Consider the following 142,883-nt stretch of genomic DNA (forward strand, 5'->3'; position numbering starts at 1 on the left):
TTATAAATGGTAGAATATGTGCGATTTCCAAATATTATGAATTTTGTTTTACTCAGGTTCAATGTTAATTTATTATAGTCAAACCGGGTCTTCACATTATTTAATTCATTTCCTAGTTCATTCATTCATCATCTGCAAATAATATTATTTTCAAAGACTTTGAAATTTCACATATCTCATTAATGTACAATATTCAATTCAATTCAATTTTATTTACAGTCGCCTCAAGGCGCTTTCTATTGTAAGGTAGGCCCTACAATAATACATTCAGAGAAAAAAAAACAACAATCATATGACCCCCTATGAGCAAGCACTTTGGCAACAGTGGGAAGGAAAAACTCCCTTTTAACAAGAAGAAACATCCAGCAGAACCAGTATGGGCAGAACTTTGTGCCATCATTGAATAAGTTAAATTCAAATTTGAATTGCTCGGATTGAATCTGAATTATAACTTGAATAAATGCTTTTTTAAAACTGAATTTGAATTAGCCTAATTTAAAATTCAATTTATTGGTTTGAAAATGATCGTCACTAAATTGTAATTGAATTTTATATATTCGAAAATGAATTCATTTGCTTTGAAACTGTATTTTATCCTTTAAAAATGTAGCTCTCGAATAATTTCAGTTTCACTTGTCACCATTCAGTTTTAGTTCTACAATTCAATTTCAGTTCCAAAATCCAGTTTGTTGGGACTTACATCCAGTTCCGGTTCCAGAGTAATCAAGCACAGATTAATAGAACTGCGTTTTACAAGCGGACCGAAAGTGTTTCTGACAGGAATCTACAGCATCTTGAGCTGGATTAAGACTTCAGAATTCATTCGTCATGGTGAATGACCAGCGGATAAATGCTCAGGTTGATAATAAATACATGTATAAGAACAAGCGTCATGTTACCAATTGATAGCCGTACAGTAACTTTTATGCTTATTGCAGCTGTTAGCTAAAAACGCTAATTTAGCATAGTTTGCACTGGGTTCAGCTTTGACAAACAGATATGATCGACTGTTTCTAGTAGAATTCCAAAGTTGTAATCTTGTACGCTCTCAGAGCCCTGTATGCTTGCAGAGACCCCTACAGTAGGGAAACATGCAAAACAGTGTCCAAACCTTTGTATTTTAGCTTTATTTATGTCTTACACAGCATCCCAACTCTTTAGCTAACTTAATGACTTTAGCTAAAGTGAATGGTTAGTCTAATTCATTAGTGCAGCATTACTGGATCACCTCTGTTTGAAGTGATATGATATGTGACTATCACTGAAACAGCAAACTTTTTATGGCACAAAGTTCTGCCCATAAACCAGGCTCAGGGAGGGGCGGCTATCTGCTGCGACCGATTGGGGTGAGAGAAGGAAGACAGGATAAAGACATGCTGTGGAAGAGAGACAGAGATTAATAACAAGTACAATTCAATGCAGAGAGGTCTATTAACACATAGTGAGTGAGAAAGGTGACTGAAAAGGAAATACTCAGTGCATCATGGGAGTCACCCAGCAGTCTACACCTACTGCAGCATAACTAAGGGAGGATTCAGGGTCACCTGGTCCAGCCCTAACTATATGCTTTAACAAAAAGGAAAGTTTGAAGCCTAATCTTAAAAGTAGAGATAGTGTCTGTCTCCCGAATCCAAACTGGAAGCTGGTTCCATAGAAGAGGGGCCTGAAAACTGAAGGCTCTGCCTCCCATTCTACTTTTAAAGACTCTAGGAACAACAAGTAAGTCTGAAGTGGCCCCAAAACTAATCCTTGGGAACACCACACATAACAGGTTTTAATTTTGATTTTATGACATTTATTTGAATAAATTGTTTACGGATTTAAGGTAACTGTTAACCCATGACCCCATATGTACATAGTTTGTTAAGTAAAAGGTTGTGATCGACTGATCAAATGCTTTTTTTAACTCTAAAAAAACCTCCAACACCATATTCTTTGTTTTTAATCGCAGTTGTTACTGTATCAATAAACTCCAAAAAAATAGAGTTGCCTTACTCGAAGTGAGAATCTCCAGTATTTGAGTTTGTGCAGAATCAAAATGTCTCTCAAATGACATTATGTAAACACAGCAGTAACATTTTGTTTGTATCACGTGACCAACATTTGTTTACTTGTCTGTTATTATCATTTTTTTTCTGTATGCATCAATTTCATGGAGGGTTGATGAGTCCTGAATTTAAATGGGAGATAAAGAAAGTTCACAGTTTTTGGAAATTAGAGTAAATAATTAACCGAATTCTCGAGGAGTAGGTCTTCTACTTGGTCTTCTATTACATAAAGTGTGAGGATGAGCTACCACTGTGGTTTAGACCACTGAAACAACAATGTGTGAAGCTTTATCAGGAATATATGGATTAAATTGTAAAGAAGCATAAATATGTAAAGATTAGACTTTATTTTTATATAATTTTTAGATTTATTAAAATTATTATTATTTGAATTCACTGTCTGATCATGTTGCTGTAAATTATCAATACTAATTTTTAGATAATTTTTTTAGATAATTTTTTTTCTTAAACATAAAACCATATTGTATTAGATGTACATACTTGTACAGATTTTCAAGAACAAGGGTGATACAGTAACTACAGAGGGATAAAGGTGATGAAAATGTGGCAAAGAGTTGTTAAAGCTAGATTAAGTATAGTGCTGATGATTAGTGAAGAAGGGAAGTGTGGCTTCATGCTGAGAGAACACTCCACATGTAATCGAAGTATCGAGAAAATCAAAAGCTGTTTCAGACACTGGTTCGCTATCTATCGCACAAAATCATCAAAACACAGCACAAATCCTGACAATGATTCAATTACTTATAAACCATTGAATATGGTACTGAAGCAGTGACATGCCGAATGAGGCTTCGGGTGTCATGGATCACGTGACTCTGTTCAGAAGAACCAAGCCTCTGCACAGTGTTTCTGAAGCAGTGTGTTGATTTTTTTGACACATGCGCCGCAGCTTCATCTTCAAACGGGCCATCACTAGTAGATGGTGAGTTTCTTAAGATGTTTATGTATTCACTGATGAGAGGGTGAGGAGTTTGTGTTGATGTTTTATTTGGAAATATCTGCTGCAATTTTCAGATAAGTTCCCGCATGTTAACAGAGTAAAGAGACGAAGCATTAGCTCTTCAGCTACGGTTTGCTAGTAGTCTTTTCATATTAATTTTGTTCCATACGTACCTTGACCCAGGGATTGTGTAAAAGTGCCTTAATTACATGATTGCTTTTTAAACAATTTGTTTTCTTTGCTGCACTTCAGTATATTTCAATGTTTCAGCAACATGTTTATTGTAATTGCTTTCCACGGGCTTCCGGTTTCCTTGATCATATCCTCACTTTCCAGGTCCTCCAGAATACTCCAACAATGGTGTCGGAAGCTGTGTATTTAAGAATGAAATAGCAGAACACAATACCAAACACTGTACACTCACATCCCCTCTCCACCCGGAGCATGTAGCTCCCTGCTCCATACCACTCTCAGTGACGTGAAAACAAATTGTTCAAACAAACCTGCAATGGTATTTTCAGATCAAAATTATCAAATTTGACAGTAGATTTAATTGATGCTGTCCACCTTTTATTAAAAGTTACCCAACAGTATGAATTTAAACACATTTTAAATTTCATTAGGTAACACATGTTCATTAGACACACCTCTTAGGTTCAAGGTTCAAGGTTCAAGGTTCTTTATTTGTCACATGCATAGTTATACAAGTATAACACACAGTGAAATGTATCCTGACACGATCCTCGACATGTGCAAAAACATGGGGGGTAGAGGATAACATTATAAATATATATATGTAGTATATACATTGGGTGAATGTGCAGTAGAAGCAGCAGCAGGTGAATTCTGTACATTAATATGAATAGACATCTGACTATTTTACAGAATGGACAATATAAACATATTTAAAGTTAAAGGAAGTTAAAGGAATTGAGTGTCTGGAGGAGAGTCTCAGTCAATTATAGATGATGTGAGATGGCGTGTGTGTGTGTGTGTGTGTGTGTTGGGGGGGGGGGTGTTGGTTTAGGGCCCGGATGGCCTGAGGATAAAAGCTCTTCTTGAGTCTCTCTGTCCTTGCCCAGATGATGCGGAACCTTCTACCAGATTATAGAAGTTGGAACAGTTTGTTGCCAGGATGGGACGGGTCCTTCAGTATCTGCGTTGCTCTAGTACTTCAATAACACCAATTTATACCAAAATCTTTATTGAATCAAGATCATAAATGAAAAAATAATCTTAACCACACATGTAACTGAGTTAGGCTTGACCAGTGTCCTATTAAATTCACTGGTAAAATTAATATTACCGGTTAATCATACAGGTTTCTGACCACGTCTGAGGCATGAAATCCAAGAGTCTTTTCCTTCAGAGAACCAAAATCGGTCAGCCCTGAAAATGCAGGATGCACATCACCTACCTCTGTGGAATTATATGAATTAGACATTAGCCTCCTTTGGCGTATAGACAGGTGGTGTGGTCATGCTGGATGCCACTGAGAACGAAGAACATAACAGTTAATACAGGTAAGGTTTATATGCAAAGTAATCATAGAGTTTAGAGTTTTGATTCTTTAGACATTGGAGTAGTGTTCAGTTACAAATGCAAAGAAACAGCAAAAAACAGCAAAAAAAACAAAAAACAAATACCAACCTTGAACTGCAATTATTCCAAATGAAAAACTGAAAAAGAAAATCTGAAACTGCTTTTCCATTGAGTCTTATTTTGTATATTAACTCTTCTTAGAATAATGAAAGACCATGTATTGTTGTGGGTTTTTTGTTTTAAGTTGACTATCATTAAAGTCCATCATTTTAATTCACTTGTGTTTTTCACAGTTTCTGTTACTAATGATCAAGGCTTTAAAATAAGGTATTAAATATTTAAATATGCGATCAAAATTAGGCTACAATTTTTATTCATTTATTTTTATAATTTCTTTCTATATCTCGATACTCTTGGACGTATTTCTTTTTAACCTTTACTTCTTGGTATAATTCAGATGAAGATCTGGCAAGTTTCTTCTCTTTGGCCTGAAAGGTTACATTTGCTCTCCTGCCAGAGTCTCTGTCCCAGTCAGGTTTCCTTTACGGCCACGTCAGCACAGTCATGCAGCTCATGTTTTTTGAAGGTTGTTCCAGCTGCCAAGTTGATCCTTTCTGTCCCATTGATGATGTATGGCTGCATCAAAATGCTGTTTTTTTCTTGAACATCGCAGTTTTTTCCATGTTGTCCCGTCTGTAAGTGTAGTTCATCGGTACATGTTGTCCTCCCTCCTTTTTGTGAAAAAGGACAGCAATTACAACACCTTTGTCAGAAACATCCAACCAAGATAATTCAGCATTACCAGGAGGAGCAAGAGCTGCAACTTGAGTTGGGGCTTGCTTTGTGGTTGTGAAGCGATCTTCTTCCTTTCAGGGAATTGTTTCCTCCCGTTGTGCTCCCACTCTAGGTTGTCCCATCCAGCGCTGGGTGCCTCTTTGTCCTCTTGGACACTCTCCACCAGTGTCCTCTTTCTTGGCATGCATTACAATTAGTATACATCTTCTTTAAGGCTGAAGAGCTCCTTGATTTCTTTTTGGTCCGTATTCCTCGCCCTGATATTTGCTGTTGAGGCATGATGCGGTTGTTTAGAGGCTTTCCCCACATTGCTGGAGCTGCTGGGTTTGGCTGCTGTTGTGCTGCTAATGCTTCTGCTACTGCTTGTTGTATCTCTCTCTTCAAATCCATAGGTGTTGCCACCATTTGTCTGGCCTTCACCTGTGTTTTGTTGGCTTCCCTATCCTTTTCTGCCACCTGATGTTTCAGCATTTTCTCTGTCAATTTTTCCATATTTTGACAATGTTGATCCTGTCTATGACACATCTGCAGTCTTTGGGTTGCTTCTTCTTCCAACTGTTCTTTCAATTGGTCAGTTTCCCTCTGTTTCACTACTAAAAACTCCTGGAATTGCTTCAATGTAGTTTCTTCATCTTTTCTCCTTGACTGGGGTGAGTTCATTAATACGAAGGAACCATAGGTGTGGCCTCTACAGCTGCTGGTCCAGTCTCAGTTGCCTTAACACTCATAATTCTGTCTCTTCCCTTTATCCATTGTCTCACACATCGTTGTTATTGTCACCAGGAGCTCTCTCCTTTTATCTGTGTCAGCTTTTTTCAGACTCCAAGCTTTTCTTCCTCTTTCTTCCCATGCTGCACGTGTCTTGTCATGTTCCTCTTTTGCTTTTTGATGAAGGACTTTTATTGTGTCATTGTTTGGGAGTTGTGCTCCTGGATATGTGGAGGCACATCTTTCTTTTCCCCACATCTTCCAGACGTAATCCAAATGTTTTTCCAATTTTGCCCTTTTCTTCTTCTCTGTTTCTCCTTCCAACATCTGGTTCTTTACAAAGTCCTTGAGCTGTCTCATATTACTGGGAGGCGCTGGTTATTCTTCTTTGAGTGTTAGACGGATATAGTTGCCATTGTAATTTCTTACTTATGTTTCACTCTTGTAGTTCAAATTTTCAACTTTTACGCTTATTTTCTTTTGTCTTGATGTTAAATCTAATTGCACATTGTTTGTTTTGTGACCTATTCATTTATTTCCTTCTTTTAATTGGTTGTTACTTATTTCAACTTCATCTGTTATTTTGTTATTATCATAATTTTCAGAAAGAGAAACTCAAATGAGAAGTACTTGACTCCCTGGTATAATTCTCAAACATGCACCTTAAAATAGATAACTCGTAAGCTGGAGAGGAAATGGCGTGTCGCAAATTTAGAAGATCGTCATTTAGCCTGGAGAAATAGTTTTCTGCTTTATAAGAAGGCGCCCCGTAAAGCTAGAACATCTTACTATTCATCATTGAATGAAGAAAATAAAAACAACCCTTTAGCACTGTAGCCAGGTTGGCAAACAGTCAGAGTACTGCTGAGCCAACCATTCCTTTAATGTTAACTAGTAATGACTTCATAACTTCTTCAGTCACTTTTCTCACTCACTATGTGTTAATAGACCTCTCTGTATTGAATCGTACTTGTTATTAATCTCTGTCTCTCTTCCACAGCATGTCTTTATCCTGTCTTCCTTCTCTCACCCCAATCGCAGCAGATGGCCCCGCCCCTCCCTGAGCCTGGTTCTGCTGGAGTTTTCTTCCCGTTAAACGGGAGTTTTTCCTTCCCACTGTCGCCAAAGTGATTGCTCATGGGGGTCATATGATTGTTGGTTATGGTTTTCTGTTTTCTTTGTATTATAGTACGGTCTTTAACTTACAATATAAAGTGCCTTGAGGAAACTGTTGTGATTTGGTGTTATATAAATAAAATTTAATTCAGTGATAATAAAGGCTTTCTATTCTATTCTGTTTTATTGTATTCTATTGCTACAGGGCTGAATAGATGTACACAGGAAATTGACCAGTTGTGTGCATGTGACACCACACAGTGTTCAGTCACAGTTCTGGTTAAGCTACAATGCTTTTGGCACCTTGCACTTTCTCTTTAGAAAGTTTTCCAGATGTCTCCACACTCCACTGTCACTGAAAAGAAAAAAGAGTTCATCAGGCTGACTGCCTTCACCTGGACCTGAGCCTCCCTGGCACTGCCCGCTGCACCACCCCTCCTCTGCAGCGGAGCCAAAGACCATGCCTTCCACCACAGTGCATTGTAACTCATCCCATGATGCTACTCAGCCAATCAAATTGTTTATTCAGGGCATGTGTGAAAACAGGAAACTGCAAGGACATGAGATGCAAGAAGAAAAGAAGGATAGAATCTGTGATGGTTTATGTGTGAAATGTAGTTAAGGAAAAAAGAAATGCTTAATCTCACACTATGCTTTTTTCACCTCATTTTATTTGAAACAATAAAAAACATTTTTATAATTATTATAAGAGAATCCTAGCCTCCAGTTCAGTTTGAAAATTAACAATAAACGTGAAAATATTGTTAAATTGTACTTTCTTTTTTTTTTTATTTGAAAGCCAGTTATTGACTACACACAGCTATTACCACTTCAGAATACACTGCATTGAATTATAATGAATGTGGAAGTTTACGATATTCCTAAACTTTGGTTGAGAAAATGTTCTGACTGGACCGCCATTGTTTTTAATTGAATACCCCTGCACTATATAGTTCAGTTCAGTTCAGTTCAGTTCATTTTTATTTCAAACATTTCAAACATGTGTCTTCGCAATCATTATAAAATATCATTTCATTATTTGTTTGAAAAGGAGTAGGCAGAAGTATTTACTTATTTGTCCCTACCCCCTCAAGTTTTACCTCTCATTCATTTAATTTTCTTTTAGTCTTAAATTAAACAATCAACATATGAAACAAAAGTAAAAAAAAAAAAAAAAGCAAAACAAAATAAAACGTAAATAAATCAAAAACAAGAAATAAGCAAGCCCCACCACAGTATAGTTTCTTTCATATGAAAAATACAGAATGAGTATATTTGCAGATACACAAGTTATGGAAAAACAAACAAACCAAAAAAAACAAACAAAAAACCCAAAAAGAACCACAACACCATTTCCAGCGACATTACCGTCCTGGGTTAACCCCGTTTTCTTCATTCTTATAGTTATTTAAAATTAGGTTTTATATTTTATTTTAAACTGATTTATGTTTTTACTTTCCTTTATTTCTTCTGTTAGACTGTTCCATAATTTAACTCCTGCAATTGAGATAGACATAGTTCTTAAAGTTGTTCTAGCACTTTGTATTTTTAAATTCCATTTCCCTCTTAAGTTATACCCACCTTCTCTTTCTATGAACAATTTACAGATTTCTTTTGGAAGCAATTTATTTCTTACTTTATACATTATTTGCGCTGTTTTAAACTCCACCAAGTCTTGGAATTTAATAGCTTTCATTTTGACAAAGAGTGCATTTGTATGGTCCCTGTACCCCACATTATTTATTAATCTAATGGCCCTTTTCTGTATTATAGTTATTGTTTGTGTGTTACTTTTGTATGTGTTTCCCCAGACCTCTACACAGTAGCTCATATACGGCAGTAGTAAAGCACAGTATAAAATGTGCAGTGCTTTCTGATCCAACATATGCTTTGCTTTCCCCAGGACGGCAATGCCCGTGCCAATTTCCCCGAACATAAGTAATGTGTGGCTTCCAACAGAGCTTGTGGTCAATGATCACACCAAGAAATTTTATTTCATTTACTCTTTCTAAATATACATTGTCAACACATATTTCTATTTTGATGTTTTTCTTTTGGTTTCCAAAAACATAAATTTGGTTTTATCTAGATTCAATGATAATTTATTTATATCAAACCACTTCTTTAATATTGTTAATTCCTGTGTGATCATCTCCAAAACCTGTGGCAATTCCACACCTGAACACATTATATTTGTGTCATCCGCAAATATTACAAACTTTAAAATCTGCGATACTCTGCAGATATCATTTAAGTACATAATAAACATTTTTGGACCCAGTACTGAACCTTGGGGTACTCCACAAGCTATATCCATCAAATTAGATTTATATTCATTTATTTGTACATATTGTTGCCTATTCCTACATAGCTTTTTAACCATTCCAAAACCACTCCCCTAAACCCGTACCTTTCCAGTTTTTTAATAGAATTTCATGATTAACAGTATCAAACGCCTTCTTTAGATCTAAGAAAACGCTAAGCGCAAACCTCTTATTATCCATACATTCCGTTATCTTTTCCATTAAATCTATCAATGCCAAAGCTGTTGATCTGTTGCTTCTGAACCCATACTGACTATCTGTCAGTAATTCATATTTTTCCACAAAACTGTCAAATCTTTTATGAAAAGTTTTCCAGTATCTTAGAGAACTGGGAGAGTATTGACACTGGTCTATAGTTTGTAAATGATGCCTTTCACCGGTTTTGTAAATGGGAATAACTTTAGCAACTTTCATTTTTGTGGAAAACCCCTTTTGAAATGACAAGTTGAATATATATTTTAATGGTTTTACAATCCCATCAATAACTGTCTTTACTGTTACCATATCAATATCATTCCAGTCTGTACTGGTTTTGTTCCTAAGTCCTCTAACTATGTCATAAATTTCTTTCTCTTCCACTGCTCTTAAAAACATTGAGCTTCTGTTCCTTTCAATATTTTCCCCAGTGTCCCTTTCTATTCCATCAACCTTTATTTCTTCTGCCAGTTTTGGCCCTATGTTTACTGAAGAATTTATTAAAGCCATTTACTATCTCTTCCATGTTATTAATACTTCTTGTCCCTTCTATAAAGTACCCAGGGTAATCATTATTCCTTGATTCATTCTTGATTATACTGTTTAATACATTCCATATATCTCTTGTGTTATCTTTATTGTGTTCTAACCTTTTAATGTAATACTCTCTTTTACAGGATCTCATTATATTAGTTAATTTATTTTTGTAAGTTTTATACTTCCTTTCAGTTTCTATTGTTCTCTTTTTATGAATTCTCGATATAGGGTATTCTTTTTTTTTTGCTGGCATTTTGTAGTCCTTTAGTCATCCATGGTCTTCCTGCATAGTTGTGTTTCCTGTTGATTTCAATTACTGGGCAGTTTTATCAAGTAATGTGTTAAATGTTCTTAAAAATCCTTCATAAGCTTTATTAACTTCTGTTTGTTCATATACAATATTCCAATCTTGCTTTAAAAGTTCATTTCTAAGACAGTTTAATGTCTTCTCTGTTCTTATTCTTTTGTAAATAATTTTATGTCCATCGTTGTTCACTTTATATTGGCAATTATAAGATGCAAAGACTGGTAAATGGTCACTTATATCATTGATTAACAGCCCACTTTTTATATTTCCTTCTATTATATTTGTATATTTTGTCTTTTTGTCAAATGAAATAGAGTGTATCCACAGATCTCTTAAAGAATATTGCAGTTTTGTTTAAGATATTAAACGAGTTATTTAAAATATCCAAATTAGAAATGCTGAAATTTAAAACTAACTCAGTTAAAGTCTGCAAAGGTTAAATGTAGACCCTCAAAAACTCTACACCAGTCACACATGGACATACAAAACCAGAGTGACAGCGTGAGCTCGGACGTTCAAATGTCTCTTTTGATTCATCAAATCAAATATTTCATGATTTAACCTCGGCCAAGGTGTGTATTGTATACTAAATTTGGAATAATAAATAAAACTGAAAGAAAAATGAATCAAATTTTGCCCAGCAACATGACAAACTATACTAGTGGCGGGAAGGCTGCATGGCGTGGAATGCTGTCAGACCCTACAGTAAGTATTCTGTCGCTTGGTTTATTTCTGCAGTATGCTATAAGTTTGTTATAGGACGGGTCATAGTCATTCGTGCTGTAAGTAATTGAAGTGATATGTCAACAAACATGCTTACTCCTGGCCTGTTCATGGCAAAAGCCTGCCATCTAGTGGGTCAACAGCAGAAGCTCCTAGTAAGGGGAGAGGAGGAGTTTTTGCTCCTAGCACTCAGCAGGGAAGGGCCTGTGTTTCATGTCTCTGAAGATTCCTGCTTCTGTTACCCGTGAGACGGCATAATTTGTAAGTTTTGCAGTTTGTCTTTATTGTGCTTGCTTGTTAGTACCTTGTCCAGTGAATTGATGACCTTTTTGTCATGTTTATGGAGTTTGCTATATTACTAGTGTAAGCTAGCTGTTCATTCTTTGTTTTGCCTGCATTGAAAAAACACACCAGTGTAAGGCATTCGCTGCACTACTTTACATTCTATGTCCGTTTATTGTTAATGTTGTGATCTTGTATTGGTTGTTTACGTATGGTAACAATATTGAATGTACCATTTATGTATCTACATGGAGACCAGATGCACCTTACTCTGGCTACCATGACCTGGATGACTGAGAATCTTCACAGACTTACTCTGTTTCTATTATTACAGTTTTACAAGAATGAAAGTATTATAAATGGCAGAATCAGTAAAAGCTCTAAGGAATGCGACACGATCTCCTGAGTGGTCACTGAAGCCATTTATGTTTAGCTCGCTGCATAAGCTGAATAGAAGCATTCATCTGAGGGAAGAAGAGTAAGTATCCCCTACTAGTTTAGTTTAATGTAATAACAATATGTCAGCTTTCTGGGGGCATGTGAAGCTCGTTATATAAAGGGTTTTGAGTTAGAGCACACTTAAGTATTGCTAACTAGAAACCATTTGGCATCTTTGTGAAATACACTGCTTATCAAATGGAGAAAAAAATGAAAATTATATGCAGTCAATATGGCTGCCCAAGGACTTATCATAATTTTCATTAATTAATTTAAAAGCACCTATAGATATAGATACACCATTATCAACAGGCACTGTCTCAGTTCAGCCTGTTTACCAGAGAGACTAAACATCCCATTTCTGCTGTTTTGGAGATGCCCACTGATGCTGCACACTAGTAAAATTTTTCTTTCCCTCACTGTATGTCCAGAACTATAGAACTGGTAAGAGACCTTAGAAAGAGCCTTTTATATCCTGCTAGAGTCAATTAATGAGTTTATCTTCATGTTTGTAAGGATTCTGAAAGTCAAGTATTTTGAGGACCATTTTTATGCCTTTGCAGGACAAAGAACAAAAGAATGTGAACTAATTTCAATGGCTCAATCTTTTGACTTTCAGCATTTGGATATTATTACAAACTTTGAAACTAGTGAACTATATTTAAACCAAAGATACAAAGTTAGATAATATCAACAGTCAGAAAGTTAACCAGATATGAATTTTTGTGATTTGATGAGTCCCTCAAACAAATTGTTTTGACATATGACCTGGTTAAAATTGAATTGAATACATTTTAATTTAGAAGATCTTGAAAAATGTTGTGTATTCAGGTGATACTAGTTGATGATATGCCGAGTCTAAATGTAATTTAATAAACTTACATTGACAAATTACATGTTTTTCTATTTTTTTTTCCTCAAAGATTTAAATTTACTTGTTTGCTCCGCTAGCTGTCCCCCGGCAGACTGTCCCAAGCAGCTGGGGAAACGGGATGGCTGGGTGACGGTGAGGAGGAAGCATAGTCTTAAACAGAAGCCCCAGGTACACCACCAACCTGTTCATGTGTCTAATCGTTTTTCCCCACTCGGCGACACAACCGCCGGTGGTCAAACTCTGGTAATTGGTGATTCTGTTCTCAGACATGTGAAGCTAGAGACACCAGGGACCATAGTCAATTGTCTTCCAGGGGCCAGAGCAGGCGGCGTTGAGGGAAATTTAAAACTGCTGGCTAAGGGTAAACGTAAATACAGTAAGACTTTTAATCTGTTATTAGTCTCAATTGGCTTCTCTCAAAATGTAAAAGAACCCACCCACCACTTTAATCACACTCTAGATCTTGTTTTAACATATGGCATAGAAACTGAACATTTAACAGTGTTTCCTGAAAACCCTCTGCTGTCTGATCATTTCCTGATAACATTTACATTTACAATAATTGATTACACAGCAGTGGAGAGTAGACTTTATCACAGTAGATGTCTTTCTGAAAGTGCTGTAACTAAGTTTAAGAATATAATCCACCCACTGTTATCATCTTCAATGCCCTGTACCAACATAGAGCAGAGCAGCTATCTGAACGCTACTCCAACAGAGGTCGATTATCTTGTTAATAATTTTACCTCCTCACTACGTACGACTCTGGATACTGTAGCTCCTGTGAAAACTAAGGTCTCAAATCAGAAGTACCTGACTCCGTGGTATAATTCTCAAACACGTAGCCTAAAGCAGATAACTCGTAAGCTGGAGAGGAAATGGCGTGTCACAAATCTAGAAGATGATGATTTCGCCTGGAGAAATAGTTTGCTGCTTTATAAGAAAGCCCTCCGCAAAGCCAGAACATCTTACTATTCGTCAGATGTTGGAGAAAATAAGAACAACCCCAGGTTTCTCTTCAGCACTGTAGCCAGGGTGACAAAAAGTCAGAGCTCTACTGAGCCAACAATCCCTTTAACGTTAACTAGTAATGACTTCATGAACTTCTTCACAAATAAAATTTTAATTTTTAGAGAAAAAATTACCAATAATCATCCCACAGATGTAATATTATCTACAGCTACTTTTAGTACCATCGATGTTAAGTTAGGCTCTTTTTCTCCAATTGATCTTTCTGAGTTAACTTCAATAATTACTTCCTCCAAACCATCAACGTGTCTTTTAGACCCCATTCCTACAAAACTACTCAAAGAAGTCCTGCCATTAATTAATTCTTCAATCTTAAAAATGATCAACCTATCTCTAATAATTGGCTATGTACCACAGGCCTTCAAGCTGGCTGTAGTTAAACCTTTACTTAAAAAGCCATCTCTGGACCCAGCTGTCTTAGCTAATTATAGGCCAATCTCCAACCTTCCTTTCATATCAAACATCCTTGAAAGAGTAGTTGTCAAACAGCTAACTGATCATCTGCAGAGGAATGGCTTATTTGAAGAGTTTCAGTCAGGTTTCAGAGCTCATCACAGCACAGAAACAGCTTTAGTGAAGGTTACAAATGATCTTCTTATGGCCTCTGACAGTGGACTCATCTCTGTGCTTGTCCTGCTAGACCTCAGTGCAGCGTTCGATACTGTCGACCATAATATCCTATTAGAGCGATTAGAACATGCTGTAGGTATTACAGGTACTGCACTGCAGTGGTTTGTATCATATCTATCTAATAGACTCCAATTTGTTCATGTAAATGGAGAGTCCTCTTCACACACTAAGGTCAATTATGGTGTTCCACAGGGTTCAGTGCTAGGACCAATTCTGTTTACATTATACATGCTTCCCTTAGGCCAAGGGTGTCAAACCTAATTGCACAGGGGGCCAAAACTTAAGGGACACTTTAGGTCGCGGGCCAAACAAGATAAACATTTATTGAACACACTAAAACAATGTTTTTTAAATATGAAAAAAAAAACAGATGGGAATATTATTTCAGAATAAATAAACTTAGAAAAAATAAACTTTAACTTCAACTTTAAATATTTTGCTCTCCATAAAAATATATCCTGTCAAAATTATACTAGTTAGAAATATGAACATGCTGCCAAAAACCCCAGTAAAAATAAATGAAAATTATGCTTTTTTTCTTTTTTTTAGCAACAAGTTCATTTAAGTTTGGTGTGAGGTCTTGTGTTGTAGAGATTCTCAGGATGGACTGCAGGTGTTCATCAGTGAGACGACTCCTGTGTGCTGTTTTGTTAATTGTTCTACCTTATTATTCTAGTTGCTCAGACCTTTGCTGGTTAACTACTCCCTCAGTTTTCAGCCGATTTTCACCAAACTTTAAACTGTTCTGCTGCTGATGCATGCTATATCTTTTGGTGCTCATAACTTTTATACTTTTTCAGATATTAAGCTTTTTATGCCATTTTTTGGCCCATTTTGCTGAATGGGACCACATTATCAGTGTGATCACCATTTTAGCTTTCCTGGCTGGGCCATGTTTTAGTTCAGTAAGATGAGCAGCCGTTCTCAGAGCGGGAGGCCGGGGTTCGAATCCCGCTTATAGCAATGTTTTTTTCAGTAAACAGTTCAACTTTTTTAACTCTTTTCAATCCAAATTTCAGCTTCTTCACCCCTTTTCGGCACATAGTTCAATTTTTTTACCTCTTTTTAGCACAAATTCCAGATTCTTCAGCTCTTTTCAGCAGAAAGTTTAGATTTTCACCTCTTTTCAGCACAATTTTCAGTTTCTTCATCTCTTTTTTGCTGAACATTCAGCTTTTTCACCTCTTTTCAGCAAATTTCAGCTTCTTCTCCACAGTGCACATTTTTTTTCTCATCATATCTCATCATGTCTTTGTTTGCTTCAGGAATGGAACAAAATACACATTCTCAAACACATTTCATACAGATTTTCAAAATACACAAAATACTTTTAAATTCAGAAAAAAAAACCTGAAAATCTTTAAAAAAATATGGTATCTAAGCAGATTCTTACTCTGGATGGCTTTACCATGGCCTCCAGTAACACTGTGAGCCTTGGAGTCATTTCTAACCAGGATATGTCCTTCAGTGCACATATTAAACAAATATGTAGGACTGCTTTTTCTATTCTCTAAAATTAGAAATAGAAACTAGTTCATTTATAACTTCTAGGCTGAACTACTGTAATTTACTACTGTTCTGTGGTTTATCGTCCGTTAGGCCTAAATGGCTTATTTTTAAAGAAATTCAATGACTTATTATCTCTCTGCCAATTACCTGTTCAGACCAGAGGTGACAAGTAATGAAGTATAAATACTGTAACTCTATTATAAATATAAATATTGTGTCTCAGGGTTATGCTGAAAAACTAGTTCATGCATTTATTACTTCCAGGCTGGACGACTGTAATTCATTATTATCAGGATGTCCTAAAAACTCCCTGAAAAGCCTTCAGTTAATCCAAAATGCTGCAGCAAGAGTCCTGACAGGGACTAGAAAGAGAGAGCAGATTTCTCCTGTATTGGCTTCCCTTCATTGGCTTCCTGTTAAATCCAGAATTCAAAATCCTGCTCCTCACATACAAGGTCTTAAATAATCAGGCCCCATCTTATCTTAATGACCTTGTAGTACCATATCACCCTATTAGAGCACTTCGCTCTCACACTGCAGGCTTACTTGTTGTTCCTAGAGTATTTAAAAGTAGAATTGGAGATAACATCCAAAACTGGTGTTTTACAACACTGGCCAACTCTTCCACATTTGTGTGGGGATATTTTTTTTCCTTCTGACCAAATAGCATCTTTTCAGTGTCCTTATAATTATCACTGCACTGTTTTTGTGCTGAAACAGAAATAATGTCCTTGTCACTAAAACCGACTCTGGAGTACAATTTCTCTAACTCAGATACACCAGGCGTTTTACAGACAGTATTGTAGCTGTGGCAGTTTGTCATGAAACAACAGCTGTAATCTCCACATTTCAACTTCTCAAACTGATCAATACTATGTTTTTCTTAATGTGACCCTAATACTCCGTGTAATGGAAAATTTCTGTTTGTCACAGTCCTGGTTCGGTGACCCAGTGTTTTGTGTTATTTATTATTAATAGTTTTTGCTTGTGTCTTATTTAGGCTACGTCTACACTAATCGCGATAAATTTGAAAATGGCATTTTCGTCTAAAAACGCTCCGTGTCCACACTATCATTTTCAATTGTTTCTGAAGAATTGTTCATCCACACTGAAAATGCTTACGTTCCTGTACTGCGCATGCGTGAAACGTAAGACGATTCGACATTTCCATCCGCCGTTTATTTACTTTCCGGCTCTTTGAAACGTTGCCGCAAAATGTCGAGGAAAAGTTTTTTAAATGGACTGACAGTGAGGTGGAGTTGTTGCTGCGAGTAACACAAGAGTACAAAGTTGCGAACGCAAGCGAGAATATGGACTGGGAGACGTGGCAAAATAAATATGCCGAAATATTGGACTCATAATTACAGCAAAATTAAAGGCTATAAGGTTTAAGTACAGACACGCGATAGACTCCGGAAAGAGAAGCGAGCATGGAAGAGTAGTACTCTGTACTTTGAACTCTGCGAAGAGATCTTGGGTGGTTGTTCAGCCGTCACCACCATTAACTGTGGCATCGAAACAAGCAACATAAACAACCACAGCAGCACCACCGATGACAGTTATCCACCGTCAGTCTGTCACGATAGCACTTCTCCTTCGCCCTTTAGTTCTGCTCCATCTCCTGCTACAGCCAGTCAGGACTCTGACACAGATGGTATGTCTACAGAGACTCAACAGAGACATGACAGGCTGAATGCAACACTATCATCATTAAAAAGAACCTTTTTTTGTTATTGTCGGTTTAATTCTAATGGTTTCATTCTTTCCTGTAGCCATGGCTACAACATTAGCCCTGTATTAAAGTTGTTTTATGGACTTTCATGGTAATGCTCTTTTTTTTATGTTGTTTTCTGACAGACATTTTAAGTTCACATAAAAGTGAAAAGCTACTTTTTGGACATTTTTAGTTTCAGCCGGTTCTGTTAAATTCATGCTGACAATGCCTAAAAGGGCGTGATTTCATTTTCACTCTTCTGTTTGACAGAGTGGATTTTTCAGCAGTAACACGTCAACAATTAGCATTTTTTTTCCTCTGCTGCATATGTTGATGTTCACAAAAACTTAATTACACAATAAATGATGAATGTTTATGAACAAAATACAGTTGATTTATTTATTCAGTGTATTGCTTTATACAGTCCTGATATGTTTGTTTAAATGCTGAATTAACACTTTCCAGTAGCATAACACTTTAGATATTGTTTCATGTTCACAGAAAAGTGTACATAAAACAATCTGAAAGTAAAGTTCATTCACACAAGCTCAATGTCATCCAAACTGGATTTTGCTAATTATTTGTTGACTTGACTATAGTGACTGTCACAATGTTTTTGCGTTAACACTTTACAGCCTGAGCACTTCAGACAATACATAACATTCACAATCTGAGACAAGCTTAGTCAAACAAGATTATTGTTAACTAAATTGAATTTTATCTCATTCATTAAGTCAAATCACATGACAATGGCAAACAACAGTAGGTGGCAAAATCTTCCAAAGTCTTCAAACAACGTAAGAGCATCAGTCAGGGGTCAAGAAAGTTGGTAAGCACATTTCTTACTCGTCTTCCCTCAGTTTCATTGCATTCTGTTCAGAAATGATGGTGCTGTGTTGATGCCTGGAAGTCTCTGTCATACTGGACAGCTGCAGCAACAGTTCGGTCTGGAATGAATTCTCTGCTAGCTTCACAAAAGTTATGCAAAACAAAACAGGCACTGATGGCGATCATCTGATCACTGATGGAAGATCATCCAGATTTATGTCCATTGCCCTCCAAATCGCGCTTTTAAATGTCCAAAGGAGCACTCGATCACCATTCTGCATTTTCACAATGACAACCCAAAGTACTGTCCCTGAGGAGTAGTACCTCCACTACCATACTCTTTCATAAAATAGGGCAGCAGGGGGTATGCCAGGTCCCTGAGGAGAAATACAGGAACAGGATCTTAACCCTCCATGATTACTTTTGGACAAGAAGAAATCTTTCCATCTCTCAAGTAGGCACTGTTGTTTGAATTAGCAAATATGCGGGCATCGTGAACACTACCAGGCCACTCAATAACAACATCCATGATTGTGTATGTGTAATCACAGGTAGCCTGCACATTTAGCAAGAATTAGCTTTTCCTGTTAATGTAGTCAGTGGAGTTTGCTGAAACCTGTTTTATTTCGATATGTGTGCAGTCATTAGCTCCTAGACACTGCAGGATGCCGTGTTGCATAGAAGTTTGTGACAAGCGTCTGTACCTCTTGTTCTGTAAATGGAAGTGAAACATACTTGGGTCCCATGTGAATTGTGATAGCCCTGCACACTTCTCTGATTATTTTAGACACAGTTTGTCGGGCTAATCCAAACACGTTCGCCATTTTCCGCAGTCTGCCTTTGTTACTTAAATAGTACAGCGTGCAAGTAACCTTTGTAACAGCATCCACCGGTGATCTTAATCGTGTTGTCTGGCCTTGAATATAAGGTTGTAACAGTTCACTCAGATGATACAGAGAGTCTCTAAACATTCTAACGTTCTCGCGCCACTCCTCGGGCGCAACAGTTCCACACACAAAGTTATCCCACTACGCACAGCAGCTTCCAGATCTCACCCTAAAATCGCCGCTCCATATACGGTCTGAAACACAACTGTCGTCTAGTTCATCCGCTGAACAACAGCTCTGAGTAAACATTTCGTCTTCTTTGAAGAAAAGCTATCTGGAGCATGTACAAACTGATATTAATGTTTAACAGGGCTGTCAAAATTGAGAGCAAACAAAACAACTGCTGTATAATGCCGTCCGCCATCTTAGTTGAACTGGTCACATGACTGCATCATATGACTAACATGCATCATCGTTTTAGAAAGACTCCATTTTCGCAGTCCACACTGCGATGCAAAAACAGCATTTTCAAATGTATCCACTTTGGAGAGTGTTTTCAAAAATCTCAGTTTTCCTTGACCAAAAACGCCGTCTCAGTGTGGACGGAAGTCGAGAAGGAGAGAAAAAGATGCATTTTCAAAAGAAAACGTATTAGTGTTGACATGGCCTTAGAATCTCTAGTCTTTGGTTCCAGTGTTACTTAGAGTGCTTAGTCTTTTGGTTTCTGTCTCTGTGTTCCATGTTTGCTCTGTCTCCCCTGTCACCTGTATCCCCTTGTCAAGTCCATGTCTCTGTGTTAGTCTCCCATTTTCCATTGACAGTGTGTGTACTGTGTCAATGCTTCCTCCCTGTCTAATTATTCAGAGCTGTGTATCCCTCCTGTTTGCCATTTCCTCATTACCCTCTGTGTGTATGTAAATATATATATATATATCACTCCTGGTTTTCTACGTTCCTCATGTTCCTCAGGTTAGCTTCTCCCAGTTTAGGTTTTGTTAGTGTTTCCAGTTCATCCCTTCGTTCCTGTACACGTAGTGTTTTGTACAGCCACCTGTCATGGTCCCTGTGCCTCTTCGGCTGGCTTACTCCAGGCCACATGTTGTTTTTGTTTATGTTCCCTCGCTCTCTCCTTATTCTCCTCTCTGCCTGGGCAGAGCTCATTTTGGGCTCCCGCCTTTGTCCCACGCACCTGGCCTGATTACCAGCAGCTGCTGCTCATTGACCTGGTTTCCTGCCACTACTTGAGGTGATGGCTGTGAGCTTCTCGTCGCTGAATCATTGAACTGAGTTCGTGTTCCCGGCAAAATCCTACAGTTTGTTCTCAAGTCTCCGTTCGCTAGTGTTCCTGACCTGTTTTCTCTTTGTACATAGATATCCTGGACCTGTCCCTGAACCCGTTTGGAGTGTCTGGATGATGGAGTAGCATGGAGTGTGGAGAAGTGTAAGCATGAGTGGCAGATGAGGAGTGAGTGTGCGAGCAAGAAGAAGAGAAAGGAGAGCATGTGGATTTCCTACCTTCCCCCCTGGAGCCCAGGGATCCCCCTTTCCCTGCACCTGCACATATATTGCACCATGGAGTTTATTCCCTTCCCCACCTACCCATCCTTGGAGCCTTTGCCCCTTTACCTTGTCTATATTCTGAAAATTGCTTATTTTAGATAAACTTTTGAACTCTCTTTCCGTGAAGCTTGGGTCTGCACCTGACTCCGTTCCATACGTCTTGACACCACCCAAAATAAAGACTCGCTTTCAGTTTAAACCTCCATTTTGTCTGCGCTTGGGTCTGCTCTCTCTCATCTCCACATCATGACACCGTTATTCTCATTTTAGAATAGAATAGAATAGAATTCAACTTTATTGTTATTCCACATGCCACAAGTACAAGGCAACAAAATGCAGTTTGCATCCATCCAGAAAGTGCTTTAGCAATAATATAGATATATTACAGAATATGGAGCTATTATAGGTATGTTACAATGTACACGGTATGAAGGTATGTTATGAATATACTATAACTATAAGCATTTACAGGCTATAGCTGTTGTGAGTCTAAAAGCTATGTACAGGGTATGAACAGGTTATGCATATGGTTAAAAATATGAAAAGTCTACAGAAATATGAAATATGAAAAACTATAAAGATTGTAGATATACAGTTGTGAGTAATAATAAACAGTTGTAAAACTATAATTATTTAAGTGCTTATGCACATGCTCAGTTGTGGCACCATAATGGAAAATTCCACTGAACAATATAGAACTAGCTAAACTTCTTTTGACCTTGACAGTTGAAGAAAACTTTGTGTATGTTATGATATGCTTTGCTATAAAAAGTTTCAGACTCAGCTTAAATCAGGAACTGTGCTCTGCATGTGGGAGTGCAAGACAGTGTACAAGCTAAAATAGTTGATGAGGTTGTGCCTTAGATCTGTGTGTCCGAAGGTGAAGGAATTGCACTTGACCTAAAGAATGAGAAACTGCGACATCATGGTAATCCCCCAGTATCATGCTGGGGTGAAGACTGCAGAGCCTGAAAAGAGGAAGTAGCTCTTGTTAAGGGGAGATAAACAGGCGTGTTGACACCTCAAGACCTCAGAGCTCACATGAATGTGTTAACTGTATGTATGTATGTTTGCTCTCCCATGTGCATGGTAATAAGGTGCTGATTACAGCTAACCATGTGTGCAGACTTTGTTGAATCAAAATCCACATTTACATCCATCAAGACTATATCGTCAGGACATGTTCTGTATACAAGAATACATCTTGCTTTACATGCAGACTGTTCATTTTTACAGTGGACAGAGCAGTTTATTTTTAAGTTTTTCATGTCAACACATATCAGTACACAAACCGATCAGATCTCTTTTGCTTGCTTTTTTCAGCAGTCCTCAAAAATCAACCTTTTTGCTTTTACAACCCAATGTAAAGTAGGCTAACAGCAGCAGTAAACTAGACTCAGCTATGTTTATATTTCAAAATATGAAATATTGACTGTACCTACAACCTGCTGAAAAAAAGTTAGTTTTTTTTGCTGGCGACGCACCTCTGCAGCCTGCTCCTGCTGGATAGCCGCCGTGTCAGCCATCTTCTGGGACAGCTCCTCCCTTCGCTGGCTCTGTTGTGGGCCCGTCGTGCCACATTCTGGGTTTCGACACCAGTGTGGTGTGAATAAGGCACGGCGGGACCACAGATCTGTGTTTTGAGCCATCTTTATTCATTCTACATGCATCACACCACAACAACACTCTCAACCCTGCTTCCCTGTGATTTAACACCGCGGGCGTGATCTGCAGATGCCGTGCAGGTGCGTCCACACGGCACCACAGACCACGCCCCACCACAGTGCCATATGTCTTCAGCAGCTCAGTCATGTTGGGGAAAATCAGATGTGCATTGTTTTCTTTGACCACTGAAAGAATGGATGTCACACTGATTGATGAGTATGAAGCATGAAAGACCTTAAGTTCTGTCTGTAATTTGTCTTTCTCCTCAATGTTATAGAACTGGCAGAGTTTCTTCACAGCTTGGTGTGCCTCTGTTGAGATTATTGTTGTTTTCCAGTTCTCTGGGACATCCAGAAAAGATTTCACACTCTTGCATTTCTGTTAGGATGACACGTCTTACTGATGTCGCTAAAGCTTTGATTATGTCTTTCTGACTTCTGTTGTGAGAGGAGTGAGACAAGAGGTCTTTTTCCAGGTCCTTGTCTCTCTTTTATGGCATTAAGTGTAATTTAATTACACTCTCATACTTGGTGAACAACTAACTAAGAAATTTCCTCGATTTTTGGCTTGACAAGGTCTCATAATCTCCCCTTAAATGCATACCATGTCTTGCTTGGTAAAGAGTGATGGCTATCAAGCGAGACAAAATTTCTCTGTTTCTCTCTCTCTCTTTGTGTTTTGCAGCTTGTGACGCTTGGTCAGCTACTTCAGCTGTCTGTAACCCTTCCGTTTTCCAGGTTTTGTGACTTGTGTACTTTTCATCATTTAAAAAAAGACGGCAGCTGAAACAAAACATAGCATCAGCACTTGGAGAATACTCTAGCCATGGATTATTCTCATACCACTTCTTTTGAAATGATCGTCCCTCTTCATTCTTTGGATATAATGGCAGTTCCAATATTATCACACATTTGAATAAATGCTTCATCATACTCCAGCCATCCATCCATCTTCATCTGCTTTATCTGAGGCCGGGTCGCGGGGGCAGCAGCCTAAGCAGAGAAGCCCAGACCTCCCTCTCCCCAGCCACCTCCTCCAGCTTATCCGGGGGAACACCAAGGCGTTCCCAGGCCAGCCGAGAGATATAATCTCTCCAGCGTGTCCTGGGTCTGCCCCAGAGCCTCCTCCCGGTGGGACATGCCCGGAACACCTCACCCAGGACGCGCCCAGGAGGCATCCTTGTCAGATGCCCGAACCACCTCAACTGGCTCCTGAAGCGAGATCGATCAACTGCAGACCAGACAACAAACGACGGAGGCACCAGACAAGTGCAATCAAACGATGAGGTTATTAACACAGGAGAACAACCATCAGCATATGGCCTGTTTTGTTCTGACAAAAATACACTGGGTTCTGGTTTTATAGCATAGAGGATCACGCCCCCACGTACACGTCAAATACAAGTCAAAAATACATTGTGTACAGTCATTGTTTACAGACACAGGTACATCTTGTACATCTCTAATAACTATAAACAGACATGTAACTTCTCTTTTCTATATCACTTGCCTTTTAAGGTAATAAACTTCAAGCTTCAGGGTCTCTGAGAGCTAATAATGGATCCTCGTCATCAATCACTAAGTAGACTAAATTGCAGCAGGTCTCAAAAAGAAGCAGAAGACACTTGGGCCTTCGCTCAGGCCTGCTACTAGATTAATATATGTATTGTAAGCATGCATGCAATTAACCTGCTATGTTCTCATCTTCCCTCAACATGTATCACCTGGACACTCTCACCAGTGAAGCTTAAAACCCTCTTGGATGGAACATCAACTACAAATCAACATAGATATGCAATGTGTATAAAATGAACTAAACCTGTGAATAGAATGAATGTGATGACAAACATATTCAATGCAATATGAACCCTGTAAGAAATATTACTGATAAAGTAATGCTGTAAAACATGTTCTTAATGCATTTATCATAAGGCAGATTATATGGTAGCAATAAAAGAATCTCTAAATCCCAACACTCCTTTCGATGTGGAGGAGCAGCGGCTCTACTCTGAGCCCCTCCCGGATGGCTGAACTTTTCACCCTATCTCTAAGGGAGAGGCCAGCCACCCTTCGGAGGAAGCTCATTTCTGCCGCTTGTATCCGCGATCTTGTTCTTTCGGTCACTACCCACAGCTCGTGGCCATAGGTGAGGGTAGGGACGTAGATCGACCGGTAAATTGAGAGCTTCGCTTTTACACTCAGCTCCCTCTTCACCACGACGGACCTGTCTGTCGATCTCCGGCTCCCTTCTCCCATCACTCGCGAACAAGACCCCGAGATACTTGAACTCCTCCACTTGGGGCAGGAACTCATCCCCGACCCGGAGTGGGCACTCCACCCTTTTCCGGCTGAGAACCATGGCCTCAGATTTGGAGGTGCTGATCCTCATTCCCGCTGCTTCACACTCGGCTGCGAACCGTTCCAGTGCGAGCTAGAGGCCTTCACCTGATGAAGCCAACAGAACCACATCATCCACAAAAAGCAGAGATGAGATTCTGAGGCCACCGAAGTGAAGGCCCTCCGCCACTTGGCTGCACCTAGAAATCCTGTCCATAAAAATTATGAACAGAACCAGTGACAAAGGGCAGCCCTGGCGGAGCCCATCACCCACCGGGAACGAGTCCCACTTATTGCCGGCAATGCGAACCAAACTCTTGCAACGGTTGTATAGGGATCGAATGGCCCGTAGCAGACACCAGACACCCCATACTCCCGCAACACCTCCCACAGGACACCCCGAGGGACACGGTCGAATGCCTTCTCCGCCGGAGTCCCACAGGCTAACCAAGCCCGATAGGACTCCTTCTTCAGCCTGGTGGCTCCCTTCACCTCTGGTGTCCACCATTTGGTTCGGGGATTACCACCACGGCAGGCACCAACCACCTTGCGCGCCGCAGCTCAATGCAGCAGCCCGGCGATGGAGACGCTGAACATGGTCCATTCGGACTCAATGTCCCCAGTCTCCCTCGGAATGCTGTTGAAGCTCTGCCGGAGGTGTGCGTTTAAGATCTCGCGGACTGGGGCCTCTGCTAGACGTTCCCAGCACACCCTCACTACGCGTTTAGGTGCACCGGGTCTGTCCAACGTCCTCCCCCACCACCTGATCTAATTCACCACCAGGTGGTGATCAGTTGACAGCTCAGCCTCTCTCTTTACCCGAGTGTCCAGAACATATGGTTGCAGGTCTGGTGATACGATTACAAAATCGATCATCGACCTGCGGCCTAGAGCGTCCTGGCGCCACATGCACTTATGGACACTCTTATGTTCGAACAAGGTGTTCGTTATGGCCAAACTGTGATTTGCACAGAAGTCCAATAACAAAACACCGCTCGGATTCAGATCAGGGAGGCCGTTCCTCCCAATCACGCCCCTCCAGGTCTCGCTGTTGTTACCCACGTGAGCATTGAAGTCTCCCAGCAGGACAACAGAGTCTCCAGGTGGGGCACCTTCCAGCACCCCACCCAGGGACTCTAAGACGGCTGGGTACTCTGAACTGCCACTCAGCGCATAAGCGCAGATGACAGTCAGGACCCGTTCCCCGACCCCGAGGCGCAGGGAACAAACCCTCTCATCCACCGGGAAAAACCCCAACGTACCGGCAGCAAGCCGAGGGGATATTAGAATACCCACCCCAGCCCGCCGCCTCTCACCAGGGGCAACTCCAGACTGAGGCAGAGTCCAGCCCCTCTCCAGGAGACTGGTTCCAGAGCCCAAGCCATGCGTAGAGGTGAGTCCAACTATATCTAGCCGCTACCTCTCAACCTCACGCACTAACTCAGGCTCCTTCCCCACCAGAGAGGTGACATTCCATGCTTCATCATACTGTATGTGGAATTGCATGAGATGGGCAGGATCAGTTGGGTGTGCAAGCCCAAGTAGGTTTGAGAATGTCCTCTCTATGGCTTCACTGGCTTCACTCTCCTCCTCTCTGGGCTCTGACTCACTCTCTGACTCTCTCACTCCAGTCTCTTTCTCCTGGCTTGGCTTTCCTCTACATTCTCTCTAGACTCTGCCTGTGACTCAGTCTTTGCCTCACTTCCTCCTTCCATTTCCTCATCTGAGCTATCACTCTCCACTTGCTGTTCATCTGAGAACATGGCACAGTTTGCTATTGCATTAATCTATTATTTAATTATCCACACTTAACAACTTTTGCACCTAGTCCATGATAAAGTAATGATAGAAAATGTTATAGAACCCAAACATTGCAATTGTGTTTATTATTATTTTTATCCTTGAATACCTCGGCAATGCAACAACTGGTACATGTGTTATTGTTACCTGTGCTCTTTTTAATCCAGCTGGTGAGGGATCCACTGCCTCACACACCTCCTTTTGTAGCCGTTTCTTCCTCCTCTCCTTATGAGGCATTTCTGCACAATGTTATATCATGAGTAATAATTTTTAAAAATCTATACACATAAAACACACACACACGTAACGTGGTATTTTATACCTTCTCCAGAATACTGTATATACTATGGCCACAAGTGTGCATCATGGTGGTGATCCAGAACCCTTCCCTTATTATTTATTCCTAGTGCTATAAGAATAAAGTAATGAGAATTTTAAAAATGTAATATATGTAAAATAACATATTTATGAGGGTTCAATTTGTTTGACTATCCATTCTGTGCAGGCAAAAAGCTTTTTAAATGTTTAAACTGGACATAGACTAGAGATACAATAACTGTGCTGCTGTAAAATCAGCATTTTATCCATTTGATCGTATTTGAAATATAAATCTAATATAATCTGTTTATTAATATATTTTCTTTGAAATAGGGTGTTTGTTTTTTTTGAATATCATAATTATAATAATCCATAACTATGTGGATATGCATATAAGATCGATTTTAGAGAGAGAAAAGCCCTCCATAAATGCAGAGAAAAGCCCTGTAACTTAGTACTATATATGTTCCCTAAAACGGTGGACAGAGCAACAGACACCCTTGTGACACCCTTACCCAGTCAGCTAGCAGCTAATGACGACCACTACTTGTGCAGTTAATAAAAGGACAGGTAATTGTCATGGTTCTCAAGATCTGGAGAGGTCGTGGTGTGTGTTTTTGTTTTCACCTCTCCCACCAGGGTGGAACTGGACCTTGACTCCTCGCCTCTGAACCGGCCCTGAACACACACCTGTGGCTCATTCACACTGATGCTGGCAGACTACTTAAGATGGCAAGAGAGGCTGCTTCCTCGCTGGATCGTCACACTACCTAGCGTCAGTGTAGCCTAGCCTAGCCTTTTGAAGTATTCCTAGTGATCCCCTAGAGTTTCCTCCTAACATTGTTTTTCTCTGTGTACAGATCTTTTAGATTCCCCGCCCGTCTTCCCTGCCGTCTGGATTTCTGTGGATGTGTGTGAGTGAGCGTGAGCATTTTGGAGTGGACTTTCTGAGTGAGTTGTGGATTAAGTTGAAGATGAGCGTGTGTGTGCCTTGGACCTTCCCTCCCCTTTGGACCCCCCCTTCCACTCCCTGGAGCCCCGTGCTATCTGTCTCACTGTATATATGTATGTATCCTCACTTGGTGCCACATTGTAAATAAACCCTCACCTTCTCTCTAAACTTCAGAGTCCTGCGAGTGAGTCCTCTGCCTAATCATCTGTGACAGTAATGTTTGTCGCGCTGTTGCACACACAGCACCCTCATTTGTTTCAGTTCATCAGTTGTTATAGACTATAGCAGGGGTGGGTAACTCCAGGCCTCGAGTGCCGGTGTCCTGCAGGTTTTAGATCTCACCCTGGGTCAACACACCTGAATCAAATGATTAGTTCATTACCAGGCCTCTGGAGAACTTCAAGGCATGTTGAGGAGGTAATTTAGCCATTTAAATAAGCTGTGATGAATCAAAGACACATCTAAAACCTGCAGGACACTGGTCACTGTAGTGTGCGCTGTACACCCCACTTACTGGTTTTTGTTGCAGTCTGCACCTCCCAGTTAATTTGCCTGCTTCGCGTCAAGCTCAGCACCACCCAGCCTGCAGAAAATGTGCGTGCTCTTTGCACGCTCATTCCCAGCTCGTAACCAGCATTAACCAATGCTCAAAGGCGAGCATTGGTTAATGGTAGCCATGTGACTGATGCAAGCCAGATCCTTTTATTTAGCAAAATTGAGATTAATTGTTGAGGGGCACAGGCAGGACTCCATACGCACACACACATTTAAACATAAAAATAAAAAATTTTAAGCCCCTCAAGAAAAGGGCACTTGGGGCCCCAAGCCCCCTCTACTCCCCCCTTGCACACTCCTCACTACATATGAGACTGGATACTGTAGCTCCTGTGAAAAACAGAGTCTCAAATCAAAAGTACTTGACTCCATGGGCCCCATGGTAAATAAAGGGTTCAGAACAGTCTATTTGCACTGACACATTTTGTGTTTTTTTAACCACTATAAAATAAATGTGTAAAAAAATCTATAAAAATAAGAGCAGAGCAGTTCTGTGTTCTGTGTCACTGGTGGCTTCCGTTACGATAAGTAGCCTGTGTTACTTTTGTAAGGGATTACGTGTAATGGCCCTTTAGTAATCAGCCCTTAGTAAACAGTAAATGACAGACAATAAACCAGGAAACAATACACAACATAAGATGTACTGGCTGGTTTCCCAAAACATTTCTTGTAACTTTAACTGAAACCAGCTAATTGTTTTCTATTATTTTTCTGATGGAACAAAACGGTTACGCAGTCTAATGCAGGAGACTAACATCACAAACCCACAGATAACCTGAATCAACTCTCTTATTTGGTCACATTAAACGCCTTATAAACAAGAATTACACTCTAAACATGTTACTTTAACTAAGTATCAGCTTTACATAAATGTATGTAGTGCTCGTACAGCCTACTGCTCTCACCTGAAACACAGCACAACAGCAGTTCTGTGTCACTGACAGCTTACTAACTGGCCTGCATTACTTTTCACCCGTTTGTCTGAGCCGCCACTGCCACCTACTAACGAAACTAAATATCGCCATAACATCACATCAGGTGGGCGCAGATGAGCTTTTCGCTCTGTGCTATGATGTAAACTATTGTCACTACAAAAGCTAAAAGAAGAAGTCCAACTAGAATTCTGAGATTTCTTTTTACCCTTAAAAGACTCCGTGTGTCACACCCCTCCTCCTTCCTTCCTGTATGCAGACTAAAATAACGAGCTAACGGACACGCACCCAACGGAAAGATAATGAAGCGAATTTTCTTCCATTTAAGAAAAAAAACCTAAAAAACGCATGTGCTGCGGCGGCAGCAGCTCTGTAGCAATCTGAGTGTGATCCGTTTACTTCTGATAAATGTCTCATGCTTAACCTGCTCAACAGGAAGATTTTTTTCATCGGATTTTAAATTATCGCCATTACAAAGGTAAGGTCTTCATTATTTCATTAATGATTAAGGAATATCATTTGTTTATTATGATTGCCCATATTTGCATGTTCAATATACTCTTTTGAATAATTCATGTATTAACCTGATTAATCCGATTAAACGATTGTAATGTAGGATCATTAATTTAAAAACATAATCGAACATATTGAAATAATCAAATAAATAAAATATACATGAAATATAATAAAGAAATGATCGTGAATAATGTTCACAACTGGGCTTGTGAATAATGAAAGTGAATAACTGATGTGGGGTTTTTTAGTAGCTTTTGGTTGGGCGGAAATACGCATTGTATGGTTAGAATGAGGATGTAGTTACGCCGGCACATATTTTGCTATCCATTCTTTTGCTGAATGCTAGACAAGTTCAGTACGACACTTTTTGAGTAACCTCACAAACTAATGAGAACTAAAGAGCACAAAAGACTGCCTTTCCTTCTGTTCTTAGGTCAGTTATCTTTGCCGTTTTCGGTTCCTTTAATTGTCGCTTTATGGTTTTATGGGCTTCTCGTCTTTATCAGAAACTGAGAGATAAAGCCGCTGGTGGCAGTTGTAGCTGCACCTGTACTTATAGAAAGTGCACGGGCATTTGTAGACTTTTTAAAAGTACTTTGTTTTTATACAGCGCTTAAAAAAATGATTAGAGCACCATTCAAAGAAAATCTTTGCCACAGCTACCCTACATTAACACTTATAGTAATTGCCTACCATTACTGTTAACTGTGTTTGTATGCATATAAACCTAGCCTGAGAGTTTGCCCCCTTATTATAGTAGGTTAAAGCATTCTCTGCTCTGTCTTTAAGCTAGAGCTGTGTGATACACCAAAACGAAGTAATAATGTGACATATGCACACATATAGTGACATATATACACAGCACAATGGAAGATATTAGGAGCCTTCGGTCTATGGTTGAAATTACTGTAGCATGACACAGCTGCTTCACTCTCAAAATAAAACTAGTGTTTTATTTATCATAAGTTTCAGTTCTGAAGTTCAGCTAAATGTGGACCAGAACAAGGATTAAAACATGAATTAAACTTTGAGGTGCTGGTATAGCTGACTGAGATGAGCAGGAGACCCACATTCTGAAAGAAGATATTTTTTTTTGTTCCTCTGCTCAGGTCATACAGCAGAAGAGTTAGGCAGACAGTTAGAGCAAAAGTATTAAAGAAGCAGTTGCTCAAGGACAAGGTACAAATTGTTCACTCTCTTTTGCTTGTCCAGATTTCACGACCTGGACCAAAACGAATTTGAGCTAAAATGAAAAATGATGGGCCAAAATCATCAGAGGCCTTGTGTTCTGAAAATTAGACAGTTGATGTACATCACTTGTGTCATCATCATCATCTATCTACTGTTTTGGACCTACAGGTGAGTGAAATTACCTGAAATTACAGGACCCAACAGGAACTATAGCAGTATGCTGTTCTTACTGTATCATTTTTTGTTGTTTTGTAAAAACAGTTAACAGCAGAAATTAAAAAGCAAAGTCACCTAAATGTGTAGCTGCACACAAAACATTAAAACCCTGTGAAGTTTAAAGTACTTACCTGTTTTTGATTTGACTGGTTTCTACTGTCAAGAGCCCGAGATGATGGTGGATACAAAGTTTAGGACTCAAAAACGGACTATGAATCTGGTGCCTAGGGCCCATTCTTGTGCTGCCATTATCAAAACTTCTGCGCTGGGATTTAAGGAAGCTTTTTGTAGCCACTGATGACACTTTCTGATGTCAGCAAACTTTTCTTTCTGTCAGTGGCATGTCTCATGCAAGGGCTTGATAACCCATGATTGTTTCTCTTCCTGTTTCTCAGTGATGTTTATTATTACTGATTCTCACACACACACACACACATATGTATATATGTATATATGTATGTGTATGTGTGTATCTCTGTAGGACTGACAAAACGTTCGCCCACTGGATCCTGTACTACAGAGGAGTCTCAAGTTCACCAATCTTAGATCAACTAAATGTGACTCAGAAGAGTAGTCAAGGACATGTTGGTAAGCTAAATTTTACTGAATACTGCTCAATGTTAAACTTGTTAGTTCATTTTCATTGTTATTTCAAATGGGGTTTACTGTTTCAATTTTGAAATGCCGCCAAGATTTTTTGCAGCCATGGTCAGCTGAGGGGAGGGAAAAAAGACAAAAGATCCAACAGCCAGGGATCAATAATAAATATTGGTGTACTGCAAAATGGTTTATAAACACACAGATCATGAAAACTGGTGAGTGAAGAAGTGCCTAGTGCATCATGGGAAACCCTAACAGCCTAGGCCTACTGTAGCATGATTAAGGGAAGAGGATCTAGCCCTTCTCCTACCTGAAAGAGCAATTAAAGGCAATTCTCTTCTTCCCATTGTGGTTCACCATGTGATGTGGGATGAACCAGGACTCCACAGCTTTGTTCAGTTCTTCTTCAGACACTTTAACTGCATAACTATGCAGCTGCTCTTTGAGGGTCCCGCATCAGAAGGCGCTCTGTGTTGAGAAGATTGGTTAAAAAAGCTTCTTTCGATGCCTGAAGCTCTGGCATGTTCTCCACACTAAGCAGGGGAGTTGCGTAGCGCACCATAGCGGTGTCACCACATGCAGTGTTAGGGGCTTCCATGAGATCCACAATCTTCTGAGAGCTAGCTGGTGAGGTTGCCCATAGTGCTCTGTAACCCTCGCCATTGTATCAGTATAGGGTTGTGGGGAATTAGTGTATGAATCTGCAATAAGAAGCGTTTCCTCATATTGCAGATAATCTACTAAAATCTCGTAGTTGAAGCGCTCTGTAGCATCTTCAGGTAGCAAATTTTCCAGGGGACCTGAAGTCTGGCAAACTCTCTGGGGTCCCCCTTTTACACTTTGCAGTTATAACAGCATCAACACTTCTGGAAAGGTTTTCCACAAAGCTTATGAGTTTATTGGCATTTTTGACCATTCTTCCAGAATCACATTTGTGAGGTCAGGGACTAATGTTGGACGAGAAGGCCTGGCTCGAACTAATCCCAAAGATGTTCTATTGGGTTGAGATCTGACCTGTCAAGTTCTTCCACACCAATCTCAGACCTATCCAGTGGATTGCCAGACTAAGAACTGTGATAATAAAAGCATCAAACATTTTGCATTACACTTGGTGATGTAAGGCTTGGACGCTGTTGCTTGGTTATGGAAACCCATTCCATGAAGATCTCTACGCACTTTCTTTGAGCTAATCTGAAGACCACATGAAGTTTGGAGGTCTGTAGTGACTGACTCTGAAGAAAGTTTGTGACATCTGCATACTATGCACTTCAGCATCCTCTAATCCCACTAGGTGATTTTATATGGCCCACAACGTGACTGTGTTGCTCTTGTTCCCCCGTTGTTTTAAACCACTAACTGACTGTGGAATATTTAGTAGTGAGGAAATTTCATGATTGCACTAGTGGCATTTTATCGCACCACCACACTGGAAGTCACTGAGCTCCTGAGAGCAACCCATTCCTTCACAATTGTTTGCAGAAGCAGTCTGCATGCATAGGTGCTAGATTTTATACACCTGTGGACAACAAAGTGATTGGAATTCAATTATTTGGATGGGTGAATGAATACTTTTGTTAATATAGTGTATTTTGGTAAAATTCTTATGAAAACAACTTTCTCTAATGGTTAAATTCTTTGTGATTAAATTCACAAAGTCATTACAATTTAAAGTTAAAGAAATTATTTCTTCAAAAGAGCTCTGGCTTTTGGTCAGCCTGGTTACAGCACTGAAAAGAAACCTGGGGTTAATCTTGGTTTCCTCAGTCAGTGATAAATAGTAAAAATGTCCCAGCCTTATGGAGGGTTCTTGATGATGTTGCATCTGTGAAGGTTAAAACTATCTCTGGAAAACAAAAAGGATTCTGAAGAAGTGTAACAATAGTTAGAATTTAAAAGAGAACCTGTAGGAATGCTGACAATAAACGGAGAAAAGGAAGCTTCAGAGTAATTAATATTTTCTAAAACAGTAAGAAAAATGTTAAGATGTTTTTTGGAATGGCAAAAATAAATTGGTGAAATTAGGTTTGGTCAGCTACTTCTTCTTTTCTGTTCTTGTAATACAGTATCTGCATTTATTAACTGAAACCACATTGCATCAAACAAATTTTCACTACTGGTCACACTGGGATTATATAAAGAGCCAGATATTTATGATTTATTGAAATATTATCATAAAAGTAATAATAATCATAAAAGTATGGCCAATTCCTTTGTATAAAAACATATAAATGCATTGTCTTTTAAAAAAACTGGTGCACATGAAGGTCTCACATATTTAAGAAAAATGATTTGCCAGCTCTTACACAAGTTTTTTTTTTTTAATACATACATGTATATTAATTTGTTATTTAACTTTTATTTGATAAGGTTGATGTTTTTATACAGTAATTTAAATACAGAGCATGACACTGGTGTGCAGCAGAGCGAGATTATAGCTACTTCAAATTTCCAACAGTCCCTCATTCAGGTTTCAGATCCACAGTACACGAATAAAATAAATATAATAAAGCTATTGTGATAAAGGCTACAGTAAATACAAATTAGCTGGAGTGGAATACAGAACTTAAATGAAATACACATAAGACTACATAAATTATCATAATCATTACCATGATTACCAAAAGTTATAGATTTATAGTGTAATTATAATTAAGTGTCTTTAGCTTTGCTTTGAGCTGGTCTGTGACATTTACTGTGAAATATTTAACATTGTGAAATATTTAACATCTGTAATTTAAGTTGTTAGGGTGATCATTATGGAGAATGCCAAATGTTTGGTTTCACATTCACACTCCCATGATGCATTGCGTGTTTATTCTTCACTCACCTTTTTAGTCACTATGTTTATAAACCACTCTGCATTTATTCATTGCTTATTACTAATCCCTGGCTCTCTTCCTTAGTGTGTCTTTTGTCCTGTCTACCTCCCATCACCCCCAACTGGTCTGTCCTGATGTAGTGATTTAGCACTAGATAAATAAAACTGAATTAAATATCTACAGCTTTGCAACTGCCAAGCAGAATGGAGCATCAGAGACAACAATCCACCCAGAGCATTATGAAGGTTAAAGGCACAAAGACACTGCTGGTATCGGCTTATCTGGAACACCGCACAGACGAAAAACAGGTCAGTAAAGAGATAAAGGTTGTAGTGTTGCATTATTAAAACCTCTATATTGGTCCCAATAATACATGTCTGTTTGGTCACTAAACATTCTGACAATGCCAGACAAGGATTTGACAAGAAATTGAAAATAAAGACAGTGTTATGGTCTAAGTAATATTTTTTAAATAAATTAATTTTGAGTGGCAAATATAAATGGAATTTTCTTGTAGACATTATACAAATACATATTAAGGAGAATTTTATTGTAACTTCTTCTTGAGACACAGACAGAGGGGAGCATAGGAAGCAAAAGAAAGGGGAAAAATATGAAGTTATGCTATAATACAACAGGACATAGGCAATGAAGTGAGCAGCTTTGGAAAGGCAGGATTAATCATAGGTAGGATCACTGTGTTAACTTCAGAGGAGGGTAAGCCACTGATGAAATCTAGTGAAATGAGGGAACAGGGTTTGTTTGAAATGGGTTTTAACTGATGTAAACACTGGATTTCTGTGCAAGTGGTGGGACTGGTACATCATGAACCAACACCTGGAAAACTGCTGGAGCATTAGTCAGAATTTGAAGTCTTATATTTGTGTTTATGACTAAACACTAGATTAATTGCAAACACATCAGCTAAATATCAGTATGTTAATATGACAAATGTTTTGAGCAGTTTTTCCAGCAAGTATTAATCCTGATGAAGTTCCTTTATACATATGCTGAAAGTGTTGCTGGAAGAGGGGAGTTATGTAGAAACCGAAAAGCTGAGGGTGCTGATGTTGAGAATGCACTAGTACGACCTCAGATTTTACTGCAGCAAATCAATAATTACGTAAACATACGATGAGAGAAATTATTATTCTCATCATTATTAATATTTTTATTATTGAATTCGAAAGATTGCCCCTTTACAAAGAAATGAACAGTCTCTATTTTTATGGTACTTTTGTGTTAAGGGGGAGCGACAGAATATCTACCAAAAATTGAGAGAAAACACAATAAATAAAAGTGATAAATTAATTGACATGTCATTGAGCAAAATAAGTATTTGATCCCCAAATAACACATTACTTAGTACTTAGTGGAGAAAACCTTGTTAGTAAGCACAGATATTTCTTGTTTTTGGTCACAAGGTTTGCACAAATCTCAAGAAAGATTTGGCCAGTTTGGCAACTTGAAGCTTCAGCTCCCTCCACAGATTTTCTGTAGGATTGAGATCTGGAGATTAAAGCTCTTTAGCCACTTCTTTGTTGCCTTACCTTCACTGTTCTGGCTGAGGGAAGGAAGTTCCCTTCCAATTGTACGGTACATGGCACTGTCCATTGGCTCATCAATGCGGTGAAGTCATCCCGTACTTAAGAAAAACAGCCCCAGAGCATATTGTTTCTATCTCTCTGCTTGAAAGTGGGGATAATATTATTTGGCTCTAAGGAACTTGAAAAGAAAGCAACTGGACTACTAAGTTTTTTGAAGATTTTTCACCTCTCAGCCGAAAGACTTCTTTTGCTCTAAAACCAAAAGGTGTAGAGGTACAAGTACTTAAACCTTAGTTGTCGCTTAGAAGTGTCATTGACCCACTATTAATCACCTCTGTGAGACCCTGCCTCATCCTATAATGCGAAGTACTGAGGTCACCTGCAAGATGCGAGTGACGGTTGAGTGAATAGAATAGAGAACAGAATAGAACAGAATAGAATAGAATAGAATAGAATAGAACAGAATAATCCTTTAATTGTCCCACAAGGGGAAATTTGGTTGTAACAGCAGCCAGAAAGACACATATACAAACAAACAGTACACAGGACACAGAACAGAAACATACACAATTTTTCTTACATATTTACATGAAGGACAATGGTTACTATATACAGAGTACTGTACAGTTATTAAATTAAATATAAATAACTACAGATAAGAGGCAAACCAGGTTGTAGTGCGAATCGGTTAATTAACTTATTGCAGTTACAGCGCAGAGGTAAACATCTATGATTGTTGGGAGCAGTTCTGATTGTACAGTCTGTGAACACTGTGAACACTGGCATCCTCCAAAGAGACGCCTTTATCGTTTGTTGCAGATGTACAATGTTGTGGAAGTTTTCCACTTAAATAAAGCCTGCAGATGAGTGGTGAGCTGTAGCTAACATTCTTTAATCAAAGCACACAAAGAACAGACAACCAAGCTTGATGGAGAGCCTACATGACCGTGGGGCAGACGGTCAGCAGAGTCTCACTGAGCCTAGCATGGCTCTCAGTTAAATACCTTCTCCAGGAACAAAAGGCAGTACACAGCTGTTTCACACCTTAAGGTTCACACTCACTTGCTACCTCCCAGAGTCCTCGAAGAGACAAAAGACTCTTCCTGTGGAGTGGTCTGCTTCCCCCCAACTTCCTTCTTACAGTATGGGTGTCAGACATGTTAAAATCCAGTGGCACCAAGGCATTATACAATAAAATAATGTGATTAATACATAAGTAAAAGAAATTCCTTTACAACAGTTGAGTCTATGAGAGGTAAAATATCTACAAAACAATTACAGAAGTTCAGACACTTTCCTTCAAAGCTCCTTAGACTACCATGACCTGGATCACTGAGAACCTACACAGATGTTGTCACGGGGTGCCGAGGCAGGCCGTGTGTGGATTAGTAATGGACCCAAGATGCAGACTGCGTAGTAGTGAGCGAGCTTTATTAACAAAAGGGTGAAGTACAACACGAACGAAATGGGGGCCAGGAACAGAACGGAAAATACTCTAAATTGGGAAAACTAAAACTTAAACAACAAAACCAGAACATGAAAGAGGGTACCTTGCAGGGAGAATGACCAGGAAGACAGAGGAAAATAAACAGAGTGACGAAGGGAAATAACACAGCGTGACGAAGGGAAATAACACAGACGAACCAGCAACGAGGACAGGTGAACACACACTATAAATACACACTCCAGTAATCAGGGGATGGGAAACAGGAGGGAAACACACCTGGGAGACATAACAGCTGACGAGGCAGGGGAAACGTAAACAGAACACACTGACATAAGACAGAGACCTTCAATGTAAAACAGGAAACACATACAAGGACACAGAATAAGAAATGCAGACTAGACACAGGAAATACACGGGCAGAAAAGAATAAACACTAAACTGATGAAGAACAGAACCAAAATCACAATAATAGAAAACATAAAACGCTGGGTCAAAAGGACCCAGGATCATGACAGATGTATTATATGGCTCATATTAGGATTTCTCTTCCTGCAAACATGTTAGGTCTATGTCAAATCATCTAAACACAGTACTTTCTCCCACATTTTGGTTGAATCTAAATGTATAGTTTGCCACTGAACATTTCCTTAGGGCAAAATTAAGATGAACCTGCTGGTCATGTCAAATTATTGTACCATAGAGACCCAAGAGCAGTTGAGCTTTTGCCCTTATGGAAAAAAGGAGTTTGGGTTTGAGGAGAAGCTAAATGTTGAAAAATGTAAAGAGTTAGTGGGGAAAATAGAGGATAAAGCAGGCAAAGTAAGCACCAGTTAGAGTAATTTAGACATACACATGCAGTTGCTTGGTTGAAAGAAGCTGCAGCACCCCTGTTAACAACGGAGGAACACACAGCTCCTCCCCCATTGCATTTATTTCTTTCACGACAATCTCTATTGCTAGCAGTAAGCTGCTGCAGATCACGCGAAAACTACCCCTCAGTGTACATTACGTAATAATACAACTCTGGTTGATATTCTGTCTCTCTCCATTAAAATACTACTACCACAAAAATTAGATGCTCCTCATTTTTCTGTAAGTGTTGCAAATATCTTTAGCATTTCAGGATACTCTTGTAGACTTTAACTGCTGATTTTTTGATCATCGTGCTTGTCCTGTAATTTCTTGTATATTAAACCTTCCATTAACATCGTGCTCCTTCTTGCCTCTTTCTTGTGCCAGGTTTGTGTCATTGCAGTGGTGCTGCGGAGTGAGAACGTGGCCTATCGCTGTCTCTTTCGTTGCCAGGACAAGCAACTCCTCTCTAATGGTGTGGCCAACATCCACAGGGATCACTTCGGTTTTGCCTATGGGACAGCAGACATCATGTGCCCCCTCCCCTCAGGCTGTGAGACACCATCTTCTATTGCCGTGACCTCCGCTGATACCAGCTCTACAAGTACAGTAAATGGCAGAATTTTAACCTTGCTATGGGGCATGGTAACAGCAATGCCAGTCTGTGTGTCAATTGGGCATTTGCTTTGAGTTGAAATATCTCAGCAAATAGTCTAAGGAGCTTGGAAAGAAAAGCGTCTGGACTTCTTTGAGTTTCTTGAAGACGTTTCACCTCTCATCCGAGAAGCTTCTTCAGTTCTAAGGGTCAATGGTGGGGAGTCCCAGATTTAAACCCAGTGGGAGTTTCCCCCCAAAGAGGGACAAAAGGACCCCCTGATGATCCTCTACCTAATCACATGAGTCAAGGTGTGAAAGTGGGTGTGGGTCCCAATCAGCCAGGGTTTCGGGTGAGCTCATTGTGAAACCTGGCCCCACCCTATCATGTGATTTCCTGAGGTCAGATGGCCCAGGATGTGAGTGGGCGTTAAACTCTGTTAAAATCTCCCAATTCTTTTAATCTTTGGGCTGAAGGAAGGACAATACTCGGTGTATAAATGCTCAATCAACAATTATTTATTCCATACAATTCAACACTTTATGAGCATAAACCATCATGATGGGGAGACCTGCATGCAGAGGGTCACAGCAAGTCTCAAAATGGTGACGGGTTACTCAGCTTCTTATAGCCTCTAGTGGCCCCCACCTAGTCGTAAAAGCCTAAACATTCACATTCTTTCTCTCTTACGGCGCCTAAGTTATGACCTCGGCTCCTTGTTTTTCTGCTCTCTGTAAAGGTGGGGGTATGGAATGGGGTCGTCTCTTCTATTATCGGCACAAGGCCTTCTGCACCCAACATTCTCTTCATGATTCAGCAGTATGAAATGTCAAGAAACAGTGTAACACATTCAACAGTGTCGAATAATACAGGTCAATCCAATAGATCTAATGATTTTCACACTCTTTTAAATCAGAAGTATAATGGAAACTAAAACTACATACTGATCACACACTCTATATTAAGGGGTATAATATGCTCTACAGCAGTATATTAATTCAACTACTTTGATTACAGATATAAGGTAACATATGATAACCGAATAATCTCACAATTCCCCCTTTTGATCTCTTAAAAAAGAGATCACTTATAACATACACTCCATCATTGCAAGGTCCAGTTCTTCTTGGTCCTGAGGCCCTCTGTCCCCCTTTATGGGTGGACCATGTGTAGAATGACCTCTGTGTTTGCGCAGTTCAAATGCAAGAAAAACTATGACTACAACAACCAAGTACAGACGACACTCCCATCACTCTCCAGTTCTCCCACAGCTTTATTTTGGTGCTACAGTTTCCCACTCCCATTTTGGTGCCACCTTATACCTTTCAAATGTACTCAGACTAGAACCTCTGTCTAAGGAGCTTTTAACCTTTATTTTATTGCTGCAGCTACCAGTATCTTCCAGTTGGGTGATTCTCAGCTTCTTTCTTCGACCTCTGGGGTTAGACCACCCTTTAGTCGTTGCACAGGTCAGGGGATTATTCTGCCCCGATTCCAAACAAAGATCTGTGTATCTGTGAAAACCAAAACACCTCTCTCCCTAGCCTTGATACTCTAATGTTGTTATCCATTGTCCTTCCGGTGATGCAAATTTGGTTTAAAATATCATGTTCAGGACTCTCTGACCAAGGAACTTATTCTAATCATAATCTATGTGTGTGTAAGAGAAATCAAAAATTAATGAACCATTTCTAAGTCTAACATATCATAAGCTTAAGTTTTACCATACCTAAATTATTAAACACACAAATAAGGTCATAAAGTGTTCATAAAACCATTGTTCGCTTTTCAGACTCAACTCCCCCCTTTTTGACACACTCCCATGTGTCAATCCATCGGAGCTAGAAAATTAAAAGAGAAGGTTAGTGACATCATATCTCAGAACTCAAAATTAGCATTAGCAACCAACGGGTTAAATCTGCAGTTCCACACTCTCATGTGAAGCTACCGTCTCCTCCTCCGGTCTCTCTTATACTCCTGCTCCTGCAAAAACAAAACAAAACAAAGCGAAGCATCCACCCTTCTCTTGCCGGCTAGGTGAATTGTTTGTTGGCATTTACTAATCCTAAAGTTGGTGCAGTCATTGTCTCAGTATCAAGTCAGTCAAAACTTTTAGTCCGTCCATCACAGTCCAGTCACATGCATTCATTCACACACATTCATACCGAATATTGCTGATAATAGAGTCTCACGCGCGACCTATTCGAGCATCCATCACCAGCAAGATGACGTCATCATTTTAAAAGGAAAACAATTCCTTGGTTTTTTTTTTTGGAGTGGATTGACTCGCTGCAATCCTGTTAGACTCAGGACTTACCACGCAATCAGTGTCCCATATAAGTGAATTTCTCCCAAGCCAATTACAATCATGGAGAAGCACACTCTGCAACTGTTTACAGTAATAATATTTTATAGCGCTTTAAATTTCAATCTTTCAGGCCTGGTTTAAAGAGCTGATTGTTAAATCGTGAACTCACAAAATATCACCACCGGTGGATCACACCTCTCCGATTTTCTTATCTCAGTGCACTGTAACAAAAACGAAAACAGACGTAACCAACAAAATACTAAAACACAACACAAACTAGGGCCCGTTGCAGACATGTCCAAGCATAAAACCATCCCTCTCTCGCTTAGAGAAAGAACACAAGCCAAAGCTCACTGATAAAAGTAAAGGAAAGTTTTGCTTCCTGCCGGGACAATATTGTGAAGGAATGAGAACCTCAGGTACCGTAGCACCTTTGTTCCTCCTTAAATTAAATGTCAATCACAGAAAATGCGGTACTCCGACCTAAAACTTACACTATTAGTTCATCATTTTCACTCTGTGCCTCTGTTCCTCATCAGGGCTGTGTGAAGCACAGCAAAGGATTCAGTCAAGGCCTTGAGCCATAAACAGACATCACGCACAGACATTGTTTTCATAACCAAAACCGTTTCAGACCTTACCCCTAAAATCTACATAAATATCCTCTGGGTGAAATAAAACACATTTTAAGTAATCAATGGTAATCAATGGCTCCTCATAAAAATTATGTATTGGGATATTTGTGTGCAGCATTTTGCATATCAGCATAAGCATTTGTTAGCAAAGCATTCTTCATTGCATCAGCATGTGTGTGTGCATCACTCTTCATTGCACAAGCGTGTGCATGTGTATGTGTGTGGATCACTTCTCAGCGAATCAGCGTTTCAATGTGTGTGTGTGTGTGTGTGTGTGTGTGTGTGTGTGTGTGTGTGTGTGTGTGTGTGTGTTCATCACCTTCCTGTTCTGGTGTTCTGGGTAAACCACGGCCTGAAGCGTGCCCTGGGGTCCTGCCCTCCTCCTTTTCAGTCTGTTTGCGACCATTGCTGCTGCTGCTGCTCAAAGTTCTGTCCATCCTGGTTCTGACTCCAATTGGGGCAGTCCTTTCTCCAATGTCCATGCTCACCGTAGGTGAAACCTGCATCTTCTTCTGTGTTTTTGTCCATTCTGAGGTGCCTTTTGACCTCAGTTGGTCCTTCGGTCTCGGTCACGCCTTTTCTCTGCTGCCCGATCATGCATGTTGGTCCATCGCTGTCCTGCACAGTGTTAATGCAGAGTTGTTAAGGTCAGCATTCCTTTGCTTGGCCTCACTTTTCATTCGGGCTTGGCGGGCGTCTCGTCACAGCTCTGTCAGCTGACGGAGTCTGGGAATTTTCCCCCGTGTAGTGAAACGAGCCTTAGGTTTAGTGCTCTCCGTCTCTGCTGCATGAGATCGCATTCCTGCAGCACTGTTGACATTTTCAGGTTGTTGTTGTGGGTCCAGCTGTTGCAGCATTTGGTCAGGGTCACGTGAGGGAGAGCAGGAGTCCAGGTCAGCCTCGGCTTTCAGGGCCGGCAAAGCAGCCTGTAATTAAACATAAAGAGAAAAAACAAAAAACAAAACAAACCAAAAACAAACAAAAGTGTACGAACAGGAAAATGATGTTGTTTTGGCTGTGTTACAAAGAGGGGGGAGAAACACCGGGCCAGGCCCTGTGTCAGCCTTCTCTCCCCCTTTTTTTTTTTTTTCACGATATAATCAACTCATAACCCACCAAGTTGACAGGACAACATGCACATGTTCAAATTCTTAAGATCATGTTTAAACTCACAAAAGAGAAATTTTCTTTCCGTCAGTAATCACTTGTGTTGTTCAATCAGCAGAAAACATCTCACAATTTGACTCTTAACCACTAAATTTGTTGTTTCATCACTAGTTGGTCATGTTAGGATCCCTGGGTCATCGACCCAGTGGTTTGTGTTTTGGTTCTTTGAGTTTGTTATTTCATTATATTTTAGTTTTGCTTTTTGGGTTTTTGGATTATTCTTAGTTTAGGTTCTCTGGGTGGGTTCTGTTAGAGTTTAGTGTTCTGGTTTTCTGTCTGTGATTCTGAGTTGCTGTCTCCCCTGTTTGCTGTATCCCCACGTCCAGTCAGTGTCTGTGTCTGCCCTGGTCCCACATCTTTGTTCCCTTTGTTATAATGCCTGCCTGTGAGTCTGTGTTATGTTTCCTGTTTTACTTTGAAAGTCCATGTCTCATGTTAGTGTATCTGGTTTTGCTCTCCTTGTCTCGTTAGTCCTGATTTGCCCCAGCTGTGTTTCCCTCCTGTTGCCCATTCCCTGATTGCTCCCTCTGTGTATTTAAGCCCTGTGTTTTCCTGTGCTCTCTGTCGCGTTCTACCCTTAACTTGCTGTGTGTTTTGTCTACGTAAGTGTATTTTGTAGTGATGGGTAGATGAGGCCTCGTGAAGCGTTTCAGCACATTCCCCAAACTGTATCGATACTGTGTCGACACAGTGTTGCTGTTTTGCTCTGTACTGACACCTGCTGGACCTTGAATATCATTGCAGGCAACTTACTTGAGACTCACAACAGACACTGATTCAATGACCTAGTCATACTTGTATACACTGTAAGGTATTGTACTTTCCATGGAATCATTTTATATCTTTTACATTGAAAATATTGTGGACATCTTTAAAATACATTGTGAATGACATTAAGTGAAAATTAAAATGAAAGTATTGTGAATGTATTATTACCCATTTAAATGTAATTGACTCAGAGTTTATTATAAATTTCTATTCAGAAAAATAAGTTTATCCAATGTTTTTGCATTCAGTCTGTTGCGTTTTTTTGACATCATTTCCCCAGCTTTGGAAAACACGCTCACAGGGCACAGATGAAGCTGGGGTACACAAACTGTAAAGCCAGGTGGAAAAGGTTCCGATAAGATGTCTTCCTTTCCCCCAGTACGTTAAAGGATTCTCTGATCTTGGAATGTTTCTCTCCGACACTCTCCACAATACTAAGGGGTTGGCAGTCCTGTATAATAAAATTCAGGACTGCCTGGTCCCGAACAGTCTTCCTAGATGCTTGATTTCAAAATAATAAAACACAAATTAATAAAAAAAAAAAAAAAAATGATGATAAAGCTGTTCAGTGTCAATATAGGCCTACCTGTGTTCATTCTTGGTGTGTTTGTCTCCTCATTTTCATGTTTGGCTCTGTAATGCCTAAACACTGAGGAGGTGCTTTTGTTTGTGTAAGAAAGCTCTGCAGAACAGATGCGACATTTAACCTGCATTAAATGAAGTAAATAATTTACACTGCAAGTCACATTGCTGTTTTTCCTATTCTGATAGATTACACTGAAACAAAGACAGACAAACAGTGACCTTATTTGCAGTTAAAAGATCAAAATGATCCCACACAGCAGAAACATTTCTTTTTCTTTCGGGCTCCATTTTGTTATAGAGAGATGTGTGTTTTTTTGTTTTTTTTTGTCTTTGCGAGATTAATTTTGTGTTTTTTTTGGTGGCGACTCATTCCGTTGACAGATGCGGACGCGGTACCTTTTAAAGACAGTTTGGTGCGTTGGCAATGAGCGATACAGCAGTTGTATCGATCACGTGACTTTTTCTTAAAGCGACGCACGCACCGATACAGGCTTCACTCTGTGAGCTTGATACATGCGCCGGTGCGTCACTGTTGCTGGACCCATCACTAGTATTTTGTATTCTTAGTTTTGTTACACTTTTGGGTTCAGCATTAAAGCTGTTTTGAGTTACTTTCTGTCTCTGGAGTCTGCACTTTGGGTCCCTCTTCCTGTCTGCACACAGCCGTAACATAACAGAAGAACGCGACCAGAAAATGGACCCCGCAGACTCTTTTTCCTCAGAGGACAACGCTGAGATGGAGCGAATGGTGAGCCTGCTTGACCGCATTGCCCAGTCACAGGATTTACGGACTATGGCAGTCGGGTTAAGTGCAGTGGATGCCATCATTCGGCATAACCCTCAGCTTTGTCAGTTTGCCAAAGACACTAAGTTGGATCGCACCATTACTGCCTGGAGAGAGCAAGTCAAGGCTAGTGAGCTTGCTCTCTCACTCACTAAATCTCCTCCATCGCTGCCTCAGCCAGACACTCACTCCCCACCTGCCTCTACGCTGCCACGGGCTTCCTCTCCTTCCACATGCCAGCTGGGACCTTGTTCGCCTGTCCGTTCACCAGCCTCTTTCCTGACAGCTATGTGGTCAGAGGATGAGGTGGTGGTGTCTGTTTCTCCACCAGTTCCGGTTCCCTCATCCCGAAGGAAACGGCGCCCTCGCCACCGCCACTCCTCTCCTTCGTCACCTGTCCAGCTACCTGTTTCTGATGGAGGGTCCGAGGGGCCCGTCCGGCCTTCATCTGTTGTTCCCGCTGGGGGGTCCGAGGAACCGCTCCAGCCGTCTGTCTCGCCTGGAGGGTCCGAGGGGCCCGTCCAGCCTTCTGTTCCCGCTGGGGGTTCTGGAGAACCGCACCAGCCTTCTGCCTCCGCTGGAGGGTCCGAGGGGCCCGTCCAGCCTTCTGCCTCCGCTGGAGGGTCCGGGGAGCCCGTCCAGCCGTCTGTTCCCGCTGGAGGGCCCGAGGAGCCCGTCCAGCCTCCTGCCTCGTCAGCTGGAGGCCCGAGGCCCGTCCCAGCCTCCTGCCTCGTCAGCTGGGGGCCCGAGGCCCGTCCAGCCTCCTGCCTCGTCGGCTGGGGGGCCCGAGGAGCCCGTCCAGCCTCCTGCCTCGTCGGCTGGGGGGCCCGAGGAGCCCATTCAGCCTCCTGCCTCGTCGGCTGGGGGTCTTGGAGGTCCCAGCCAACACATCCTCATCTCTATTGACGGTTCCAGGGAGACCGTTCAGCCACCACCTACGTTGCCGCCTGCAGCGCCCGCATCGTTGCTTGCAGCATCCCCGCCTGTGGCAGCTTCATCCACGCCGCCAGCAGCAGCAGCTTCAGCTCCGCCGTCGCCGGGTCCAGCTTCAGTGTCGCCTGCAGCGCCACCATCTCCGGCTCCCACACCGTTGCCTGCAGCGCCACCTTCGCCCCGTCCGGCCTCCGAGGCTTCAGCGTCGCCTGGTCCGGCCTCCGAGGCTTCAGCGTCGCCTGGTCCGGCCTCCGAGGCTTCAGCGTCGCCTGGTCCGGCCTCCGAGGCTTCAGCGTCGCCTGGTCCGGCCTCCGAGGCTTCAGCGTCGCCTGCAGCGCCACCATCTCCGGCTCCCGCGCCTGCGCCTCGACAGTGCCGGCCTCCTTCCAGGCCTCTGATTGCACGTCCTCGCCCTGCCCGTCCTGTCCGCCCTGCCCGTCCTGTCCGCCCTGCACGTCCTGTCCGCCCTGCACGTCCTGTCCGCCCTGCACGCCCTGCTCGCCCTGCACGTCCTGTCTGGCCGCTTTCCAGGCCAATGACTAGACGTCCTCGCCGTCGTGGACGGCCTCCTGACCTGCTCCGTCGCCGCCGGTGCCTCCCGCCCGGCCGGCCTCCTGTACTTTTTTCTGGACTCTTGGGCCGTCGCCCTCCGGGCCGGCCCCCTGAACCACCTGGATTTGGACTGTTGTGCTGTCGACCTCCGGGGCAGCCCCCTGAATCTTTTCGAGACTGTTGCCTGGGCCTCCGCGCCTTTTGGTGGGCCCTTTTGTTTTTCTTTTGGACTGTTCCTGGGCCTCAGTGCTGTTGTTTTGTTCTGTTTTGGACTTTGTTCCCTGTGCTTTGGTTTCTGGCTCCTTGTGTTTTTGTTTCGGTCCCTCCATCCTGTTTCCCCCGCCGCCCGCCCTGGTTGGGTTGTTTTTCGTTTTTGGTGTTCTGGTTTGGGCTGTCTGGAAGCCAGCCCTTAAGGGGGGGGTACTGTTAGGATCCCTGGGTCATCGACCCAGTGGTTTGTGTTTTGGTTCTTTGAGTTTGTTATTTCATTATATTTTAGTTTTGCTTTTTGGGTTTTTGGATTATTCTTAGTTTAGGTTCTCTGGGTGGGTTCTGTTAGAGTTTAGTGTTCTGGTTTTCTGTCTGTGATTCTGAGTTGCTGTCTCCCCTGTTTGCTGTATCCCCACGTCCAGTCAGTGTCTGTGTCTGCCCTGGTCCCACATCTTTGTTCCCTTTGTTATAATGCCTGCCTGTGAGTCTGTGTTATGTTTCCTGTTTTACTTTGAAAGTCCATGTCTCATGTTAGTGTATCTGGTTTTGCTCTCCTTGTCTCGTTAGTCCTGATTTGCCCCAGCTGTGTTTCCCTCCTGTTGCCCATTCCCTGATTGCTCCCTCTGTGTATTTAAGCCCTGTGTTTTCCTGTGCTCTCTGTTGCGTTCTACCCTTAACTTGCTGTGTGTTTTGTCTACGTAAGTGTATTTTGTATTCTTAGTTTTGTTACACTTTTGGGTTCAGCATTAAAGCTGTTTTGAGTTACTTTCTGTCTCTGGAGTCTGCACTTTGGGTCCTTCTCCTGCCAACACACAGCCATCACATAACAGGTCATACCAGTCTCTTTATTTTCTTTTTTCTTTGAAGCTAAATTGTTGTCCTGCAACCCAGAGGGTTTATTTGTTAGTAATGGATAAACTTCATCATTAAAAAAAAAAAAAAAAAAAACAGGTGTATGTTAATTTTTGCTGCTTTAACCTTGCTGGAAAATCTTCACATGTTCATGAGTGTAAGCTGTTTTTTCATTGCATGTGTGTGCATTTGTAGGCAGGTTAATTTTAACTTTTTCTCAAACTAGGTGTTACCTTAAAAGGAGCCTTTCTCTCACATTTCTCTGCTTGTGTGTGTTTTTGTTTCACCTTTTGTTGTGATGCTCCGGACGCCTTCCCAACCTCCACAAGTCTGTTGGCCCCAAATTTCAACCCAATTTTGTGTACTCTTACAGATTTAGTTTCTCCTCTAATTCTCTCCTCGCTGCTGTCTTTTCCACAGCTGCTGATTCGTGCTGGGTGTGGTTCCCATTACTATCATTTTGCTTCGGCCGCTGTGCTTGTGGGGGCAGTTGGTCCAGGTCCGTAACTTCCTGTATTAACACACTAAGAGATTTATTTAATATCATTGTCATCATTGTTAAACAGATAAGCAGGCAACACGCCCACCTTGACAGCGCAAACTGCACGCCAGTCTCCCAACACATTCCTCTCTCTGCTTCTCAATAATTCTCCACTACGCACCTCTTACTCTCTCTCTCTCCTTTTTTTATTATTTTTTATTACACCACAGAGTAATACACCCAATTATGCCTGTCTATCTCTATGTGGCTCCAAATTCCCTCTTTATTTAATTTCACACTCGTCAGGGGACAGGCACACAACAATTTCAACCACTGAATCGAGGAATTCAACCTTTTTCTTTTACTAATATAGAACTCAACCTTAGATGTCAAAGCATTTTCTTGTTCTATTCCAGAATAAATGTAAACCCATGATTACACGGCCGTTCCAGTGTTATTCTGTAGCTATGCGGGAGTCCTCAGTTCCCAAGTCGCCACCTCGGCACCCAGACGACGCTGGACCGGCCTGTGCGTCCACAGACAGGGGGGTTGCCACACCTTGAACAAACTTAATTTCCACAGGTCCACTAGGCGTCAACCTTTGATCTTAAAGCATTTTCTTCGCACTAATGTCCTCCTATTCACACATCAACCGTCACTGTCACTGTGTTCATGCTTCACACACAGAAACACATCCAGAGCGCGCCTCACACACAGAAACACACACACCGTGCGTTTCACCAGCAGTAAGACACACAGAAAGCGCCTTTCACCAGCGGAAGCTTGCACAGAAACCTCTGAGCTCAACTGTTAGAACTATTCCGAAGCACAACCGCACCATACACCAGGTACCCCTTTCACTGCGCTTATGGCCGCCACAACGGGGCAAAATCGCATCGTAAAACAGAAGTGATGCACACGTCCCCGAGGCTCAAAACCGCACCATAAACCAGCGTCTGCTTTACATTTATTTCATACCAAGTAAAAATTTTACTTATTAATTTTATGACCGCATCCCTCGAGGCACAACCGCACCATAAACCACCATCAAGCCTCTATTCAATGTGCTCAAACCAGCTACCACTCATGCTGCACTTGTGGCCGCATCACCAGAACACGGCCGCATCATAAACCAAAACCTACGGAACGCGTTACTGGCGCTCAACCGCACCACAAACCAGTATCTGCTTTACCTTAATTCTATACTAATTTTATGGCCGCATCAACGAGGGCTCAACCGACACCATAAACCAACTTCAAAACCTCTATTCAATGTACTGGACTTATGGCCGCATCTCCAAAAGATTCTAATGTATTATTGCTACAGAAGCCAGTCTTAGACAAAGTTAAATGTGGAAGGTAAAGTGGGCTGCAACTAAGCTCAACGTAGTGTATTATTAGTATCTTGGTAGAAGCAGTTTATCTGACACACTGGAATTCAGCCTCAACTTATGTTGTTAGTATCTTGCGCCAAAAACCAGACACCGACAAATTTACTGTGAAAATACGTGTAACTCAGCGAACAGATTAATTTGGAAAGCCCAATATGCACATTTGGTATTTATAATACAACAGGCTGTGCTTACCTTTCTGTTTAGGCCGGCCCTCTGTTCGCCTCGCCCCACGATCTCACCACAGGCCAAATCTGCACCTCCTCAGCACACCAAAGATCCGGGTCACCAGGCACCAAGTTGTTAAAATCTCCCAATTCTTTTAATCTTTGGGCTGAAGGAAGGACAATACTCGGTGTATAAATGCTCAATCAACAATTATTTATTCCATACAATTCAACACTTTATGAGCATAAACCATCATGATGGGGAGACCTGCATGCAGAGGGTCACAGCAAATCTCAAAATGGTGACGGGTTACTCAGCTTCTTATAGCCTCTAGTGGCCCCCACCTAGTCGTAAAAGCCTAAACATTCACATTCTTTCTCTCTTACGGCGCCTAAGTTATGACCTCGGCTCCTTGTTTTTCTGCTCTCTGTAAAGGTGGGGGTATGGAATGTGGTCGTCTCTTCTATTATCGGCACAAGGTCCTCTGCACCCAACATTCTCTTCATGGTTCAGCAGTATGAAATGTCAAGAAACAGTGTAACACATTCAACAGTGTCGAGTAATACAGGTCAATCCAATAGATCTAATGATTTTCACACTCTTTTAAGTCAGAAGTATAATGCAAACTAAAACTACATACTGATCACACACTCTATATTAAGGGGTATAATATGCTCTACAGCAGTATATTAATTCAACTACTTTGATTACAGATATAAGGTAACATATGATAACAGAATAATCTCACAACTCAAAGAAGTCCAGACACTTTTCTTTCCAAGCTCCTTAGACTACAATGACCTGGATGACTGAGACATTACTAATTGAGTTCAGTTACAAAAGTAAGATGGTAAAAGTGTATGTTTGTGTGGTCTCTTAAGATGATCCCAACCAAGAGTTTTTAGAGGTGAAGAACCAGCAGGAGAAGACAGAATCTTTTCCTTACGACTTCACCGTCTGCATCTCCACCATGTTTGATTTTACCAACGTGTTGCAGGTACAGTCACATTTGCTTTCTTGCTTTCAGAAGACAGATATTTGAAACTCGTTCTCTAAAGTATGCAGACTAAGACAGGAAGAAATAAAACCAGAAAATTTATATTTTTCCCAGTATTCCTTACAGAAACAAGACTTTTTTGCCTGCCTTGCATATTAATACTTACAGTTTTCTGAAGCTTGTGGGCCATAAACAACCAGAGGAGTCTGTTCCTTGACTTTCTCCCAAAGTCAAGGACCAACAGACTTAAAAACTCCTTTGTCCCACACGCCAGCAAACTGTTTAACTCCTCGCTGGAGGGGAGATGGAGGGGAAACAGGGGGACAAAGGAGGGCGGGAACAACTAATCTGTAGTGCCTTTTTCACTGTGCAATATTTCTCTATTTTTTCTTTTCTTTTTATTCTTTTTTTAAAAAATGTCCAACGGTGCAATAGACTCGCAATAGTTGAAATGTGCAATTCCCTGGTATTCTTATTCCTATTTATTCTTATTTATCCCTGTTGTATACTCTGTATTTATATGTGTCTCTGTATTTATATATGTGTATATATGGTATATTTCTGCTTACTTTCTGCAACTTCTGTTGGTGCTGTGCTACTGAAAACAGAATTTCCCAGAGGAACCCACCCAAGGGATAAATAAAGTTTCATCTAATCTAATCTAAATTTAATGTAAATATCTGTGTTGGATTGTAGCTGGTACAGAGTTTTGAGATGCTGCAGTTACTGGGAGTGAACAGAGTGGTTGTCTATAAGACCAGCTGCAGTCCTGAAACACAACGAATACTGGACTACTACACACACAAAGGTGAAGTATGGTATCATTTTATGTTTGAGTGTGTCTTTCCTTATGACCTCGTGCAAGTGAGTCTAGACAAGAAAAAGTTATTATCCTGTGTCTTTTGAATTTGCTATGTAGTACAGAGACCAGGTCACACGGAGCTATTTTGTGGCTTCAGTATTAAGACTTCATGAGTTCTCACAGGAAATCTTCAATGGTAAATGCTTATAAACTGAATTTATATTTGTGTGTAATGTGTTTCTCTGAACGTTTTGAAAGAAATCGGCACTTATTAAGACTGAGCAAAACCAAGTACTTAAAAGAACTGATACTTCTCTGTGGATTTATGTACAACAGAGCCTTTCATTTAGGCCTGCAGTTCAGTTCTAATAACGAAAACCTTTATGAAAAATAGCATTCATTCTTCGATTATGTTCCAGTCCATTTTTAAGTGAAGCCAAAAGATCAGAAATTGTTTTAATAAGGATGTTTTTCAGTCATGTCACTGTTGCTGCTTATGTTACTCTCTTCCTCTTAACTGAGACAAAAGAAACCAGGTCATGTTTGGTTTTCATGCGTCTGCTTCACCATAAAGATCCAGAATGTGTTTCATCGGTTCACTGATTTCAGTTTGAGGTCAGAGTTGCAGTAATTGTAATGTGCAGCTTTAATTACTGACATTCAACTGCTTCCAATGTTTTTTCTCAGGTTTAGTGGAGGTGATTCCTTGGTCTCTGTCCAGATATGTGAACGTGTCTCGTAGCTGGCTGCCTGAACATGGTCCCGGTGAACTCCACTACTTTGGTCAGATTCCTGCTCTCAATGACTGCCTTTACAGATACATGTACCAGTCCAGATATGTGGCTCTACATGATATAGATGAGCTCATACTGCCCCAGACTGTCACCAGGTATGTGTGTGTATTTTCATGTTTTATTTTGAAGATGGAAAATATGTGCAGTGACATACTAAAACATATGCTGCAAACATACATGTAAATACAAAATATAAGACATAACTAGAAAAGCTTGTATAATTTTAGTGAGGTTGAAAGTCAATATTTATCTTTTTTTTAAGTAGTCTCAATGAATAATTCTTCAGGCTTCTTGAAAGATATTCCAAAGCTCTAATTTGGATGTTTTCTGCCTTTCATTCTGTTCTCTGTAAAGATGATCCCACAGTGCTTCAATGATCTTGAGGTCCAGGACTCGGGAGTCCAATTAGTGACTGGTAGCATTGTGTTTTTCTAGCTCGGTATGGTTTTACGACATTGGCCTAGTCTAGGACTTCTGGTATGATGGTCCTTGTTTTGGAAACCCCAGCGTTAGTGACTGCAGTTTGTTCTGCAGTGCTGTAGTGCTTTTGTATCTCTGGTCTGCTCTTTTTGCTCGTTATGAGTGATGTCTTAGCTGCATTAGTTTATTGTCAACTGGATACACGCAGACCACAGATGTCATGAAGGAGAAGACAAGGTGTTCAGGTGAAACTTAAGACTGTTTGAACTGGCTGGTAAGCAACATCAAGCGTTTCTGTGGAATTTTTCTTCCACATCTCCACTTGGATATGCAGGCCTTACCTCAGAAGGGTGCATCCAGGCTCTGGTTGTTTGGCCTTGAATACATTAGTGGGATATGTGAGGGTCATGGCTCAAACTTTCAGTTTTTATGTCCTCTAACTTGGCCCATTGCTGCTAATATTTGGACTTGGCAGTGTTTAATGCCTGATCAGTGAGTAATAAAAGATATCTCTTAGTGATTTTATACTCTCCAAAGAGCTGAATTTTTTTAGTTCTCACTGAAACCTGGCAGTGGGACTGACTATTCATCCCTCATTAAGCTTTGCCTCGATGGTGATTCTTTCATCAGTCATCATCGGCTGTCATACGAGAGGGATATCTCCACTGTGTCAGAACTGGTTCTACAAATTCAAATTTTATTTGTCACACACACAATTATACACAGTACGCCATGTACTGAAATGCTTATTGCTGTGCAATGCCCGACCATTAAACTACAGTAAAGAAATTTATAAAATTTACAAAATTTACACATTTTACATTTTAGAAGTTTACAGTAAAAAAAATACAGTTAGAAAAATTTACAAAGAAAAAGGTAATAAGAGTTCCATAATTTTTTTTTTAAAAAAAACCTCTAACAGATGTTAAGAATAAATTAAGAAATTAAGCTAAGAAGTAAAGACTAACTAAGGTAAATTATAAGATTAAAAAAGTAGAATGTGCGAATAAACAATTTAAGAAATAAATTATAAGAAGTGTGCAAATAAACAGAGTGCGTGTGGTGATGTGATATATGAGTGATGTATGAGAGTCCAGACTACCCCTAGTTCAGGGCCTGAATAGCCTGGGGGAAGAAGCTCCTCCTCATTCTCTCTGTTTTGGCCTTAAGGGAGCAGAAGCGCTTCCCAGACCTCAACAGTGAGAAGAGTCCATTGTTGGGATGGGAGAGGTCCATCATAATCTTCCTGGCTTTGGTTTTACACGCTTAGTGTAGATGGACAGCAGGTCCGGAAGCTCAGAGCATATGATGTGTTCGGCTGAGGGCACCACTCTTTGATGATCTCGTCTGTCCTACTTGGTGCTGTTCCCATACCAGGTGCAGATGTTTCCCGTCAGGATGCTCTCAATGGTGCAGGAGTAGAAGTTCTTAAGCACCCTCAGCTGCAGATGGAAGTCTCTGTATCTTCTTTCTTCACCAGGGTGTTGATGTGACATTACCATGACATGTCCTGAGTGATGTGGACACCCAGGTATGGGAAGCTGTCCACTCTCTCCACTGGCGCGCCACTGATGATCGGGGGCTTGTAATTCCTCGCCTGCTTTGTAGTGAAGTCCACAATCAGCTCCTTAGTCTTGCTGGCGTTTAGGAGGTTGTTCTCCTGACACCAGTTCTCCAGGTTCATAATCTCCTCCAGGTAGGGCTTCTCGATGTTGTCAGAGATCAGGCCCAACACAACAGTGTCGTCGGCAAACTTGACAATAGAAGTGTTGTCTGATGTGGCTACACATTCGTAAGTATACTTCTTTTTCTTCCCGGACTGTTAAATAGACACGAGATTAGTTTCGCCCAGCTTGCCCTTCAGTTTGTCAGTTCACTTATTTGCCCCCGGGCTCACCACCTCCTAAACTCAGTTTGACTTGACACCTCCCACTCAATCTTCCCCTGGAAACACTGGGGAGATCGGCAACTTCAAAAGCAAACCGCAGTTTAATTCATCCCATTGAAGCATGACGCTGATGGCTTAGTTCCATTTTGCTCCTCCACAGGTAATAAAACAACTAGACGCCGGACGTCTCTATGAAGGATGGTAGCTCGAGTCACTGGAGTTGCTCCCTTTAAACCAGAGGCCGAATCCTTCGCTCTCAAGGTCTTAACCATAGAACCGTCGTAACTTGGGCATACGCGGATGTTGACGTCATTCACAATTCCTTTTTTGTCTGGATTAGTGCTGACAACTCTGCCCCGCTTGTAGTGTCCTCTTAGTGCATTCTGATCACTTAACCAGATGACACCTCCAACAGCGACATTTCTATGTGCAGTGTGCCACTTGCTCCTTACAAACAAATTAGGGCCAGCAAGTTGGCCCCAGGACCTCCAAAACTGGTTAACTTCTGCCTGAATTGCCTGGAGTCTCTTATAGGGTGTCAGGAATAGAAATATTGTCCTGCTATTAGTTGCTGCTATTTTTATAATCATCATTAACATTTCAGTATTAATAGTGAGGTTGCATTTAGATGCATTCAGATGTTCAAATATATGGTTATAGCCTTTATTACAGGTCCAAAGAAGAACCATTTTAAATGGTTCTGTTGAATCTATAATTTAAATGTTATTAATGCTTTTATGATCTCTGTGTAGAGGGCAGAGACAGGAAAATACTCTCTGTGCTAAAATGAGACAGGAAACGAAACGCGTCTGCAGAGCATGTTTTGCAGAAGCGAAACCGAAAGCAGAAAGAGCCAAAGAGTTAGTATGCATTTATCTTTGATTTAAGCTCTTAGTAGAGGCTTTTGATCAAAACATTAATTCAGTAGAGTACACATATATAGTCTTGGTTCGGACAGACACGTAACCACACGCACACTTAGTTAGAGGAATCACTGATAGGGGAAAGTTCAGTTTAAGGTCAACTAAGGTTCAGAAAAGCAGATGCAAACTCTGCACGCACAGACAGACAAATAGTGAGAGGTCATGACACGTACGCAGTACATAGCATGCACGCGCCCTCGCACGTGGACGCACAGACACACATACACACACACACTGTTAGGGTGTAGGTGAAAGTTGACTGATGAAGCAGTAGATGCACGATGCGAGAGCTGAGCTGGCTTACGGAAACCACCGGGAGAAGATGGAAGCCAGTGTACTTTTTAATTGTGCCTTAAGCTGTCAAATAGAACATTTGTGGTTTTGAAGCTGATGTATGTGATGACGCAATGAGGGGGCGTCACTAAATATACTCTGATGCATATAAAACTGTATTTTGATGTTAGGAGGATGAGATTGTGGGGCTGTCTGCTTACGGAGTCCGCTCATTCTCCCACGCGTGTCATTTCATTAAAATCATCGTCTTTACCCTTTGGACCAGTGTGGTTACTTGCATTCCTCCTGTGTTTCCTTCCCTATATTTTTGAACCTTAACAAGGGGTTACTGAAAAAGTCAAAATTCTTGAAGTCCCCATTTTGAGATGCTCGAGTGTTGGGTATGATGTAATAAATACAGCCTTCCTGACTCTTCACTCTGGCATCAATTCGGCACTCATTTGCAAGGTTGGCTGCCACATGAAGAGCTGTCTGGAACTCACTATAACTAAGCCCAAACTCCCTTCCAAGATTCTGGAGTGCTCTCTTCACAATGCACACAGCAGCCTCAGCAGCCCCATTCCTATGTGGAGAATCAGCTGGATTAACTTTCCACATCCACTCAGTTCGATTCTTCGCTGCAGTCTCCTCCAAGACCAACTTGTTCTGACTTTCCAAGAATCTGTAAAGTTCCTCCAAGACAGACTTTGCTCCTATAAAATTGGGGTCTGACCAGAGCTTTCTTGGATGCCCTCTGATTGCTGTAAATCTCTGGTAAGCCAGAGATTTAGCCTGGCTTACCAGCCTTCAGCTGACAAGGAGTTTACTAATTCTGTGTGAATATCCCTGCTGGCCATACAACAGAACACCACTCCCCAAGCCTTTATCATGACTCTTTTATTAATGTCATCCTTCACTTGGTAGGGTCCAAAGAGATCTACTGTTGTGAATTCAAATGGTGAAGCAGGTTGAGTTCTTTCCGGAGGCAAGTTCCCCATTATTTGCTGGCGTCCCTTTTGCTTTTGCTTTTGCTTTACAGCAAACCACACTACCATCAAAAACCTTTTGGGCAATCCTTCTCACTCTTATGGCTCATGCTTTCCTCCTCATTCTGAGCAGAGTCACAGCAACTCCCTCATGACTCTCCGTGTGGACCTCCCAGGCTAACAGTGTAGACACCTGTTGGGTTTAAGTCAACCCTGCTGGTAAACAGAACCTGTTACTGAAAGCAATCACACAGGCACTAGTGTACATTTTACTTGCAAAATACCAGCTACTGTGTGTGCAAACCTGGTAGCGTTTGACCTCTGTTATTGCCAGGGGAGCGTTGGAGAGCATTGCTGCGACTCGCCTGTCCAAGCAACTCCAACTCCTCTGCGTCCGCCTCACTCTTTTATTGACAACAGAGGTTACACATAATTCAGTTAACCACGTGACAGCTTTAAGGCAAGCATGTGTGTGTGAGCAATGTATACGCCTGTCCCTGTGTGTGTGTGTGTGTGTGTGTGTGTGTGTTTCCAGCTATAACATACAGTACATAGACATACGACCTTTCAATGAACTTAAACTGTGTATATGAGGTATGCAGAAAAGCAGAAGTAAGCGTCTTGCTAAACTATACAAACAGGAACTTGCAATGGTCATATCTCAAATGAACATTTAAAGGTGTAAAGTCTTGCATCTGTAACACCTGCTTAGTATAGTAAGGTTAAGCTTATCGACTAGATTCGAGAGGAGTAAAATAAATTTGAGAGAATTGAGTGTTGAACAGCCGGCAGGTTTATTACAATGTTACAATGGTGCAATAAACCAATGTAAACAACAAGAAAATTATACCGAAGATCGACAGAGAAGAGCGCTCTTTTGAAAATAACAACAAAATAAAATAAAATAAAATAAGTAGTCTCTTTAGACCTGACTCCTGATGAACAGGATATTGTGAGTTCAATAGTTTCCAGAGAAACGATCCGTATGAAGTAAGCAGTTTTTGCTCTTGCTTATCTGAAATCCTGTGATCCGAAGTAAGTCAGGCTGTAGCTCTACTCCTGCATCCAGAACAGCTGGCCACACTGCTTTTGGATTCGCCAAGAGTTTTCACAGGGTCTGGCTCGCCATCCATATCCAGAACCACTTCAGATCCAGGATCACAAAAAACCAGTCTGCACATACAGTACAGAGCAATAAACAAAATAGTTCTTAACAGTTTTTCTAAATAAAATGAGATCTCATAACGTTTTCAAAATCAAGTACACTGTAGTTTTAACATTGTTCTGTCTCTATGAATTCAATCTGTACTGCTTTGCAGCACTACAATCAATTGTATTTATATACCCCTTTTTAAGGCATACGTAATCACATCATGAAATGTTTGCAACGTAACTAGTTTTAAATAACTTATTTACATGAATCAACCCATAACTGAAATGACAAAGTGCAGAAAAAGCACTGAACAACATTCATGGCTAAAAGAAAAGTGCATCCTGCATTAGTTTTGCGCATTTGTGAAGATGCCCAATCAAATAGACAATAAAATAAAATACGACACCCCATTTCACACACAATTCAAGTACTCCGACTGGTTTTAGCTTTCTTAGACAATACAGAATTCACACTGTTGCAGTATTTACCACATGTAAAATTAGCATAGGTTTTCCTGCTAACTTATCACTTTTAGTAACTCACCGGAGTTCCCAAGAAACAAACACACGCTCTGCCTGGTTTTGGTCGAGAGTAAAACACATAAAGGCCTCTGAAAAGTACATAACTTTAAGTTAGAGACTGTTAAAAATACTTTATAACACTTATTTTATATCGAAAGACTCACTGTGTAGCTTCTTAATTGCTCTTGGGTGTCTTGCTCCGTTTTGCCTAATGCAGCAGCGTGCTTTTGTTGCATTCACTGAACTACGGAAAATCAAAGTGTGTTCAAGGGGTGTCGGAAATAATAATACAAGGTAAAAACAAAAAATACTAGTAACTAGAGCTGGGCGATATAAGATTTTTTCATATCACGATACGTTTTTCTCATTTCAGGCGATAACGATATATATCACGATATAAGCCAAATAACTAGATTTGTAAGATTTAAATGTGCCGTTGCTCACAAGTAAAATGTGAAATAATTAGCAGCTTGTTTTAATTAAAATATTTATTTCCCATAATAAGTTCAACAGGGCAGATGTACTTAAGGAACATGAGACTTCAGTTTCAGATAAATAAAGGCAAATATTGCAAACTACACAAAAGGCAGCCGCTAAAGCATTTAAGTTTCAAAATAGAACAAACAAAACAGACAAAACTAAATTGTCAATTCCACTTAGAAAGAAAATATTAATTCTAAAAACAAATCTTAGGTCGTTTTACAGAAGAACAGACAAAATTGACTAACTTTTGTCAATATCAAATAAACTGAGAACTAAAAGGAAATTCTCAATCTCTCCTTGTTGTATAGCTTAGCTTTTCAAACAGTTTTAACAGTTACTTTAGTCTGACAAAAGCTGAATGACAAATTAGCGCTTTCAGTCAGAGATTGAGCATGCACCGCTTTATTGTATTTCCAGACTTGCTTTCGGCACAATTTACAGTGCGCACTACTCTGTTTTTTGTCAGACTTGAAATAGCCGAAATACCTTTACACTACGAACTTCTGTGGCCCTTCTGTTCGACAAGCTCTCCGGCATTGAAATAGAAATAGAATAGAATAGAATAGAAATAGAATTCAACTTTATTGTCATTGCACATGTCACAGGTACAGGGCAACGAAATGCAGTTTGCATCCATCCAGAAAGTGCTTTAGTTGTGATATAGATATATTACAATATAAATTAGCAATAATAGAGATGTGTAAGTATATTACAGAAATGGGTCTATTATGGTATGTTATAATGTACACAGTGTGAAGTATGTTATGAATATTCTATAACTATAAGTATGTACAGGCTGTAGTGAGTACAAGCTATGTACAGGCTATGAACAGGATATAAATATGAAATAAAAACTATACAGAAATCTGAGATATACAGTTATACAGAATGTGAACTATGTAAGTTATAAACAGTTGTGGGATTAAAAATTATCCTATGTACAGAATGATTATTTACACAGAACTATACAGTAGTGGTAAAGTGCTAGTGGTTGTTGGTGTGTGTATGTTCAGTCCATGAGTTTAACGTGGGTCAGATGTCAGGAGGCAGAGTTCAGGAGTCTGACAGCTGTGGGGAAGAAGCTGTTCCGGTACCTGGTGGTCTTAGTCCGGAGGCTCCTGTAGCGCCTCCCAGAGGGCAGGAGGGTGAAGAGTCTATGTGATGGAACCATCATCTGTTTTTTCTTCGGTAACCTTCGCTCACGCTCTCGGTTGATTTTTCTCTAGTCGGCAAACTCCTTTCCTTCATTATCTGGGCTGCATGGCTGCAAAAACAAATACACATGTGCGCCTTGGAACTTGTGCTGTACGTAACAAGTCACGTGACGTGACGCTGCGGCTGTGATTGGTTCGGCTCTGCGCTACTTAATTTGGATTGGCTGTTCTTTTTTTTTAAGAGGACAAGAGAGATGAGGCCTATCGCAATAGTTTAATTTTTCTATCGAGAAAAAGTTATTTCGCAATACATATCGTTATCGTTCTATCGCCCAGCTCTACTAGTAACCATGTCTATAGGGGTTACACACCTGTTACAAGTTCAAAATATTGGGGATGGATACAAGAGGAAAACCAAAATAACAACACTGGTCCAGCCGGGTCAAGTCAAACGATGATTTTAATGAACACACGTGTGGGAGATGAACACTGCACGCAGCATAAGATCTCTCACCGAAAACCACACAACAATAGTTTTTATGAAAATCAGGGTATTGGAACGCCCCCTCATGCGTAAAGTAGGTACAATACAATCAATGTTGACAACTTTTATCACATTAAAAGAACATCTTCTTCTTCCCGAGGCCAGATCCTTCCCAGTAATCTTCTAACTCTGCTTATCCCCTGGAACAAACCGTCTCTCCTGCAAGCATAATCAAACAGCTACAAGGCCTTGCAAACTATTATTTAAATATTTGAACTCTCACCTACACATGAGTTTAACTACTGCTTGTGTGTGTGCGTGTGTGCCTCGACCTCAGCATTCGCTCTGTCTATAAGGACAGAGGCCAACTCTGCATGTGTGCAATAACCTAACTGAAACCATACATGTAAGATGTTGAATAAATGTTCTAATCAAATGCCACTACTCAAAGCTTAATAAAAAGAATATAAATGAATAAAGGATAATGATAACTGACATAGTATGTGTTTTGTAAGCGTGTTCCTTCCATAGCTCAAGATCTTTAACACAATAGATTGTCCGAACTTCGCGCCGGACAAAGCTCCGACCCTCCACTAGTTGACCGAGCCCCCTCATTGGCAAGCACAAAAATACAATGCATGTATATCAAAATGATTATCACTGCACCTGTAATAGAAAATGTTAGTATGGGATCATGACAATACCTGTAATACAAGTTGTAACATAAGGCTGACAGCCTAAAGAAATTCTTCACTGAAACAATGATTAATGATGATATGACTAAATAAAATAATGATTAACTATTGCAAATGCACACTCCTTAAAGTGTAACAAAAGATACAATTGAATAAAAGATCATAAAGAATAACATGCCATAAGTGTTTCGTAAGCGTGTGCAGCCTTTTATGCTCTAAGCCACTTCCCTCAATAGATCAGCCAGACATCCCGCTGACTGTAGCTTTTAACCCTTACTGACTTGAGCACAACTCCATAATAAGCACCAAGCGGCAATATGTATAAAGATGATCATGGTTACACCTACAATGAAAGATTATATGATTATACCAACACCTGTAAATAGAAGATTAACATGAGGTTATAACAATCACTATAATACAAACGTTAATGTAATGTCAATAGCTTCAATAAATGCTTTAATGCAATGCTTATTATATGATTCTGATGCAATGATAAAATAACAGTAAAATATCTCTTCTCACACCTTAAAAGAACATGGTGCTTTCTAAATGTATAACATAGCTCTCTGCACTAAGCTGCATTCTAAATAAAGATAGCACATTTTGTCAGCACAGACGCAGATACTGGAAATGTTAGAAGGTTGAAAATAAATCCTCTGACTGTCTGGCTTTTTCTTCATAATGATAGCCATATTAGGACACATAAAGGCAGTGATTATATATCTATATATTTTAGCACAAATGACAATATAAAAAATATCATTTCCAACAACACCCAGGCATCATAACTCAAGATCGGAACACCAATTTAAAAGCTTGCACTTGGCCACCACAAACAAAGAGCCCAGAGCCTGGGTCTCTGTATACTACCAGTCTATCTGTAGTAGTGCTTGGGGAGACTGTGCCTTCTTGTGCTGCATGGAAAATGTCTCTTAGGGCATCCTCACGTTCCTTCACTGAAATGACTCCTGTCAATGGGACTGCCATTGGATCATTAGCAGCTTTATTTTCCCGAAGAAACTTTTTTGCTGCTCTCCAGGTCCAAGCAACTGATCTGACCAATCAAGCTAGGACACTGAACCGCTTGACATCTACAAGGTTCTTGGTGACTAACCCTGCAAGTGGTCTCCTCTGCTCTCTTTGGGCCTCAGCCTGACTTTGCTTTCCTTCTTGTCCTCTTATCTGGGCCTTTGTCAGGGCAGCGACAAATGGCTTTCTTTTCAGCTTTGCCAACTCTTCAGCTAACCTAACTGGCCACTCGCTCACAGGCAGACTCAAGAACTTTGGACAATTTTGTCATTCTGAGTTTTCATCTAGATCTCAGGACTAGCTCCTCTTGTGACTACATCAGCAATGTTCTGAGGGCTAGGGATCCCTGGCAAACGTTATTTACTAATTGGTCATGCTAATGTAATTGTAACTGATGCTGTAGGAGAGAGAAATAACATCGTGGAAGAGACATAAAGTGAGTAAAAAACATCCTAAACACATTTAGAACATATTTAGAACTACAAGTTAAATTACTTTTAGCAATTATTGTGTTTTTTTTAATGTCACAATTCCAACCCTGCTCCATTATCCGGGTTTGGGACCAGCAAAAGTGACCCGAAATGCGTGAGGACTATCCGCCACCTGTGAGTGCTTTGGCACGGCCGAGGTGCCCACGGCAGCACCCACTGCTTGTTGAGAGTAAGAGCGATACGTGCTTTCATGTCAAACAGTTGTCGTAAGTCTCCAATAACATCAGCAAAAGTCACCAGATTTGTTGTTTGACTTTTTTTTAGAAAAAAAGTTGCTAAGGGGTCTGAAAACTCACTAAATATAGCGACAAACTCGCTAAGTTGGCAACACTGATCCCGCGGCACAATGCTAATGCTACCTAAGCTAGAGGCAGCTGCAGTTCTTTAGCAACCTGTTTTAACCTGTCTTTTAGCTTAGCCAGCAACCACTTCTTTACTGGCTGCTTCCCTGGATTTTATAGACACATCAGTTCCACACAATGTCCCTGCAGGTGACCATTTATCGAAGGCATTATACTGTGGGGTTTTTCCCATAAGTGACAATTTCTTGTCATTCCAAAGTTTGCCTTTGGAATGACAAGATTAGTTCAGCCCGGCTTGCCCTTCAGTCTGTCAATTAACTTATTTGCTTCAGGGCTCATCACCTCCTACACTCGGTTTGACTTGACAACTATACAACAGGAAAAATCATAAATATCCATATAGAGTAAGTTTTATAAAAATATTTGTCCTCTCACTCCCAAAGTTTTTAAACAAATACCTGCACTTTCTACTCCTTACATTTTCAAAACAGACTTCTTGCTATAGGTTTAGCAGTATCATCTGTAGAGTTTATACTCTCTGGAAGGCAGGTGACCCGTTGTGTTTCCAGTCCTTCAGAATCTGGCTAACTCTACAGAAGATAAGGAAGGATAAAGGGAGAGACGTTTTTGTAAGTGTCAGGTAATTTTTTTTATTCAATGGTTCTACCAGCTCAACAAACAAACAGACTGCTAATATTTCAAACAACCAATAAGGGTATAAGGACTGAACTGAAAATGTCCAAAGAAGAACTATTTAAGATCTTCAGCCTGGAGCACTATTGGTCAAGACTACTTTAAAATTAAAATAAAGTTTTACTCCTTGGAAGAAAAATACAGAAGAGAAGTTACTGTTCCAACACACTCTTGAAAGTGTTTTAACCTTTCCTGCTATGATTAATCATTCAATTCAATTCAATTCAATTTTATTTATATAGCGCCAAATCACAACAAAAGTCGCCTCAAGGCACTTTATATTGTACAGTAGATCGCACAATAATAAATACAGAGAAAAACCCAACAATCATATGACCCCCTATGAGCAAGCACTTTGGCGACAGTGGGAAGGAAAAACTCCATTTTAACAGGAAGAAACCTCCGGCAGAACCAGGCTCAGGGAGGGGCGGGGCCATCTGCTGCGACCGGTTGGGGTGAGAGAAGGAAGACAGGATAAAGACATGCTGTGGAAGAGAGACAGAGATTAATAACAAGTACGATTCAATACAGAGAGGTCTATTAACACATAGTGAGTGAGAAAGGTGACTGGAAAGGAAAAACTCAATGCATCATGGGAATCCCCGGCAGCCTACGTCTATTGCAGCATAACTAAGGGAGGATTCAGGGTCACCTGGTCCAGCCCTAACTATATGCTTTAGCAAAAGGAAAGTTTGAAGCCTAATCTTGAAAGCAGAGATAGTGTCTGTCTCCTGAATCCAAACTGGAAGCTGGTTCCACAGAAGAGGGCCTGAAAACTGAAGGCTCCCTCCCATTCTACTTTTAAATACTCTAGGAACAGCAAGTAAGCCTGCAGTGTGAGGCGAAGTGCTCTAATAGGGTGATATGGTACTAGGTACAAGGTCATTAAGATAAGATGGGGCCTGATTATTTAAGACCTTGTATGTGAGGAGCAGGATTTTGAATTCAATTCTGGATTTAACAGGAAGCCAATGAAGGGAAACCAAAACAGGAGAAATATGCTCTCTCTTTCTAGTCCCTGTCAGGACTCTTGCTGCAGCATTTTGGATCAGCTGAAGGCTTTTCAGCGAGTTTTAGGACATCCTGATAATAAAGAATTACAGTAGTCCAGCCTGGAAGTAATGAATGCATGAACTAGTTTTTCAGCATCACTCTGAGACAGGATATTTCTAATTTTAGAGATGTTGCGCAAATGGAAGAAAGCAGTCTTACATATTTGTTTAATATGTGCATTGAAGGAGATGTCCTGGTCAAAAATGACTCCAAGGTTCCTCACAGTGTTACTGGAGGCCAAGGTAATGCCATCCAGAGTAAGAATCTGGTTAGATACCATATTTCTAAGATTTTCAGGGCCGAGTACAATAACCTCAGTTTGATCTGAATTAAGAAGCAGAAAGTTAGCGGCCATCCAGGTCTTTATGTCTTTAAGACATTCCTGCAGTTTAACTAATTGGTCTGTGATACCTGGCTTCATGGATAGATAGAGCTGCGTCTCATCTGCATAGCAGTGAAAATTTATGCTATGTCTTCTAATGATGCTGCCTAAGGGAAGCATGTATAATGTAAACAGAATTGGTCCTAGCACTGAACCCTGTGGAACTCCATAATTGACCTTAGTGTGTGAAGAGGACTCTCCATTTACATGAACAAATTGGAGTCTATTAGACAGATATGATACAAACCACTGCAGTGCAGTACCTGTAATACCTACAGCATGTTCTAATCGCTCTAATAGGATATTATGGTCAACAGTATCGAACGCAGCACTGAGGTCTAGCAGGACAAGCACAAAGATGAGTCCACTGTCAGAGGCCATAAGAAGATCATTTGTAACCTTCACTAAAGCTGTTTCTGTGCTGTGATGAGCTCTGAAACCTGACTGAAACTCTTCAAATAAGCCATTCCTCTGCAGATGATCTGTTAGCTGTTTGACAACTACTCTTTCAAGGATGTTTGATATGAAAGGAAGGTTGGAGATTGGCCTATAATTAGCTAAGACTGCTGGGTCTAGAGATGGCTTTTTAAGTAAAGGTTTAACTACAGCCAGCTTGAAGGCCTGTGGTACATAGCCGATTATTAGAGATAGGTTGATCATATTTAAGATCGAAGAATTAATTAATGGCAGGACTTCTTTGAGCAGTTTTGTAGGAATGGGGTCTAAAAGACACGTTGATGGTTTGGAGGAATTAATTACTGAAGTTAACTCAGAAAGATCAATTGGAGAAAAAGAGTCTAACTTAACATCGATGGTACTAAAAGTAGCTGTAGATAATATTACATCTGTGGGATGATTATTGGTAATTTTTTCTCTAATGATAAAAATTTTATTTGTGAAGAAGTTCATGAAGTCATTACTAGTTAACGTTAAAGGGATTGTTGGCTCAGTAGAGCTCTGACTGTTTGTCAGCCTGGCTACAGTGCTGAAGAGAAACCTGGGGCTGTTTGTTTGATTGATTTGTTGATCAATTATTAAGTCATGTACTAACAGAGACTTGGAGGAGAGAGACCTAATATTTAATAATCCACATTTCACTGTTTTACTCTGTGGTTCAGATGTGGATACTGTATTGTTCTTTCTTTGTGATTTTTTATGTTTAAGTTGTTTATTGGTTTTATTAGTTGTTTTGGTTTGTTTTTTGTCTGTTTGGGAGCTGACACAGTCTCAATGGAGATGGGTTTTTGGGGGGGTAGCAGGAGGAGAGAAACTGCAGAGAGGCGTGTAAGACTGCAACTCTGCTTCCTGGTCCCAACTCTGGATAGTCATATTTTGGGGGGTTTAATAAATTGGTCCATATTTCTAGAAATGAGAGCTGCTCCATCCAAAGTGGGATGGATGCCGTCTCTCCTAACAAGACCAGGTTTCCTCCAGAAGGTTTGCCAATTATCTATGAAGCCCACATCGTTTCACCACTCAGACAGCCAGCAATTTAAGGAGAACATGCGGCTAAACATGTCACTCCTGGTCTGATTGGGGAGGGGACCAGAGAAAACTACAGAGTCCGACATTGTTTTGGCAAAGTTACACACCGATTCAATATTGACTTTAGTGACCTCTGATTGGCGTAACCGGGTGTCATTACTGCCGACGTGAATTATGATCTTACTGTATTTGTGTGGATGCCCTCAAAGGCATCCACACAATTGAGTTCCTGTTTCTCTTTAAACTTTATTCTTCAAGTTGCTCCCCTGTTTTTCGGCACTTAACTACTTCCTCAGTTTTCAGCCGATTTTCTCCGTTCAAACTCTAAACTGTTCTGCTCTTTCTGCTAATTCCAGCTATGACTTTTGGTGTTTATTACTATTATACTTTTTTAAAATATTACACTTTTTTCTTTTAATTTGTCCCATTGAAATGAATGGGAAACTTCCACAATTCTGCTAAAACTTGCTTGTTTTTGAAACTTAACTACTTCCTCATACTTTCACCCAGAAACTCCATTCAAACTTTAAAATGTTCTCAGATTATTGGGCTATTCCTGTGTGATTCAGCTTTTTCAGATCTTCTACCGTTTTAATTTTATACCTCTTTAAGTTTTCAGTTGCAAAATTGTGATTTTTCAGAAAATACATGCGTTGCTATGGTTGCTATGCAATTAACTCACAGTGAGCACTGGTCCTTTCTGAAACTTCTCTTCATGTCCGAACAACTCCTTGCTGCTCACTCAATTTTCACTCAACCCCCACAAATTATACATCAAAACGTAGGAATTTTTGCTGGCTTTCAGACAATGTCACTATCATTATTGTGAGATTTACCGTTTTTTTGCAATTTGCCTCAAAGTGACACAAGGTCTGAAAACTCCCCATTCAAAGTCTATGGGGAGGTTGTGAAATTCAGAGCTGAAATTCTGTAACAGGATGCATTTTCAAATCGTCATATCTCTTTAACAAAGCAAAGTTAGGACATGAGGCTTGTGCCAATATACCTTCAGACACTGCTGACACTCACAGTGGAAGCAGTTTTTACAATTATCTTACCGTTGAGCAATGAATTACGTTTGTTTGAGGGGTGGAAATCTGTCTTCCTCTCAGTTTTCAAACTCCGAAAATGAAGCCGTTTCTTCTCTCGTCATATCTCCGCGAAAGAGCTATGAAAATCGCAGTCAAAGTACACCAAAGTCTGCTGATTCACCCAGTTCAAGAATTATGCTGCTAGCCCTCCTAGTTTTTGAGTTACACGACGTTTTGTAACTCAAAAAAACGGCGTTTTTCGCCTCTCACCGCGATCTATTTTTTGACTGGTCATGTCTGTGTTTTTCAGACGCCTGCCCCCTTCCCAGGTGGTGCAATCAGTAATGACACGGGTCTGCAGCTCAAAGGTCGTGGGTTCAATCCCACCTTGTTCAACTTTTTTTTTTCACTACAAATTTTTACACTATCACAGACCTGTAATTTATATTGCTAATTTATTACAATTCTGCAAAGTTTTATGATTTTAGCAGCTTTTCTAATATGGACCTCAGATTCTTGTTAACGCTCCATGGCAGAAATACATACAAGTACACAGCCTGATGAAGCAGACAGAAGCAGTACCTCTGATTGGTGAAATTGAGCAGAACCAGGTTGTTCTGCCTCTTTTCAGCAGAAAGTTTGCGTTTTCACCTCTTATCAGCACAAATGTCAGCCACTTCTGCTGTTTTTATCAGAATTTTCAGCTTTTCACCTTTTTTTCAGTTATGTGAGAACCAGTTTGGCTCAATGAGTAGCTGAAAATTTCAGCCTCTTCTGCTCTTTCAGAAGAATTTCAGCTTTTTCACCTCTTTTCACAACAATTCAGCTTCTTGACCCCCCTGCATATTTTTTTCTCTCATCATATCTCTTGGTGGGACAAGAACTGCTTTGGCTCAGTGAGATGAGCAGCTTCTGTGATTGCTTCTTTCCGTCTTTTCAGCAGAAATTCTGCTGATTTACCTCTTTTCAGCGCAATGTTCTTCTTCTTTCCATCTTTTCTGCAGAAATTCTGCTGATTCACCTCTTTTCTGCAAATTTTCAGCTTTTCACTTCTTCTCAGCACACAACTCAGCAGCTTCTGCTCATTTAGCAAAATTGTCAGTTTCTCCATCCCTTGTGTTTGTCGGAACAAGTTTAGTTCAGTGAGATGAGTAGCTGCCTTGAGAACAGAAAGGCCAGGTTCAAATCCCAGTCATGGGATTTGAACACCTGTTTTCAGCACAAATCTCAGCTTTTTAGCTGTTTTAAGCAGAAACCTGTTTTCAGCAGAGAAACTTTTTAACTCAATTTCAGCTTTTCACCCCTTTTCAGCAAAATTTTCAGTTTCCCAGCTTTTCAGCTATTTTCAGCAAAAACATCTTTTCAGCAGAATTCTGAAAAGAGTTCTGCAGAATTACTTTTTCAGCAGAAATTCTGCTGATTGAACTCTTTTCACCAGAATTTTCATCTCTTTTCAGCCCAAATTCTGCTTATTCACCTCTTCTGCAAAATTTTGTTTTTAGCACAAATCTCAGCTGTTTTCAGGAAAAACTCTTTTCAGCAGAAATTCTGCTGATTCACCTCTTATCAGCACAATTCTCAGCAGCTTCTGCTAATTTCAGCAGAATTGTCAGTCTGTCCACCTTTCTCTGTCAGAATGAGTTTAGGTCAGTGAGATGAGTAGCTGCCTTGAGCCATGGAGGGCCAGTTTCGAATCCTGCTCAGGGTGACATTTTTTTTTTCACCACCATACAACTTTTTGCAACTTTTCATCTTTTTCAGCTTTTCAGCAGACAGCTTCAGCGTTAAGGCATCCACACAGCATTTTCGCAGGAAATGCACATTTTTCTAGTTACGTTTACCCTAAGCCAGCAGTTTTAAATTTCCTTCAATGTCATTGTGTGATGCTTAAGTGGTTTTACATGATGTAACTGTCTTCTTAATCTGTTGCCAGCTGGGTAGAGTTGTTGCCGCTGCTGGAGAAGAAATATGGTGCCAACAAGTGCTACAGGTTTGAGAATGACGTGTTCCCCATCAATTTCATGTCGCCTCCTCCAGCCTCCCAAAGTCTGCCACCACAAGCAGACTGGAAGAATGTTCCTGGTGTGAACATCTTGGCTCACCTCTACAAAGAGCCAATCTTTTCTGAGACTTACAGTAACTTCAAGATCATTGTCAACCCTCGAGCAGTGTTTTCCACATCTGTTCATCGGGGCGCTGAACGCACAGGATGGCTGGTCCTGGATTGACCGGAGCATAGCACGGATGTACCACACAAGGTAATTTAATGAAGCAATTCCTCCACATTAGTAGCTACAAAAACAAATAAAATTGTTCCCAATCCCATCATACTCTGTTTCTCACTTAATGCTATTTTATTCCTCCATGTCTCACTGTATCCACCCATGATTAAATCTAAACGCTGATCACACTAAGGCTACGTTCACACTGCAGGTCTTAATGCTCAATTCCGATTTTTTAATCAAATCCGATTTTTTTGTCTGCTTGTTCACACTACAAATAAAATGCGACAGCAAACGCGCTCTAGTGTGAACGCTCAAAGCGGCCCGCATGCGCAAACACAACACGCTCTGTTTAGACCCAGACCAAACAATATTGTTTGACTGATGGTCCTTAATATAAAGACTTCAGACTTTACGTTTCCCAATTTTTGCTTTAAGTTATTTTGTTATTTACATAATAATGTAAATAACCTAATAATTATCCTTATTGCTGTTTTAGAGGAGCGGTGATTCAAAGGATAGTTGCAGATTTCTGTCAGAATCTGCAGATTATACAGTACAAATAAAATGTTCACGTTGTCTTCCCAACAGTTTCACTAACATCTACACTGGATGGCCAGGAAGCGTTCGCGATGTCTTCTCCGGCGCTGATAATTGGTGTCTGTCTTGTGTCAGTGACGTCAAAGACGGATTTAATGCGACATGACCGTTCAAACAGCAGTTGCTTTCTAAAACATCGGATATGTATCGGATTCAGTACCACATACGAAAGTGACCCAGATCGGATTTGAAAATATCGGATTTGTGCCGTTCACACTGTCATACCATGATCAGATATGGGTCGCAGGTCAAAAAAATCGGATTTGATGCGCTTTCGCCTGCAGTGTGAACGTAGCCTAATACTTCTTTTTCACTGTCTTTAACAACAGATTTATGTGTCTATTCCTGAGCAGTGACTTTTAATTTATTTATGGACTTTCATGTCCATAAATAAATAATTTGTATGAAAATTGTATATGTGTTTACAATCAAATCACATTACAACTTGGAAGGTTTGCTGTATTTAACCAAATTGTAAAAAAAAATAATTATTATTTCATCAGTGTGCTTTTATCTGTAAGGTAAACTTCTACCACCATGTTTGCTGGTGCAAAATTCTCATTTTTATTTAGAAGTTTTTGTCTCTCTCTTTTAATGTAGGCACACTCCAAACTCTATGCACACTTTAAGAGCTGCTTTTATGTTTCTGCTTTCTGTCTTTGCAGAAGTCCCATACAAAAAAGCCTGACAAAAGATAAGTTGATTTATGATGGGAGACTGCTGAGCTACAGCGCCCACTTCATACCAGCTGTGAACAAAGTGCTGAGAGAGACTGGATTCCTACCAAGCACACACTAGACTCACTGTGAAAAACCTGCTTGCAAGTTTTGAGACTTGTCTGCTCAATACCTCTTTTAAGCTTTATCTGAAGAGTATGACTTTATTTTTGTTTCAAGGATTCCCTTGTAAAAAAACAGAAAAATACATGAACGCTTCCACATGAGAACTGGAAAAGATATTGGGCCAAAGACAAGTCAACAATAAAATAAAAAACCAACACTTCACACACTGACCGATCATATATTACTTAGCCATATTACTGTGCCAAGGAAACCTAAGATGAAGATAATAACAAATAATAAATTAAACAAATAAACACAATAAGACATAATGGAAGTTTTCAGTATACAAAAAACTCAGGTTTTACTAGTTGACTGACAAAAAGTTTTGCCTTTTTTACTCAGGGAGAGGACCAACAGTCAACCAATTAGAATAAGTTCTATAATTATTTGATCAAATGATTATTTTATCTGTTGCTGAATTTATAAGTCTAGTTACAAAGAAATGTCAGTCTCTAACTTTTAATAGTGGTTTCATTTTAATAGAGAGAAATAAGTATCATGACTAAAGCTAACTAAGCAGTGTATGAAGTCCAAGGGGCTAGTCATTGACCAGACCAGCATCCTTAAAACACTTTATCTGGAGACTAAACTTTAGGAAGTGAGAGAAGTGACCTTGTTGCATGAATATGCATTACTATAAGTGAGAATCTCTGGTATTTGGCTTCATGTAGAATCAAAATGTCTCTCAAATGACAGTATATAAACACTGCAGTAACATTTAATGTTTGTGTCATGTGACCAACATTTGTTTACTTGTCTGTGTTATTATCATTTTTTGTAAAATGGGAGGTTTTTTAAGCCGAGACTTGAATTTAAATGGAAGATATTTAAGACATGATGAAGAAAGTTTACAGTTCTGGGAAAATGGGCGATTGTGGCTCAAAGAGTTGGCAGTTCATCTTGTAATCGGAAGGTTGCCGGCTTGGACAGTCTCGGTCATTGTGTCCTTGGGCAAGACACTTCACCTACCGCCTACTGTTGATGGCCAGAGGGGCCGATGGCGCGATATGGCACCCTCGCTTCTGTCAGTCTGCCTCAGGGCAGCTGTGGCTACAATGTAGCTTGCCTCCACCAGTGTGTGAATGTGAAAGTGAATGAATAGTGGAATTGTAAAGCGCTTTGAGGGTCTCGAAAAGCGTTATATAAATGCAATCCATTATTAAAATGGAGTAAATTAATGGATTCTAGAGGAGTAGGTCTTCTACTATATCTACTAATATATAAAGTGTGAGGATGAGCTACCACTTTGGTTTTGACTGAAACAATAATGTGTGACATTTGATCACAGGCACATTAAAACACTTTCTTTTGAATTTCGGTCTGAAGTGAGCTCCATTTACTTTGATTCCTGCTCTCATTGATTGCCTTTACAGATACACACTGTTTAACAAAGTGTAGCACCTGCTGCTGATACAGAAAATGTGCACTTTAACTGGTGACAGTCAATTTAACGTGGGCAGCTGCATGCATGGGATTATATTTATGTCATCCTTGTGGCTGTTCAACTTGTAGCCAAGCATGTCACTGATCAGTGCTGCCAACACACACTAAACATCACAGTTCAGAGTCATGCCAGCTCTGCCCTCGGGATGTCTCAGCTCCTCTTTTATCTTTTCTTCCTGATGGTGCTGTTATTCAGTATCATTATGTCTTTCACTACAAAAGTCTTCCTCTGCTTTTCCACCACTACCATGTCTGGTTGGTTAGCCATCACCAGCTTGTCAGTCTGTGTCTGGAAGTCCAACAGGATCTTAGCTCAGTCATTCTCAACCACCCAAGTAACAATAAAATAAATAAATGGGAAAAAAAAGATAAAAATTAATCAGTAAATATTAAAACACAAATAAAATAGACAATAAATAAAATGAACAAAGTACAGAAGATTAAGAGGAACCAAAAACTGACTACAAGCTGACTCTGGTACTACTCCTAAAACACCTTGGGGGAAAAGGGTTGTTTTTTTGTTTTTTAAGTGATTTGGAGATTTCAAGTGTTGGGACCAGCCTGGAGAGGCATCTTATTCCATAGTTTGGGGGCCACAACAGCAAAAGCTGCCTTGGGTGGTTGAGAATGACTGAGCTAAGATCCTGTTGGGATTCCAGACACAGACTACACTGGAATGGTATTGAGGTGAAAAGGAAGGTGATTTGTCCCGTACTTCAGCCAGAATGAAAATAAGACTTAAAGCTGGAGTTATTCTGTCTTTACTCTTCTTCTCTCATTCTCTCCCCTCCCTCTTCTGTTGCTACTTCAATCATGAAACTGATCAATGATCAGCTGATCGGCTTTTCTCTCTTGTTTGTTTATCGCCCACTTTGCACCAGAAGCTCAATCAGCTGTTGTTAGAAATGATTTAATAGTCTCTCCTGTTGAAAAATTATTATTTTTAACAGACAAAGAGGTACCTGTGAAGATATTTTATAAGGCTTTATATTCTGTACCTTCAGTGATGTCACAGAGGCTTAAAGGCACATGGGAAAAGGAGTTAGGTATAGCAATTGATGATGAAGAGTGGAAAGATGTCTGGAGTTATGCCAAATCAATCTCAGTTTGTAATCTTACCAAAGCAATACAGTTAAAAATCATACACAGAATGCATATATCCATATTTCGCAGACATCAGTATAATTCTACCCTTTCACCCATGTGCCTCAAATGCAAGACAGAAATTGGTACCCTAACTCACAGCTTCTGGTCATGTTTGAAATTGCAAGAATATTGGTCTAATGTGTTATCTGAAATGGAGAAGATTTTCTGTTGTGAACTGGAGATGAACCCTATGTCTCTCATACTGGGCCTCCCCAGCCGGCGGTTAATATCCAAGAATAATAGGAGATTGTACTGTGTTCTCACCTATGCGGCGAGGAAGAATATACTACTCCAATGGATTAATGAAAAAGCACCAACTATTAAAGGTTGGCAAAGAGTAGTGTTGGATCTAGTCCCATTGGAATACCTTACATGTGTACTGCACTCAAAAACAGATCAATTCTTTAAGGTGTGGGAACCATACTTGAATTATGTGGAACCTGATGTTTCTAATATTATGTTACAAGGATTCTCTTGAGTGTTCAAACTGCAACGTATTGGGACTAATATTGTACTGTATTGTATTCTTTATTTATTTATTTTTTATTTTTTTAGATGGACCTGAGCTGGTGTTTTGTGCTTAGTTATCAGTCTGTTTATTTGTTTGTTTTTGTTCTGTTTTGTTTTAAAAAAGAAAAAACAGAAATGATTTAATATTACTTTCTAGTATCAGCTGATGTTTGCTGGAGCCACAGCTGTAAAAGCTGCTGGTCATGATATCTGTTTGGATATGTGGTGAGAGGGAAACATGCAGATGAAACCAGGAGATGTCCTTACTGAATCATCAGAGCTGAACAGGTGATGGAGAAACAGGTTTACCTTTTAGGTGACATGAATGAGTTGAAGGGAAGTTATGAACTGTTTCTGAGAGACAAATAACACCAGGATCCTTTTCTATAGCTGACAGCTGGTAACTGTGCAGGGGCGGGTCTAGAAAAAAAGTTTTGCCAAGGGGGCAGGTAGGGCATTAACAGGGAAAGGGGGGGCACAAAGAAAGACTTTTCTTTCTTACTCTCATTTCAAAGCTTTTTAATAAATAATTATCTGAATCTTATAACCAAAGTGATCATCTGATGTAAAATGTATAGAAATCATACATATATACCAACAAGACAGTGTACATCACAGCATTTGTTTTCATTCAAAGGCTTTATGGCTTCTCCTATAATATCTGGTGGGCCAGTCTCTAGTCAAGATGCCCGGGCCGATTTTTTGTACCAGTCCAGCCCTGCCAAATGCACTGGGAAACTGCTCCGTTACTCCCAGTTGACAGAGCCAAATATGATTTCAGTTTCACTAACAGCCCGCTGTGCTTACCCCGAAGTTTAAAGCACTTCTTCTTGTGAGGTGGGGTAGGGGTGTAGCCCAAGTAAGCCGGTGCTCCAGATAGTAGCGGAGGTGGAAAAAGGTCCTGTCCACCTGTCCTACTCCTAACCAGATTCTGTCTGTGGCAAGTCGAATATTTAAGAGAATTTCACGATCGTGGGTCAGTGGAGAGTCAGCAAAGTTCAATAAAAGTGACAAAAACAATATAAACAGAGTATAAATTGATCTGATAGCTGTGGGTGACGAGCCAAGCACGCTGCCGCCATCTTGGGCAATCAGTTCACATGTACAGCCATCTACAAGTACACCACGTAACTAATTGTTTCTCCGTAAGAGCGTCACACACATATCAGTTCCCAAGATAAAGTTGGAAGAAGTGTATAAATGAAACTCGCGGGATTGCCCCAGCAAGCACTCACACAGATGTTTATTGTGTATTCTTTTCCTTAATTTCTTTTCCTCCTCTGGACAGAGATGTCGGATGTTGTTCCTTCCTGGGATCAGTGGTCCGATTATCACTGAGACCACTATTGCCTTTACCCTCCACATCTTCTCAATCTCTTCTCTGAGCCCTTGGTATTTCTCCAGTTTCTCATGTTCCTTCTTCCTGATGTTGCTGTTCTGATATTGTTCCCCTGCCACTGGGAGTATACCAGATGGTTCCATGGAATAGAGCTGGTTTATTCTTCTGCCTTCTAGCACTCTGTACTTGGGGCTTGATGATGGTTTGTGGACTCAGGGCTGGTCTTCTGTACGTGATCCAGAGCTGGAAGGTGTGTTAGGTCCTACAGAACCAAAACAAAGGGTTTGTGAAAATCACAATGAATGTTTCTGGGAAGCAGAGCACAAATCTGATTGGTTGGTCCTAATATCAGACAGATATTATCACTTTGCAAGATAAATTCATGAAACTTCATAGGTGGGTAGATGATATCAAGTTTAGGTTTCAGAGATAACAAAGGGGTCGGCTGATTATGGAATCTATTCTACAGCTATAGAAGAACAGCTTTAAAAAAGCATGCGTTCAAACAAATTGCATAACTTCCCCCAAACTAAATGCTACATGATACTAAAATATTGTCTAAAGATTTAATTCAGTATCCTTGATGTCAAAACATTTTTTAATTAAGAAAATATAAATGCAAATGTGGAAAAAACAACCGGTCTATGTTTAAAGAAGATGCAGTGCATCACTGCAGTCACTGCATTTTGTATCAGATGAAGATGTAGGTGAAAGAAAAAAAATAAGGTCAAACCAAATGTTTTACTCTGTAATGTGCTGGTGGGCAAATGTGTTTCAAAGAAAGCAAAGGAATACAAACCACTTTCATGCTGCAGTTAACATGAATGATAAAACTTCTCAATGTACTTGAGTGTATTCAAGTTATTTACATCTGAAACTGAACATGCACTTTGCATACTCTTGCTGCCAGTTGCATTTCTTCATTGTTAAATCACCATTTTATCTGTTATCGTCTTGTCATTTGCTTGTGTGTCACTGAAAGTGCACCACTACATTAAAAAGTCTCACACACCTTATAGTGGTTGTATTTTTTTAAAGAGAGCACATGAACCCCAGAAAACCACATACATGAACATAGAGATAAAATCTGCTCAGCAGCAAACAAAACCACTTCACTGGCGATGTGTTGATAAGATGCACTGAATGTCACAAAGTAGTTTACTAGGAAAGCATGATATAAATCTACAACCACAAAAAAATCCCCTGTATGTGACACTAATGTCAGTCTCTCATCCAACAGAAACACCTGATTTTACATGGTTCACCTTTCTGCTGTATCTAATAATACTGTCCATTATCTACTCTCCAGTGCAAAGTAAAGACACTACAGTCTTAGAGAGAGGAGGTTATTTTCCCCAGATCACTTGGAAGACTTTTTAAAATCCTAAAATCTATCTTGAGGCATAATAAAAGCCAAATCACACAATCCTTTAGTATGCTATTCTACAAAAAAGTAACAGAACAAGAACGGGTTCTGATATATATGTGACTGAAGTCACTGGTGTTGATTTTCATCCTTGCTGTTATTGTGACAAAAATTATTTCCAGTATGGTTTGCATCCTCCATCTCTGAGCCTCATCTTTACAAACCTGCTGTTCGTTTAATGGGTTTCAGGATATTTGAATCGGTGTCCTGTTGAAGGGGATCATAATGAAGTCATTTCAGTAATTTCACCCACCTGTGGATCGAGAGAAGCGAGACGATGGCAATGACAAAATACTTCTATCATCTGAAGTTCTTCAGAGCATGAGGCGTGTGATTGTGGCCCTGCACCAGTTCTACTGGTTTGGAGCTCAGATGTGTCTTGTTGACCCTGGACGAGGAACAAGAAAAAGTGGTGAGTGGGGGGGGGGGGTTCTGTCAGCTGCAGCCCCTATATTATTTCTTGAACTTTTACCTTGAAGCTGCTCAGTTTTGACTTTCTCTGAGCAGAAAAGTAATGAGGACCACCTTCAATAAAATGATGCTGAAAGTGTCATGGTTCTGGGTCGGTGACCCAGTGTTTTTGATTTTGTACTCTTATTTTTGATATTATGAATTATGACAGTTTGTTTTGGTTTCCCAAGTGTTCATTCTGTGCTCCCTCTGTTTTCCGTCGTCCCTGCCTGCGTGTGTCCTGCTTTGCTTCCTTGTCTCGTCAGTCCTGATTTCTCACAGCTGTGCCCTCCTTCTGTGTCTCATTCCCCTCGTTACTTCCCAGTGCATTTAAACCCTGTGTTTCTCTGAGTCAGTGTCGCGTCATCCCTCAAGCTGTGTGTTTCCTCGTGTGCCTCCCCGTCAAGTGTAAGTTTATATTTCCCAGTTTAGTTTTGTATGCTTTTCCCCTGCCAGCACATAAAGCTGAGTTTTGAGTTCATCCTTCGAGTCTGAGTGTCTGCACCTTGGGTCCTACTCCGGCCTGCCACACAGCGTTTCATGACAGAAAGAACAAGACTGAAACATCTGATTGTAACCGTGATTGTAGCTGGAAAATGAGAGTAAATGTTTTCTACAAACTTGTAAATTTTTCAGAAATACTTTGTACCTTTACTTTTTGTTTGATGTTAAAAGGTCCTTTAATTTAGGGTTGAAGTTTGACGACTCTATTTAATCTATCATAGAGAATTGAGTGTGAAGAAAAGGGCTCAACATCCAGTCTTACATTTGAGTTATACGATTAAAGATAGAATCATAGTCTGATGAAAATATTGAGTTCTAATGTCTAGATTCTGTGTCGCTAGACATAATCCAGCTTCAATCTTTCATATTCATGCCTGGGTGTGACTGGAAAGATAAGAACTGTTTCACCGACCCATTATCATCATCATCACTGTGTTGCCACGATTAAACACAGAATTGTAGTTCATTAGAGATTGAGCTGACAGTTAATTATGTTTAATATTGATCAGAATATAATCCGGAAAATGTGTAAGTTTAATAAGGATGGGAGTTAGACAACATAATGGTGATTCTAACAACTGGCCTTTCAGTGAAGTGTAGAAACGGTGTGTGTGCACTCTGATCTCTGAAAGTCTGACTTTAAAAATTTATGATTTTCTATATTATAAATTCTATATTATAGATCACAGTAAAAAGGTTAAGCAGTGTAAGAATAGATTATCGTAGTATTAGGGATTTAGTTGTATTAACGATAGTAAAGCATTATATCCATTATTCATTTAAGTAGGTCATAGGTCAAGCTGCTAAACATTCACACATAGAGCACATAGAACTGGGAGAATAGGTCAGAGGTGTACGTGAGAAGCAGAGACGACAGAGCTGCCGTTAGTGGGATGAGGAGTTGGTAAGCTAAAGCAAGGAGAACATAGTGTGTGGAGAAGTGGGCAGCAAGGACACGAGATAGGGAGGGAGGGAGGCAGGAGAAAGAGGGGGACCAGCAGGCACTTAGATTGGAGAGACAAAGGTTGTTGATTTCTGTGTGTTAATGTGTGCTGCTGGAACTGCCCCAGGGGATTTTGATGTTGGATGCTGAGCTTTGAAAATCCCCAAGCACATGTAATAAAATTAACTGATTGTTTATTTTGAGAAAAACAGGAATCGCATATTACACTGTTTGATGATGCATTATATTTATTTATTTATTTATTAACCTTTATTTAACCAGGAAGATCCCATTGAGATTAAAAACCTCTTTTTCAAGGGAGACCTGGCCAAGATAGGCAGCAGCAGGTGTCTCACAGTTAGAGATTACTCAAACATAGGCATCAACAACACACATGCAACAATAAGTGAAAGAAAACAAATAAAATAAAATTCAATTTAAAAAAAAAAAAAAAGGCAGTTAAAATGACAATCAATCTAATTAAAACAGTTGCATATTATGGACTTGGCCTCAAGGATTCGTAGTTTAGATCTAAAAGCACTTAATGAAATGAATTCAGTCATTTTCCAGTCCTTCTGCAGTTTGTTCCAAGCCGAGGGGGCTAAATTATACTGCTGATTTATAAGAAATACTGTTTGCAGAGAATCATGGCCTTATTTCTCTGACTAGGGAGAACAAAACATACTGCACAGGAAGCCAAGATCATAACTGGCTCACTGAGAGAGAGAAAGAATTTGAATGTTTAGTTTGGAGGAGGGCCAAAGCTGTAAGAATGTGAGAAACGGTCAGACACTTCGAGATTTTGTAATGCTCTGAGTGTTGTATGGTATAAAGAGAATTGTATTGATTAAAGTGATTGTTGATTGAGCATTAAACACCGAGTGGTGTTCTTCCTTTAGCCCAAAGATCAAAGAATTGAGAGTATTTAACAGTAGATAAGTATAATTGATGTGATTTGATTATTATTGAGTGACTTGTTTAATTCTGCTTTTGTTTTTGTCCTGCTTAATTGCTTTAATAAAATTTGCTGCAATTAAAGCCTAAATTGTGGACATTCGCTTTTTGATCCTTTTTTGTGTGGAAAATTAAATTGTTTAACATCAGAGAAAGACTAGCAGGATAGTAGGAGACTGTCAGAACACTGACAATTTTTAATTATCTCTCCAAAAAGAAGCATCACTTTTGATAAGCAATTTAAAATGGTTGTGAATCTAAACCACTTACTATACTTGCAATGACAATCAGTTTCCCCACATGCATAGATCTCAGCAGATTTATTCACAAATATTATCCAAGAATGCATCTTTTAATATACATTATTTAAATTATATAATTATAGCATTTTTGTCATGTCTTTTGTGGTAACCCAAGCTGCTATCATCTGGCTCTCTGCTCTGGTTTCCTTCTTAAAAACAAAGTTTCTAAGTTAATAAGTTAACCATTCTTGATGTGAACTGACAGGCATCACTTATTGTGCTTGTCCTATTTTTATATTAACAGCTAATGTAAATTCTTTGGGGAAACCGTCGAATAAAAGCACTTAAGTCATTTTTCATTACTCATTTCTCACATAAAAACGGCATAATATATAAAACAAGGTCAGAAATCTCTAAACATAAATAAAATAATTTACCACAGTCTTTGGGAGCAGGTCTTCTATTTCCCAGCTGTGACAGAACCACCTGACCATGATGGACCCAACAGCATTTCCTTTGACAATTTTTTAAAATTTAGCATTCGTGTCATCCACCTCCACAGACACAGGATTAACTCCTTGGGAAGAAAGCAGGAGAGGGAGTCTGTTTGCGCCACCTGCCTGGATTGCTTTGGCCAACGGAAAAAAAAATATCCTCCACTTCACATATTCCCCAACAGCTGGGGGCTCATGCGAGCCCGACATATCACCTCCTGTGTCAGCTAGGGGCTCAGGAAAGTCGTCCCAGCCTCCTTCCTTGTCAGTTGGGGACTCAGAGCCCAACCCAAAATCCTCCATTGTCAGCTGGGGTCAGGGATGCCGGCTAAGGTAAACCTGACCGACGCTTGGAGAGAAGGGTCGTCGGATCAGACAGGTGATTGCTGAGGTCGAGAAGACCTGTACAGAGATATATGTACATGTAATGATAAATGGTCTGAATTATAATATTTCTGACTGAGTCACAATTGAATTTAATCTAATCAGGGATTGAATCGCATTAGGACCATGTAAATCGGAATCAAATCGGTTACAGAAATCAGTGACGATCCTTAGCCCTATTCAGTGTGTTTAGTTCTGATTTATATATCCGTGTTTAAAACTAAATCAACAAACACATCTGGTTTGTGGGAAATTGCTTTGGTAATAAACGTGCAAAATCATGCTCATCGCATCTGCTCAAAGAACTAAATTTCCATAAGCATGCCAAGGACCTGACGTCACTGAAGACAGCCTTTTGCTATAAATGAATTTCAGCGTACTCATGGGTCCTTTCCTGTCTACGGCCCATTGGAAGATGAGCAGTGTTTTAGCATCGAGTTAGCCCACTAAAAGTGTCAAACTCATTCATTAATTTTCTTTAGCTGTATTTTATAATCTGTGTGGTTTCTGAGCCACTACAACAAGTACTACACACATTCAGTGTGTAGTACTTGTTGCAGCATTTGGAGGATGCATTGGCAGTTAGTGTCTGAGTCAGTGCAGCCTGTGGATGCTGACAGAGTGTCTGCTTGGTGCTGGATGTTTGAGCGTGTGACATAAACATAAAGCTGACCTGTTCTCTCTCCACAGTTCGTCGCAGACGGTATCAAAAGGGCTGAGCTGAAAGAGTTCCTGACTCATGAGCTTTCTGTGGTTGGTCGTGCCGGTTTGGAGGTGTGTGTGACTTTAATCAGGACTGAGATCATCATTCTGGCCACAAGGTGAGCAGTTGGCTAGGTTGCCAAAAAAGTAACAAACAACTCAGAATTCAAGAAGTTGTTACATCTCCAGAAGATCTGATTGAGTGTTTAGAACCTAAACAAATATGGAAGCTTAAAATGATGCTCTGCTGTAAAGTGGATATGGCATTACTTTGGCAGGGCGAGTACACATGTAAACACTGTTGGTTCATTTGTCAGACACAGAGTGTGTGTTAACAGTGGTCTGTGCATTTGTTATTTTTGGCCATTTTTTAAAGACAAACATATTTTAAGCTTAACAAAATAAAAGCTTACATTAAAAGACATCCTAGAAATCAGTCCTGATCATTTCCCTTTGGTAGAAATGTTAGATGTTAGTTTTTAAACATGCCATTACATCTCCCTCCATGTAAACTCAGTGTGCTTATCAAAAGAAAAACTTCAACTGTGTAGCTCTATGTTGTCTCAGCTTTGTGTCTCAGTGTGGAAAGATCGATTTTTTGTCTTGTTTTTTTGTTTTTTTTTTTTAACCCTAACGTCTCACCATCTTTAGGATCAAGACTGTTCTTGAAAACAAGGGTCGTCGGATCAGACAGCTGATCGCTGAGGTCAACAGGAGGTTCCCCGAAGACAGCGTGGTGGTGGGAAACAGACAGATACAACTGATTCGTATTTTAAGCTCACGTGGCCGCACTTGCCAAGCCAAACCGCCCTCGCTGGCCTCGCGGTCGGCCCTTATAAGTGTTCCACCAGTACCGTCGACCTGATTTATATCGCCGTGTAAATTCCTTTGGTAATAAACATAAGAAACACGCAAACTTATGCTCATCGCATCTGCTCAAAGAACTACATTTCCCTGAGCATGCCAGGGACGGACCGTCACCGGAAGCCAGCCTTTAGCTATAAATCCATTTCCGCATCCTGTGCGGGTCCTTTCCTGTCTACGGCCCATTGGAAGATGGCGGTGCAAATCTCCAAGAAGAGGAAGGTTAGCCCCCGTTTTACTCACAAACACGTTGCATTTCTTTAAAAATGGACTCACGCTAGATTTGCTATGGTCATTTGGTGGCCGTCCTGGTATCAGATGTGCCCGCCCGGGTTCAGTCCTGAGCGGATGAATCCAGATGCTGTCTGCGCTGTGACCTCCTCATTTGGCTAGCTAACATGGCTCTGAGCACCGAGGCCGGGCACAGTTACAGACCGGTTGAAGTGTCTGGCTTAAGCGCGACTCTAATGCCCGCTTTAAATCCTAATATGCGAAAAGACTTGGCTGAACTCTCATTTAAAGGTTGTGTGTGAGTCCCTGTTTTCGGAGGCGTTAGCCTCACACCCGCATTAATATAGAGCCAGAGACACAAACTGCCTCCTTAATGTTACTAATTCACTGAGAAATGTGGTTAATGAGACGTATGTACAGTTAGAACTGTTCGGGTTAAATGTGGAATCAGCACTGGGTTCATTTTAGTGAATGGTTAAAGGAAATATTAATTTCGAGTTGGGAGGGATTTCACAGTAAAGCATGAGACATGTGGCATCAAGCAGCCTGCGTTTAAGCACTCACTCTGAATGTGACGGTGCTCTCTGTGCAAGTGAATCCTGCTGTGGTTTGAATGCCACTCTTCACGGGTAGTTAAGAACTTTAAATTTTCCTTTACATGTTTTAAATAAGTGTGAGGAGTGTTTTATCTTCAAGTTACCCTTTAAAAGGGTCAAACCCAGTCATTCATTTTCTGTAGCTGTATTTTTTTTTTTTTTTTGTCTGTGTGGTTTCGGGGCCACAGCAGATGCATCAGTGTGTCGTACCTGTTGCAGCACTTGAAGGATGCATTGGCAGTTGGTGTGTGAGTCTGTGCAGCCTGTAGATGCTGGCAGAAAGTCTGCTTGGTGCTGGATGTTTGAAAGTGTCATAAACCTAAAGCTGACCTGTTCTCTCTCCACAGTTCGTCGCAGACGGTATCTTCAAGGCCGAGCTGAATGAGTTCCTGACTCGTGAGCTTGCTGAGGATGGTTACTCCGGTGTGGAGGTGCGCGTGACTCCAACCAGGACTGAGATCATCATCCTGGCCACAAGGTGAGCCGTTGGCTAGGTCGCTTGCCCATCGCCCCTTTTTCATGAGTACCTACTTGGGTCGACTCGCCACAGATCGACTGTTTGTTTGTTGGTTTTTAGTACCTTGTATGTGTGCTTGCTGTCACAGCAATGCCTCTCAATGTACTGCAACGCAAATGTAACATGAACGCTACAGCAAAGGTGGATGTCGACGCGAATATATACCTGCTGCTCGGTTTGTTGCGTTTCAGCGTTGATTTTGTAGCCATTTCTTTCGTTCCCAAGTTTTAAAAATGGCGGCTTTGATTTTCGTGAACAAGACGTTCTAATGCATCAGTTGATGCTGTTGATTAGCCAATTGGTGGCACGCAGTCTGAGGACGTCACATTTTAGTTCCTGTTTGGAACCCCGGCTGAGCAGGTACTAAAGTACCAGGTAGTATGAACCTAATGGAAAACCCTGCAAACTGCTAATGGAAAAGGGGCTGATGAGTCCCAATCCAAGAAGTTGTTACCGCTCCAGAAGATTTTGATTGTTTAGAAACTAAACAAGTATGGAAGCTTAAAATGAGTCTCTACTGTAAAGTGGATATGGCATTACTTTGGCAGTGCGCATTTGCATGTAAACATTGTTGGTCCATTTGTAAGGCACAGAGTGTGTTAACAGTGGTCTGTGCATTTGTTATTTTTGGCCATTTTTTTAAAGACAAGCTTATTTTAAGCTTGAGAAAATAAAAGCTCACATTAAAAGACATCCTAGAAGTCAATCCTTAACATTTAGCTTGGGTAATGCAAATGTTAGTTTTTAAATATGCATTAAGATCCCTGCCATTACATTGGTAACATTACATCCAGTGTTAGGTTTGTTTATATAGCTCATCTTCCTTCCATGTAAACTCAGTGTGCTTAACATAAGAGATAAAAACTTGAGCTGTGTAGCTCTATGTTGTCTCAGCTTTGTGCCGGTGTTTGTAAAGATCTAGATGTTTTGTTATTCTTACCCATGTAGTTTAACCCTAATCATCTCACCATCTTTAGGACCCAGAATGTTCTTGGAGAGAAGGGTCGTCGGATCAGAGAGCTGACCGCTGTGGTCCAGAAGAGGTTTGGCTTCCCCGAGGGCAGCGTGGAGGTAGGAAACCAAAAAATAAGACTAATAAGTGTTTTAAGCTCACTGTCGGATGTATTTTAGTTGGGAAATAATCCCTCAGTGGACACGTATCAGAACAAATATATAAAGGTTTTGAGTTTGGAAAAAGTAATTGCTTGTTTGCCACAAAAATGTAAACATTTGGAATTTGAAAATGTTTTTTTTAAAGTCCTGTTTTTTTGTTTAAAATATTAATACTTTGCCAACATCACTTTACAATAATATCATCCTGGTAGGAACCCAGTGAGTAAAGTGCAAAGGCTTGTGATTTTAAACGGTTAGGTATTCCTCCAGTGATGAGACCCAGCAGCATTTCCTTTGACAGTATTTTTGAATTTGGCTTTCGACCAAGGATTCTTGGACTATTAACTGAAGGAGACAAAGTACTTTGTTATGGCCACGATCTCCACTTCCCCGCCAGCTGGGGACTCAGTCAAGATCTCCCAGCTCCCTGCGACTTCCACGCCGCTAGCTCCAGCCACGTGTCAGCCAGAGGACTTTGCGACATCTGGCCCTGCCAAGCCACGCCACCATCGCTGGCCTTGTGGTTGTCCCCCAGATTGTTTTGCCAGTTGCATCGACCTCCCGGTTAACCCCCTGAATTGTATTTATTTTGCACTCTTGTGCTTGTTTTTTGAAAATGAATATCTGCTCAGAGAACTACATTTCCATGAGCATGCCAGGGACGGTCCGTCACCGGAAGCCAGACTTTCACTATAAATGCGTAAGACTAATCGGTGTTTTAAGCTCATTGTTGGATGGTTTTTATTATGGAAAGTAATTCCTCATTGGTGAGGTGTATCTGAACAAGTGTTTGAAGGTTTCAGAGTTTGAAAAATAAATACATTTGGCTGCAAAAATGTACAAATTTGGAATTTAAAACTGTTTTTTTGTTTGTTTGTTTACAATATTAACACTTTGCCAACAGCAGTTTACAGTAATATCATCCTGGTAGGAAACCCAGTGAGTAAAGTGTGTAAAGGCTTCTGATGTTAGACAGTCAGATTTCCCTTCAGTGATGATACGATGACGAGGCGGAGCAGGACTCAGTCTGGCTCTGCTGGTTGCTGGTTCAGATCCACGTTCTGTGGTTCCGCTCCAGCACCTCAGAGCAGGAAGTCCTTTCCATGTGAAGACACAGAGGCATTTGTCTGAGAAGGGTCAAGGCATCAGGACTGTGCTGTAGGCGGTGCAGGAAACCTGCAGTCCATTGTTACATGTGCTGGTTTTAGGTTTGATCCCGGTGTTTGTCTGTAAAACTGAAATGTCCTTCCTCTTTCTTTTAGCTGTATGCTGAGAAAGTTGCCACTCGTGGTCTGTGTGCCATCGCTCAGGCTGAGTCTCTGCGCTACAAACTGCTGGGAGGCCTGGCTGTGCGTAGGTAAGCATGTCTGGATTTCTATTTTCGGGAAAACTGTGAAATATTTATACATTTCAGGATTGGGTCATGTACAAAAATAAAATCTGACTGTCCAGTTTGTCCTTTAACTAAATTATTTTTATGTTACAAATTTCATCAGACGTGTGATTTTAAACAGTCATTAATGGCTCTACAGGGTTAACTTCCACCTTATTAAATATTACACAATGGCAGAAAATATTTCTGTTTACACATAGGCTCTTTACATCAACACAAACAAATCTTGTTCTTAATTAATGAATATTAACTTTAGTTTCAGCATCAATAATCGTCTTTGTGTATTGTGTTGTCCTTTAACACAAAAATATTTTATTAAACGTTTCTTAACGTTATGCGTCCTAACATGACATCTTAAGCTCTAAATACATCTCTGCACACAGTTTAATGTTTGGATGTTTTTCTCAAGTCAGTTATTTATGAGCGTATTCTGCTCATGGCACAGGTGGCGCATGATGGACCCAACCCAAAGTATGAAATTTGATCGTAATCTAGAAGAGTAAACATTAAAAATGCTGACAGAGGTTAAATTGTCAGTAGGAAACACCCTGTCATAAAAAGCCTCGTGTACTTTGAGGGTGAAGCGTGTGCTCCGTGTGTCGGTTTCTGTCCCTTCGGTGATGATACGATGACGAGTCGGAACAGGATTCATTCTGGTTCTGCTGGTCGCCGGTTCAGAATCACGTTCTGTGGTTCTGCTCCGGTTCCTCAGAGCAGGGGGTCCTTTCCAGGTGAAGACATTGAGGCATTTGTCTGAGAAGGGTCAAAGCACGCTTTAATGACGCTCACTGATGCAGGGGGCGTCTCCTCCTCATGGCATGTTTTACCGATTTAAAACCTGAATAAATTCACTCACACTTCCAACTGAACCCACCATGTAGGAAATGAGATGTTTTTTATGAAGTCGACCAACCAGAATCATTTCAATCGCAGTGAAAGTTTCCTGAGAGAGAAGCTTGCAGTACTTTGGATCCACTGATCGATTAGCCGCTAACGCGGTTTTATCACTCTGCTTTTTCAGAGCTTGCTATGGTGTTCTGAGGTTCATCATGGAGAGTGGCGCCAAGGGCTGCGAAGTCGTCGTGTCCGGCAAGCTGAGGGGTCAGAGGGCCAAGTCCATGAAGTTTGTGGACGGTCTGATGATCCACAGCGGAGACCCCGTCAACTACTACGTCGACACAGCCGTCCGCCACGTCCTGCTGAGGCAGGGTGAGTGCAGCTCGACCAAATGCAACCAAATCAAACTGCCATCGCGTTGTTTTGGTGGCGCTGATGTGTGTTTATTTAATGCTCTCAGGTGTGCTGGGCATCAAGGTGAAGATCATGCTGCCCTGGGACCCCAGCGGTAAGATCGGCCCCAAGAAGCCCCTGCCCGACCACGTCAGCATTGTGGAGCCCAAGGAGGAGACCCTGCCCACCACACCAATGTCTGAGCAGAAGGGGGCCAAGCCAGAGGTGCCCGCCATGCCCCAGGGAGCACCTGTACCCACCGCATAAGAGGGTAAGAGACAGGAAGGTTTTACTTGACTGCTACCAACGATATATCCCGCCCTGCCGCTAACGTAAGAGAGAATATCAGGCAAAAATACAAAAAATAAATTTGTTTTTTTAGTTCTCCTGCAGTAAAATTAGAGGTTCCTGTGAATTCTGATAAGTAGATCAAACTGGTTCTGTTTTAGAACTCCATTAAAGTCTTGCTGGTGGAGCTTCGACGGGTTTAAATTATGACATTTTAGCCATTCGAGTCCGTTTGGGTGACACTGTTGCTGTCCCGATAATATATCGCAAAATAATCTGGAACCAGTGATTTAACACAGACTGTGGTGTTGTACAGTTTCACACGGCTCCCTTCGGTGATGATACGATGACGAGTCGGAACAGGACTCATTCTGGTTCTGCTGGTCGCCGGTTCAGAATCACGTTCTGTGGTTCTGCTCCGGTTCCTCAGAGCAGGGGGTCCTTTTCGGTTGAAGACATCGAGGCATTTGTCTGAGAAGGGTTTCAGCTCACAAACACAAACCATGACGCTTTCGCAGGACACCAAAAACAGTCTTTTAGGAACTCGCTGAAACTGAGGTCAACAATTTGAGCTCAGGATTGTTTGCTAATTTCTGAAACTGAGTTTAATTCGTTTTTTTTGTCTCTTTGCAGGTTTTCAATCGTCACACCAGATGGAAGCAAGGCCCTTTGATTTTTGTGTACAAAAACAATAAAATTTGGAAAATACACTTAAAACAATGAGTGGATTTATTTAACTGCCTGTAGGTTTCACACTGAGTGGGAAAACTGAGGGAAAAGTTTACAAGTTTCTCAACCAGCTCATCTTCAAACCATGTCAAAGTGCTCAGAAGATTATGAGCCGATCTCTTAAACACAATGTAATTTTTTCCCTTGTGTGTGGGATCAGTTGAGCCTGAACATCTTCGCCTTCATGTGGGAGCAGCAGGTTTATTTCACAGCAGAATGCAGAGTCACTGCTAAAGTATAAAACCAGTGTTGGGCAAAAAATGAAGTATATGGTAGAGAAAAGTCAAAGTAATGTCCCCGTGGAGAGGACAGGATGTGAAGTCTAATATTCTATTTAAATTAGTGAAAATCTAAAGCTTGCTATGGCGCCCCTGGTATGTGCAGCCCTGTGGATTTCAAACATTGTCCTTTCTGATGTTTTTTTTTTTAAAATTTAGTAACCTAAAGTGAGGCCAGCTAGATCCCTTCAAAATTTGGACGTTGTACATGCAGTTTGTTGGTTTTAAAATATGTTTCAGCTTTTAGTTTTTCATTTAATGCACAGCTGGTTGTCAAACTGTGGGGCAGGCCTCTGTCTCTCCAATAGTGCATGGAAGGATGTCTGAACCACCAAGAAATGTGAATTAAGGTGAAATCGATCCTCACCTTGAAAGTAAATCAGGATTTTTGTTGTGTGTCAGTGACTGATTAAAAATTGAGGAGCGTGAAAAGAAAACTTTAAATCTGCGTCAGTGTGGAAACCAACGAGTACAAGACTGATGCTCACAGCTTCACGAAGTTTTTGACGGAGGAAAGTGAGTCAGCTGAGTGTAATGTCTCTTTAGGGATGGCCTACGGCTACATCTGTGACGTCAGAAGGAAAGATGTGTCACTCTGCTCCATTTTCTGGTGCAACAAACGTGACGTTTGACGGAGGAAAGTGTGGCAGCCTACTACATCTGTGACGTCAACAGGAAAGAATATCATCACACCATCTGGTGCATACAACTTTACACTGAATAAATATATTTTAGAAATATTCGAGTATAAACAAACGAATAGTTCTCAATCTGCCCACGCGCGTTTTGTCCGTTTCAGCGTAAATTAATAAAAAGTTTGAGAAGAAAGGGAATCGTGTTGCTGCCGAGTGATCCATCTTCTCGGCACTAAAGAAGGTCCGGGTTAGGCCACGCCCCCTGGTTGCTACCTGTAAAGAAATGTAACAGGTGAACTCCCAGCTCCCACCTGGACCACCGCTGAAGACAAGATGAGTCTGCCGGACCACAAATCAACAGAAAAACAGCCTTCGTACGCGGCTCCGGTAAGACTGCAGCCCTCGGTGCGATTGTTTGGAAGTTTGGTGGAGTTGAAGGAAATCCTCCACCTGCTCGGGGGCTGAACAGGTGGATGCAGGTGTAGCCAGACAACAAATTATAACTTTTTTAAAGTGAAACAGGGCAGATGTTTGCTGTGCTGCAGTTTCAGGGCATTTTAATCTCAAACAGTTTTTCGGAGACGCGTTAAAGGGCGCTCTGATTCACAGGAATCAAACTTCCAACTTCGAGGAAGTTTCGTCTCAAATTTTCCCAAAACCGAAGGAAAACCTTTCCTGCCATTTTAGGAGTAATGGGAAAACCCTTTAACTCCTCTGTGCATGTAAAGGTGGAGCCGATGCAGTGAGCGGTGGGATTTCACCGATTTACTGAAGTATTGGTGTACTTTCAGTTCAGCAGTTTATGTAGTACTTTACTTGACTCGCAGAAGGAAGCGTTGTCATTCATTGGCAGCTACGGTCGGTTCCTCTAAGGGTAAATGAGCCGCTGATACAAAGCAGTGCACTGTTACAGACGCAGCCACAGCTCGGTCATAAAACAGTTTAGAAGGCACTAATCATCAAATTATAGAGGCAATATTTGTGAATACTGCAGTCAGTAATGAGAATATTTACAGAGAATATTTTTAATTTAGATGCTTAACAGCATGAAATGTTGTCTCTGTGCATTGGTTTGGTTTTAAAGCTACTTTATAATATTTAAAGTGCAGTGCTCATGTTTCCTTCCAGTTTTTCTCAAATAAGAGTACAGTATCAGAGAAACGTACTGTAATATCACAGGTAAGAGCAGTAAAAAGTGACGCATCGCTGCGTAAGCAGCATTTTACAGCTGCTTGGGGTGAAGCTGTTTACACTCTGGGTATGTCCCGGCTCACAGCGGTGAGCCTGCGGGGGTGATCTAACATTTCTGCATGTATATGCATCTATTTTCTGCATTTTCCTGTCTTTTATGATCATGTGATAAACAAAAAGGTGTTTATTTGTACTCAAAGAGCTCCCACTAGGCTTAGTTTAGGGGAAAAGTGTTTCCCCCAAAAGCTCACAAAACAAATCTAAGAAATTATAAATTTATATGAGAAAGACAAACAGAAACTTTTAACACATAGGCCCAAACAGGAAACAAGCATGCCAGTTTCCTGTTAGTTTTTGTTTTTTCTGTCTTTTATTTGATTTATAAGAAGTCACGAGCCATTAAAAAACAAACAAACAAAAAACCTTTTTTTCCCACACATACTTACATGCAGGCTAAATGTCCGCCCTCGTGAACCACAGTATCATGGGCACAATTAAAATAATTTAAAGAAAACAAACAACAGCAAAATGTTAAGAGACAATGTTTTGGTATGTGGTGATTGTTTTTTGTAAAAAATGTTGAAATCTGAAATTTTTATATGTGAATCCTTCCTCTGAATGTAGTGACACCAGGTAAAAACTACAATATATTTCAAACATAAACTGTTTTCATTAATTTTAGATTTTTTTAAAAAAATGAATATGTAATAAATAAATAAACATGTGAAAGGCGTTACCCATAATTTTAACGTTAGTCCTGTGAGGCCGCCCTGACAGGCTGCTTCAGTGTTGACAGACTGTGAAGGAATGCAGTCTTATCTACCTGTGCAAATCATTAAGTAGGTGATTCATGCTGCCTGACAGCCTTGCTGAGCTACACAGTCTGTGCATTCAGGTATTTATTTAGCTGTCTCCAAGTGCAGATCTGAAGAAATCACAGACAAAAATTCATTACGATTCTCCTTTTCTGGGCTCTGCTTCACTTCACCTTAAGCTCAAGTGAAAATCCTTGTTGTCAGGAATGATCAACGTTTAAACTGTATGTAAAGTACAATGAGCACGCTCCATCTAGACAAGAGGAGGAAAAATTACGAGAACATTTTGATAAAGATAAATATGGATCATCTCCAGAAGATGTCTTAGAACCCTCCTTCAAATACAAACACTTCTAATAAATATGATTTATTTTAAGGCTGTAATTAGTTGTTTTGCAGATTTTGCAAACTAAATCGATACTTTAAATTGATCTATTATTGGTTATGTAAGATTATGACTTTGACTCACAATAATAAAATAAAAGCTGCTTAAACTTTTGATTTATGATCATCTGTATTTGAGCATGCAGGCTGCACATAAGCCTGAAAATGATGCCCAGTGTTTAAATACTGTTCCTGCAGTCATTTGGTGGACTCTGCAGAAACCTAAATATCGTCTTTTTCCTCAGAACTTTCATGTTGTGCAGTTAAATGTCGGGGGTCACCTGTACACCACCACTCTGAGCACGCTCAGGAAGCACTCCGACTCCAAGCTGGCGGAGCTCTTCAGCGGACCGCCCAAACTACGCGCTGACACACAGGGACGCTACTTCATCGACCGCGATGGGTCACACTTTGGAGCCATCCTGGAGTTCCTGAGATCAGAACAGCTGCCCAAGGAGAACATCCCAGAGGTCTGACTTATCACAATGTAGCTCTGCTCATATAAAGCTCCATATTTTTACTTTCTGATTCTACTAGACTGACTTTGGATTATTCACAGTTCAAAATAATCCTTTTTTGTATTTACTGGGCTTTGGTGCCACTGCAGCTGGGTTAGGCTCCAGCTGCCTGCATCCCTGAATTGGAGAAGAGGATGGGTGGATGCTTGTATATAATGATGTCATTGTTTGGCCATGTTTAATATGAACAACCACCATAAGTTTACTTTGAAGAAGTTCTTAATAGTTTTCAAGTATTTAAGCCATGAATATAAAACCAGTTTAAAAAACAGCGGGTGTGTCCTGCTGCCAAAATGAATTTTAAGTTTGTAACTCGTGTTTCTGCAGGTTCATAAGGAGGCGGTCCACTACAACATCAAACCGCTGATCAAACGCTTGGAGGAGACTCCTCGGCTGTTTGGAGAGCTGGTGGGAAGGCAGCAGTTCCTCTCCAGAGTCCCACACTACAAGGAAAACATCGAGGTGAGCTGCACTCACGCCAGTAATCCACGACTGTTTGTAGTTTACATTCTAACTTTGGAATTGATGCAAATGTTAATAAGATAAGATAAGAGATAAGATAAAACTTTATTAATCCCTCGGGTGGGTTCCTCTGGGAAATTCGGTTTCCAAAAGCACAGCACCGACAGAAGTTACAGGACGTGAGCAGAATATTATATAAATACAGAGACATATATAAATAAAATATACGAAAGGGATAAATAGAATAAATAGGAATAAGAATACAAGGGAAATGCATCATGTCTGCCCTTATTTAAGGAGCAGTCTCACGTCACGGTATGAGACCTATCACTAAAAGACAGACACATTCTTTCCTGGTGCATCACATTCATATTTCCACTTTTTGAATGATCGTTTTGAATTTGTCCTCCAGGTTCTGATTCGTATCGCCAGGGCCGAGGCCATCGCCGCACGCCACTCCACCATCATCATCTGCGTGCTGAGGACAGAGGAGGATTTGGGCTTCTATGATAATGCCATTAACAGCCTGGAGGCGGATAAGGAGTCGGTGGTGACGTTCGGGCCGTGGAAGGCCGCCCCGTTGGTCAAAGATCTGCTGGACTGTGTAAAGATGGACATCGAGAGCCAGGGCTACACTGTGAGCATCCAGCCTCACGCCGTGGAGAAGAGCTTCCTGTCCAGGAGTTACGACTACTTTTATGAACTCACGTTTACCTGGTGGTGATGAGACGGCTGAACAAAACTCGAAGCCGTACATACTCTTTCTTTAAAAAAAAATTACAGACGGCACTTTTTTTCAAAAATGTTTTAAGATGTTTCTGTTATAGAGCCACACTAAAACAAAGGCTCAGTAAAGCATCTGTATATCATTAATTTCAAAGGTACTGACTTCCTGAAAGATGGAAAAAAAAGAGGGCTTGTAGCTTCTGCTTGTGTTAAGTGAAGTGCATTTTTCCTAGTAGCCAGCAGGGGGCGACTTCTCAGGTTTCAGAGGTCCAGCTGACCTCAGGGGACACTTTAATGATGAGTTTGGGGTCTTACTCTCTAACTTCAAGTCTTGTTTACTAGAACATGATGATATGTTTTAATCATTGTCTCCGTTAGTGACCAGAAGGACTTCAGGCCGGGCCAGCCTTGTGATTTTCATCTGCCGACCTGTGTTTCTCAGTCAGAGCCACGCCTCACCGTTTTTTCCTTTTCAAACTTGATATATTTTTTTTAAACACTAAACTGTTCAGCTCAAAGCTTCACAGCAGGACCTGAATAATCAGTGGGTGATATTGCATTATGGCTATGTCAATGTTTTATGTACAGTCTGTGGGTTTAAGCTAAAGTGACTGCTGCCAAGCAAAGATTTCTATCTTTTAATTCATTTCAGCTGCTACTAAATATAAATGTTGTTTCATGTTGAGTGCTGTGTTGAACAAACACTAACTACTCCATTATTAAATCTTCTTGTCCACCCACAGGTCTCAGTAGTAACTCGTTTAATTAGATGGCATCGTCCACACATATGAAACTGATCCCACTGTCGTTACTGTAGCATGTGCCATACAGCTTCTTGCATACGATTTGATGCAAATAATAAAAAGCAATTACAACATTTAGTCAAACATAATGCCTGAATTTAGTTTTTCACATATTTCCTAAATATTTGGAAATATGTGAAAACGATAACTCAATGGTTGTGTGAAATTTGAATTTAAAGAAATGTAAATGTAGCTTTAATGTATCTAAAAATTATACCTTTTGTCTTCTAGTGTCAACATAGATGCACACAAAAATAAAACTCAGTTTCTGTTGGTCAGATTTTTTTTTTTTCAGTTTGTCAATCAAAAATATGAACCTAAATATCACAGAGAGAAAAGTAGTGTGATTGAAAACAATCCAAAACATTTTTTCTTTTTTGCTGACCAAGTGTACCAAAAAGTTTCTTGTTTCTCCAATTTAATTGAGAAATCAGTGTTTTCTTTTATCCAAAATTGATCAAGGGGCCTAATTAAGGCTGGCAGAGTTTGGATTTGGTCACTTGGCCACATGATGTCATACAAATCCACAGAGTGATGGTTTCTTTCATAAAAGGCAACATGTGCTGTGATCCTTGCCGTTAACTGTCTGGTCATTCAGTCCTTAGCGTGTTGCTATGTTAGACTTTCTAACCAAAGGTTGGTTGTTTAGTATAAAATTTCATACACTGTAGCCGTGGAAGTCAAGTCAGTGACGAAAAAAAGAGCGTCACAAACACGACAACAGAGCATTTCACAACCCAGTTTAAGAGAATTAAAAAGGTCATAAAAAAAGAACAAGCGTCCTGACAGAAAGCGGAGCAGTGTTCACCACAGAGCAGGGCACAGCATCCATCAGCTGTCTCACTTTCATGTCAGACCACATCCTTTGTGATCAGAGTGTGAGTAAACGGCAACAAACAGCGGTTACAGGGGCCGATTCTGCAGCTCGGAGGCCACAGATAAGAACAAATCTGGGGTCGTCTCCACCCATGAGTGCCCTGCTGGTGTGTCTTCCACAACATTAACCTAGATTTGTTAACATGATAAAATTACAGACAATCTTCAGTTTTCATCTAAAGGAAGTTCAAAAGAAAAACAAAACTAACAAGTAGCACTGCTGCACGCAGTGAGCATGACGGGGAGCATTTAATAAAGGCGTTCGTTTAATCCCAACAGTTATAAATACCAAAGTTGGTCCACAAATATTTGGTGATTTGATGAGTGAATGTTGAACTGCTGAAAAGTCAGATGGCAGGATATCTTCTAAACATCAGAATGTTAGCAGTCAACAAGCTCTTCTTGAAGAATTTCTTTGAATTTTAGCTCAGGGTGGCGCGCAAAGAGAAAAGAGGTTTGCTGAGGTATTAGGTCAAAGCAAGTTTTCTTCCCTTGTTCAAAGAAAAAGGAGGGGTGGACACGCAGCATACAGTATTTTCACCACAATGACACAATTGCACTTCCTCACAAAAGCCCCTGAGGATGAAATATTGCACAAGATTTCACACCCTGCATCACATTATAAGAAAAGTGACGCTGCTAAGTGATGATTCAAAAAACTTTCATTTCAAAAAGTTTTTGTTTGTGTTTAACACGACAACAGCCGTTTCCCCAACGCGTTACTCAGCTCTGAGCGTGAGGAGACATCTTTTCATTCTCTGTTTTTTCACAAAACGGTGACACCTGTCATCAGTCCAGTGATGCTATTTGAATGAATCATTTGAGCAAAGCGTAAGAGTGCAGTTAACAAGTCGCAGGGCGGGCACCCTCAGTGGGGCACAGGGTCACTGTAGGAGGTCTGTGGACCAGTAGCAGAAATAAACTGAGCAAATCTAAATTAAAAATAAATATCAATATAAATATCGATTATTCAGAGTTATGTTATTGAGTTGGCATTTATTTCACTAAAATTTTGGACGTCTAAACTGGAAAATATCAGAAGAAGTTTGAAAACCACTGACTGAAACCACACACTGTAAAAGAGATGAACACAGCCACTGTATCACCCACAGGTCTGGTCTGTGCATCTGAAGCTTCAGTGTTCGCATTTTGCCTACTGACATGTTAGTTTTTCAATGTTGAGATGGAAGCGTGGGGTGCAAAGACCCACCTGGGTTTTCAGTATAAGGATCCTTGTGCTCTTTTGCATTCCTGCCTGTTTTTTGTGACCGCACAGACTCTGCAGAGAATTTAAGTTACAGTCCACCGTCCATCCACCTTTATTTATAAAGCACTTTAAAACAACTACAGCTGACACAAAGTGCTGTACATTGAAACTAAACAAAATAATAAAAATACGACAATAAGATATAAATAATAAGATATAAATAAAACCGTAAAAAAAAGATTCAAGCAGACACAAACGTCTGGGATGATTTGTATCTCACGGGAAACCAAATTATGTGTCAGATAATTCTATTAAAATGCTCCAGAATGAACCAGCACCATAAACATGGTGGACAGGTCCAGTTTAGTGACACCAATCTGGCTCCTAGAAATTGGTTAGTGACCACCTAACAACCACCGGTCATTAGGGAAAAATGAGTATCCTAACTGGATATGACTGGTTGCTGGAGATTACTGTGACATCAGTTGCTAAAGCTTAATTCATGCAGGTCTGCAGACCAGTCAGTGACCCACCGGTAACCACCAGATGGTCATTTAAGGCTGCTTGTTGTCATTGAGTAAAATTCCTTGCAAACACTTTACTGTACGCTGCTGCACCAAAAGCCTTTTTGGAATAGAATAGAATAGAATAGCTTTTTATTGTCACTGTTACAAGAACAGTGAAAGGCAGTTTGGCATCTCTCCATGTGTGTGAAGTACACAATAGCGTAAGTATTTACACAATGACAAATTTACATTTACACAAGAAAGATATGTACAAGTTATACATACACGCACATACATACATATATGTATATATACATATTTGCATCCGTACATGCATACACACACATATTTCCACATACACGCTTACATCTATATACATACACATACATGCCATCTAACTAGCAGGTGCATTGAGAGGTGCAGTGTGATCAGTGATATTGCACATTGAGTGTGTGGCGGGGGATGATATTGCACATTGAGTGAGGTGGGGGTGGGGGTGCTGTTGGAACTATACTAAATAATGTTATAATAAATACAGTTTAAAGAGGTAGGGGTGTTACTAGCAGGTTTCTGCAGTTGCCCATAGTTCGTATGGAGGACACTGACTTGTCTGCAAATGCTCACTGACTACAGGCCACTCTGCAGTGAGTCTGTGACTGCAGCACAAACTGGAAACAGAGACCCTTGAATCATGTTGGTTTGGCAGTGAGACACAACTTTTAGTTTGAAGGTGTTTGTGGACAAATCTGCGTCTTCACTGCAAATACAAAGCTGCAACAATCTGTTACTAACTGAAGCAATCACAGGGAAGTTTTGGGTGTGGCTCCCTGTTTGTAACCGAGACAGTCACCAACCTCCAGCAACCACTCATCATTTTTCCCTGGTGACTGGAGATTACCAGGGAGTTGCTGTCCAGTCTAGGCCTGTGTCACTACAGCTGTATCCAGTGTATGTAACAGTATTTTAGATTTTATTCTCTTAAAAAACATGCAAGGTACTGTGAAAATCCTTTCACATGTTATCTAAATATGTATGTTTACAGTTCGGAGTAAAATGCAGAAGCAGCATGGGTCTGATGGGCAGGGACAGCAGGAGCTTTGATGTGGTTTAAACAAATAGAAAAAGCTGCTGGTTATAAGCACAGAAAGGAGCTTTCACACATAAATGCATTTTACTCAATGTGTTTGGGATGAAAAACATTTAACACGTCGTGCTGAATACCTGTGAGGCTCATTGAGGCTGAAGGCTGATGTGAGCGTCCTGTTTAGTTTGGGGTAACACAGGAAATGAAGGCAGTAGTCTAGAAAGAGCTGAGGCAGCAGCGACGAGAACAAAACCCGCTGTGGTGTTGAAATCGCAAACATGATGAGAGTCCTGCTGCTCACCAGTCTTCTCCTAACAGGTAAAGATTGTTTGGTGTTGGTTTGATTCCTAGCTACAGAGGTTTCTCCTTTTTTGAGATTTGTCTTATTTAAAAACTATTTTAAATGTAAATGATCACGTGTCTGATGAAGTCATACAGAAAGAAGTTCTGCTTCACTTTAATTATTTTTACTTTTTTTATGTAATCTTTTTTAGGATACATTTATCCAATCATTTTAATATTCAGAACCGAATGATTAAATGTGACATCTGAAACACAGGCCTCACGAAGGCAAAGCTTTTATCTCCACACAGGGTTTGTGTGACCTGTTGGGTGTGTTCGATTGTTTGCAGGTTTACTCAAAAACTGATTTGCATGGAAAATTTACAGGAGGCGTAAAAGTTTAGAAGTGAGACATTGTCTTAATTTTCTCATGAAAATAAAATTAAAATTAAAAAATTAAAAAAGATCCAGAGACTCACTTGTGAAGGGAATTTTTAGTCTCTAACTTATTAATTAAAATTTGCATTTAAAAGATTTGAAATTTCATTTTATTCATTGTTATTTGTTACCTATTTATAACTCTGACTTTTATGTCTGTTCTTAATCTTTGATGCAGATCTGTAGTTCTGAACTGTAGCCGAACAATTGATTGACTTTTTTTTTACTTTTCCTTTGTTTTGTTTTTTTGTCGTATCATTTTTTTAAATGAAAATTACAGACTACAAAGTTGGACTGTACTGTAAGACAATATTAAAGAGCACAGATGTTTGAATATTACTGGATGCTAAATTTTTTAAAATTTATTTAAATAAAAATTCGGTGACAGCAAAAGGACTACAGCACAGTTGGAGGAGACGCTCTTCTTCCAGTTGTCCTCAGACTGCTCCGCCATCTCCTGGACCTTCTTTAACAAAGGCAGACCATATTAAACCGGGCAGCGATTTTTGTTTTTATGGGCCGATGGATTTTTTTTTTTTTTTTTTATTTTTTGTATTGAAAGGTGTTGGATTACTGATCGATGCTGGAAATTACAGCCGAGGAGGCCGAATGCACCCTCCCCTTGTTCAGCAATCTTTCGAATGAAAATCTGAGGTGTATATGAAAATATTAAATCTGTCATTTATTATTTTAAATAATTAAAAATCTCTAGTGTTCTTGGTGACCAGATAGTTGCGACCAAGCAGTCTTTTTGTGCTGTTTAAAATCCAGAAAGAGGATGTGTTTAGTTTATTAGATTGATACAGTTACCAACAAGGAGTGACATCAAAGCAGTTCTTCTTCCATGCATGGCGTAGCGATTGACAGATGAGACTGCTCATGCCGCCAAACTACCGCATCAAATGCAAGCATTTGCAGCACCGCAAAACGTTCCTGGACCTTCTTCTTGGTTTAACGCACAAAAAGGCACGGACGAGCGGTTCGTACAAAGACAGACCACGAAAAGGTGAAAAGTCGAGGAAAAATCAAAGGAGGAGAGGTGACCCTTACGAGCACACAAAGTGGATTCAGACAACTTTCACCAGCCAGATTTATAATTATATGGATCTTAGTGACCTTAACACATCCAACTGCTCCGGATCAGACCTGCACCGCAACCTACAAACAGGGTACCAGCGGGACGCTTCATAAATACACAACGTTCTGCCTGAAGAACGACCAGCCTGTCACTGACGAATTTATGTTTTTGTCAATCTCCCTCCTCACAATCTCGTCTTTCTGACCATTTCTGTTCACCGACCTCCAGCCTGGAGAAAATCCTCACACTGACCTTTGTGGGAATGCTTGACTAACATGTGAGCATCTTCTTCACTTATTTTATGACGCATCCGTTGGAGCTGCAAGTCATAACGATAAAAAAATCTCTTTACCCGTCGTGTTCGGCCTGAGCTGGGTGGATGAGGATGAGGATTGAAAGCTGCGTGCGCTAACAACAGCCTCAGGTCCCAGAATCCTTTGCGGTTTTTTGACGTCACTTTAACTTATTTCTGTTAATCATAAAGACTATTGCTATAAATAACCCATAACACATGTTGTGCTGTATTGCAATAAATCATCTTAACAGATAACAAAGATCAGTCACACGTTTACCTCTCCTCCTCACATCTCGTTTTAGTTTAATCACCCTGACCTGCAAAACAGCTGCAAGTCATACCATTCGGCCTATAAAATGAGGATGGGAAAAGCTGCCCAACAAATCAGGTTGTTTTTTATCAAGGATTTCTGGAAAAGACTATTGTTATAAATAAAATCTAATGTTGTGCTGTATTGCAATAAATCATGAGCAGATAACAAAGATCAGACGATGTTTAAATAAAGACAGCTAATACCATTAAATATAAAATACGAGAAAAAGCAACAGCAAAATACACAAAATGAGTATATGAGATAAAGACTGAATTAAAAAAACAACCAGAATTATAAACTTATATTTTACATTATAAAAGAAAATGTAAGTCAAATTAAATTATTGTCTCAGACCAAAAATAAGAGCAGAAATGTTCAGGTGAACACTGGTGATGAACGACAGCTGTGTGATGTTTCTCTGTCCATTTCACCTCTGTGCAGGTACAACCTGACCAGCCACACTCGCTGCAACATCACTCTGGTGACAAAACTCCAGAAGGAAGACAACAACAGGAGGTGGAGGTGCCTGGTGAACACCACAGAAAGCAGCAGAGCCGTGTTTCTGGACTTCAGGTCTACCTTTTTGTTCCAAAATAATGATGATGACAGCCTGAATCCTTCGGTCACGGCAATGTGTCAGGTGAAGCTGCCCATCAGCCGCATCGTGCTCTGTGTGGCCCTCCCGATCATGGTGACCATAGTGGCATTCTTCACGTGGAAGTCGGACCGCGAGAGGGCCAAAGCATCAGCAGAATCCTTCATGCTCCACGAGATCAACTGAGCGTCCATCACTGCAGGATTTTTGTACTATTTTCACTTCTCTGGCCCCTTTTCAATCATGACATCCTCATGGATCCAGTATGAGAATATTACTACAGTTATGTTGCAGTATTGTATTATTAATGGCATATTTTATTAATAATTTGTGAAAAATTTTAATGCAAAAAAAGGTTCTTGTTTGCTTTTTAGTTCTTTGTTTGTTTGGTTTGTTAAATTTGTTTTTATTGCACTGTTTAAATGTGAAAAAGACATTGCCTGGATGCGATGTGTTGCTATGTTACATTGTTTTAAAGCCTGTATAAATCTTTCAGCATTGATGGTACATTTGCAAGCTGTCCATTCCACAGGCACCAATGCATGCCCATGCAGTCAGAGATGCAGGTTTTTGAACTGTGCGCTGGTAAGTCGGACCAAGGGCGTAATTTCCGGGGGGGTAGGAAATTACGCAAATTATGAAATTTGGGGGGTTATATGAATTATATGAAAATTATTAATTATCTTGCATAAATAGGCTGTTGATTTTCTTTACTGATTTCAGGTATTACCAGCAAAATCATCTGGGAATTTACCCAGATTCATTTATTTATTTATTCAGACAGTGATCTTGACCCCCCCCCCCAATGTTCAGCACAATATTATGCCAATGAGTCGGACGGTCACTCGTCTCATTAGTCTGGAAGACTCTACAGTTATGTTTTTTTTTTTTAAAGTAATTTCAAATTTCGATTCGTCTGACCACAGAACAGTCTTCCACTTTGCCTCAGTCAATTTAAAATCTTTGAGCTTTGGTCCAAAGAAGACGTTGGTGTTTTTGGATCATGTACACTTTGACAGAGCTTGAATCTGCGTTTGTAGCTGGCACGATGAGCTGTGCTCACAGACAGTGATTCCTCAGAGTTTTACTTGGAATGCCCATGCACTGATTTCTGTGGCAGAATCATGCTTGTCCCTTGCACACAGTAATTTCCCAGATTTTTGGACTCTTTTAATGATATTATGTTCTGTAGATGATGATATATTGAAAGTCTTTACAATTTTACATTGGTAAACATTATTTTGAAAAGTTTCCACAATTTGTAGACACAGTTTTTGGAGCTTGGTGAACCTCTGTCCATCATTACCTCTAAAGCGCTCTTTTTATACCTGGTCATGTTACTGACCTGTAGTTAATTAACACAATTAGCTATGAAATGTCAGCTGATGCTTTTTAGTACCACTTACTTTTCCAGCCTTTGTTGTCCCAACTTTTCTCAGATGTGTTGCTGCCATCAAATTCAAAATGAGCTAATGTTAATGTTTTGGTGTTGTATGTTGAATAAAATGTTGGTTTATGAGATCTGAAAATAATTGCATTGTGCTTTATTTACATTTTACACAGCATCCAAACTTTGTTGACATTGGGGTTGTAATTGTCTGAAATCGCTAAAAGTGTGCGAAGATGCAAGGTCATCGCTTCACTGCATTACACAGCTACAAAGTATTACAAAGCTAAAACAAATAATAGATCACCCAAACCTCATTACTCACATTTGCTTAAATAGAAAAATAGTAAATACGTGCAGTGATTCACTGAAATATGCATATATACCAAACAAATAGGGGAAAAAAAGAGTACAATTCTAACAAGTTTGAAAAGTCCATATTTGGCATGATCACCTTTATTCATCAGCACAGCCTGAACTCTCTTTCACCGCTGTCTTGTAATTTCTTTAAGTGGTCGCCAGGAATAATCCTCCAGGCTTCTTTAAAGCTCTTCTTTGGATGTCTGCTGCCATTTGTTCTGGTTTCTATCAAGATGATCTCACACTGCTACAGTGATGCTGAGTCTTTCCAGATTGTATTGGATTCCTAATCAGAATCTAAGTTTTAACAAGTTCCCCACCATCACAGGACCCAGACCACAACAGAGCCTCTTGTAGAGACCCTCTGCTGTACCTCTCTCTTGACCTCCATCTGTCAAATTTCCTCCAAATGTTAGAGACACACTGCACATTATGTTGAAATGTGCCTAATTGTAGCTAAGTGCCTAAAGTATCAACTTAAAAGAGCTTCTTCTGCTAAGTTGCCTGTTACGTGTAGACATAATATTAGTTTCTCCCTTGACTGAGGCTGTCTTATGCTTGAAAAGGTGAAAAGGTGTTTAGTGAAAAAGAAAGAAAATATTTTTGTATATTAAATCTGACATAAACCTATAAAAATAAACAAAATGAAAGTATATATAAATATTAATATCCAAAATAATAATTAAAAGATCGATGTAGCGGACATGGACAATATCAGGAAGTTACGGAAACTGTAAAGGGACAATTTATCCTGCTGCTGAATGGAAACGCTTAGCTAACTGTGTGTTCATAAACATGGCAGCACATCTGAAAAAGCGAGTTTATGAGGAATTTTCCAAAGTTGTACAGGTGAGCGCATTATAACCGTCTCGTCAGCTGTTGTAAACTTAGAGTTTAAAGGTTAAAAAAATCGCTAAATGTTACAATTCTGCGCCAAGTACCGTGTTAGCTAATGCTAAAATATAGCCGCTCACAGTCACAACACAACATGGATCCTCTGAGAGTTTAGTGCAGAGGAAAAGCACTAAACTTGTATTCTGTTTAGTGTTTGTATTCTTAGATTTTATTTAATGCATTAAAAATTGAAGTTCTTCTGTAACAAAATGAACCCGAGAGCTAACAGCCTCAGACTGACTAAGAAAGCTGCTGTTAATTTCAAAAAGCCTTCAGTGGAAGACATCATGACTTGACAGGATTTGAACATTAAACATTTTATTTGAGCTGCTGTCTGTTGGTTTGCGGCATGTTGAGCACAGTATCCACTGACAGCGGCATTTTACGCTTTGAAAGCTCAAAAAGAAACCGACTTGTTTACATCCGATTTAGCATTAATGTCAATCATTCATCCGCTAACTGAGCTCATTCGCATGTTCTGCGTTTTTCCTGCACAGAGGAACTTTTGGCTCCTCTCAGAGAGGATTTTTAGCCAAAGTAAGAGGAAACTGTGATAGCTGTTCGAAGCAGTGCTGTTATTAGCCGTTTATGCGTCATGTCATTCGTTTTTGTGGATCTTGTGGCTTCACTAAGCAACAACATCCAGCTCACAGTGGGGCAGTTTGTTGTTAGTGTGATGAGAGCTGGCACCTCCAGGTCCGAGGCCACGGTTCTCAGACAGAAAAGGGTTGACTTGCCTTTGAGGTTTCCGCTGTAAGCTACAAGTTTAAGCGTCGCAGCTTCTTGGACATGAGTGAGAGGAGAGCGCAGCAGGAGATTTAAACCGCATCTGCAGTAATGTTCACAACGCAAAGGTCTGTAGTGATCAAAGAGGAGCAGCTGATTTACTGGCTGAACTACGTTCCTACTCTCACCTGTCAGCATGACCTCTGGGTGGTGAATGAGCTGCTTCTAGAGATGAAGCGAGGAACTGAGAGAAAAATGAGACAATTGATGGTTTGAGCTTCTTACTGGGAAAGCTTTAGTACGCCTTCTGGGTGAGATGTTTCAGGCATGTATAACTTGGGGGAGACCCCTGGGAACACCCAGGCTTGGAAACACCTCAGTACCCCCCAGAAGACCTGGAGGAGGTGAAAGTAGAAAGAGGTCTGGGTATCCCAGCTTAGACTGCTGCCCCTGTGACCTGGATTAAAAGAACAAAAACAACAGAGGAGAACATGGATAAATGGACAGTAGTTCTTAGTATATATGATCAAAAAGAATAGATGATTATATATCAGGAGATTACAGATTAGATGCATTTTGTAGTTACAACTGTTTTTACACTTACAGATTCCACATGAAGAAACTCCAGCCAAAAAGCTGCGTCTGTCCAAACCCAGTAAGTCTGCCGCTCTCCACATTGACCTCTGTAAAGCCACCAATTCCACCGATGCCCTGCAGTACCTGCTGCAGTTTGCACGCAAACCTGTGGAGGCAGAGAGCGTGGAGGGTGTGGTCAGGATCCTGCTGGAGCATTACTACAAGGTAAAGAGTTGTGGGTGGTAACCACGACCATAATAATAAAATACAGTACTTGATATTTTTTTCTCCTTTTTTTTAAAATAGAGTTGATAAAACCAGAATTTCTAGTGTCCTAAAAAAAGTCAAACTTCTAATGATGATGATTCTTTCTTCCAGGAGACGGATAACTCTGTGAGGCTGAAGATTGCCTCTCTGCTCGGCCTGCTCTCTAAAACGCAGGGCTTCAGCCCCGACTGCATCGTTGACGATGCCATTAACACGCTCAGCAATGAGAGTACGACATATCTGAACATATCTAAGATTTATCTATCTCCAAAACTCAGAGAAACGTTCATAGTAAACTGTTTTGTTTCTTTGTGTGTTCAGAGTCCCATCAAGTTCTCGCCCAGCTGCTGGACACTCTGCTGGTCATTGGTACGCAGCTGCCCGAGAGTCCTGCACTCAGACTGAGGCTCGTAGAGGTGGCCTACAAGGTGACACAAACAAGCACTTATTCAGGGTCCATACACAGAAGTCGTCATTACAAACTCAACAGGACTTTCTTCACAAACCAGTAAATGTCCTCCTCATTTCTCTTCTCTGCTCTTAGCATCTCTCTGATACGTATTTTGGGGTGAGGAATAAGTGCCTACAGCTCCTGGGATGTCTCGGCATGGTGGACGCTCCTGTAGGAAAAGAAAACGAGGGCCCGGGCACATCCTTAGGTTTGTATACATAGTTATATATTTATTATATTTTCTCTAAAGCTTAAAATGTTGAAAATACAGAGAGGTAAATCCATCAATCCATCCTTCTGTATCTAAATTTGATGTCTTTAGTTTCATCCTCATATCGTATTTATGTGTCATTATTTATTGTGCTTTGTGTTGCTGTGTGATGGTTTTTATGGCGGCCTGCTATTTTACCTCCAGGAGGATTGAGGGATGTCCAAAGCATTATCAGCGACTACTTTGGAGACCAAGACCCCAGAGTCCGCACTGCAGCCCTCAAAGCCATGGTAGGAAAACCCTGCAACCCCCCCTGCACTGCAACCAGCACTACACTCATGTGTTTAGAAACCACGCACAGTGAGCTTTAAGGAAAACAACCCACTCTCTTTTCAAGTTTCAGTAACTCTGCTCGCTCTCTGTGCTGTTGTTTGTTTTCCAGCTGCAGCTGCATGAGAGAGGGATGAAGATTCATCAGATTATTTATGATCAGGTACAAGCAGAATACGTCCTCACAGCTTATTGCACTCTCACTATAGCTTTGGATGTTTAATCCAACCTTCTGTATGTATTCGTGTGTGTTTGCAGGCCTGCAGGCTGCTCACAGATGACTACGAGCAGGTCCGTTCTGCAGCAGTGCAGATGGTTTGGGTGCTCAGTCAGCTGTACCCAGAGAGGTGAGGAGACCCAGATTCTCATACTCTGTTTCAGTCAGTGTAGCTGTTGAGTTTGTTCCGTTCTCTGGATCAGAAACCACAACTGACGTGTGAAAAGACAAATCCTAACTGCTGTCTGTAAGAACTGTCTCTGCTGAAGTGCAGAAACCTTCATGAAACTTCCAGGTGTGACGACTTTATATTTAGCCCAAGGCTATGTATGTTCTCAAAAGAAGAAGTCCGAAAAAATAAAATAAAACGAAACAGAAAGCTGCCAGCTTTTCTGTTCAACAGATAATTCCAGCAGAGTGTTGTTAGGTCCAAACCATTTAAAAACATCATTTACAGCTAAAAGATGAATAATAAAGTAAAAGTCCCTTAACCTTCAGTATATGTGTTATTCTTTCCAGTGGTAGGTTTGGTTATGGTTTATCCAGTCAGAACATGTACTCTGACTTTTTCACGTAATGGCATTGTAGGAAAAACTGACGTTCATAAATGTTTGTTTGTTTTTTTATATTTTCATGTTCCTTCTGGATACAAACTTTGCTTGTAAGCAACATTTCTCCAGTTTTTCTGATTTGTAGCTTGTTGATATTTCTGTCCAATCAGCATCGTACCAATCCCATCGTCCAATGAGGAGATTCGGCTGGTTGACGATGCATTCGGTAAGATCAGTCACATGGTCAGCGATGGCTCCTGGATGGTTCGGGTGCAGGCCGCAAAAACATTGGTGAGTAAAAAGAAAGTCTTCCGTGACAACAACATCATCACCAACAATTAAATCAGAGTTTGATATACGGGACACAAACCTAGAAGAAGTCCTCACATCCACAGGTGGACCCATGTGTCCTCATATCACTGTAGAAATGATGTAATGCATCACTGAGGATGGCTCACCCACCACTCAGGAATCTCACTTAATCCACATATATACAATGTTACTGAGTTTGTTCTCACTAAGTGGAAAAATCCCTGCAGATTAACGATGGGAAAGAATCATCATGCATCTGTGTGCTTCACACTGTCACAGCTCTACCCACAGCAGTGCGTGTGTACCTGTTTAGACAGTTTGTGGGGACCAAAAATTAGAATGTTACTCTACTTGTGGGGACCAACAGTTAGGAGGACCAACAGTCACTTAGGAGGACTCAAAAGATTTTAGAGTCAGGGTTCCCCACGTTAGTTTCAGGGCAATTTTATTTTTGAGACAAAAAAATGTGATTTTAGAGTCAGTAGGTTACAGAAAAAACCCAACAATCATGGTATATGGTTGGGTTTAGGCTGCTGCGACCGGTTGGGGTGAAAGGGGTTAGGGTAGGTGCCTAGGGAAAGCATGATGTCAATTAGATGTCCTCACTGAGATATAAATATAAGAGCGTGCATGCGTGTGTGTGTGTGTGTGTGTGTGTGTGCGTGTGTGTGACAAATGGTCTTAAGGTGAAACCTTTTCTCGTGTGTCAGGGTTCGATGCTGCAGGTCAGTCCTCACTTCCTGGAGCAAACTTTGGATAAGAAGTTGATGTCAGACCTCAGGGTGAGTTATTTTTTATCTGACAGCAAAGTGATATTGATCGCCACAGCTCCACTCACTCTCCTTTATTCCTCTTTTCCATCCAGAGGAAGCGCACAGCCCATGAACGAGCCAAGGAGCTCTTTGCTTCTGGAGAGTTCTCCTCTGGCAGGAAGTGGGCCGATGACGCCCCCAAGGAGAAACTGGACACGAATACAGTGAACCTCATTGCCTCGGGGGCTTGCGGGGCATTCGTCCACGGCCTGGAGGATGAGATGTTTGGTAAAGGAAACCCAGCAGAATTTTAAATGACATGTGCACCGAGTTCAGGCTGCTACAGCTAAGTGTTCTCATAAATGTCTCAGGAGGTTACAGAGAACTTTTAGATGTTTTTTTCATATAATTATCTGACAAATGATAAGATCTGCTGTGACGCACAGACCACTACATAGCAGGTAACTCTGCCTGTCTGTGCATTGCATCCATAGATTCCATAACTGTAGCTTGCTAACCACTTACTACCATTAACTACTAACTCCACCCGTACGTCTAAATGTGGTCACGTCTGGCTGCAAAGAAATGGCGTGGTGTGGCAGGTGACAAAATGAAGCTTGAGTGGCTGCAGATATAAAGAATTGAATGATTGAAGCACAATGGAAAGTCAGTAAATGCTTTTTTCTGTCTCTGGCCTCTGTTGAAGATGAATTTTTCTTTTTTTGCTGAATGTTTTCTCGTGTTTTAAACTTTGTTTCAGAGGTTCGTATTGCAGCGGTGGAGGCGTTGTGCCACCTCGCTCGGTCATCTCCGAGCTTCGCCGAGAAGTGTCTCGACTTCCTGGTCGACATGTTCAACGATGAGATTGAGGAAGTGAGGCTGCAGTCCATCCACGTGCTGAGAGAAATCTCCACCCACATCACGCTCAGAGAGGACCAGCTGGACACGGTGCTGGCCGTGCTGGAGGTATAAGAGCGGGGAAACGATCTGGAATCACAAACCCCGAGTGATGTTTTTGTGTCTGACTTTTCACTGTCTGTGCACAGGACTCATCTCGAGACATCAGAGAAGCTCTCCATGAATTACTGTGTTACACCAACGTCTCCACTAAAGAGTGCATCCAGCTGGCTCTGCTGGAGCTGCTCAAGAACCTGAACAAATATCCCACCGACCGCAACTCTGTCTGGAAGTAAGAGTCTACATCCCAGTCTATAAATAACTCGTTGCACTTCTGCAGAGTTAAGCTGATGGTTTATTTAATTATTTTTTGAATTCTCTACCTTCAGGTGTTTGAAGTTCCTGGGATCCCGCCATCCTACGCTGGTGTTACCGCTGGTTCCTGAACTGCTCAGCACACATCCATATTTCGACACGCCAGAGCCAGACATGGACGACCCAGCCTGTATCCTTCACACACCGAAAGATCTCAAACACACACAGCAGAGCAGGAACCTGAGTAACGCCACCCACTGAGGGGCTTCGCAGGTCATCCATTATGACCTGTTGTTGCGGTTTGGCTGCTTTGTCTCTCCTCTACTGCTGTGTGCTGCGTTTCCTCGTCCTTGACTCCGTTGATCTCAGACATCGCTGTCCTGGTGTTGGTGTTCAATGCTGCCAAGTCGTGCCCCACCATGCCAGCGCTGTTCTCCGACCACACCTTCAGACACTACGCCTACCTGAGGGACAGCCTCTCTCACCTCGTGCCGCCGCTAAGAGTGAGAACTGAAATACTGCATCACATTACAAACTACTGCGGTTGAGTGCATCAGGTTTATTGTGACATAGAAACAATACCAGCAGTGGTAATATTAACAGCTGCTTCACAGTCAGGATGCTTGATTTTTTTTTCCTCAATCACGCTTTTGAGAAAAATGTCCGTCAGACCTGGAAAACACGGTCCTTCCTGTCACTTTCTGTGTTTTAGTTGCCCGGCAGGAAGCAGGTGTACGGTCTCGACTCTGTGGACTCGGGTCCGGGTTCTGGTTCTGTGGAATCTGCTCAGCTCTTCCTTCAACAGAGTCTCAATAGAGTCAGCACCATCCAGAACCTGGAGGCATCTGGAGCCCAGGACCTGCTGGACTTGACCATAAGGTAAACGCACACAGGGAAGTGTGCACACGAAGCATGGAGGAAGGATTTGTGCTGTCACTTTTTGAACATGTTTTATGAATGAATGCCAGAAATCCCTCCAATATTTTTTTAACTGTAGGAATTTGATTGTTATTTGTGAGTAAACGAGTCGTTAACTGGTGTCTGCAGAGACCTGCAGCGGCTCGGGGAGCTGCAGACGGAGCTCGCCGGAGCTGCTGATTTCTGTGCTACATACCTGCGCTGCCAGCTGCTACTAATGAAGGTAGGAGCGTGTTTCTGCTGCGGTTCTGAGTGTCTGCAAACAGATCAGCAGTTCCTCACAATTGGAACTCTGTGCCTCATTTCTTCAGGCTCTGCAGGAGAAGTTGTGGAACATGGCCGTCCCTCTGTGCCTCAAACAAAACGTCACAGCCACAGCAGCGGCTCAGCAGGTCTCTCTCACTCACACACACACACACACACACACACACACACACACACACACACACACACACACCTGTAACAGCAACATCATGTGATGTGTGTGACTGTGTTTGTAGATCTTGGAGGAAACCTACAAGCTGGAGTTTCTGTACAGCGGCTTGGAGAGCAGACAGGTGGCCACCATACATCATGTTCGACTCCAGGCCAAAGCTCTGCAGCTCGTCCTGACTGCTCGCACCAGACAGGGGTAAACACACATGTGCGCACGAGCACACACATACACACACACACACACAGTCTGTACATACTTCCCAGCCTGTGTCTCTCCTCAGGTTGGATCTCCTCATCGGCAGCTGTGAGAGGTTTTTGCAGGATGTTGAGTCTTTTCAGAGGTATGTTTTTCATTCTTTGTTTCAGACAGTGAGAGTTAAACTCGGCTCAGTCCACATCATGAGCAGGAGCTTTATGTAATCTGTTGATGGTCTGTGTGTTATGGATGCAAAGGACAGCGTCTGGTGGGTTTTGTCGGCCCACACAGACTGTCCTGACTCACTGTCTGTCTTTCGTGCCTCCCTCAGGCTGTTTCTGACCGAGCTGCCACACCTCCAGGACAGTTTTGTGGATAAGCTCTTGGAGCTGATGCCGCGCCTGTCGTCCTGTAAGCCAGTGGAGCTGGTGAAAATCCTGCAGACGACCCTGAGACAGAGCGGCCTGCTGCAGCTCAGACTGCCCGAACAGGTGCGGTGAACACACGAGGCGGTGAAGGAGAGCCAAAGACACATTTAGTGTAGAGTGCACTTTTACATCACAGCATGAGTTTCATGACTCAAATCCGTACAGCACTCATCCCTCCTTCAAGCTCGTCTCAGAGTGCTTCTGTTTAAGTGACTCTTTGGAAGTCTTTCTTAAACCAGTTATTACCTATTGCTCTTTATAAGGTGCTCTCAAGCATGCACATAACCAAGTGCTTACACGCATGATAGAATTGGTATAGTCAGAGGTCCCAGTGAGTTTCTTGTCCCGTGATGGACTCCTGACTCCACGTTCTTGGACAGCAGCTGGAGTTAGTAGTCCTGCTCGGTGAGCTCAGCAGCACACGAACCAGTTACCTGGTTGTGGTTAGTAGCTCGTGAGGAGAACAAGGACTCCTGTCACCAGCTGCAGGAGGAGATATTCTGTGTTGAAGCAGCAGATTATAACCAAGGACAACCACAACAGCAACCCGCCCACCCTGGAGCTGTGGCAGCAACTAAACTTTCAAAATAAGAGCAACACTTTAGCTTGAGTTTAATTTTGGGTTATTTTAGTCATCTTGACCAAACTTTCTCACTGAGAAATCTCAAACATCAAAGCATAAATTATGAATTTGTCCAATTTACATCAGCATCCTTGTGGTTTCACTGCTGACCCGGAGACCCAGCTGTTATCTGCAGTTATAATCTCTCACATTCAAAGTTTATCTTTAAGTTTAAGTGATGAAATGATAAATGTGTAACAGGTCAGACCTAGACATGGAGCAATCTAAAAACAGCAGCACTGCAGACTCCAGATGGCACGATAAAATTACAGAAGTGAAACCTTTCAGAATAAAGGTCGATCAAAGCTGGAGCCACTCTATATTTGAAACTAGTCTTTGACATCTCATTTGCATGAATGCATTTTTTAATTTAAATGAAGTTTTCTACCAAATATTTACATTTATAAATAAAAGATTTCTGCATTTTTATGGATGGAGTTCCTGAACTTTGAGCTTCAGTGACTTTAGGACCATGAGAGAGGGAGATGGCAGCAGTGATGTGTGAGTTTTGTTTTTTAATTTACTGCTGCTCATCAGATCCATCGGGCGACGGCGACCATCATTGAGCCAACAGGTGAGTCTGACAACCCGCTGAGGTTCACGTCTGGCCTGGTGGTGGCGTTAGACATTGATGCAACGCTGGAGCATGTCCAGGACCCCCAGAACACGGTGAAAGTTCAGGTCAGTTTGATGTGACGCCAGAAAAAAAATCACGTCATCTACTTGAATCCCTCCAAAAACTGCTGTCAAGTGCCAAACCAACATGTTGTGATCTGACTATAGAAATGTTGGCCTGCAAACAGCAAACAGTCTGTCAGCATTGAGATTATTTAACAGTGACAGGGGTCGTTCAGATGAATTTTTGTAATTGTTCATTTTTAGGCATTTGTCCTTGTTATTCAAATTATTTTTAATATATTCTTTTTGTTCCTCGACCACATTGTCGATCTCTGCCTTGACATGTAAGTGTTTGTGATTAGTGTTTAAAGACTATAGGTTGTGTGGGTAAGCTGTAAACATTTTGGATTAATAAAGTAATCCGAATCTGACAGAGGGAGATCGAGGTGCACACCTTTGACACTGCAAGACAAAAATCTTTTTCTAAATAGTCAGTCTCTCCTAAAACACTGTTTATGTGTGGATAAAAGACCAAAACAGAGCCCACCCACAACGGACTGTGTGGGTTTTAAGCTTTGAGGTATTTAACAAAAATATTGTTTTGCCTGTTTAAAACAATGGCCACGGTCTTCCATTCATCCACAAATCAATTGCTCTCACATTGCGGGTCTATTCTAGCACTCCCAGCAGTTGTGGTTAAACATGCTTTTTTCCCCCCCTGATGTAAACAAGGCCTCGACTTTATTGGCACAAAGTTTATAAAAGTGTTTTAACATCTGTTAAAACACTTGGTTTGAAATGCAGAGCCGCTGACTCACTCAGGATCGGCTTACTTACAAACATGCCAGCGAGTGCAGAGTAAAACAGGCTGTGCCAGTTATCATCCAGCCTTATAAGCACTGATTTATTTGTATTTTACACCCAACATGAATATTTACTACTCGCTGCCTCTGCAGGTTCTGTATCCAGACGGCCAGAGTCACGTGATCCATCCTAAACCTGGAGACTTCAGAAAGCCCGGACCCCACAGACACCGACTCATCACGCAGGTTTACCTCTCACACACAGCGTGGACAGGTCAGTTTTTTTAATAACATGTTTTCTTGTGCTTTAAATATAAAATTATCAAATGAAACTGAATTAAACATTCAAACTAGTAAAAACTCTCGCTCATCATCACTTTGTTTCCTCCTCTCGTGTCTCTGCCTCAGAGCCATCTCAGATCGAGGTGCGTCTCCTGCTGGCCTACAGCTCCTCCTCAACCTCCCTGACCTCCCCTTCCAAGCTGGGGTGGAGCGAGAGCTTGGAGAGCCTCCCGCCAGCAGAGGCTGCCGTCGAGGGAACCATTCCGTTTAGCAAAGCCGTTAAAGTCTTCATCATGCCCAAGCCCGCACGACGCTAACGCCTCACAGCTTAAACGTGCAGGACTTTTCTTCTTCTTCTGTTCATTTCTAATTCGAACTGTACAGGACACCATCGTGTTTTCTCTTTGAGACACTTGAGATGTGGGAAACAGGAAGCACTCTTATTACGGTAAAGCTGTAGGAAGCACAAGACTGGGTTTTATGGAAAATGCGTTTTGTATTCAATTATAAAGAAAAAAGAGAAAGTCAGGTGATAATGTTTCAATCTGTACTTTTATTTTGTCACATGATGAATCAAACTGAACTCCTCCCTGTTTAGACAGCAGGTAACATCCATAGATTTCAGGGTTTATAACGTGTTGCTGCATCTAAAGTCAAATCTACAAAAGCTTTCTAAGATGCCACTAAGATTCTTTTCTGCCACCATCTTAAAAAAAACTTTTCATAGAGAGAAGGTGACTCGATTTGTGAATTCTGTTGTTTAAGATGTTCATTTACTTAAAGATTTGACTCTGTTAACCACAGTTTGGATGTGCAGGTCTCTCCACCTGATTTTAAAATGGCCACAGGTGTGAATGGACCCAGTTTCTGTGCTGTGATTGGCTCCTGCTTTGCCTGTAGATGGAGACTGAGCCATTAAACAGCTGCAGGCAAACATCAACAATAGTTCCACACATTTACCTACAGAAACTCTGTTTCAACTGTTATCGGTGGCTCGTGTTGTTTGAAGGCTTCTTTCCTGCTGAATTCATCAGCAGTGAGTTTGGGCTTTTAAGGCAGGTAGGAAGTACACGGCTGTAAAGGAAAGAGTGCTCTCTAATGTGCAAAGCATGGAAAACTAATGAGCCCTGTAGCACAACTGAAAGCAGGAGAGTAATCATTCTATGCCCATTAACAGAATTTAGTTCCTTCAGCAGCTTGTTTGCATCTTCACAGTGAACTCAAAGCTTCAGCCCCACAGTGGGATCGTGTCTCTACAGTGAAAAAGCTTGTAGAGTCCTCCTCAGGTTGCCACGTCAGCAAGGTAAGAGTGACATCAGCAGGTGGAGTGGAAAACTCCACCCACCTTTGCACCCTGGCCAGCCAGTTTGTTGTATTCAGCGACAGCCTTCTCTGTCTGCAAGACTTTTACATCAACACCTTTCTGCTTCACAAAGTCCAGAGTGGAGGAGGGAACCTGAGAGGAGACAATGGTGTGAATACAGAGTCTGACAAGCACAGCTCCTCAATCGATCCACAGGCAGCCCATCAGCGCTCCAACCACATCAACACACAGGAAATCACCTTCTAGCCTCCAAAGAACTACTGTATTAGCCAGATTATTTAAATGGATGAACCACTCAAGTGTGCAGTCTCATTGTTGTGTGATACTATATCTGAGCAGTTTGTGCAACATGACTCAGTCATACAGCAGCCGAGTGTGGGATCTGTCCATGTTTTATTACATCAAATTAACAGAAAGCAAAAACTCTTTAGAACAAAGGTTCTAAGGCTCCAACCAAACTACAGTTTATATTTTGGGTTTATTATGTTTAAAGGAATAAATTGGTCTGTTTTACCTGCAGAGCCTCGCTCATGCCTCTGCCAATTACCAGCAGGTCGATTCCCTTCTTCAGCACCTCGTCCAGGTCAGCAGGTTGTACTCCGGGGTAATGCTGAGAAGCAAAAAGCTCAACATCACAAATTTGCCTCCGAGCTAATTTACAGCAGTCCGTCCTCATTTGGATTCTGGTTCCACTTACATCAGTCCCGGTCTCTCTCCAGTCCCAGGCTCGGCTCCCTCCAGGCCAGACCTTACAGTCCTTGTAGGTGGAAGAGCATCCCTTCACCTTCATGTGGCCCCAGGAGAGCGAGGCGATCTCTGGAGAGGACATGTTTCTTTGAGGCTACCTGCTGTAAGACAAGATGAGCAGTTAGCACAGCTTCTGAAATACTGCGACAGGGTTCCAACAAGCCATGGAAATACTCTGTAAGGTCCAATTAATGCAACAGAACACCACAACCAGCAGGAGCGATTTATGTGTTTAAGTGACTCGTTGGAAGTCTCTGTGTGCCCTTTATGCGTTAAAATGTTCCCCTGCAGGTCAATGACAAAACTACCACTGACCACTGCAAGAACAAGAAGGCCTACATGAAACATGCTGTTGATAATCCAGTTACCACTTTAGGTCCAATGTTCTTTTACTTGCATTCAATCGAGTTTGACTCCTTAGGTGGTTTATATTGAACAGGTGTATAGCAACGCCTAACAGCAATAACTTACGTAAATACGACAATTCGATCAATCAGATCAAATTATTACATGCAAGCTGCCCTGTACAAACCGTGTGCTTAGCACAGGCAAATTAGTTGCTTACCTTAGCACATATAGATTGCACAGGGTTAAACACACACACACACACTCAGTATTCGTCAGCAACTAAAATCCTTTTCCTGCCATTTCTGTAAGTCATGAGCTGACTGGGTCTATTTTTATACTTCTTACTTTTAACACTAAACCATAGATCACTTACTGCATCTATTCAAACCGTAACAGACAAAATAGTTTCGCAAACTGGCTCAAATCCTTTTAAAGCAGTTTGTTAGGCTGTAACAGGAAAACATGAAGCTAAAGTCTGTGCTGCTGCTTACCCGTCTCGATGTCAACTCACTGAACACACCCCTCAAGTCGTTCTTCCTCCCGTAATTAAAGGGAAAGAAGCATTTACACACGGACTAACCTGCGAGCAGTAACAGTCAGTCTAATGATTCACACTCGCACTCTGGTCTGGGTGTAGATGTGTACGAAAGTACAGAAAGTAAAGGTTGTTTAATATCAAGGTGCTGGAGCTGAATCATCAGCCATAGTAATAAAGCATTCTGCACAGCTCACACAACCCTGAGTTTACCTGTGGAGCTAGACTTGTGTTTGTTTCGTAAGTCTCAGTTCAGTTTCCTCTCCTCTCTTTAATAAAGCGGAACATTAGCTGAAACATTTTAAATATATAGTCAACAATGTGGAACTGTCCTCCTGTGTGATCTGTCTGCACCCTCTTGAAAACTAGTTTCTTAATTCACTAAGTTACGTTAGTATTATGAACGTTAACGTGAAAAATGTAAAGAAAGAAAAGCTTGCAACTGTGACTTTAACCCTTTATACAAAAACAATTATGATACCAGAAACTATTATTTATGAATTAAACGGGCGTGGGCTCTTTAAGTAAAAACTACAAATACTACACTTTGAAATACTGCGCTGTGCATAAAAACACCCTACCAAACACAAAATCCAGTGAACTCACATTAAGCTCTGTTTAGGTGAAATTTACGATAGGATGCACCGTACCTTCACGATCCACACGAACACTACTAAAATACACAGCTAGCTTAACGTTGTTTTTCCACATGTTTAGGGGGGGGTGCACCGTTCCTGGAAATACTGCAATACCAGGTCGATGCGTGGAGTGGACGGAGCAAGCCCCTATTCCATCTCCCTGTTCCAAAAATCAATTTAATATATGGTCCCCGGGTAGGGGACGTATCAGATATTAAACTGATAAGAACAGATACTACACTTGATCTTAGCCAAAAGGCCGAGAAGCGATACCAGGAATACGTCGGAGCAGACGGAGTCACTCCCCGCACCGTCTCCCTTACTCACGGTTCGAAACCCAAAGTTAAAAATTCAACAGTAACGTTTACCGTACAGTTTATGAAATAAATACATAAACAGTAAACCGAAGTAGCAGAACGAGTCAAAGAATCGCTACAAAGTTATTTAAGAAATAATTACGTCTTCCGGGTTGCTTTCTGGTTACGTAGTCTGCAATTGTCCAATCACAAACCGAAGCAGAAGCAGAGCAGAAACGCTACGAATTTTAACATTAAATGCCGAATTTACTGATATTTGACATTTTTTAGGGCTAACAAGTATCACCGAGTCATTCGTGGGTGAAAAACACCCCGCCCGTGCTGAGATAAATTCACGTGAGTAGTCCGTGTTTCTGTTACGGGCTGCGAGCAGGCAGTGCTGCCGCCATTTTCAGTCCAGAGTAGCCGCGCCTCCTCAACTCGATTAATTCCATAGAAAACTCTAAACAAAATATCGTACTAAAATAAAGGAGCTTGTGTTGGTTAAAATATATCATGCGACACTTAAGTTGTAATTCATTTAAATAATTCACTTTTAAAGAAAACACAAAAATGACACGTTTAAATCTGAAAAGTCACCAAAGAAATTAAACATTTGTAACGCGATTTTCCTTCACCTGAGCTAACTAAGCAGAGTACAGCAGCAATAGTTGCATCCGGTAATGACTGAAAAGAGGGGACGCTGATAATATAATCAAGTTTAAATACGTTTTGTGTACGATAAATGGTCGCCTGTGAACTTCTACTTCATCTACAGGCCAAAGTTTTACTCTTTAAACCCGTAGCAGTGTCTGTGGGAGAACACTCGGGTCACAAACCTGCAAATATAACCGCTGTCGGTCTGCTCTGAAGAACAAATCGAGTTCCAGCAACCTCTGCAAGACACAAACCATCAAAAATAACAAGGACAGACAGTCCTCTGGTAGCAGAACTCGTTTCATGTTGTGTACTGTACAAAAAACTGTACAAAACACAAACACACACAACACTAATTTGTACTGAAATATTTCACTTCTTGAAATAAATCAAACGGATTAACAGATTTGAACACATTAACATTGGTTTTATTTATATTACACCAAACTCATCTGTTCAAACAACAATCACACATGTTCTTATATTGTTTTACTATGTGTCTTCCTATTGTAAAGTGTCCTTGGGTGACTTGAAACTTATTATTATTATACTTTATATTGTAAGGTAAAGAGAAAAGCCCAACAAGAATTTGGCTACAGTAGGAAGAAAAAACTCCCTTTTAACGGGAAGGAACCTCAGCCAGAGTCAGGGTCAAAGACGGGCAACCATCTCAGAGACTGGTTGATGGTGTGGGGAGGTCTTTGAACTGGTTTCCAGGAATCTTGAGCAAACATTAACAGAAAACCCATTAAACCATATGAAAAAAAAATGGATGACCTTAAAGGGGACTTGAAATGCTACACATATACAGGTTAATTTACACCACTGAGCCCTGCTCTCAGAACGTGAGATAGATGTAACACTGTCTGAAGATGGATTTAAGAAATAAGTGCTTAAAGTTCAAGTCTTAAAAAACATGTTTAGCTGTTTAGCTAGCTGCACTCAAACAGGAAAATTCAGCTGTTAACCGTAACGGTAACATAGGCCGTTTTCTAGACCTCTCAATTCTTTAGAAGAGCTGTGCCAGACAAAAATCAGACTGTCAGTGGGTTTCCTCCATTGGATGAAGACATTGCTAGTAATGTAACTATTGGCCGGTCATCTGGAAATACAACAAATTCTCCCCCAAGTAACATTTCCCTCTCCACAGGAAATGACAAATACAAAATAAAGAGAAGGTGCTAGAGGGATCAATATTTCTCACCCTTTTCTCACAGATGTTCCTCAGCACGCAGCACCACCCCTTTATGTTACTCATTGATAAAGGAGAAGCTGGTAAAAAAAAAAACACAAACAAAAAACCCCAGAAACCACATAATCCTTCAGATACATGGCAGATTTTAAAATCATGACCATGAATGTCAGGGGATCACAAAACCCAACAAAGATAGCGGTAGTTTCTTCTTACCTGGCAACATTTGTTTTTGACATATGTTTGTTACAAGAAGTAGATTTAAAACATGGCAGTGATATAATACTAAAAAGTAAAAGAACAGTACAAATACCTAGATATTGAGAATGATGAAAAGCTTTCTTTTGAGCCAGCCGTCCCCAACCCCAGGCCGAGTCGTTTGGTACTGGGCTGCGAGAGTTGAGGCTCGGGTGTGAAATTTATGGTTTTCAGGGTTTTTATCGTTACTTTTTTATTGTTTTTATCGTTAACTCAGCTTACCTGGGTCTTTTCCCATGTGTTATGAGTAAATCTCTTTTTTTGTGGTACCAGTATTGGTTTTATTTTGTTGTATTTATCCACGCACCTTAACCCTCTGGGGTCCAGGGTATAATTGGCCATTTGACTACCGTAGTTTTCGGGTCATAAGCCGCTACTTTTTTCCCACACTGTGAACACTGCGGCTTATACTGATGTGCGGCTAATGCATTTTTTTTTTCATGCGGCCAAAAACATTTTGCTTGGTAACAGTAGACCAATCAAATTGATAAGTAGTATATATACGGTCTATATTTTTATCGGTTGTTAAGAGACGTTGTAATGTTGTTTGTGCACTGTTCCGTAAAAAAAACCATAAGCAACGTAATTTGTGTGTTACCGATACATACGTATACTTAAAGCTAGCCGCGTTACAGGCGCTGTTCGAGGAAAGAAAGCATTTGCAGTATGTATTTTTGTATGTTACCATAACGTTTATGTTACCTTACGGATTAAATTAAACGTTAAAAATCCTCACGTGTAATATTTCTGTGTAAATATCTCATATTACAAGTGAAACGGCGTAAAATCCGGTGGGGCCTGTACAAGTACAAATTTGATTTTCTTTCTACAATTACACCATGCAGCTTTTAATCAGGTGCGCTCTGTAGTCCGGGATTTACGGTACTTTTGATTTGACCTCTATATTTCACCTTTAAAAACTGTTCATCTTGCCTTGTTTGGTATCATTATTTTCAGCACAACCACAAATATCTGAATTTGGAGTTATTTTTTCATTTTGGCATACTGTATTAACAGAATTGATCTAAATTCAGACAAAAAACATAAAATCCGAGTAGAAAAAAGTTTTTACTGTAAAAACCACAAACATGTTTAACGAATCATTTTCACAACTTGAAATGCAAATAGAAATTGTACATTTTTAAAAAATTATGCACAAGTTTTGCAAACAACAAAGTTATATAGTACTATTTACCTAAAAATGCAGCCAAGGTCTCAGGCATTTTTTAATATAACCATTTAAAACTATTTACAGAACAATCAGGTGTTCTGCATCAAATAAGAAGACACACAAATTATTTGTGCAACTCCAAAAAATAATTTCTGTCCACTATAAGACATAGGAGAATACCACAGGCCTAAACCCTGCAGGTCTGAAAGCAGGAGGTGTATCACTAATCACGTTTTCCAGCTGAAGACAAGGTTTAAATTGCAGTCTGTCTGTGGTGGCTTTCTTGCACCAACTGTAACATTCACTAGTATAACTGACATACAAAACAAAACAAAACAACGACTACACTACACACTAACTACAGCCTCCAAACACGCTAAACTCAATTCAATTCAATTCAATTCTAAATTTTATTTATATAGCAAATGCCACATGTTGCCAAATCACACTTTAACACCAATAGGGAAGGAAAAGTCGCCTCAAGGCGCTTTTATATTGTACAGTAGATAGCACAATAATAAATACAGAAAAAAACCCAACAATCATATGACCCCTATGAGCAAAGCACTTTGGCGACAGTGGGAAGGAAAAGTCCCTTTAACAGGAAGAAACCTCCGGCAGAACCAGGCTCATGGGTCAGGATTTTTGCCATCTGCTGCGACCACGGTTGGGGTGAAAGAAGGAAAACAGGATGAAAGACATGCTGTGGAAGAGAGACAGAGATTAATAACAGATATGATTCGATGCAGAGAGGTCTATTAGCACATAGTGAGTGAGAAAGGTGACTGGAAGGAAAAAACTCAATGCATCATGGGGATCCCCATGCAGCATTAAGACGTCTATTGCAGCATAACTAAGGGAGGATTCAGGGTCACCTGGTCCAACCCTAACTATATGCATTTTAGCGGGTGTGTTTAAAAGGAAACCCACTTTTAAGCCTAATCTTGAAAGTAGAGATAGTGTCTGTCTCCATGAATCCAAACTGGAAGTTGGTTCCACAGAAGAGGGGATGCCACTAAAAACTGAAGGCTCTGCCTCCCATTCTACTTTTAAATACTCTAGGAACAACAAGTAGGCCTGCAGTGCAAGAGCTTGAACAAGTGCTCTAATAGGGTGATATGGTACTAGGAGGTCATTAAGATAAGATGGGGCCTGATTATTTAAGACCTTGATATGTGAGGAGCAGGATTTTGAAATCAATTCTGGATTTAACAGGAAGCCAATGAAGGGAAGCCAAAACAGGAGAAATATGTCTCTCTCTTTCTAGTCCCTGTCAGTACTCTTGCTGCAGCATTTTGGATTAGCTGAAGGCTTCTCAGCGAATTTTTTAGGACTTCCTGATAATAGTGAATTACAGTAGTCCAGCCTGGAAGTAATAAATGCATGAACTAGTTTTTCAGCATCACTCTGAGACAGGATATTTCTAATTTTAGAGATGTTGCGCAAATGGAAGAAAGCAGTCTTACATATTTGTTTAATATGTGCATTGAAGGACATGTCCTGGTCAAAAATGACTCAAGGTTTCTCACAGTGTTACTGGAGGCCAAGGTAATGCCATCCAGAGTAAGAATCTGCTTAGATACCATATTTCTAAGATTTTCAGGGCCGAGTACAATAACCTCAGTTTTATCTGAATTAAGAAGCAGAAAGTTAGCGGCCATCCAGGTCTTTATGTCTTTAAGACATTCCTGCAGTTTAACTAATTGGTGTGTGTTACCTGGCTTCATGGATAGATAGAGCTGCGTGTCATCTGCATAGCAGTGAAAATTTATGCTATGTCTTCTAATGATGTTGCCTAGGGGAAGCATGTATAATGTAAATAGAATTGGTCCTAGCACTGAACCCTGTGGAACACCATAATTGACCTTAGTGTCACTAATGTCTCACATATGAAAACTCGCTCTCTCTCGTTCTTTCGTTCGCCCGCTTTCTGTTAAACTAATCAGCAAAATTCGGGGTCAATGAACTATGTTGAAGCAAAACGCCACTCCTAAAACTTCCCCCTCTTCCTTAACAACCAAATGCCACATGTTGCCATATAATTTTTTAATTGGTTGACATGGTACACTTTAACACCAATAGGGAAGGAAAGGGTGTTTTTTCTTTTTTACTTGCAAGCGGAGTTTTGCTGTCTGTAGAAAACGCTGTTTTTACCGCTTCTTCCCTCTGTAAACGCCACTGTTTTATTCAGAAAAAACATAACGTTTATTTTTAATCATAACTCTGGTTTTACGTGGCCTATCAACATGATTTAAAAACTGGTATATAGTTTGAAGTCCGCAATTTCGACACAAGGTGATACAAAAGCTCTGGGTCGCTGCATCTTGTTGCTGTGCCGTCTTAAATGGGTCATGTGATTTTGACGCGCAGGCGCGCCCGTCGACCACAGAGGGTTAAAGGCCGGTCCGTGAAAACATTGTCGGCCATAAACCAGTCTGTGGTGCAAAGAAGGTTGGGGTTGGCTGCTCTAAGCCAAACCCTGAGGCTAAAGTTGGGGTTCTTTTTCCAGGAACAGATCATGTTTCTCTTTCACAGCAAGGAAAAGGCTTGTTGGTGCCAATTTTTTTACCAGTCCTGGATTACAGTGACATAATTTGAATGCCCCTGCTCACTCTCTTCATCTGTTGGATCCTGTCTATCATGGGGCATTAAGATTTAGAACTGGCTGCAAGGCTTTAACACACTACTACCGGTATACTCTATATTCTCTGGTTGACTGGCACCAACTGTCTCTCTCACAACCCTAGTCTTTGTGCATTCCCTTGCGGGTGTGTTTAACACAAAACCCACTGGCCTGGTTAAGCCCACCTAGAGTCTACAGCTTTTTGTCAGACTCAGGGGCCAAGATGATGTTTCTGTTCATCCATGATCCTCAGTGCCAGGTTTCAAAAATAGCGGCTTTGGGTTTTTGTGAGGCAGATGCTCCAAAGACTCATTGAGTGATGCCACTAACTAGCCAACAAATAAAGCATCTTGAGGCAACTACTGTTGTGATTTGGTGCTATATAAATAAAATTCAACTGAATAGAACTGAACTGAATAACACCACACCAAACCAATCGTGTGACTTGAACAGAGTTAGATTCAAGTCAGTTGAGTTGATGCAGGGTGTAGGAGGAACAGCTGGCAGTAGCACGTATGCTAATGTTTGGGCTGCTGCAACTGTACACACCTTTATGCAGAGAGTGAGATAAAGACAAAATGACATTATAATGGAATCTTGAATGAACACAACACCTGAACCAACACAGGCTAAAGCTCCAAAGATGGGTCACTGTTGGCACGAAGGATCAGTGGAATTCAACAGTGTGGAGAAATTTTGGCTATTTAAAGTCCAACAAAGAATCAAAGCAGCATACACTGTAAACTGTGCCAAAAGTCCCCAAAAGTTGATTTTGTTCATCTGGACGTAGCGTTTTCAGTAGGAGAAACATTTCGTCACTCATCCAAGTAGGGCTGCCACGATTAGTCGACTAGTCACGATTACGTCAACTATTAAAATCGTCGACGACTAATTTAATAGTCGACGCGTCGTTTGAAGCTTTGTAAGATCCCAAAAGACGCAGGAGTAAGTAGTAGGATTTAAGAGTGTAATGACGGACTGAAACAGAAGATGGCAGCACTGCATGTACAAGGATGCCAGCTGCCGTTAAACGGATGGGAAGAAGAAGAAGCTGTGTCCCAGAATTCATAGCGCGGCCCTGCTCAATTTTTTCAACAATGGCGGCAGCTAGTTAGTTTTAATATCACTCTTATTATTCTTTCTGGATCACAAGATAAACGTTTAACATATTTTCAGGCGAGAATGTAGCTGTGTAAACTTCAAATATCTGCTCAGTTTATCAAGACATCACATATTTTCAAAAGCGCTCCGACGTTTTCTGAGATGTCTGTTACCCACCAGCTCGATAGCTAGCTGGGGTTGACGGCTCACTAGAGCTGGTGAGAACACCGGACTCCGGCAAATGCTGGACAAAGTGACTACGTTTTCAAACCCACCGCCGTCTTCGCTACTCAGGTTAAACACGATATATAAGTCACTTAGATCAGCGGTCGCCAATCCCCGGACCTCGGACGGTACCGGTCCGTGAGTCGTTTGGTACCGGGCCGCACTGTGTCGAGAGAGTTGAGGCTCAGGTGTGAAATGTATGGTTTTCAGGGTTTTTATCGGTTTTCAGCGTTATTTTGTTATTGTTTTTATCGTTAACTCGGTTTTCCTGGGTCTTTTCACGTGTGTTATGAATAAATCTTCTTTTTTTTTGATACGGTACTAGTTTTACTTTTTGTTGTATTTATCCGCGACACCTTCAAGGCCGGTCCGTGAAAATATTGTCGGGCATAAACCGGTCCGTGTACAAAAAAGGTTGGGGACCACTGACTTAGATAACTTAAAAATCATATTGTTTGGCTGTTTTTAGTATTTTATTTGTTCCTGAGTAAATCGGGTTGGCTGAGATTGATTAAAGTTATAGTTTTTACACAGCTGAATAAACATCAAGCAGACAACTGATTATCAGAAGTGTGAGATGCTCTGTGAAAATACTCCGTGTCGTGTTATATTTTAGATAGCAAGGAGCAGACGGCTGAGTATTTTAAACTCCACCAAACAAACTACAAATGTCATTAAAATTTAATAAACGTATCATCTTGTCTTTAATTTTAGTTAGCACATACCTTAAACACTTAAATCTGTAAGCTAATGATAGTTATATAAGAGCAGATGCATGCTGGTGAAATAAGCTGTACGTTTTACATCCAATGGATGCATGATCTGATTAGTCAACTAATCGCAAAAATAATCGGTGACTAGTCGACTACCAAAATAATCGTTTGTGGCAGCCCTACATCCAAGTGACTTCTTCAGTCTCAGCTGACTACAGGTTTCCCCAACCTTATAAACAGTACATTTGCACAATGACTGAAAATAGCTGTGTTTTCTAAACACAGAGTCTCTGGGGCTTTTAAACCCCAAAACAAGCTGCGTCAAAGATTGGTCCACCCCAAGGATTGGGTCCCCTGACACAAACAGAGTAATATAGTGTACGCTGTTAAGTGCCAGGACAATTGCCAGGATTTATACATCGGGGTAACCAAACACCCTCTGGCAAAGTAGATGGCACAACACAGAAGAGCTACCTCGTCAGACCAGGACTCTGCAGTCTATTTACACCTACAGGCCAGTGGACACTCTTTCAATGATGAGGATGTACACATCCTGGACAGGGAAGAACGCTGGTTTGAGCACGGAGTCAAGGAGGCCATTTACGTGAAAAGGGAAAGACCATCTCTGAATCGAGGAGGGGGCCTAAGGGTACATCTGTCACCATCTTACAATGCTGTGATTGCAGCCATTCCCCATGGTACTCATGGCCATTGATCAGTGGTCGTTGATCAGTGGTTGTTGTTAAATGGTCTTGAGAATTTGCATAATCATGATAAAGGAACTGACCTCCCAGCCCATTGTTCCTTCAGTGGTGCTATCTTCAGTGATTATGCAAATATACTGTTCATAAGATTGGGGAAACCTGCAGTCAGCTGACACTGAAGAAGTCACTTGGATGAGTGACGAAACGTTTCTCCCACTGAAAACGCTACGTCCAGATGAACAGAATCAACTTTTGGGTATTTACTTACCTGAATGATTGAGCATGCATCAAGAAGTGCCAAAAGTCCCCTTCACTGACATTACTGCACTTCTTATGCATCTTTTTAAATGGATTTTAGTTTTGTTTATATTCTCTGAATTTGTACTGAGGACATATTGGAGGTTGGCAACACCCCACAATACGATATTATCATAATACTATACTCACTCTAGGGCTGCTCGATTATGGCAGAAATGATAATCACGATTATTTTCACTGAAATTGAGATCTCGATTATTTGACGATATTAATTTAACAATAACAATGTATTGAATAATGGCTTTAAAGTTTGTCAAAAAATAATATAAAATAGTGTGCAAATACTGATTACAGTGCAAATGTTTGCAATATAAAAAAATAATTGAAAAATGTAAACATCTATGTTTAGTGAACTTCAAAATACTGCATAATACTGGTTGTTCACTGTGTTAATTGAGCAGTGGTCTTTGGCGAGGAAAAACGTTACCGCGTTTGTTATCTCCTTGTGTCTCTGGGAGCTGGTGGGATATTTAGTCGCGTTGTAAAGGGTAGCGTGAATGGAGGTCTGTGAGGATGAAGCAGGTGTTGTTGAGTTTTTCTCTATGTTCCTTCATTGTTTGATCGTATGTCACTTTGTGAGCGGTCTTCAAATGATTGAATAAATTTGTAGTGTTGCTCTGTGGTGCAGCTACGACACCATAGCAAAGTTTCCACACTATGTCTACTTGATCCACGTCTGACTCCGCGAACCCATAATGTTTCCACACCACTGAAGTCGTTTTACCTCTTTTCAACCAACAGCATTCTTTCTTCAGCAGCCATTATCCTCTCCTCTCCAAATAACTTCTGCTTAGCTTTCCGAGCTTCCCTCGGGTCTTCTTAATTGTTGTGACACGTGTTCGAAACGCAGAAAGGTGCGCTCGATTTGCCACACGGAGCAGCGCGAGAGTAAAGCACGAGGGAGGTGCTAATAATCGGCTCAGTCACTTTTAATGATCGTTGAAAGCCCAGATCGTAATCTAGATTAAAATTCGATTAATTGAGCAGCCCTAACTCACTCCATCACAATATTGGGATTTCGTGCTTTCACTCTCTCCATCATGACACACTGTCAGTGCATGTAGCCTGCACATTTCATGTGTTTGTTGATTGGACAGGTTCTTTTTTTTTTTTTCTTCTTTTTTTAAAAATGGTAATTTTCATTCAACATGTTTTGGGGGTTTTTTTTAGCACAAAGCGTGAACACTTCCCTCCAAGAGAGGCTCTATTAGTATATAGAGCCTCTCTTTTCTTTAAACATGTGATCAGGGGAGAGCGCGAATGCAGTCCCCCACTACCAGAAATTATGCAGTCGAGATTCCCACATTTGGGGAATTTGCAGGGGTCAGCACAACCAGTTAGGAAACACAGCGTTTCACTAGCAGTCCCTGGTGGTGCGGAGGGTTAATTGCACTCTTCACACTCCAAATTAAACACCCAGCAAAGAAATTTGGAGGTTAAAACAACAGGTAATAGACGGCAAATCGGTCTGACTACAGATAATTTGTTACGTGTACAGTTTGTAAAATAAAGCAGAGTGAATTAATAACTAATGTGAGGTGTAGACCCCCCATAAAAGTGCCTACAGATTTAACAAAAACACGTGTTAGGGTTTTACTAACCTTAACTCAGCTCCACCACTCTCACACAGCTTGAAGCATGAACACAGTCTATCACTGACAGTAAAGTCCAGATAAAAAGCACTTACAAAAACCTCTGACACTTAATGAATATTCAGTGTATCTGTGTGTTTTGTGTTTCTTTCTTTTCCTTGAATATGTGACTAGGGAGAGCTTAGCTCAGGGGAAGTTAACTGGTGAGTCAGAACTGGGATTTTCAATTAGTTTGTCCTGAGCCAAAGCACACACTAGTGGAGATCAGAGGGAACTACAATTTTCAACTGTACTAGAAAAGTCTCGACTCCTATTTTCCTTAAATCATACAAAGACAAAACCTCTGAGACTTGAAGAACACTTACTGTCAGTATCTGTGTGTTTGTCTGTTTCCTTTGAACACGTGATCAGGGGAGAGCGCGAACGCAGTCCCCCACTACCAGAAATTATGCAGTCGAGATTCCCACATTTGGGGAATTCGCAGGGGTCAGCACAACCGGAGTGCAATGGCTGAGCCTCGCCCTGGGTGAACCACCTTCTTGATCATGGTATCTCCCCTGCCAGGTAAGTATGAGTTGTTCATCTCACACTTGGGGGACTCTTTCACATACAAACCCTGCACACTCACGGTGCTCACAATCCCACTATCAGCACAAACACAGCCTGCAGGAGGCTGGGACTACACACTATTTATATACACAGGAAGGAGCTTCCAACAAAGCCCCATTAGGTGGTTATTTAGTTTGAATAAAATACTGGGAGTCTTTCCCATCATGCATTGCTGCATCTGTACAGTAAAAGCTAACTGAAAGATCACAATTTATTATCCATTTAACCTCCTTAAATCCACCAACAAACCAACAGGAAGTTCAAATAACTCCAAGTGAAATCAAACTGCAGCTGAAAACTGTTTGATTCACGTCTCATGTTCAGAAAAAAAGAAAAGACGCATAAAGCACACGTTTTCTGCTAACAGCACAACCACTTCCTGTTCCTTTGTTCTCTGCTGCTGAATAGTTCACTGTCCTCCTGCTGCTGCCCCCTACTGTCCCGGAGCAGGAACAACACTGTTTATTGCACACATTTATTCTAAGCGCTTCGTTGTCTGTAAACAACAGCAAGAAGCAGTGAGATGATTTTCTGTCTTAATCAGTCTGAACTGCCACTCTATCGTCTAAATTTTGCTGCCTGCAAAGCTCTTTTTCAGTTTTCAAAAACATCTGCACACATTAGAGAATGGTGGCATGTAAGGCTAAAACTGCCATGAAGTATTATATGAGGGACAAGCCCACAAAGCGGGAACACAAACGGTTTGTTCGAGCTGATTGGGCACCGGGTTACACATGACAGTTTTTTGTTTACACACGGAATAGTGAGTTCGACATAAGTTATGGTCTGAGCTGCTCATCTGTCATAGATCTTTAAACCTTTTTCTTTGCTTGGTGGTGACTACACTTTGGGTAACTGTTATACCAGCCCTGTCCTCTTCCACAATCTGCATAACACACACGCTGGCTGCTGTGGAACCATTAGAGGAAAGAAAAGAGACAAAAAACAGGCTGTCTTTCTGCACATGGACAAAAATGATTTTCCTAACACGACTGTCCTGGATTAAATAAGAAACTGTTGTTTGTTAAGTGGATTAACACTCTGGAGATGACAATGTGCTCTGCAGTGTACAAAGGACTTCAGTGAAAAGACACAAAGCTTTCACTAATATCTTCCTCAAATAACTCAGAGATTTTCTGAGGCTTAATAAACACCAAGTATCTGTTCCTCTGTTTTCTTTGAACATGTGATCAGGGGAGAGCGCGAACGCAGTCCCCCACTACCAGAAATTATGCAGTCGAGATTCCCACATTTGGGGAATTCGCAGGGGTCAGCACAACCGGAGTGCAATGGCTGAGCCTCGCCCTGGGTGAACCACCTTCTTGATCATGGTATCTCCCCTGCCAGGTAAGTATGAGTTGTTCATCTCGCACTTGGGGGACTCTTTCACATACAAACCCTGCACACTCACGGTGCTCACAATCCCACTATCAGCACAAACACAGCCTGCAGGAGGCTGGGACTACACACTATTTATATACACACGAAGCAGCTTCCAACAGAGCCACATCAGGTTATTTAGTTTAAAACACACCAAGAAACCTTCCCATCATGCATTGCTGCATCTGCACAACAAAAGCTAACTGAAAGATCACAATATTTCATCTATTTAAGCACCTTAAATCCACCAACAAACCAACGGGAAGCTCAAGTAACTCCAAGTTAAAGTAAACTGCAGCTGAAAACTGTTTGAATTACATCTGATGTTTACACAAAAAACAAAAACCACATAAAGCATAAAGCACATTTTCTGCTAACAGTACAACCACTTCCTGCTCTTTTGACCCCTCCTGCTGGACAGCTGACTCTCCTACTCCTGCTGCCCCCTACTGTCCTGGAGCGGGAACGCTCACTTTTATGATGGGATTTTAATCACACTGTAGGTCCTACAGTGTAGGAGATGAACACTACAGGCAATGAAGGGAGACGTAAAGTGTGTTGGAAACATCACCTTCACACTGTGCTCAACTCCTTCAGGAGGAGGATGTAGCTTTTGAAATTTTTTAGACATAAAGGTTCCACCAGATATTTTTTTTTTTAAAAAAGGCTTAGAAACTAATATTACTTTACATGACCTGTTCCTTTCTTCGAAATCTACTAAAGACAGGAAAGTACCAGCGAGAGATGGATTAACAAAGGAATTATGACTTTTTGGGTCTAGGTATGATTTGTTGGAGGCTGTTAATGAGAATTACAAATCTGACACAATGAGCATAGTAAGCAGGTAGGTGGGATCTACCCAAAGAGATCAAATTTGTGACTTTACTTGATGTACCGGTCCTATGAAAGTTTTGGGTATCTCCTTTGGAAACCCCGAAGGTGATGCCTTATATAATCTGTAAAAAAAAAAAAAAAAAAAAAAAAAAAAAGACTAGTGTTGTTAAATATGAAATTGGGGGTAAGGAAAACCTGAAATCCTTCATTTGTGGGCAAAGTATTGTTGATACTGCCCACTCTGCTACATTTGGCATATTTACTCATTCCCTATGCATAAATCAGTTAGGAAACAAATGACAAGGTGTTTGTTTAGTTTCTTTTGGGGGGAATCATTAATTTTTTACACAAGAAAATCCTTCATCAATGCACCGAGGGCAGTGGTAAAAGTATCCCATATGTCCCATTAAAGTTGGGTCTAATTTATTAGAGTAATTTGTGCATTTTATTGTCTGAAAGACATATGCACAAATACCCGGTGTTTCTTAAATTTTGGCTCACCATTCTACTTCATTTCTCAATTAAATGAGATAACAATGAGATAACAGCTCACCCACGGCTGAAATAAGGTAAGCACTGACACCTTGCTTACCTCTGACACCTGGTCCTCTTTACTCCTGTTACCTTACAGGACATCAGTGCTCTGCTTGGTCAGATGAAACTGACTTCAAGCCACCTTGATGTACTTCCTCCATCATTTTTCATTAGTGTGTTTGACTCTATTGGCCCCTGTATTCTGGAAATAATTAATACTTCTCTTTATACTGGCTCAGTTCCCAGCTATCAGCACAAAACAAGCTATTGTTGAACCAATATTAAAGAAATCAAATTTGGACCCATCTCTTCCAAGCAGTTACAGGCCAATATCAAAATTACCATTGGTGTCAAAGATCTTGGAAAAAACAGTTGCAGAACAACTTAACAACTTTTGGAGAAGAACAATGTTCTGGACATTTTCCAGTCTGGTTTCATAAATTGCACTCCACTGAAACCGCTTTGCTTAAAGTATCTAGTGACATTTTGATGGCAGCAGACTCTGGAGAGTACACCGTTCTGGTTCTGTTGGATCTCATCTGCTTTTGATACTGTTGATCACAGCATCATGATAAATAGGCTGAAGGATTTGTTCGGGATTACTGGTGTTGTTTTGAAATGGTTTATGTGATCTGTCTGAGAGATCCTTTACTGTCTGTATCAATCATGTGTTGTCTGAAACGTCAGTTCTGCCTTCTGGGGTACCTCAAGGATCTGTTTTAGGTCCTATTCTCTTTTGCTGTATATACTCCCTCTAGGCCAAATTATCAAACGTTACAGTAATGGATGCTCCAACTCCTTCAGGAGGAGGAGTAGTTTCTTATCATCTCTATGCTGATGACATTCAGTTATACTGTTCTTTCAAAGCTTCTGAGTTTTATAAATTGTCTTGTTTAAATAATTGTCTGTCAGAAATCAAACAATGGTTAAATGACAATTTCCTCCAGTTAAATGCAGATAAAACAGAAACCTTGATTATTGCACCTGATCACATGCTCTCAGAAATTCAGCAGCATATCAGTTTTTAGACCCTTCATTTCAAAGTCTCAGAAACTTAGGTGTTATATTTGACAGTTCAATGTCTCTTGAGAAACACTCTAAACAACTTGTCCGGAACTGTTTTATCATTTAAGAAACATTTCTAAACTCAGACTGCATGGTGTCAAAGGCAGAACTTGAGATGATTATTCATGCTTTTATCTCTTGACTTTGGATTATTGTAACGGTCTTTTCGTGTCTCAACAAATCAGCTCTGGATCGCCTTCAGTCTGTACAGAATGCAGCGGCAAGACTTTTTAACTGGTACAAACAAGAGGTCTCACATTACTCCAGTTTTGGCTTCTCTTCATTGGTTGCCAGTAAATTTTAGGGTTCATTTTAAAATTTTAGTTGTAAGTATTTAGAGCTCTGCACGGTGAAGCTGCCCCAGTATATTCTGACCTGTTGAAACCTCATGCTTCATCCCGAGCACTTAGGTCTTCAGGTCAGAGGCTACTGGTGGTCCCTTTTACTAGGTTTAAAACACGTGGGGAAATCTTTTCAGGCACTGGCACCGAGGGCTGTGGAACTCCCTCCCATTGTCCCATTAAAGACTCTACTGACTCCTTTAAAAGCAGCTGAAGACATTTATTTTATACAAACGGGCTTTTAATTAATTTTAACTTGTATGTCTGATCTTATTGTGAAGCACTTTGTGATTTTTATCTGTGAAATGTGCTATATAAATAAATTTTACTTACTTACTTACTTACTTACTAATATGCCAAAAATATGAAGAATACGAAGTAAAAAAAATGTAAAGATATAAAAATCCTAATGAAATGTGAGATGTATACAATTTGATCAAGAAGTTAAAAGTGCCTTTACTGACCATACCATCTGACATTTGAACTACGGTACAGATGAAGATTTGGATAGCAGGTGAAAAGTATTTAATTGGGTTATATTGCATAAAAGACTTACGGTAAAATCAACATTACATACCCACAGGCTAACATTAAACAAATATTGTCCAAGAGAATACAGTTTTTAAGATAAGAGAATCCATCATCAAGCCATCATTTATGAGATTGCCCCCTATGCTAGATGTCTTTGGACTCTGTTGAAAGCACAATTTAATTTTCTCATTTTGGTCAGCTACGAAGATATTCTAACGTATGTTTGTATAGTAATTTTTAATATCTTTGATAATTAAGGAATCCTGTAACTGAACAGAATATGAACTCTTTAGGGTGAATTGAGATTAAAAAAAAGAAAAAAAAGTTCTGAAATGAAAAAATGGGGGCTGGGATGCAATTAAGGACAGATGGAAAGCTATATTACCAGAAATGAAGGACAAGGCAACCAGTTATCACTTCACTTAGTGATAGAGTAACCGTGTACCATGTGACATTAACTTGTTGGCCATTATAGACATGTAATAATCCTGAAATGTAGTGAAAAACCTACTAAACATTATGAAGTGAGGTAAACTATGGCAACTATGTCCCAAAAGGTTGATTCTGTTCCCATCTGAACGTAGCGTTTTCAATGGGAGAAACGTTCCGTCACTCAACCAAGTGACTTCTTCAGTCTCCTGGCAACTATGAGTACACAAACTCTCTCAGAGAAACGAAAACACTTTCATGACAAGCATCTTGCCCATTATTTGGAGAAACTGGGAAAGGGAGGGCTGGAGATGGGTGTTTACTTACGCCCTCCCGCGGTTGTTTACTGATGCTGTGAAGTATAACCCTGGCATTCTTCCTCACACATGCCACACAGTTCATATCATTATAATATCAACAACCCCTCAAATTATATTGGGAGAGATATGAAGGCCTACAAAAGTTTGCACTTATCAGGATTTGTGTCAAGATGGGTCACAAACCCCAGTATCTGGAATCTGCATGGAACTGTAGTCACTGGATCAAGTGGACCACGGTCACTGCTCAGGTATTTCCCTGATTTCTAATATATTTTAATATTGACAGATCTCTGTCCTTACATTGTCAATGAGTCACTGTAGCTCATTTCTGATTAATGACAGTGATAATGAGGTGAACTGCTGGGGATATCTGTAATTCTCTGTCATATAATGTTGATCTCACTGGAAGTCTTTTATGTAGTATAAGCCAGTTAAAGTCTTTTAGCCCATTATCCAAATCTTTCAACTGTGCCCTAGTCCAAATGTCTGATGTTATAGTCAGCATGGGCTTTTTGAACTTCTCAACAAATTTCCTGTACAATATCTTACGCTTCTTTATAATATTTGTATCTTTACATTCTTGGTGTTTTTTCCATCCATTTAATTATATACTTGAAGTGTTTTCAGGGGTATCTTCAGCCAAAGGTGAGTAATTAAAAAATTCAGAGGAACAGAAAATCTAAATCTGAGAAACAACTTTTAAGGGATATGTGGAATACTACTAATACAGCAGCTTGATAGTATTGTGGTAGGATTACACACCTTTGGAGCGGTAGTTGCAAGTTTGATTCCCACCTGCCTAGAATGGTGTGGCTACGTCTGCAGCTCGAACCCAAGCATTTCATTACTGTGTATATGACAAATAATATTTTAATTTAAAACTTTTACCGTCATTCTCTATAGACCAGGGGTAGGCATCTCCAGGCCTCGAGGGCCGGTGTCCTGCAGGTTTTAGATGTGTCCTTGATCCAACACAGCTGATTCAAATGGCTAAAATTACCCCCTCAACATGACTTGACATTCTCCTTGTAATGAACTAATCCTTTGATTCAGGTGTGTTGACCCTAAAACCTGCAGGACACCGGCCCTCGAGGCCTGGAAGTTCACTACCCCTGCTACTGATAAAAAGTTTCCAGTTTAATATATTCATAACCACCCCAAAAGAAACTAAACATGGACTTTAGGGCAGGGCAATATGGCCAAAAATATTTATCACGATATATACTTGAAAATTTGCAATAACGATATAATTGACGTGAGACAAGATACTTTACAACTCCGCAACTTTATTCGTGCAAAAACAAAAAAACCCCATCAATGTATTTTCACTTAAACAAGCAGCTGTTTTTTTATGCAAATTCCTTGCTGACAGTTTAACTAAAAGGCATTTACGGTGGAAATGGGCTGACATATCCTGAGCATAACCATGTATAATATCCACAAAACTTAAAAAGAGGTTATACACACACAATACGGTAATATTATGTTGAAGCACAGTAAGTATCACTCCGCAAGGCTCCTGACTACGGTAGCAGTAATGCTCCGACATTCCATCAAGCGGTGCGGGTTCGTAGCTTATCAGAGTTGTACTAAAACATTTTTTGACAGATTTTTGAGTGCCGTGTACCACATAAAATCCGTTTGAGGTCAGTAAGCACAACCAGAATTCATACATAAGGCGCACCGGATTATAAGGGGCACTGTCAATTTTTCAGAAAATCAAAGGATTTTAAGAGCGACTTATTTTCCGAAAAACACGGTAATAACGACGGCCCGCTTGCACGCTCTAACAAAAATTGTGCTTTGGTGTGTATCTGATGGACGAAAGCCAAACCAGTTCCACAGTTCCACGCCACTGAAGTTCCACCATTTTTACAAACCAATTCTGGTTCATCTGTCATTCAACGATCCGCTTTCACCCTTCTCATTCTACATCGCTGCCATGCTCCGTCGACCCCAGAGAGTTAATCAGAAAGCCTTAAGTTAGCTAGTTATGTATCGGGCTAACGTTTAAAGCTTTCACTTGAGTAAATTAACTGCTAAGTAATGTTAGCTAAGTTCACAGCATATTCCGTAATAGCGCTGCCATACTGCATCACACTCAGTGCATTTCAATCATTTCTCCAGCGAGTTTGATAGCTAGCAAAATAATAACCATAATTTAAAAAAAATAGCATGTATAAGGTATGGGTACTGGAAAATTATTTACTAGGACTCACCTATCACGTAACTGGAGAACGCAAACTCCGCCATTGTTGTTTTCCATCAAACACTCATTAAAACAGCAACCTACAGGTATGTTAGCGCACTCATCCCCGACTGTCCGAGGGAGGGCGGGTCACTAAGGCTACGTTCACACTGCAGGCGAAAGCGCATCAAATCCGATTTTTTTGACCCTATGCGACCCATATCCGATCATGGTATGACAGTGTGAACAGCACAAATCCGATCTGGGTCACTTTCGTATGTGGTACTGAATCCGATACATATCCGATGTTTTAGAAAGCGACTGCTGTTTGAACGGTCATGTCGCATTAAATCCGTCTTTTACGTCACTGACACAAGACAGATGCCAATTATCAGCGCCGGAGAAGACATCGCGAACGTTTCCTGGCCATTCAGTGTAGATGTTAGTGAAACTGTTGGGAAGACAACGTGAACATTTTATTTATACTGTATAATCTGCAGATTCTGACAGAAATCTGCAACTATCCTTTGAAGCACTGTTCCTCTAAAACAGCAATAAGGATCATTTTTAATGTATTTACATTATTATGTAAATAACAAAATAACTTAAAGCAAAAATTGGGAAACGTAAAGTCCGAAGTCTTTATATTAAGGGCCATCAGTCAAACAATACTGTTTGGTCTGGGTTTAAACAGAGTGCGTTGTGTGTGACATCTTCTTTCGCGCATGCGGGCCACTTTGAGCGTTCACACTAGAGCGCATTTGCTGTCGAATTTTATTTGTAGTGTGAACAAGCAGACAAAAAAATCGGATTTGATCAAAAAATCGGAACTGAGCATTAAGACCTGCAGTGTGAACATAGCCATATTGAAACAGACGCAAGGCAGCCCAGGCGGGGAAATTTTGCGTCTCATTTTATTTCTCTATCTGATAAGAAAACAATTCAATCAGATAGCTATTTATTGTGAATGAAATACAGTTACATTTTCAAGCACTTTTAAGCACCACATCTGAAATTCAAGCACTTTTCAAACCTTGAAAAGACGACATTAGAATTCAAGCATTTTCAAGGATTTCAAGCACCCGTACGAACCCTGGATATGGCCCAGCCCTAATTGATTTTACCATTTCTTTTCTAACTAATTCGAGCATGGCAAATATGTAAGCCGGTTGTAGCAGAGTAGATAGTATATCCATTCTCATCACCTGTATTTTATCACAAATAATTGTGACTGGTTTCAAATACTGCTGCTTTAGCCTACAAGCTCAGCATTCATTACTTTCCACATGTTCAGGGGGGTGCACCGTTCCTGGAAATACTGCAATACCAGGTCGATGCGTGGAGTGGACGGAGCAAGCCCCTATTCCATCTCCCTGTTCCAAAAATCAATTTAATATATGGTCCCCGGGTAGGGGACGTATCAGATATTAAACTGATAAGAACAGATACTACACTTGATCTTAGCCAAAAGGCCGAGAAGCGATAGCAGGAATACCTCGGAGCAGACGGAGTCACTCCCCGCACAGACTCCCTCACTCACGGTTCGGAAACTAAACCGCTCACCATTTCTGGCCATCATATAAAATAGCAGTCATGAGACCACCAGATAACGTATAACCAGTGTAATGTCGATGTATGTTATTTAAATCTGCTAGCGTTAGCAAATAAACATTCTTCTGTCTTCCTAGACACGTGGTACGCTTTAGTCCAATAATAAGCAGAAAAGCAAAAAACAAGAAATAAACCTAATTTAATTTACATTCATGTCAACACTCAAACTTATTACGCTAAATATGAGTTTTATTTTTACCTTCATTAAACGGAATAACTCTTTCTGGTAATGTTTTTACGTTTCCAGTTAAGAAAAAACGTACTTCACTAGCGGTCTCTGGTGGCGCGGAGGTCTAACTGCACCTTTCATGTTACATCTTCCGCTATTTAGAACAAACTCGGTGACAAACCGCAAATATTAACGCAAATCTTTTTCTTTTTTTTCTGGCTCGAGTTTTTCTTGTAGAACACCGTCAACATGAGCACCAACAGTAGCAGACACCAGTCAAAGTCTGACAACATCCTAACCGCTAACATGCGACAAAATAAAGTTAGCGCATACTTTGAGTCAAAAAACTTAATAAAAGTCTCCCGTAAATCCATCTGTCTGAGAATTAAACATACTAAAAACATTCTGAAAGCAGTGATAAACGCGCCTGGTGTGAGGAAGAAGTCATTATCACCAAAATGGCGACTGCAGTTGAGACCTCCTCACCCCCACATATCCACGAAGACCCGCGAGTCAGTCAACATGAACAAACTTTTTAAAAACTACTCGAAAAACTGAAAGGGCGTTTTTCATCGACACAGTGGTCTCAACATGAACTAATACTTACAAATTATAAAGTTATTAGGTAGAAATTGACTTACTAAAAGTCTCCTCCAACCTGCTAATTGATGCTCAGGTAGCGTCAAGCTAACCTGGCTTTGAGCATGCGCACTAGTCCTGATTTTGACTTTGCAAACTGGACATCAGTCGTTACGTTACGCTTAATCTATACAGTGGTCCCTCGTTTATCACGGGAGTTCTAAAAATAACCCGCTATAGATGAAATCCGCTAAGTAGCCAACTTTATTTTTTACAATTATCATAGATGTTTTAAGGCTGTAAAAACCCCTCGCTACACCCTTTATGCACTTATTTCAAACAGGCATGAACATTTTCACACTTTTCTCTCTTGTTTAAACACCCTCAGAGTTCAGTACAGTACAGGACTTCAGACTCACACTGCTAGCGATCGAAGATTTATGTAAATTTGAGAAGTTAAACGCATTCTGTACTGTACAGGAGACAGGAGACGATCGATTGGCAATTGTCTACAGCCAATCAGGACACAGAACACAATGCGCTGTAAATATTTAAAAAAAAACACACACATCAAACAACAACAGCGAGGCCGTGAAAGGTGGGCCGCGTTATAACGAGGGACCACCGTATATGTTATATAAAATATCATCGGTTCTTACATATAAGCAATACTAGCTGTTAGTATGTCTGTCATGTAAACAGTTTATTCATAATTTTTATTTAAAAAAGCAAAAGAAAAGACTGCATATGGATGCTTAATGAAGCCTCTTCACAAGTAATGCTCGGCTGCTCTAAATTTATTAGATATTAATGTCAGAAATTCTGAACAATAAATAAATCTTAGGTTTTCACTTCTACGACGACTATCTTAACGGTTGCTCGAGTAGCTATATTCTACTCTTTGCACTGTTCACTCACTTTATCAGTATTAAAATAAAATAAAAATAAAAAATAAAAACTCATACTCATTAGTGCAATACTGGACTCATTGCCACTTTTCAATCTTGCACTGCTCAAATTTGTACTGCTGTACTGTACTGTTTTTTTACACTGCTGAGAGGCTTGTGTTCTGCTTGTCAAACACATTTCACTGCAATGTTGACCCTCTTGACCCTGTGCTAACTTGCAGAGTCACTACTGAGAGACTTTGCCATTATTGTGATGGATTATAAGAAAATTTAATTAAAGAAACCTCCACGATTTTTATCCAAAAGAGCCTCAATTGACCTAAAAGCTTTGTTTCATTAGCCATAACACTCCTGCTCCCCGCCTTGAATTAAGGTATTTGGTTTAGGTTTAAAGCACTGGGATAAAGGGGTGTATTCAGCCAACACAGTTCTTGAATAGCTCAGATGGCAGCATCAGCCTTTTAATATGATGGTCCAGGGTTCAAGTCCCCATTTAGGTGAAAATGTAAAAAATCGCTAATGGTGTTCTAACAAGCAACACGTGTGCTGAATTTTAAAGTGGTGGCATTCTGGCTAAAGTCTGTAGTGAGACTAGGGAGCCATTGAAAGAGAGTAGAAGAAAGACAGATTACATGTGTTTGAATGAGATGGAGACAGGTGGGTAGGTGAAGATCAAAGGAGCAGAGATTATAAGGGGGATGAGTCTAAATACCTGGGCAGGAGACAATGGCAATGAAAAAGAAACAGGTCGAGCTGAAGATGGACAGGAAGATAATTCAATCAGAGAAATTATGTAACCACATGGGGTTAATAAAGTATTATGATTTTGAGAGAGGCAAGGCTGAGAAGATTTGGACTTGTGTAGGGAAGGAAGAGTGGATATACTGGACAACGGGATGTTGAAGATGGAGCTGCCAGGCAGGAGGGAAAGAGAAAGGATCCTAAAAAGGCATCTGATTTGCTGCAGCGGCTCCTTTAGAGAGCAGTAAGGAGAAGTTTCCTCCACTGTACTTGTCATGTCAAATTACACCCTGAAATTTAAAGTCAAAACTAGAAAAACCATGAAGTTCATGTAGTAGTTTCAGTTTCAAACAGTAAAAGTCTTTTTCTCTTGTCTGGTGATCACTGATGTCGATGGGGGGTTTTCTGTTGTTGTTTTTAAAATGTGTTAATTATTTATTTTTTTAGATAACGTTTCAAATAAGAGGCTGCTGAGTGCCGATACCAGCTTTACTAAAAACCAGCTTTAATTTTTGCTACAACATCGATCGGACACAGACTAAAGATACGTTTTTGAAACATTTACGGAGATTATAATGGGAAAAAAGTTCGCGGAAAGACTTTCCACTGGGCTTTGCTCCGGCATTGCCGCCAGCGTACCGGTCCGTCGACACTTCCGGTCCGACCTTTTTCTCCCTCCGCCCCGGTGCCTTTCTACTTTGCGGCCCACGTGCGGCGTTAATTCGGGTTTTTAGCTAAAAAAATTCAATTGAAAGTTTGGACCAGATGGCGTCGTCTATCGAGCAGATGAGGGCGAACGTGGGGAAGCTTCTCAGAGGAATCGACAGGTACGAAGAACAACAGCGGACCGAGCTTAGCCTGGTTGCTAATATCGCGAGCTAACGTTTGGTGCAGTGAGTCAGTGGTGGCTAGCCCATCCACGGAAGCTTGATGCCTCATTAAACGAGTGTTATTGTTGGTTAACTACATCAACATGGTATTAATGAAATGATAAGTCAGTGTTACTAGATAGTGGATAACATGTGTTTAATGTTGGTGTGGGATTTTTACAGCAGCTAGCAGTAGCCGGGTTTGTTCCATTGAACTACAAACGGTTTGTATTGGTCATAGAATAAGAATCTGGCTTCTGTGGCTTATTGTTGTTTACTGATTTTCATTAGATGGAGATTTGTTCAGGTAAAAAGCAGCGATTAAAGGTCTTTCTTTCTTTTCTTTTTCTTTTTACAAAGGAAGTCATTTACTGAACGATTGTTTTCATCAGATCAGGGTTTATTTTCTGTTTTCACACAGAAAATGAACATAGCTGTTGTCACCTGAAGCTCAACTGGTGGACCTTTCCACCGTCTGTGATTTGGAATGACCACTAATTAGTAAGCAGAATACTTGACTAACCGAGGGAAATTGCCTTGTTATAGAGGCTCAGTTAGGATATAAAAAACAAAGCAAAAAAACAAAAAGTAATGTGGAAAGACGATATGTCGATTTAAGAAAGTCCAGATGTCATAAGGAGAAGTTGTAAAGTTTGATGGCCACAGGTGGGAATGATTTCTGCATTGTCTTTTGCTGAAAGTTCTCCTGCTGCTGTCCAGCTTGAACAGAGGACCAGTGAAGATTTGTCCAATAGTGTCTGGCCATGCTGTCTGGCACACACTCTGTGGTCTGCTAGTCAGGTAGTCAACTATCCAGATCACCAGGGAGGCATCCACCTGAGTCCCAGTTAGTTTGATACCAAGTACAGTTGGTTTGATGATGTGGAGACGCCTTGAGATTAATATCTCCAGAGTCTTCACGGATACAATATCAGGGCCACTGGGATGGCAAGTAGAATCAGGGTTATCCTGA

The 142,883-nt window shown here is 40.7% G+C and overlaps 6 protein-coding genes, 2 long non-coding RNA genes, 7 other non-coding genes and 1 pseudogene across 27 annotated transcripts in view; 8 read left to right on the forward strand and 8 right to left on the reverse strand.

Moving 5' to 3' along the window:
- Window positions 1-29,584: 29,584 nt before the first annotated feature.
- LOC116321823 lies at window positions 29,585-71,990 on the forward strand. 3 transcript variants are annotated; one of them, XM_031741778.2, is made up of 10 exons: window positions 29,585-29,983; window positions 31,234-31,380; window positions 31,910-32,016; window positions 35,031-35,155; window positions 39,081-39,297; window positions 51,004-51,119; window positions 51,816-51,927; window positions 52,609-52,810; window positions 70,098-70,422; window positions 71,652-71,990. In XM_031741778.2, the coding sequence occupies exons 2-9, from the start codon at window positions 31,277-31,279 to the stop codon at window positions 70,390-70,392; spliced, it is 1,278 nt and encodes a 425-aa protein (XP_031597638.2). In that variant the 5' UTR covers window positions 29,585-29,983; window positions 31,234-31,276; the 3' UTR covers window positions 70,393-70,422; window positions 71,652-71,990. The 3 variants fall into 3 exon arrangements, with proteins under 3 accessions (XP_031597638.2, XP_039454276.1, XP_039454275.1); XM_039598342.1 differs by lacking the exon at window positions 31,234-31,380; XM_039598341.1 differs by lacking the exon at window positions 71,652-71,990 and having other exon boundaries at window positions 70,202-70,416.
- Window positions 57,555-59,211, reverse strand: LOC120432938. The gene is made up of 3 exons (XR_005608214.1): window positions 59,044-59,211; window positions 58,902-58,968; window positions 57,555-58,378 (listed from the first exon to the last, which is right to left on the reverse strand). It is a non-coding gene; the product is annotated as an uncharacterized LOC120432938 (long non-coding RNA).
- Window positions 71,991-80,709: 8,719 nt separating the features above from the next.
- LOC120432782 lies at window positions 80,710-82,468 on the reverse strand. Its single transcript, XR_005608099.1, has 2 exons — window positions 82,337-82,468; window positions 80,710-81,681 (listed from the first exon to the last, which is right to left on the reverse strand). It is a non-coding gene; the product is annotated as an uncharacterized LOC120432782 (long non-coding RNA).
- On the forward strand, window positions 82,461-89,314 carry rps3 (ribosomal protein S3). Of its 2 annotated transcripts, XM_031741770.2 has the most exons (7): window positions 83,304-83,451; window positions 84,404-84,534; window positions 85,551-85,644; window positions 86,949-87,043; window positions 88,101-88,288; window positions 88,377-88,580; window positions 89,231-89,314. In XM_031741770.2, the coding sequence occupies exons 1-6, from the start codon at window positions 83,326-83,328 to the stop codon at window positions 88,574-88,576; spliced, it is 834 nt and encodes a 277-aa protein (XP_031597630.2). In that variant the 5' UTR covers window positions 83,304-83,325; the 3' UTR covers window positions 88,577-88,580; window positions 89,231-89,314. The 2 variants fall into 2 exon arrangements, with proteins under 2 accessions (XP_039453893.1, XP_031597630.2); XM_039597959.1 differs by lacking the exons at window positions 83,304-83,451; window positions 84,404-84,534 and adding an exon at window positions 82,461-82,484.
- Window positions 86,673-86,822, forward strand: LOC116321833. Its single transcript, XR_004199579.1, has one exon. It is a non-coding gene; the product is annotated as a small nucleolar RNA SNORD15 (small nucleolar RNA).
- On the forward strand, window positions 87,692-87,841 carry LOC116321832. Its single transcript, XR_004199578.2, has one exon. It is a non-coding gene; the product is annotated as a small nucleolar RNA SNORD15 (small nucleolar RNA).
- LOC116321831 lies at window positions 88,928-89,077 on the forward strand. Its single transcript, XR_004199577.2, has one exon. It is a non-coding gene; the product is annotated as a small nucleolar RNA SNORD15 (small nucleolar RNA).
- Window positions 89,315-90,479: 1,165 nt separating the features above from the next.
- On the forward strand, window positions 90,480-95,396 carry kctd14 (potassium channel tetramerization domain containing 14). The gene is made up of 4 exons (XM_031741779.2): window positions 90,480-90,626; window positions 92,875-93,099; window positions 93,475-93,609; window positions 94,022-95,396. Exons 1-4 carry the CDS (start codon window positions 90,573-90,575, stop codon window positions 94,331-94,333), a joined length of 726 nt encoding a protein of 241 aa, XP_031597639.1. The 5' UTR covers window positions 90,480-90,572; the 3' UTR covers window positions 94,334-95,396.
- An 8,893-nt stretch (window positions 95,397-104,289) lies between these two features.
- ints4 (integrator complex subunit 4) lies at window positions 104,290-115,158 on the forward strand. Its single transcript, XM_031741769.2, has 24 exons — window positions 104,290-104,408; window positions 105,786-105,980; window positions 106,134-106,251; window positions 106,344-106,450; window positions 106,567-106,681; window positions 106,889-106,974; window positions 107,127-107,177; window positions 107,273-107,361; window positions 107,953-108,073; window positions 108,805-108,876; window positions 108,960-109,134; window positions 109,607-109,812; window positions 109,893-110,035; window positions 110,133-110,248; window positions 110,428-110,561; window positions 110,771-110,937; window positions 111,106-111,199; window positions 111,288-111,368; window positions 111,477-111,607; window positions 111,693-111,752; window positions 111,939-112,098; window positions 113,195-113,338; window positions 114,232-114,352; window positions 114,487-115,158. The coding sequence occupies exons 1-24, from the start codon at window positions 104,355-104,357 to the stop codon at window positions 114,675-114,677; spliced, it is 2,931 nt and encodes a 976-aa protein (XP_031597629.2). The 5' UTR covers window positions 104,290-104,354; the 3' UTR covers window positions 114,678-115,158.
- On the reverse strand, window positions 114,894-139,541 carry aamdc (adipogenesis associated, Mth938 domain containing). Of its 9 annotated transcripts, XM_031741768.2 has the most exons (4): window positions 117,153-117,277; window positions 116,382-116,532; window positions 116,199-116,294; window positions 114,894-115,816 (listed from the first exon to the last, which is right to left on the reverse strand). In XM_031741768.2, the coding sequence occupies exons 2-4, from the start codon at window positions 116,511-116,513 to the stop codon at window positions 115,676-115,678; spliced, it is 369 nt and encodes a 122-aa protein (XP_031597628.1). In that variant the 5' UTR covers window positions 116,514-116,532; window positions 117,153-117,277; the 3' UTR covers window positions 114,894-115,675. The 9 variants fall into 9 exon arrangements, with proteins under 9 accessions (XP_031597628.1, XP_039478746.1, XP_039478749.1 ...); XM_039622812.1 differs by lacking the exon at window positions 117,153-117,277 and adding an exon at window positions 139,455-139,541 and having other exon boundaries at window positions 116,199-116,532; XM_039622815.1 differs by lacking the exon at window positions 117,153-117,277 and adding an exon at window positions 118,556-118,683 and having other exon boundaries at window positions 116,199-116,532.
- On the reverse strand, window positions 118,033-118,223 carry LOC116321837. Its single transcript, XR_004199582.2, has one exon. It is a non-coding gene; the product is annotated as a U2 spliceosomal RNA (small nuclear RNA).
- On the reverse strand, window positions 128,456-128,642 carry LOC116321835 (annotated as a pseudogene).
- On the reverse strand, window positions 129,211-129,374 carry LOC116321834. Its single transcript, XR_004199580.2, has one exon. It is a non-coding gene; the product is annotated as a U1 spliceosomal RNA (small nuclear RNA).
- On the reverse strand, window positions 130,603-130,766 carry LOC116321828. Its single transcript, XR_004199575.2, has one exon. It is a non-coding gene; the product is annotated as a U1 spliceosomal RNA (small nuclear RNA).
- LOC116321836 lies at window positions 138,327-138,517 on the reverse strand. The gene has a single exon (XR_004199581.1). It is a non-coding gene; the product is annotated as a U2 spliceosomal RNA (small nuclear RNA).
- A 2,149-nt stretch (window positions 139,542-141,690) lies between the features above and the next one.
- The window catches only part of eif3k (eukaryotic translation initiation factor 3, subunit K), a 4,492-nt gene continuing 3,299 nt past the window's right edge, over window positions 141,691-142,883 (forward strand). The window contains exon 1 of one of the 2 annotated variants that reach the window (XM_031741782.2): window positions 141,691-141,868. In XM_031741782.2, the coding sequence (XP_031597642.2) occupies window positions 141,807-141,868 (62 nt within the window). In that variant the 5' untranslated portion in view covers window positions 141,691-141,806. The remainder of the gene's footprint in view (window positions 141,869-142,883) is intronic. The other variant, XM_031741781.2, reaches the window with a different exon arrangement.

The sequence above is a fragment of the Oreochromis aureus genome, linkage group 14 (assembly GCF_013358895.1).
Source record: "Oreochromis aureus strain Israel breed Guangdong linkage group 14, ZZ_aureus, whole genome shotgun sequence".
NCBI lineage: Eukaryota > Metazoa > Chordata > Actinopteri > Cichliformes > Cichlidae > Oreochromis > Oreochromis aureus.

Bases quoted from the DNA above. Each gene is read 5' to 3' on its own strand.
- LOC116321823 (XM_031741778.2), top strand. From the start codon at position 31,277: ATGATGGGCCAAAATCATCAGAGGCCTTGTGTTCTGAAAATTAGACAG. The intron at 31,381-31,909 runs GTGAGTGAAATT...GTATCTCTGTAG, and splicing joins CTACTGTTTTGGACCTACAG to GACTGACAAAACGTTCGCCC. The intron at 51,928-52,608 runs GTGAAGTATGGT...GTTTTTTCTCAG, and splicing joins GGACTACTACACACACAAAG to GTTTAGTGGAGGTGATTCCT.
- rps3 (XM_031741770.2), top strand. From the start codon at position 83,326: ATGCCAGGGACGGACCGTCACCGGAAGCCAGCCTTTAGCTATAAATCC. The intron at 83,452-84,403 runs GTTAGCCCCCGT...CTCTCTCCACAG, and splicing joins AAATCTCCAAGAAGAGGAAG to TTCGTCGCAGACGGTATCTT. The intron at 85,645-86,948 runs GTAGGAAACCAA...TCTTTCTTTTAG, and splicing joins TCCCCGAGGGCAGCGTGGAG to CTGTATGCTGAGAAAGTTGC.
- kctd14 (XM_031741779.2), top strand. From the start codon at position 90,573: ATGAGTCTGCCGGACCACAAATCAACAGAAAAACAGCCTTCGTACGCG. The intron at 93,100-93,474 runs GTCTGACTTATC...GTGTTTCTGCAG, and splicing joins CCAAGGAGAACATCCCAGAG to GTTCATAAGGAGGCGGTCCA. The intron at 93,610-94,021 runs GTGAGCTGCACT...TTTGTCCTCCAG, and splicing joins ACTACAAGGAAAACATCGAG to GTTCTGATTCGTATCGCCAG.
- ints4 (XM_031741769.2), top strand. From the start codon at position 104,355: ATGGCAGCACATCTGAAAAAGCGAGTTTATGAGGAATTTTCCAAAGTT. The intron at 106,451-106,566 runs GTGACACAAACA...CTCTGCTCTTAG, and splicing joins TCGTAGAGGTGGCCTACAAG to CATCTCTCTGATACGTATTT. The intron at 112,099-113,194 runs GTGCGGTGAACA...GCTGCTCATCAG, and splicing joins AGCTCAGACTGCCCGAACAG to ATCCATCGGGCGACGGCGAC.
- aamdc (XM_039622812.1), bottom strand. From the start codon at position 116,513: ATGTCCTCTCCAGAGATCGCCTCGCTCTCCTGGGGCCACATGAAGGTG. The intron at 115,817-116,198 runs GTAAAACAGACC...GTCTCCTCTCAG, and splicing joins GCATGAGCGAGGCTCTGCAG to GTTCCCTCCTCCACTCTGGA.